The 144179-nt window shown below is 43.2% G+C and overlaps 4 protein-coding genes, 3 long non-coding RNA genes and 2 pseudogenes across 13 annotated transcripts in view; all 9 read left to right on the top strand.

Moving 5' to 3' along the window:
• Nucleotides 1–2954, top strand: part of LOC130138171 (uncharacterized) — a 9029-nt gene extending 6075 nt beyond the window's left edge. The window contains exon 2 of the long non-coding RNA XR_008816578.1: nt 483–2954. This is a non-coding gene — a long non-coding RNA (uncharacterized LOC130138171). The remainder of the gene's footprint in view (nt 1–482) is intronic.
• Nucleotides 2955–35679: 32725 nt separating this feature from the next.
• On the top strand, nt 35680–37420 carry LOC130140247 (flap endonuclease 1-like). Of its 5 annotated transcripts, none has more exons than XM_056319185.1 (6): nt 35680–35888; nt 36023–36135; nt 36228–36308; nt 36426–36484; nt 36691–36750; nt 36851–37420. In XM_056319185.1, the coding sequence occupies exons 2-6, from the start codon at nt 36124–36126 to the stop codon at nt 36921–36923; spliced, it is 285 nt and encodes a 94-aa protein (XP_056175160.1). In that variant the 5' UTR covers nt 35680–35888; nt 36023–36123; the 3' UTR covers nt 36924–37420. The 5 variants fall into 5 exon arrangements, 4 of the variants coding, with proteins under 4 accessions (XP_056175160.1, XP_056175159.1, XP_056175166.1 ...); XR_008818277.1 differs by having other exon boundaries at nt 35681–35888; nt 36228–36484; nt 36851–36904; nt 37139–37420; XM_056319184.1 differs by having other exon boundaries at nt 35681–35888; nt 36023–36308; nt 36851–36904; nt 37139–37420.
• A 200-nt stretch (nt 37421–37620) lies between these two features.
• LOC130140250 (omega-amidase, chloroplastic-like) lies at nt 37621–38393 on the top strand. The gene is made up of 2 exons (XM_056319200.1): nt 37621–37996; nt 38113–38393. Exons 1-2 carry the CDS (start codon nt 37754–37756, stop codon nt 38131–38133), a joined length of 264 nt encoding a protein of 87 aa, XP_056175175.1. The 5' UTR covers nt 37621–37753; the 3' UTR covers nt 38134–38393.
• Nucleotides 38394–38578: 185 nt separating this feature from the next.
• On the top strand, nt 38579–40544 carry LOC130139260 (TMV resistance protein N-like; annotated as a pseudogene).
• A 4572-nt stretch (nt 40545–45116) lies between these two features.
• LOC115664953 (disease resistance protein Roq1-like) lies at nt 45117–65403 on the top strand. Its single transcript, XM_056315761.1, has 8 exons — nt 45117–45589; nt 46212–46410; nt 47424–47705; nt 49128–49982; nt 51238–51747; nt 64713–64823; nt 64932–65327; nt 65386–65403. The coding sequence occupies exons 1-8, from the start codon at nt 45117–45119 to the stop codon at nt 65401–65403; spliced, it is 2844 nt and encodes a 947-aa protein (XP_056171736.1).
• On the top strand, nt 64760–67977 carry LOC115675634 (uncharacterized). Of its 3 annotated transcripts, none has more exons than XM_056319412.1 (4): nt 64760–66179; nt 66264–67250; nt 67323–67457; nt 67674–67977. In XM_056319412.1, exons 1-4 carry the CDS (start codon nt 65406–65408, stop codon nt 67794–67796), a joined length of 2019 nt encoding a protein of 672 aa, XP_056175387.1. In that variant the 5' UTR covers nt 64760–65405; the 3' UTR covers nt 67797–67977. The 3 variants fall into 3 exon arrangements, with proteins under 3 accessions (XP_056175387.1, XP_056175384.1, XP_056175380.1); XM_056319409.1 differs by having other exon boundaries at nt 67537–67977; XM_056319405.1 differs by having other exon boundaries at nt 66264–67457; nt 67537–67977.
• LOC115664843 (histone H3.2-like) lies at nt 67897–69978 on the top strand (annotated as a pseudogene).
• A 53235-nt stretch (nt 69979–123213) lies between these two features.
• LOC130140538 (uncharacterized) lies at nt 123214–125132 on the top strand. The gene is made up of 2 exons (XR_008818524.1): nt 123214–123304; nt 124898–125132. It is a non-coding gene; the product is annotated as an uncharacterized LOC130140538 (long non-coding RNA).
• Nucleotides 125133–130497: 5365 nt separating this feature from the next.
• LOC130140399 (uncharacterized) lies at nt 130498–132417 on the top strand. The gene is made up of 2 exons (XR_008818411.1): nt 130498–130588; nt 132183–132417. It is a non-coding gene; the product is annotated as an uncharacterized LOC130140399 (long non-coding RNA).
• Nucleotides 132418–144179: the final 11762 nt, after the last annotated feature.

The raw sequence follows: 144179 nt of genomic DNA, 5'->3' as shown, positions 1-144179 counted from the left end.
TTTCGAAAAAATAGAACGCAGGGGAGAGCATTTCGGGAATAATAACGGCCGATTAAATCTGTCGTTATAAAATCAATACGAATAACGGATGATTAATTCTGCCATTATAAAATCCGCACGTTACGAAATTCGTAACAGTTTGAGTTGAAAAAAATAAATCAGAAGGCAAAATTGGGCTCGTCGCGAGGCCCACTTTTCGGTCCTGCAATCGTGTACGCGGGATGTGCGCTCGCGCCCAAGTTTCAACTTGTCGGGCGTCGGATTTGCACCCCCCCTGCGCCTGCATGCGAGGCAGAGAGTTTGTGCTATGATAGTTACCACTTCAAATAAGTGTAACTGTATATAAAGCACTCCATAGCCTTCTTTCTTTTCCGATGTGGGAATAGTGTTTTTCACTTCCCACTTCCAACTCAAGGGTGTTCTTTGAGCATCAATTTCTTATTCATTCACCCTTCAATTTATCCCATATTTCCAACAGGAAGATGATCTGCAATTTCGAGTTTCTGGACCTGCTTTCTGTTTTGTCGATTTTGACCTGTTAAACTTCATTTCTGGACTTCGACACCTTCTGGACTCTCGTAATACGCTTGGAGAGCTTCGATTTGATATCTTACGGCACTCGATTTGGTATCGTTTACTACCTGAAAACCTATTCTAAAGTTTGCATCAGAATTAGAAGTTCTGTTGTTCTGTTTCTTCAAGTTTTTACACGATTTGAACAATTTTGCTAATTTTTTGCTGATTTTTCTGTTCGGATCTGGATGTTGTGGTCTTCATAAAAGTTGCTGAGAATCATCTTGATTATAACTTGTGTTTTTTCTAGATTTGTCTGATGTGTCTAGATGAATGAAATCCTCTGTGAATCGACCTAAGGTCTGAAATGGCTTTCTGCATTGATTACTCTGAATCAGGTTGTTCGGTTTGATGATTTTTTGCTGCCTTGTGTGTTGAGATTCAATAGGAGTTGTCCCATGAAAAATGATCTAAATCAGGTTGTTTATAATATATATTTTGCTCGGAATTTTTGGAATATGCCTAAGTGTGGAAAACTGATGAAATTTGACCTCTGCACATGCTAATTTTGCCCGACCTGCACTGTTGTTGATTTTTTTTCTGATTTTTATGCTAAGATTTAAACTTAGGTCTCTCATGAAAAATGTTCACATATGTCTTGATTGCAACATATAAATTTTTCAGATTTTTTGGAGATAAGTAGATGGGTAAAAACCTCTGTGAACTGACTTTATGTCTTGTCTGCCTCTAATGGAACGCGAATTGGATTTGCTAAAAATTGAATGTGCGATTGTGATTTCCTGACCCTGATGTCTTCATGAAAGTCATGGTATAGTTCATTACCTTTTCAAAAAGGTATAAATCGTGTCATTCGGTCATCATCTGCATGGTCAATCGCATGCTCATTGTTGAATCCCTGTTCTGTAATTGTTGATTTCAAGGAACCTGATCTGTTTTCCCATTTTTACATGTTTTTTTTTAGAATCACAATTAGGTTTGGATTTCTCATGAAAAACGTTCATCATGTTGTATACTATTCACATGATTTATATCACATTTTTTGCCATGCCATGAGGATAGTAAACAACATGTATCTTGTGAGCTCATCTGCTGCAATTCATTACTGATATGCATCATTGTAGAAACCTTTTCAATTGATCATGAAATTGTTGTTAATCAAACCCGATGCCTTCTAGAAAGTCTTAGAACACGTCTTAAGCTTTCTAATGATGCCGAGATTGTCTCATTTGCATGTCCATAGACCCCTTTACTATTTTTATGAGGTTCCCCTGAAATCTGGAAAATTGTAAATTCGGAATGCTTAATGTGCCAATTCTGCGTTTGCGCTTTGCTGATTTTGTGTGAATTTTTCGGAAAAGATTTTGATGATGAGTTCTTCATGGACTTTGATTTTCATTCCCAGACCTAGGTCGTGAAAAAATTTGATAATTTTTGGACAACATTAACATGCCCAAATTTCCATGAGGTTGCTCTGAAAATCTGCTCCTATGTTCTGTTCTGATGCACTTATTCATATTCTGTGATTTTGTAAATTCATGTGTAGCTTATCTTAGGAAGTTTTCTCACAAACAATGTTCGTTGTTGTGTGCTTGATGTACCATAAATTTTCCAAAACTATTTGACCATGGGTCCTTTTCCAATTGAATGCATCTTGTATTCCCTGTTCTGCTGTTCTTTGTTTTTCCTTTATGATTTGTCTTTGTTTTAGGATTTTTAGAAAATAATGCATGCTGAACCGGTTTTTAATGTTTTCACGAGTTTTAATTCTCACAATTTATCGATTTTCTAGTGCATCTGCTTGTGATTGGCGCGTGATGAATTAAATGAGGTGACCCGATGTCGGTTCACTAATTTGAGTGATTGGATGAGAATCAAGGTCTTTTGACCTGTTTGCATGCTTAATTCATCGCTATGCTATGTGATTTTTAGATGTATGCCTAGGGATGGTGCATGATCGTGGGTCCAAATTGGGGATTACACATAGAAACTGATTTAGGAATTCATGGTATTAATTGCTGTTGGTGAACATCAATGGTAGTTAATAACCATGAATTGTGTATAAAATGAACATGAGTAGATAATAAGAGGTATCGATGCATGTCGGAACAAAGGCCGACCCTGAGGCAACCTTTGAAATTCTTCGTCCCTTGTTTGTTATCTTTGATTGACTTGTGATGCTGTGTACTTTGTGATTGTATATTGTTTGTTGTTGTTCTTTCTTTAGTTTCAGTTTTAGATTAGGGTTAGAATAGGTCCAAAAAGATGACGGTCTTGAATATGGCGAAGGTCGATGTCCATTCCGACTCTATTCTTTGTATACGGCGATGGTCGAAGTCCATTTCGATCTATTTTCTTGTAAAAATTCATTCATTACCCAACATATGTCTCGGGTTTCTTATACACGTTGTATAAACACCCAATGAGTTGCCAGTTTTTCTTCCTTGCACCTAGAATTAGCTAGTTCTTTCAATACCTTGGTTGTTTACTTTACGCAGTGCTTTTTAATACAATTGTTTGTTGATATTTTTTTTTTCTTTCTTTTCTAGACTAAGAGAGGATTAGTTTAGATTATTAAATGAAAACACAAAAACAAGATGCATGATCACATAGTGGACTAGGACTTTGGCATGAAAATGCTAAAAAAATAAATGCATGACAACTTAGATGACAGCCATGATAAGTTTAGCAGTATCGAAAGGGTGTTAATAGAAATATTAACGTAAGCTAGTCCTCCAACTCATGATCTCCGGTTTTCGTAGAAACCGAAACGAAACTCCCGCGTTTCAGTTGGGTATTCTAGCCGACCCCCGACCTAGGCTAGTGGCGACTCCTAAAAAAAATAAAATCGATCCGTTGTCACGCGAGGTATGGATTTAGGAAAATGCACGTTCATGATCAATGAACTATATGGATTACCAAAAGATCGATGCTTTGGTAAGCCATCTTTTATGATGTGCCAAATGGACCGTATAGATGACTAAAAGATTGACGCTTTGGTAAGCCATCTTTTATGATGTGCCATGCCGACCGTATGGATGACTAAAAGATCGACGCTTCGGTAAAGCTATCTTTTATGATGTGCCATATGGACCGTTTCATGAACACTTACTTCTAAACCCGCTTCATCGAGTTCGGCTCTCGAGAGGTAGGTCGCGATAGTATTTTTTTTTTCATTTTTGGAACCTTTTTTCTATTGGAAAACTTCTTTTCTTTTTAGTTTTTTCAAATGTCTACTTAAGCGAGCCACGCTAGAAATTGGTCGAGATAATTACCAAATCAATCATAAACCTACTATGCGGTTGCCAATTCAGTCCTAAACTTAATCTTTATGCAAATTTCCAATATAATTCTTCTAGCCAATTGCCGCCGGAAATTGCTGGAGTAACGTAAACTCATTCTCGACTGTTCTACGTGGCATGCTGGCCTTGACAACTTTACTTGACATATCCTACGTGGATCGCCAAGTCAGTAATTTCTGGCAACAATTGCTCGGAAGAATTACAATGAAATTTAGCGCAAAGTTTTAGGAATACATTGGCACAATCAAGAAGTTTAAGTAGACTGAACTGACATCCATACAATAAGTTTAGGTTTGAATTGGTAAGTTCCCTAGAATTTGTTCGTGCCAACAATACCACTTCTGCAGTTTGACTATTTATTAATGCCTTACGACGGAACAAATTGATTACGCAAGTCCCACTAGTAAGAGGACTCCATTGTAGGGAAATGAAAACTATGAGGACGAAGTTGCAAAACTAAGAAAAGTTAAGGGACATGCACAAAGGAATCAGAACAATGCAGGCTTTGTTCACATCTGGATTAATGCTATCCATCAAGCCGTGAGGCCAAACGTTTGATGTCCCAAAGGACCAACCTCATGTGATTATCTTTTTAAGTTATCAATTATATTGTTTACAGAAATGGCATCGTCGAAGTATCTTCGACAGGCCAAGAGTCTTTCCTTCACTCAAACAAAGCCGAAGCTTAGAGGACGAAATTACAAAACTAAGAAAAGTTAAGGGACATGCACAAAGGAATCAGAACAATGCAGGCTTTGTTCACATCTGGATTCATGCTATCCATCAAGCAGTGAGGCAAAACGTTTGATGTTCCAAAGGACCAACCTCGTGTGATTATCTTTTTAAGTTATCAATTATATTGTTTACAGAAATGGCATCGTCGAAGTATCTTCGACAGGCCAAGAGTCTTTCCTTCACTCAAACGAAGCCGAAGCTTAGAGGACGAAATTGCAAAACTAAGAAAAGTTAAGGGACATGCACAAAGGAATCAGAACAATGCAGGCTTTGTTCACATCTGGATTCATGCTATCCATCAAGCCGTGAGGCAAAACGTTTGATGTCCCAAAGGACCAACCTCGTGTGATTATCTTTTTAAGTTATCAATTATATTGTTTACAGAAATGGCATCGTCGAAGTCTCATCGACAGGTGAAAGGGATCACGTATTCCTCAAGGTATCGCCAATGAAAGGATTGTCCCGATTTGGTAAGAAAGGGAAATTAAGTCCACGGTTGGTGGGACCTTTTGAGGTGTTGGAAAGGATTGGAGATTTAGCGTATCGACTCGCCTTACCGCCAAACTTATCTCAGGTGCACAATGTATTCCACGTGTCGATGTTGAGGAAGTATGAATCGGATCCAGCTCAGGTACTGAATTATGAGGAGATAGTGTATGACAAAGTGTCGTACGTGGAAAGACCGGTGCGGATCGAGGATAGGAAGGAACAAGTCTTAACGAGCGAGACAATCCCACTGGTCAAGGTGATTTGGGAATATCACGGGACCGAAGGCGCTACTTGGGAAAGCGAGGAACTGATGAGACATCATTACCCCCAGTTGTTTGAATAGTATGGTTTTGATTGTAAATTTCGAGGACGAAATTTTTATAAGGGGGGAAGAGTTGTGACATTCCAAATTTTGACCCACTTGGTATTTATGAAATGCTTGATTTCAATAATGCACTTGTAGTAAATCTCACCCAGACTTGATCACTCTTGGGATACTAACCGTTAGGGAAAGGCTAATTAGGGATCTAGATTCGCGGGACCATAGAACCTGACCATGGATTGACTTTCGACCATAAGGATTGTCGAGGTGATATTTTGGGCTAATATAGACCGATCTAAGGATGGTCATGGATCGATTTGCGAATGTCGTATAATTGGATCGCCGGTGATTCGGCCTCGCTAGAATACGAAATTTGCAAACGATCTCAAACCTATTCCAAACGATCGCGTTCTCTAGAACTAGTGATTGACCCTCGCAATTACATGACAATCGAGGTCGCCATGGCTCAAGTGAACTTAAGCGTGGTTCGATTTAGTATCGACCACGGGTCGAATGTACGAATTTTCCCGAAAGCCATCCGTTAGTTTGAAATAAGCTCAAGTCGCGTTTATTTGAGTTTGGCCATTAAATAGAGACTGAGTTTGGTTGTTGAAAATTTCGATAGTCATGATACGATATTTGGACGACGTCAGAAGTACCGTGGTCAGTTTTGAATTTGCTCGAATTCGTCAGAAAATTGGAATTTTGGAAGAAAATGGAAAATGACCGTTTTGCCCTTGAGATTTTATGAAGGCCAAGTATAAATGAGAGGGGCATTTTGGTTATTTCACACCAACTTCAGATGCACTTTTTGTGAAATTCCAACTTTGCCCTTGGATATTTTTGATGGGATTCGATCTGGGCCGTCGATTTTTAGATAAGATCGAATCGTGGCTGTCGGATTAAAAGTAGAGAGAGGGTTAGGATGGTAATTTTACCTAGGGGGTAGACTAGGTTTTCTTTTCTTTTCTTTTCTTTCTTTTCTCTCTCTCTTCCCTCATTTTTCACGATCACTCTCTCCTTCTCCTCCCTCTCTGGCCGTGAGTTCCTCAGCCCCCTCTCCTTCATGTGAGTTGGCCAACCGGCCAGCCAATCGCCGTCCATTCGTCGCCGTTTCGTCGAACCGTCGATTGCCCTTTTGTCGTGTCGCACTACTACCGCAACCACCGTCTCTCTCTCTCATTTCCCACCGTGAAACACCATCACCAGCCACCCCTTTTCAGCCAAGAACAGTCGAGAAACCAGCAGCCCATCGCCGCCGCTCGTGGACGCCGGTGAGTCGCCGGTACCCCTTTTCGTGGGACGCCGCTGCCGCTGCTGTTTGCTCTCTGTCCAGCCACCTTTGAGGGCTTGATTTTGCATGGAATTACAAGTAAGTGATATCCTAACCCTCGCCTAGGATAACGGGTAATTTCGGGTTAGTTCGGGCCCGTTTTAGCGAGTTTTAGGGGTTATTCGTAGAGAAATGGTTGGACTGCTTTGGCTGAGCTGTTTGGATGAAATTATGATGATTTTTTAGGTGGATTGGAGGTTAGAATTGATTGATTTTGTGATTGGAATAATTACGAGTGATTATTATAACTTATGGCATGAAAAACGGGCCTAAATGTGTCGTTATAGTGATTTTTCTGTGGTGGCCGAATCACTATTCATTCTGTGGCTGAATTGATGCATATTGGTGTTTGAGACATAGTGCGTATTGGTTTGGGGTTGTCGGTAGGAGTACGACGCCCGTGAGTGGTGAAATTTGGCTTAAAATGCAAAAATTCGCGTTAAATTGTGCACGTGCGAATTGAATTGGTAAAATTGTGAGTTTGCATGGCTTACTGGTAGCCTGTATATGTTGGATGACGCGTGCGAATTGGTCGTATGAAATTGGCATGAGATTGGGTGTCGATGTGTTACATGGCCATTAAATACCCTAAAGCGTTTTTACGCGGGGTCCAGATAATAATTGGAAAATGTGTGCACGTGTGATAAGATAATCCCTGAGGCGTGTTGATGCGAGGAATTGAACCCGTCCTGAGGCGTGTTACGCGGGACGGTGCCCGGCTATACCGGAAGACTGCCAACCTGAGGCGTGTTCGTTTACGCGGGTTGTACAGTAAGAGGAGATCGGTGTTGCGCCTGAGACGTGTTATGCGGGCTAGAGACACTTAGCCTGAAGCGTTTTTACACGGGCTATAGAAGTGTTGTTCAACCTGATGTGTATTACGCGGGTTGTGTTATAAAAAGTGAGATCGGTGTTGCACCTGAGGCGTGTTCGTTTACGCGGGCTAGAGACACTGAGCCTGAGACGTGTTCATTTACGCGGGTTATAGAAGTGTTGTTGGACCTGAGGTGTGTTTACGTGGGTTAGAGATCGATGGCTAGTTTTTGGACCTGAGGTGTGTTTACGCGGGTCAGAAATAAATTGGATGCGTGTGCCCGAGTGAAATGATGAAAGTATGATGTTGTGTCTATCATGTGAATATTGGTGTGGTTTTGGTTTGAATGGAATCTTTGAGTGTGGCATGTTATCGGTTGTTAATGGTAATGCTTGATTTAGCATGTGAAGTTTCGTGTGTATCAAGTTGAGATGTTGGTGCCTGCAATTGTTCTGGTTTACTGATTGTGTGATTGGCGTGCTTGAATGTGACCAGAGATACGTGTTAGCCTAGGTTGGGTTTAGGGTGTTGCTTACTGAGAACTGTTCTCACGGTTTTATTTAAAACCATTTAGCCGATCGAAGTTCCAGCGGAGTCAGGAGACGAGGACAATCCGATTGAGATCAATGCTGAGTCCAAGTCTTCAGAGGAACAGTCTGGCATCGACGAGACTGATTCTGAGTGGACCCCCCCTCTAGGGCTAATAGGGGTTAGTTAAAAGTTTTAGGGGTTGGACAGTTTTGAGAGGCGCCCCTTTTTGGTGTAAGTGATAGTCTACCCGAAGCCGCTAGCCCTTTTTGTTATCGGCGGTTGTTGGTGCAGAGGTTGCTGGTTGTGATGGATTGTAATGGATATTGTATATATCGCGGTGTAATAAAGTGCTTGGTGGTTTGGTGATTTATCCCTCCCTGTTACCCCTTTTCTAATTCTTGTCCGGGAGTTATTCTCGTTTTTGCCGTGTTCGAACTCTGATATGTTGGTTTGGGCCGGTGATGTTCCTGGGACGTCGTACTTTTTCGACCAAGCTTGGGGTGTCGCGCGCTCGTCGGGGTTCGGGGCGTGACAAGGTGCATGTAGCTAAATTCGTGACATGTGCAAACATTGTTTGTAGAATTCATGGCCTAAACAAATGCAAAATGACATGCATTGGTTCTACATGTAGCATAAATGATACGAATTAACACAAATGACATGCATTTTCTGCAATTAAACTTATTGCAAAGATTGTTGATCATGAGATCGTTGTGAAAGATTCCGGCTGCTTTCATCACTTCAAGAGTAGCATTTGCTCTTGTGGGGATTATTGCTAGCAAGGGCACGGGGCTAATTCTCCTATCATGAACTTGTAAGCATCTTGAAAATTGCTCATCGTGTTAGGCATTGATGAGAGTGGTGAGCAGCTCCACCGACACTATTTAATATGGGCACACCTTTATCGTTGACATAATAGACAATGAATTCACATGAAACCCATGGCTAAGGGCATTCAAGTATTTCTTAGCTGTATGAGTTGGGCAGGTGGAAAGTTGGCTGACTTGTAAACATCCTGGAATTTTTCATCGTGTTAAGCATTGATGAGAGCGTTCAGCAGCTAAATTGGCACTATCTAATATGGGCTTACGTTTATTGTTGACGCAATAGACAATGAATTCATGTGGAACCCATGGCTCTTATATCAGCCCTTGGTTTAGCCCTTGGTTTAGTCTGCTAGGCCAAGGGCGTTCAAGTATTTCTCAGCTGTATGAGTTGGGCAGATGGAAAGTTGGGAGACTTGGCACGCAATCTTGCTTTGGACATGGGTTCCATGAAGGAATTTCTATTAAGAAGTGAGAATTTATCCCTTTGCTTATGGCTGTGACCCCACCAAATAAAATATTCTTACGTAAGATATCCCTTCCGAAGAATTATATCAAGTGAGAAAACCTAGACCCTTGATAAAAGCTACTTTCTGTTTCTCTCTAGCAGAAAGAGAGATAGATATAGGGGCATTCAGACCTACCTCCTCTCCTCTTCTGAATTGGAAATGAAAGTTGGTCCTTTTATGAAAAGTCCAGGTGTGATCTGATTCACAATAAAACTTTATTAATATTCATTAATTGCTAGCTTGAATTAGATTTTTATAAGCAGCATACAAGTATGGCTTTGGGATATCTTTCTTCACTCCCACAAGCCCCATAAATTACAATGGTTACTCTTTCAATGAAGTGGTTCACAAAATAGTAGTATATGTATCATACTCCAAATTCATACCGTAATTATAGGGAATTGCTAGATGTCCTACAAAGGATGAAGCCTTTAAAGATAAACATTTCATATAAATTTAACTCTCAATTTGGTAAAATAATATCCAAACAATTTTCAAAAGCAATTAACATGAACTCTCAATGTCTTACAATTTATTTGGAAAATGTCATTTTAGGTCACCTCTTGTGACATAGAATGGTAATAGAAGGAGAAAGCAAAATCAGGGATTAGCAACTGACAATCATCGTTTGACTAAAAAACAAAGTGACAATCATCAGCATGTCAATAAGATCCATAAATGATTAATGTCGTTTTGTAAATATGTATCAACATAATGCACAGTGGAAGTAATACCAATAAATATTCTCGAATAACATGACCATTCCATATATTCTCCATAAGTCAATGCATCACATAATATGCATTAATAACATAAACCACATAGTAGGCAGAAAATATCAAAGTCAACCACTCATGTCAAAAAAACTCTATGGTCACATTTTCGCCAAGTGACAAGATAGACATCCATATATTTATATATATACCTGCACAGCCCAAATTACAATTTTTCTCATGCATATTGTCGTAAAAGCTATCATCGAGCTATTGCGTACAAATTGCTATTACAGGGCAAGGCCTAAAGTTAATTTGTTCATAGGACTTGAAGATGTTTTATGGGTCTTCAAGGTAGCTAGGCCTTTGCCCTCGTGCTAGTAATTGTGTATACAAAAATGTAATAGGGTTAAACCTATTATATACTTAGTTGTGCCTACAATTACATATCTTTTGAGTAGTCACGTGTTAAATTATTACTGATCATTTGAAGAAAGGAAAGCAAAGAAAAAAAATTCTCGGAGATTGGTAATGCCCTTTCGTGGAAGCCAGCAAATTATTTGTGAGCCTATGGCAAAAGCTAACCTGCTGACATGAAATAATTCAATTACAAGAAGAACAATGAAGACTAAATGTAACAGCCCGAATTTCGATGTAAGTCCGGGATCAATAAAACGGATATTAATTCTCATTTCATTTTAGTAAGTCTCGCCCAGAGCTGATCACTCTCGGGATACTAACCAATGGGGCATGGCTAACTAGAAAGCGGTACGTGGACCGGGGACCCTATCGTGAAACGGATACCGATCGCGAGAGATGCTGAGGGAATATTTTGAACCGATATGGGCCGATCTTAGGAAAGGTAACGGATTTGGTTTGGCCAAGGCCAACATTGTACACTCCGATCGCAGGTGAATCTGCATGACCGAAAAGTGCACGTGGCCAATCAGTCCTGAACCTAAACCGAACGATCGTAGCCTCTGGGGCTAGTGATAATTTCTCATTCTCTCAATGATCGAGACCATTACGATACGAGTAGCCCTAGGTCGATACGCGTAATCTCTAAACTACCGCCCGTTAGTGAGAGACCCTGAAATTGAAAGTTTAGCGGGTTTTGTTTATGGAATTGGTCCCGGATTTCGGTATCGATTTTCGAAGGCTTAAGAGACTATTTTTGGGAATATGACGTCATATTACGCTGGCCACACACATGTGGAGTTAGTACGAGTAAAAATTGGAATTTCGGTCCAGGGGTGAAAAATTACGATTTTGCCCCCGGGATGCCAGCGTCGCTTTTCGAGGCCAAATGAGGTTATTTTTCGTGGCCGACGCCATTTTTGGGTGGCCACGCATACCAGGAGTCGTTTTGGCCAAAAATTGGAATTTCGACAAAAATTGGAAAAATAATATTATTTTATTCCCGAAACTTTGACGTGGATTTTCGAGGGCTTGCGCGACGAATTTCGCGATTCTGATGTCATATTAAGTTGGCCACGCACATATGGAACACGTATGTGCGAAAATTGGAATTTCGGTTCGGGATCGGAAAATTACGAAAATGCCCCTAAGACCATTTTATTTAATTCCGAAAATTGGTCAAAATTTTGGGGTTAACCAAGGTTAATTGGGATTAAACCAGGTCTGGTCAACCATGGTTAGGGACAAAAGACCATTTCACCCCTAAATTATTGGATTTGATCAAATCTTGTCCATTGGATCAAGGGCAAAAGTGTCCAATGGGCATAGATAATGACACTTGGACTCCACTTAGACCAAACTTTGACCCATTTGACCAGATAGTCTTCTCTCTCTCTCTCATTTTTCTGTTGTGCCGAGAGCTTCCCCATTTCCCCCAAATTCTTCTCCCTTTTCTTCCGTTTCTGGTTCTAGCGTGTACGTTTCTGCAAGTTCTGGTACTGTTCACGCCGAAACAGTACCAGCCGGTGCTGCCCCCGCCGAGCCAACATCACCAGCAACCATTTCCACCTCTGTGCAGCCACCACAGCCCCGGGTATAGTCCAGAAACAGCCCTCTCTCTCCTTTTTCCCTCTTTTCTCATTTTTCTGTTTTACAAACAGTACCGCCGGAGCTTCGCCGGAGCTCCGATCGCCGTCCCGTCGACACCCGGCCGTCCAGCACGTCCATACGTCGCCGTCCAGCACCGTCCGTATAGTGTCCGTACGGTTACTGTTCGTGGCCCCGTACGGATCACTGTTCACGTCGGGCCGTACGGACGCCGCGGCTATCACCGGCGCCTCGCCGGCCACCGTTCCCAGCCTATCCGCACAGTGTCCGTACGGAAGTACTGTTCACGCAGCCGTACGGTCACTATTCACGCCGTTCGTGCACCGCGTCGCCGTCCGTCGGGAATTCCGCCGCCGGTTTCACTGTTCACTAGTGATCGGTCGCCATTCCCCGACGTTGTGACTTTGGATTAGGTGAGTAAAATTTCTAAACCTGGATTAGGACTGATAGTGCATTTTTCCTGGATTGGTTTAGGTATTATCGGTGCATTTTGGACCGGCTTAGATAATAGCAGTGTGTATTTCAGACTGGGTTGAGAATTGATTGGTAGAAATTATTATCGGAAAAATTTAGTGGATTAATGAGAATCGTTGGGGAGGATAATGGGGTTTAATGACCAATTTAGGAGCTCGTTGGTGAAATTGCCGGGTGTACCCGGATTGATTGATTGTACATCAATTGTGCTTAATTGTGATTGATTTCGTACTGCTATGTCGTATGTTGTATGGCTGATTTTGTGGAGTGCGATTGGCCATTGTTTGGTTTATAATGAATTGCTAATTTGTGAATCGCACGCTAGGCCACACGGTATTAATTGGGCCAATTAAGCACGTGTTGTGACGTTGGGTGTCTGAATTATGTTGGTGCTCGTGGTGCATTGCATTGCATAACATGGACACGCATTGTGTATGCCAAGAGTGAGGCATGTGATGAAATATTGCGAGAATGCGTGTCTGCCATGAGCATGTGATCACTTAAATACCCTGAAGCGTTTTACGCTGGGTTCAGATAATAATGAGTTGTGTGATCACCTAAGTACCTTCGGATCGATACCGTCCTCATGCACTTTGAAGCAGGACGATGCCCGGTACGTCCGGAAGGCGACCATCCTCATGCACTTTGAAGCAAGCTCTGGTTCGCAAGGAGAACAGTGTTGCGCCTCATGCACTTTGAAGCAGGCTAGAGACACTGGGCCAGATCGATTACTGCGCCTCATGCACTTTGAAGCAGGCTAGACGCACCGGGCCATGAAAAATTGATGACTCGAGTCGTACTAATAATTAATTGGGCAAGTGTGCCAGTGTGGGCCAGTGGGCCAAAGAAATGTGCATGGCATGTCAATGACATTTGCATGCATAAACATGCATTGAATAGCATGCGAGTGTGTGAGACTCGGTGTATGAGTATGTGATTGGCGTACGTGTGATAATGTGTGCCACGTATGTCCCGTGATTATTACATATTGAACTGTCTAACCTGTAGGGTCAGAGAATTGTATGATTATGGTTGTGTTATGATTTTAAATGTTTGTTTCCGGTCAGGAGATTGCATGCTAGCCTAGCCTAGGTTTAGGGGTTGAACTCACTGAGATTCGTCTCACGGTTGTGTAAACCGAAACTTTTTAGACCCCCAGCAGTAGGATGCCGAGGTCACCACCTCTTTTTGGAATACCGCCTTTTATCCAGCAGTCGTCGAGCATGCACCCCGGTGGGGATGGAGCAGAACGGAGAAGTGGCTGTTTGGGTTATTCCCAGCTGTTGGTGTTTCCCTTTTTGTTGTCGTGAACACTGTAAAAAGAGTTTTAAAATAGTAATATAAGTATGTACATATTTTCTGCGTTGTTTATTGGATGGCTATCCTTGGCTCATATTGTAATTGTCTGGGTTTGTTTATTTTATAATTCCGCTTGTGCTTGATCTCTGTATGGGCGTGGGTCGGCGACGATTCCTGGGACGTCGCAATTTATCGACCGAAGGTGGGATGCTCACGCTTCGTGGGGTACGGGGCGTGACATCCCCGTTTGAATTGGTATCAGAGCAAGGTCAGCTCGATTCCTTTGGTCGAGTTTTGGAGTGATAAGGAGCGATGAGACCCTGGGTAGCCAGTAGGGTGACCTCGTGTGCTACATGCATCTCCTGACAGCTTGTGATTGCGATGAATTGTGAATGTGTGAGCCGTAAGTGCAGGTGCGGCAGGACCTGAGGTGAGTATGTGAACCCCTTGGGTGCTGAGTTGGCTAGTTTTTATTAAGCCGCATGCTGATTGTTTAAGTGTTGTTTAATACCTGCCTAGGACTTAGACTGGGATAGATTCGTTTAAGTCTTTAATTCCTTTGTGGAATTATAGCAGGTAGTCGTAGAACCGAGTGACCAAGATGAGTAGCGAGGGGAGAGGTATAGGAAGAATTCCCAGAAGGGGTGCAGGAAGAGGAATCCGAGGTAGAGGTCGTGCTCGAGTAGGAGCAGTAGACAATCTGGGAGTTAATATGGGAGCTGCAGTAGACCCCCGAGTTGATGTTAGACCCGTGGAAGATCCACGTATGGAAGGAGTTCTGCGAGTATTAGAAAGGATTGGGAACGTGCTGGATAGGCAGACTCAAGGGCGAGATAATGTAGCCGCTGCTGCGGTAGATGAGAATCAAGCTAACGCTGGACAGGCTCAGCCAGCCGGGGTTAGACAGATGCCCCAGTTAGTAGAACAGTTTATGAAATTGAAGCCGCCTAAATTTCATGGTCGCGGTGACCCCGAGGCTGCGCCAAGATGGATAGAGGAACTGGAGAAAACCTTCAAAGTTCTGGGGTGCACCGATGAGGAGAAGGTGACATTGACGGTTTACCAGCTTCAAGAGGGTGCTAATGATTGGTGGAATGCCATGGAGAATAGAGTGTTTCCAGTAGGAACGGCCCCGACTTGGGCTGTGTTTGTGGAACACTTTTATGAAAAATATTTCTCGGAAAATGCGCAAGAGAAGAAGTTGATGGAATTTATGAGCTTGCGCCAGGGACAAATGACTGTGGATCAATATGAGGCGGAGTTCGCAAGATTAGCTAAGTTCGCACCAACTATGGTGGAGAATCCGAGGGATAGAGCGCGAAGATTCCGGGATGGACTGAAGCCGGATCTTCGGAGCCTGATTTTGTCCCATGACATCAAAGATTATGGGGAGATGTATAGACGGGCGCAGATCATGGAACGAGATCAGCAGGAAAGGGCAGCCGCTTCAGGATCGCGGTTTGCTCAAAATCGAGATAATCACCATTTGGGGAAGAGGCCTATGACTGGAAATAGGCGATTTGTCCCGCTAGCCAGACGGAACATTGGGAAATCGAGTCCCCAGTTGGGTAGATATGGGGCGTGTTTTAAGTGCGGAAGTATGGGACATCAGATCCGCGATTGCCCGCAGATGTAGCCATCAGGACCGTCCAGAGTGCCGCCACCACGAGCTGGAAATCAAGCCGGACCTCCCCCACCGGCTAATCAGGGACGACCGCCAGCTCAAGGAAGGATTTATGCAATGGCGCGCAACGAAACTGAGAATGCGCCGGGCGTGGTCACAGGTACGATTTCTTTGTGTGATCATGCTGCGTATGCATTGTTTGATCCGGGGGCAACCCATTCGTACGTTTCAGAGCAATTTATTGAGTTGGTTGGTATGAAACCAGTGCTGCTTAAGCATGTGCTTTGCATGTCGACACCTGTGAATGATAGGTTGCTAGTTTCTTTTGGATGTCCTAACTGTAAGATAATTATTGGAGGTAAAGAAGAGAGCATCGACTTGGCAGTAATAGCCATGTTCGATTTTGATGTGATTATTGGAATGGACTGGTTAGTCCGACAGAAAGCTGTAGTGGATTGCAGCGATAGGACGATCCAATTTAATCCGGATGGACGCCCTAGTTTTGTATTTCAGGGAAACCGAGGAGGAACCTCGATCCCTTGGATTTCCTCGCTTGAGGTGAGTAAGCTGTTGGACGAAGGGTGTGAAGGATATTTGGTGAATGTTGTGGATCCAACAGTTGTTGAACCTAAGTTGGAAGATATACCCGTAGTAAGCAATTTTTCCAATGTGTTTCCTGAGGAATTACCGGGTTTACCGCCTGAGCGAGAGGTAGAGTTTGTGATTGAATTGGTGCCAGGAACTGAGCCGATTTCAAAAGCGCCATATAGGATGTCCTTATCGGAATTGAAAGAATTAAAGGTCCAGATACAGGAATTACTGGATAAAGGTTTTATTCGCCCTAGTGCGTCCCCATGGGGAGCGCCAGTCCTATTTGTCAAGAAGAAAGATGGAACTCTGAGATTGTGTATAGATTATCGACAGTTGAATCAAGTGACAGTGAAGAATAAGTACCCACTGCCGAGAATTGATGACCTGTTTGATCAGTTGCAAGGAGCCTCAGTGTTTTCTAAGATAGATTTGAGGACCGGGTACCATCAGCTAAGGATCAGAAATGAGGACATTCCCAAGACTACTTTCAGGACTCGGTATGGGCATTATGAATTTACGGTTATGCCCTTTGGATTAACGAATGCCCCAGCCGCTTTCATGGATTTGATGAATCGTGTGTTCAAGGAATTCCTGGATCAGTTTGTGATAGTTTTCATTGACGATATACTAGTGTACTCCAAGAGCCTTGAGGAACATGAGATACACTTGGCTGAAGTGCTACGGACTTTGAGAGAGCATGCATTGTATGCCAAGTTCAGCAAGTGTGAGTTTTGGCTCAGCAGAGTAGGATTTCTTGGACATATCGTTTCTGGGGATGGGATTTCTGTGGATCCAGCTAAGATTGAAGCAGTTACCAAGTGGCCTAGACCGACATCAGTAACCGAAATCCAAAGTTTTCTAGGATTGGCTGGTTATTACAGGCGATTCGTAGAAGGATTTTCATCAATAGCCATGCCAATGACAAGGCTGCTTAAGAAGGAGGTGAAGTTTGAGTGGGATGACAAGTGTGAAAGGAGCTTCCAGGAATTGAAACACCGGTTGACAACTGCTCCTGTATTGACCATTCCGTCGGGCCCAGGAGGATTTGAGATTTATAGCGATGCTTCGCTAAGAGGATTGGGCTGTGTGCTGATGCAGCATGGAAAAGTGGTAGCATATGCGTTGCGTCAGTTGAGACCACACGAGATGAATTACCCGACACATGACTTGGAATTAGCTGCTATAGTGTTTGCACTTAAGATCTGGAGGCACTACTTATGTGGGGAGAAGTTCCAGATTTATACGGATCATCAAAGCCTCAAGTACCTATTTTCGCAGAAAGAGTTGAACATGAGGCAGCGCCGATGGATGGAGCTCCTGAAGGATTATGATTGCGACATCCTGTATCATCCTGGGAAAGCCAATCGAGTGGCAGATGCCTTGAGTTGAAAGTCTAGTTTGGCGCAATTATTAGTCAAGGAGTGGACCCTGTTGGAAGGACTCAGGGATTCCGAGTTCAAGTTCGAGATGAGTCGAGTATCGACTTTACTAGCTGCCTTGAGGATTGAGCCAGAAATTCAGGTCAAGATTAAGGAACTACAGTCTACGGACCCAGAAATCCAAAATATTATTGAGATGGATGCAGCTAAGAGGAAACCGGACTTTCAAGTGTCCGAGGATGGAGTTCTGAAGTTTCGAGGGCGATTGTGTGTGCCGGATGATGTGAAACTTAAGGAAGAAATCTTGTCGGAAGCTCATAGGAGCAATTACAGTATCCACCCGGGAAGTATGAAGATGTATCAGAATTTAAGACAACACTACTGGTGGAATGGAATGAAGGTGGATGTGGCCAGGCACGTAGCTAAGTGTTTGACGTGCCAACAAGTGAAGGCACAGCATTGTAAACCTGGAGGACTATTGAGACCGTTAGAAATCCCAGAGTGGAAATGGGAACATATTACAATGGATTTCGTGTCGGGACTGCCGAGAAGCCAGAGAGGACATGATTCAATTTGGGTGATAGTGGATAGACTGACTAAATCAGCGCACTTTCTGGCTGTGCGAAAGGACTTTGAGTTGGAAAGGTATGCAGACTTGTATGTAAGGCAGATCGTGAGGTTGCATGGAGTACCAGTAACGATCACTTCGGATCGTGATCCGAGATTTACGGCCAACTTTTGGAAAAGTTTGCAAACGGCCTTAGGAACGAAGTTACAGTTCAGTACGGCCTACCATCCGCAAACAGATGGCCAGTCTGAAAGGACCATTCAAACCCTGGAGGATATGCTGAGAGCTTGTGTGATAGATTTCCAAGGCAAATGGGAGGAACAGTTACACTTGGTGGAGTTTGCCTATAACAATAGCTATCAGCAGAGCATTCAGATGGCACCGTTTGAAGCCTTATATGGTAGGGCGTGCAGGACGCCAGTATGTTGGGATGAAGTGGGTGAACAGAGTATCACGGGTCCAGAATTGATCCAACAAACCGTTGAGGCAGTTGAGGTTATTCGAGACAGACTCAGGACAGCGCAGAGTCGTCAGAAAAGTTACGCCGACAGAAGACGACGACCCTTGGAGTTTCAGGTTGGAGATCACGTGTTCCTTAAGGTGTCGCCTATGAAGGGACTATCTAGATTCGGCAAGAAGGGAAAACTGAGTCCTAGGTATGTCGGGCCATTTGAGATTTTGGAAAAGATTGGGGAGATGGCCTATCGACTTGCCTTGCCACCCAATTTGTCCCAAGTACACAATGTTTTCCACGTGTCGATGTTAAGAAAGTATGAACCAGACCCGACTCATGTCTTGAGGTACGAGGAGATAGACATGGATGATAAAGTGTCGTACATGGAAAGGCCAGTCAGGATCGAGGATAGAAAAGAGCGTGTGCTGAGGAACAAGACGATCCCGATGGTCAAAGTTGTCTGGGAACACCACGGAATAGAAGGTGCCACGTGGGAAAGCGAAGAAGCTATGAGACGTCAACACCCCCAGCTATTTGAGTAGATAAGGATAGATTGCAAATTTCGAGGATGAAATTTTTATAAGGGGGGAAGAATTGTAACAGCCCGAATTTCAATGTAAGTCCGGGATCAATAAAACGGATATTAATTCGCATTTCATTTTAGTAAGTCTCGCCCAGAGCTGATCACTCTCGGGATACTAACCAATGGGGCATGGCTAACTAGAAAGCGGTACGTGGACCGGAGACCCAATCGTGAAACGGATACCGATCGCGAGAGATGCTGAGGGAATATTTTGAACCGATGTGGGCCGATCTTAGGAAAGGTAACGGATTTGGTTTGGCCAAGGCCAACGTTGTACACTCGGATCGCAGGTGAATCTGCATGACCGAAAAGTGTACGTGGCCAATCAGTACTGAACCTAAACCGAACGATCGTAGCCTCTGGGGCTAGTGATAATTTCTCATTCTCTCAATGATCGAGACCATTACGATATGGGTAGCCCTAGGTCGATACGCGTAATCTCTAAACTGCCGCCCGTTAGTGAGAGACCCTGAAATTGAAAGTTTAGCGGGTTTTGTTTACGGAATTGGGCCCGGATTTCGGTATCGATTTTCGAAGGCTTAAGAGACTATTTTTGGGAATATGACGTCATATTACGCTGGCCACACACATGTGGAGTTAGTACGAGTAAAAATTGGAATTTCGGTCCGGGGGTGAAAAATTACGATTTTGCCCTCGGGATGCCAGCGTCGCTTTTCGAGGCCAAATGAGGTTATTTTTCGTGGCCGACGCCATTTTGGGGTGGCCACGCATACCAGGAGTCGTTTTGGCCAAAAATTGGAATTTCGACAAAAATTGGAAAAATAATATTATTTTATTCCCGAAACTTTGACGTGGATTTTCGAGGGCTTGCGCGAAGAATTTCGCGATTCCGATGTCATATTATGTTGGCCACGCACATATGGAACACGTATGTGAGAAAATTGGAATTTCGGTTCGGGATCGGAAAATTACGAAAATGCCCCTAAGACCATTTTATTTAATTCCGAAAATTGGTCACAATTTTGGGATTAACCAAGGTTAATTGGGATTAAACCAGGTCTGGTCAACCATGGTTAGGGACAAAAGACCATTTCACCCCTAAATTATTGGATTTGATCAAATCTTGTCCATTGGATCAAGGGCAAAAGTGTCCAATGGGCTTAGATAATGACACTTGGACTCCACTTATACCAAACTTTGACCCATTTGACCAGATAGTCTTCTCTCTCTCTCATTTTTCTGTTGTGCTGAGAGCTTCCCCATTTCCCCCAAATTCTTCTCCCTTTTCTTCCGTTTCTGGTTCTAGCGTGTACGTTTCTGCAAGTTCTGGTACTGTTCACGCCGAAACAGTACCAGCCGGTGCTGCCCCCGCCGAGCCAACATCACCAAAGAACCATTTCCACCTTCCATGCAGCCCACCACACCCGGGTATAGTCCAAACAGCCCTCTCTCTCCTTTTTCCCTCTTTTCTCATTTTTCTGTTTTACAAACAGTACCGCCGGAGCTTCGCCGGAGCTCCGATCGCCGTCCCGTCGACACCCGGCCGTCCAGCACGTCCATACGTCGTCGCCCAGCACCGTTCGTACAGTGTCCGTATGGTTACTGCTCGTGGCCGTACGGATCACTGTTCACGTCGGGCCGTATGGACGCCGCGGCTATCACCGGCGCCTCACCGGCCACCGTTCCCAGCCTGTCTGCACAGTGTCCGTACGAGAGTACTGTTCACGCGGCCGTACGATCACTGTTCACGCCGTCCGCCGGGAATTCCGCCGCCGGTTTTACTGTTCACGAGTGATCGGCCGCCGTTCCCTGACGTCGTGACTTTGGATTAGGTGAGTAAAATTCCTAAACCCGGATTAGGACTGATAGTGCGTTTTTCCTGGACTGGTTTAGGTATTATCGGTGCATTTTGGACCGGCTTAGATAATAGCAGTGTGTATTTCAGACTGGGTTGAGAATTGATTGGTAGAAATTATTATCGGAAAAATTTAGTGGATTAATGAGAATCGTTGGGGAGGATAGTGGGGTTTAATGACCAATTTAGGAGCTCGTTGGTGAAATTGCCGGGTGTACCCGGATTGATTGATTGTATGTCAATTGTGCTTAATTGTGATTGATTTCGTACTGCTATGTCCTTTGTTGTATGGCTGATTTTGTGGAGTGCGATTGGCCATTGTTTGGTTTACAATGAATTGCTGATTTGTGAATCGCACGTTAGGCCACACGGTATTAATTGGGCCAATTAAGCACGTGTTGTGACATTGGGTGTCTGAATTATGTTGGTGCTCGTGGTGCATTGCATTGCATAACATGGACACGCATTGTGTATGCCAAGAGTGAGGCATGTGATGAAATATTGCGAGAATGCGTGTCTGCCATGAGCATGTGATCACTTAAATACCCTGAAGCGTTTTACGCTGGGTTCAGATAATAATGAGTTGTGTGATCACCTAAGGACCTTCGGGTCGATACCGTCCTCATGTACTTTGAAGCAGGACGATGCCCGGTACGTTCGGAAGGCGACCATCCTCATGCACTTTGAAGCAGGCTCTGGTTCGCAAGGAGAACAGTGTTGCGCCTCATGAACTTTGAAGCGTGCTAGAGACACTGGGCCGATCGACATCGCGCCTCATGCACTTTGAAGCAGCTAGACGCACCGGGCCATGAAAAATTGATGACTCGAGTCGTACTAATAATTAATTGGGCAAGTGTGCCAGTGTGGGCCAGTGGGCCAAAGAAATGTGCATGGCATGTCAATGACATTTGCATGCATAAACATGCATTGAATAGCATGCGAGTGTGTGAGACTCGGTGTATGAGCATGTGATTGGCGTACGTGTGATAATGTGTGCCACGTATGTCCCGTGATTATTACATATTGAACTGTCTAACCTGCAGGGTCAGAGAATTGTATGATTATGGTTGTGTTATGATTTTAAATGTTTGTTTCCGGTCAGGAGATTGCATGCTAGCCTAGCCTAGGTTTAGGGGTTGAACTCACTGAGATTCGTCTCACGGTTGTGTAAACCGAAACTTTTCAGACCCCCAGCAGTAGGATGCCGAGGTCACCACCTCTTTTTGGAATACCGCCTTTTATCCAGCAGTCGTCGAGCATGCACCCCGGTGGGGATGGAGCAGAACGGAGAAGTGGCTGTTTGGGTTATTCCCAGCTGTTGGTGTTTCCTTTTTGGTTGTCGTGAACACTGTAAAAAGAGTTTTAAAATAGTAATATATGTATGTACATATTTTCTGCGTTGTTTATTGGATGGCTATCCTTGGCTCATATTGTAATTGTCTGGGTTTGTTTATTTTATAATTCCGCTTGTGCTTGATCTCTGTATGGGCGTGGGTCGGCGACGATTCCTGGGACGTCGCAATTTATCGACCGAAGGTGGGATGCTCACGCTTCGTGGGGTACGGGGGGTGACACTAAACAGATCAGAGCCATTTCCTCGAAGTTGGTATGCGGTCTTCAGTGAAAATAAGCCCATGTGTTCATGCCAATTACATATCTTGGTCCATACTTAAGCACCATAGTTTTCCAAAGTTCTACTATTATTAATAGATCTAATATTACTTTTTGCTGGTTCACTTGTTTGTTCGTGTAATTAAATATCTCTTGAGCGGTCATGTAGTAAATTATTATATAGCAAGGAAACTTCTCCGAGGTTGGGGATGAAATTTCGAGGAAGCCACCAAAGTTGTTGGTCAGTTTGTGCAATAATTAAGTCCACTAGGACCTGCACTGATCTACCATATTTACTACTCCTGTCAGCCACAGAGAAGCTTCGGTCAATCTGACAGTCCAAATAACGCGGTGGTTCGCGGTCTTCAGTGAAAATAGATCGTGTGTTCACACCTTTAGATGTCTTGGTCCATCCTCAAGCACCACCATTTACCAAAGTACTAATTAAAGTCATGCATCTCTGTCTTCCAGTATAAGAATAAATCGATAACAAGATCAAGTGGGGAACGAACTACACGGTAAAACATTGTTCCAAATCTTAAGCTAGTAGTAGTCGATGATTGTTGAACCCCATCGTCCATGGCTTCTTCATCGACACCTAAAAGGATTTACGGCATCTTCATGAGTTTCAAAGGCACGGACGTGTGCAACAACTTTGTAGGCGATCTCTACAAAGCGTTAGTCCATAATGGAATATACACTTTCTAGGATAGCGAAGAAAGGAATGGAGACCAAATATCGCCGGTGTTTATGAAGGCTATCGAAGGATCGTGCATCACAATCATCGTTTTCTTAAAGGATTACGCATCCTCACAGTGGTGCTTGGAAGAGGTGGCGAAGATTATGGAGTGCAAGGAGCAGAAGGACCTTAGCGTTCTACCAGTGTTTTATAAAGTGCACCCAAGAGAAGTGAGAAGGGGCAGAGAGAGTTATGGGAGAGCTCTGGTTAAGCATGTGTCCAAATTCGGGAAGGATTCGGAGAAAGTGAAGAGATGGAGAAAAGTTCTTTTTGATGCCGGTAGATTGTCCGAATGGCATTTGAATGATGGGTAAGTTGAGTAGAGTTCATATTTTGTGTAAGAAACTAGTCTTTACAGGTAAGTATAAAGACTGTTTGTAAAAAAAAAATGAATCAACACACACATGATTGAAAGCATAAAATTTTAAAACTTGATCGACCAATGGACAAAATGTTAAGTAGTGTTATTTCACATACCCATTTTTCAAGGAGTACGAAAGTTCGCAATGCTTGATACAAGATAATTAGTGTGTACAGGCCATGTAAGGTAATGACATCGTTCTTCGGGTATTTAACAGTTTTCGAATCTAAATCTTACCCACCTTTCAAAGTCCTAAATAGCCCTTTTTGATTAAGGGTGTAGATAAATCACATAGAACAGTCAAATGGAAAAATAATTAAACCGCATGTATAAATCAAAAGAACACGAATAACTTGGATGACTAGAAGTTGAACCCTGACCTTGTTTTGATTGGTATAGAGCTCTTGGAGTTCTAAGTTGACTCAGTGGGAATAAATATTGTTTTGGCTGTGATTCTATGAAAATGTGAGCACTGCTTTGTCATTGTTAGCTAGTTATTGCTCGTTATTTGCATATTCAAATCCCTAAAATGATGGGCTCGTTATTTGCATATTCAAATCCCTAAAATGATGCTACAACTTCTTTTTCTGTTTATGTTAGCGACGAGTCAGAGCTTATACAAGAAATTGTGGAGAAGATCTCCACTTACCGAGCCCGAACACCTATGCATGTTGCTAAGTATCCAGTTGGGATAGATTCCCGAGTTGTTAAGCTGAAAACGATGTTAAACCTTGAGTCTGATGATGATGTTCTCATGGTGGGATTGTGGGGACAGGGAGGCATAGGAAAGAAGACTTTAGCCAAAGCCGTTTATAATGATATTTTTAGACAATTCGAGAATTCATGTTTTTTGGCGAATGTTCGAGAAGTTCCAAAAAATTGTAAGGATTTAGTTACTTTGCAAGAAAAATTACTATTTGAGACATTAGCACTGAAAGAAAGATTAGCAGTGTCCAATGTTGATAGAGGTATTAATCTAATACAAGAAAGACTTTGTCACAAAAAAGTTTTCCTAATCCTTGATGATGTGGATGACTCGCGCCAATTAAATGCTTTAGTTGGAGAAGGCAAATGGTTTGGTAATGGGAGTAGGATCATCCTTACCGCAAGAGATAAACATTTGCTAACTGGTCACGAAATATATGAAGATCATGTTTTTCATGTTGAAGCACTAGATTACAGTGAAGCTCATGAGCTGCTTAGTAAGCATGCTTTTCTAACGCACGAACAATTAAAAATTAGGACAGATGTGGTGGACAGTGTTCTGAATCATGCTAAAGGCCTTCATCTAGCACTTGAGGTGTGTGACATCCCGAATTTCGGCCCATTTTTGGGATTTATAAAACGTGTAATTCGTCAGTGCGCTTATAATAGAATCTCGCCCTGGAACTGATCACTCTCGGGTTCTTGTTTTTAAAATAGAGATTTTGCTAGAATCGCACTCGATCGAATTTGGCCGTTATTTAGACCACGAACTTGGCAGTCGATTTTCGGGAGTTTCAGGACGAAATAAATTGGACGGTGTCGATATTATTGTGGCCAGCGTCGGTATGACCCGGAATATATGAAAAGTGGAATTTCGATCAGGTGCGAATTTGGACTAGTAGACCTCCCTCGTAGTGTGTTTTGAGTTATTTTATTTTGGCCATTTGTCCTATAATATTAATTTGGATTTTTGCGGATCGTTAGATCGTTTTTCGATTTTGAACCGTGTCCGTTGGATCGCACTCGAGTGCGCATTGACTTTTTGGCTCTCTTCTCTCTCCTCTCTCTCCTCTGCCGCGCACGTTTCTTTTTCCCCCAACGCGTCCGTCCTCTCCTTCTCTCTCCTCATTGCGTCTGCCCCTCCTTTCTCTCTCTCTCTCTCTCTCTTTTTCCCCTCCTGGCCGCGCACGTTTCCCTCCATGCAGACGTCCCTTCATGCACGTTTCTTCCCCTCCTTCTGTCAGACTCTCTCTCCTCTTTCCTTTCTTTTTTTTCTTTTCTTCCTTCTCTTCCTCTTCATCTTCCTTTCTTCACTTTCCGCCCGACTAGTTCTGCTCTTGCTCGACCAGTCCTCAGCCCGGCCCCCGCGCAGTGCCGTCCGTCCGCCGTCGTGCCACCCCGGCTCCGCCCTAGTCGAGCCGCGCCACCACCCGTCGCCACTTGACCTCCATTTCCGGCTCACCCGAACTGCACGCGGGCGTCGCCTTTGCCCGAACCAGCGGACGCCGCCTTATGCCCAGCCGCTTCTTGCCGCCCGCCGCTGCGCATCGTCCACCCTGGCTCGCTCATCGCCGCCCCCGACCGCCGCCGGTTCGACCCCCCTCAGCCCCCAGCTCGCCCCCTCTCGCCACCACTACCCCCGCTTTCTTCCTCTCCCCTACGGTCCTGTTGCCGCCGTCGTGTCGCCACGCCGCCGGCCCGGCCAGCCAGGGCTGGCCAATCGGCTCACCAGGCCAGCTAGCCGGCTTCCGCCGCTCCGGCTTGCCCGAGCTTCGCCCACCCGAATTACCAGTCCTTGCCCGCCGTCGTAGCTCGCCTCCGTCGGCTTGCTCGACTGTCGTCCCTGCCAGCCCGGCTTGCTTCGGCCAGCCACCACCCGGCCAGCTCGCCGGCCGAGCATGCCCGGCCGTGCTCGAGCTCGCCCAGATTCGCCGTCCCCCGGCCGTGGCCGAGCCGTTGCCCACGCGCACCAGCCGCGCGCCCGCTCGCCCAATCGTGGCCTATCGCCGTGCCCGTCGCCCAGGCGCTGTCGCCCGTCCAGCCGGCTGTCGCCGCAAGCGTGTTGCCCATTCCGCCCGGCCGTGCGCCCCGGGCACGCCGTTCGGCCACCGCGCCCGCGCGCCAGGCACGCCGATCGGCCATTGTGCCCGCATTGGTCGGCCACCGCGCCCGTGTGGCCCGCGCCCGCGCCTAGTCCGCACTGTTCACCCGGGCCATTTTGGGCCCGAGCCGACTTTTCCCAGGCCAAAACCTAGTAAGTGACTTCCTAAACCCTACCTAGTACTTTGGGTATTTTTAGACTTGTTTAGGATGTGATTAGTATCGGGTTAGGAATTAATTTAGGCGTGGGCTAATTAGATTGAGTGTGCCCAATTTATGAATTATTGTGGTGATAATTGTGTGGCTAATTTAGTGATCGACTGAGGTAAATAGCATGACTTGAATGTCGGGTCGGTGGGCCGATGTAGGGAGCATGAATTGAGTTGACTGATGTGGCATGCTAGATTGACATTGGTGAAAGGGTGGTGATTGAAATTGATTTATATGACTAAGAGCATGGTGAATTTTGTATTGTGGTGCATGTGCATGAGAAAAGCCCGGATCGATCGGAGGGCTGAGCCTGAGGCGTGTTTACGCGGGCTGTGAAAGGTGAGTTAGACCTGAGGCGTAGGTTACGCGGGTCATTGGAAAGGGAAAAATGTCCTGAGGCGTGGTTACGCGGGACGAAGCCCGGCTTGATCTGAGGGCTGACCTGAGGCGCAGTAGCGCGGGTCGTGGGAAAGTGTGAAATGTCCAGGAGGGACGGAGCCCGGCTTGATCTGAGGGCTGACCTGAGGCGCAGTAGCGCGGGTCGTGGGAAAGTGTGAAATGTCCAAAGAGGGACGGAGCCCGGCTTGATCCGAGGGTCGACCCGAGGCGCAGAGCGGGTCATAGGAAAGTGTGAAATGTCCAAAGGAGGGACGGAGCCCCGCTTGATCCGAGGGCCGACCCGAGGCGCAGATAGCGCGGGTCGTGAGAATGGGCCTGAGGCGCAGTGGCGCGGGCAGTGTGAAAGGACCTGGGAGGTCGTGAGAAAGTTGGCTGGACCACGCATGTTGCATAGTGTTTGATTATGAGGTGAATACTGCTAGGCATGGTATGGGACGTGCCCAAGTGGTTTTACCTTATAATCGAGACACGCGCGAGTGTTATTGTATGATGCATGGGAAATTTCCTTGTGTGATCTGAATATGAGCTCTGCTGGATGCACTAATGTGATTTGACTAATGTACGAGGGGCATGTGATTGGATGGCGAGGTAAGTCCATTGATGTGAATTATATATAAGTTATCGGTTAGATTGCATGTTACAACTTGTCCGGGTACGCATTGGCCTATGTGGGGTATAGGGGTTGCTTATTGAGACTCGTTCTCACGGTTATTATATAACCATTTTCAGATCTGCGACCGTGATTGATTGGAGACGCCACCAGGGTATCTCGGGGATGGAGGACGGGTCAAGTTACCCCATATTTTGTGTGCCCCTCTTTTGTATAGCGAAGTAGGATACCCCACCACTATTCCCTTTTGATGTTGTGTATTTGGAATTATTATTTTGTGCTATCCCTTTGACATATTTTATTGTCTGGGTTGTTTTAAATTTGCTTTCGCTTGCCTTTATCGTTGGGTGTTTCGTTTGGGTCAGCGACGCGTCCTGGGACGTCGCGTTCAATACGACCGTTGAAGGGGTGTCGCGAGCCCGTTGGGGTCCGGGGCGTGACAAGGTGCTGGGTTCCTTCTTATGTAATAGAAGCAAAGATGCAGGGGAAAGAACACTAAATAAACTTTCTAGGTTTCCTAGCAAAAACATTAATGATGTGCTCAAAATAAGTTATGATGGACTATAGGAAAATGAGAAAGAGATTTTTCTCCATATTGCTTGCTTCTTTAAGTGAAGAAACAGAAAGTACATAGAGAAAGTTCTCAACAGTTGTGATTTTGAGGCAAATAGGATTAGAAATTCTCATTGAGAGGTCATTGGTAAGAACTCATTTTGGAATCCTAGAAATGCATGACTTGATTCAACTCATGTGAATGGATATTGTGAACCAAGAATTTCGTGATGATCCTGGGAGATGCAGTAGACTATGGCTATATGATGATGTTCTGTCACGCGACATGAAAAGACTTGCAAATACGATCAAAATTCTACTGCTTATCTTTGACTATAATTACCAAATATGCATAACTTAAATCGTCTTTTATATACAGGGAGATTGTGCCATAAAAGCCATAGTATTGGACCTACATGAGCCAAAAGAGATATGTATCAGTCCTGATGCTTTTACAAAAATGAGAAGGTTGAGATTGCTCATCTTGAGAAATGTGCATAATTTTTTCAAGGTCCTGTGTGTCTTCCTAATTGGCTAAGATGGTTCAAGTGGCCTGGAACTCTAAGGATGCCAGAATTTTCCTCTGGTCCAAAGAAATTAGTTGGACTTAATATGAGCAAAGCCAATATCTCGGTAGTGGCAAAACAATTGAAGGCGAGCATTTACTTATGTAGACCTTTTTATTATCCACCTCATTTGTATGTGTACATGTGTATTATATGTACTAGAGCACTAAATGAAGTGGTGTTCCCCTGTTTTAGAAGCCACTTCTCTATTTTTCTTCTAAACAACCCTAATTACTTGCGTTGGAAATATGTTTACAAAATTGGCATTTGAGAATTTAAGTGAAAATTAATACACAATACAAAGAAATTTTATAAACATATGCAGCAGAAAAAGATATTTCAAGATTTGAATCTTTTTATGAAGCCATTGCATCATAAGAAAATTCAATTTTCAATATATAACTATTTGAGAGACTAAATAAAATAACCAATTTCGTGTATTTGTCCATGGGTATATAATATTTGTAAAATAAGTAACTGAGCATAATTGATGGAAAGAAAGACAAAACCAATTGATATTGTGTATAAAGTAAAATGTGTAATGAGAAGTTGGCTGAGTAGTCAAGCGTTTGATTTGGATGTGACAAATCAAATATCATAATCATAACATCTTCTACTTAAAGTAACCTTAGAGGCTAGATAGTAATCAAGGGGGTAAGTACAGCGCAAGTGCCATAACTTTTGTACGGAGGACACTTAAGTGCCATAACTTTTTTTTGGTTCACTTGAGTGCCATAACTTAAAAAAAAAATGATCACCTACGTGCCACTTACGAGCTGATTGTGAGGGCCCGAAACCGCGGCTTTTCCGGTCGAACGGTGACCTTCCCGGCGAGGCGATCACCACCAGCTTGAAGAGGGGGTGTCGGTGAATCATTCAATGGCCTCCGTTCGTCTCGAAATTTCCGTTTTAGCCTCCGTTGACGAAGGTAAAAATGCTTCGTAGTCACACAAATCGAGCCACCGACACCCCCTCTTCAAGCTGGTGGTGATCGCCTCGCCGGGAAGGTCACCGTTCGACCGAAAAAGCCGCGGTTTCGGGCCCTCACGACCAGCTTGTCGAGGGGTTGGTTGTGAGGGCCCGAAACCGTGGCTATTCCGGTTGAACGGTGACCTTCCCAAAGGAGGTGAACACCACCGATTGAAGAGGGTTGTCGGTGAATCATTCAATGGCCTCCGTTCGTCTCGAAATTTCCGTTTTAGCCTCCGTTGGCGAAGGTAAAAATGCTTCGTAGTCACACAAATCGAGCCACCGACACCCCCTCTTCAAGCTGGTGGTGATCGCCTCGCCGGGAAGGTCACCGTTCGACCGGAAAAGCCGCGGTTTCGGGCCCTCACGACCAGCTTGTCAGAGGGGTTGGTTGTGAGGGCCCGAAACCGTGGCTATTCCGGTTGAACGGTGACCTTCCCAGTGAGGTGAACACCACCAGATTGAAGAGGGGTTGTCGGTGAATCATTCAATGGCCTCCGTTTGTCTCGAAATTTCCGTTTTAGCCTCCGTTGACGAAGGTAAAAATGCTTCGTAGTCACACAAATCGGCTCGATAAATGTGTGACTACGAAGCATTTTTACCTTCATCAACGGAGGCTAAAACGGAAATTTCGAGATGAACGGAGGCCATGGAATGATTCACCGACACTCCCTCTTCAAGTTGGTGGTACTCGCCTTGCCGGGAAGGTCACCGTTCAGCCGAAAAAGCCGCGGTTTCAAGCCCTCACGATCAGCTCGTAAGTGGCACTTAGGTGATCATTTTTTTGAAAGTTATGGTACTCAAGTGAGCCAAAAAAAAGTTATGGCACTTAAGTGTCCTCCGTACAAAAGTTATGGCACTTGCGCTGTACTTATCCCGTCATCAAGTGATGGAGCCTTACCTAATGTAGGTAAATGGCAGGACTTGTCCTGCATCAATAGAATTAGCTCAGTCCAAGGTTTGAATGCATTGCACTGTAAAACAAGGCATTCTTAAATGCTTAAATCAGTTCTTAAGGAGTAGCCTTTCTTAGTAGACGAAATAAAATATTTACTAGAAACTTTGCTAGTAATGCGTGTGTCTTTAGAAATAATTTGATATACAGGATGTAGCGTCCCAAGCATGCCCCACTCTGGGTATTCGTAATTATTTTTATCATTTATAAATTTGTTCGCATGCGGAAGAAATTTCTTTTAAGGCCAATATTTAGAGCATGAATTATTTAAAAGCAAGCCTGACATTATGAAAGACAAAACTAGCACCGAATTGAATTGTTTCTTTATTTATCAACACGGATGATATACAAGCGAGAAGATCCCTTCTTGGGGAGACTATCACTACGAGTCACCCATATTGGGTCCATCTATACAGTTTCGCATATTGGTATCATCCAAAAGGTGTCACCCTACATCCGACACTATCTCCCAAAAAGTACCAAGTAGTGTCGTCCAAATATGATTCCCTTACTCTGCTTGCCTTCCCGCGTACCCCACTCTCTCTACCCCGCCATCAACACCGCCGCCATTGCTGCCATCCACTGGGTATTTGATTGGCCCCACCAAGCTACCACCCACGTCCATAAATATCGAGACAAAGCGTAGGGGCACCCGGTGTCTAGATAGACCCACATCCATCCAAAGGGTGGCATCGTAGCGTACCAACATGACCATCGGAAAATCAAGGCGATGAAAAGGGTGAGGCAGCCCTCGAACTTATCAGGGGCTCCGAAGAAGGTACCCGGGGTCACTGGCGGTGGGAGACTATAATTAATAAGAGTGAGCCATAACTCAACTAGGGAACATCTATCACCCTATACTAAGCGAACAACAATGTGCACATCAGTCAACATAGACATGACAAATACCAACTTGGACATACCAGATGAGGCAGACATACCTTGTTGCGCACATTCTATTAATCATTCCAAAGATGATGGTTTAACATTGACCATAACGAATAATCGCATCATTCAGACATGCGCACACAATTCAACACTTGCATGGGTATCATTTCCTCACTCCAAGTCGCATGCCCGGTGCGCTTGCCGGCTATGCAAAGAGGAACACTCCGGTCTGGCAGGGTTCGGTGCACACTCTGATCTGCTGCTGTGTACATCAAAATTCTCAATGGCCCGCGCAGGCTTCGTGATCCACTGACCATGGCATCCCGATTACACTCCCGAGGCATCTAGGGAAAAATCCTCCTAGGCATCTGGTTCTCACAACCAGGCATCTTGCCTTCCCTTCGGCTCCATGGGGCATTATCGGTCCGTAAACCGACGGCATTCAATAACCCAGCAAGCCACACATATAATCAACTCATGCAATCCACAGATCACCAACAACAATTAATCTTTTTCAATGTCACACAAACAACAACACAACAATCAATCCTTTCTAGCATCACTTGCCGGTTACAAGCTTATTTATGAATTTGGCCTCACTTGCCCCATCATTTGACATCCAATCAAGGTATATCATATCTTATTTGAAAGGTCAGAATGTTTATATTCTATCTCCAGAAGACATCAAATCGAGATTCCCACGTCTTCACCTAGAAATTAGTGAATCTTTGAAAAAAGGGTAAAACTGGGCAGCTTTGCACCGTTTTCAAAATCGGATTAAAATAAGTAGTAAATGAACTTCAAAAATTATAAATTTTGAATATGTCACAGAAGACACCTTGATAAACAATTGTCATGAAGAATAGTCTAAATCTTTTTGTAAATAGCTCGTTCGAAATATTAAAGTCAGACCAAAAACTGGCCCGCTGGAACAGAATGATTGAACTGCAAGAAATACTCGTTTCGCAAATCAAAACTTTTCAAAACACTTCGAAATTTTTATACGTCGTAGAAATTGATTTCCTAAACAACTTTTGTGAGGGAAGTATGTCAAATTTCGAACTGGAATTTTTATAAAAATTCGAGAAGACATATAGGTCACTGATTTTACTGCACTGGACAGATTTAACATGGTAAGAAATAGGGTCTTCGTGCAACCCATTTGAACTCATAAAAATATGAATTTAAAGTATGTTATATTCCAAGATGTTTTGAACAACTTTCATGAATAAAATTTCCCCAAATTCGTTCCGTAAAAATCTATATAAAAATGGAAAATGGTAAAGGTACAGCAGTACCAATTCTGGAAATCAAGTCAAAAGTTCAACAAGTAACCCAAAACTTAACCACACGAATTTTTGTTCATGAAACTCCCAAACCAGAAGCTGACCTCCACATACACCATTCATCTCCATCAATATCCCGAATCTATGATCAATTCGACATGCAACTGGCTCCTAGTTTAGAATAGGGAGGCAGAATTCCACTTGCCTCGACGTCGATTGAATTTGGCGCTGTTCTGGCAAAGAAGGGAGTGCCAAGTGTCTCGGCTTCTGGTCGCGCTTCCTCGGTTCGTGGCTCACAGGTTTCGTCGGCACGAGAATCTTCCGGGCGGTCCTGCGGCTGGTTGGACGGGCGGAACAGGCGAGCAACGCCGTGGATTTGTCGTGGAAGGAATCGAGCCGCAACGAGCAGAATGAAACAAGATGAGCAGGGGGAAACCGGCAGAATTGACCGAGAGGGGAAAGTTAATCGGTAATTACAAGGGGATGAAAATAATTTCCCCCTCTTGCATGTAGGAATTGGGTGGCTTGTGGGGGTGTTGGCATGTGGCTTAAAGGGTTTCAATCGTGGCAAGTGAAGAGAACTGAAGAAGCGGCTGATGTGGCGGCAATTGAAGGAAGGAGGAGGTGGCGGATTAGGTGGTGTTCTAGTGAGAAAGAACAATGGCGTGGCATGATGTTGGAAGGAAGAAGTGGCAGAAGGTGGCTAATGTTTGGGGATCAACGTGGCGTGCTTAGGAGAAAGAAAAATGGGGGTGGTGGTGTTCATGTAGGAAGGAAGGATGGCGTGGAAATTGCAATTGCAGAAGACTATGTTGACCGTGACCATTGGATGTATGAATTCGGCACAGATGGCATTGACGTGCACGAATTCGGCTAGATGGAACACGTGACTAAAACTCGTAATGTAACGAAGGACATTGTAAGGTCAAAACGGTTAGTTTGTAAAACGATATTACGGATGAAAAGATAGGTAGTTGTAGAGGGATCTTGTGGTGGTGGTTACGTAATAATATCCGAGTCTTTCGAAGTTGGTGCTTCCGTAGCTCATCGATACTTATTCAAATTCCCACGTAACGTTTCGTTACGTACGTTCGTTAGACGGACTGACGAACGGAATTTTTGGGATGTCACACCCAGCTCGCACCTCACGCTGGTTCTTTGCTGCCTAGAGCCCCAAGTCTACTAAGCAGCGGGCAGAGGGCCCTGTACAATATCCCTATGATGCTGTGCAATGGCCCAATGGCCTTGAGTAAGGCCCTAGGTCCCTTGTGCTTCCATTTTTTCTATTTAAATAGGGGGTCAAATGCTCATTTTTTTTCAAGGTAAATTATTTTGGTAAGACTCCTTATGTATTTTGAAGATGACAAAACATTTTATGTGAAGTTATATGTGTTTTTGAGTGTGCGGACAAATTGTTTTCTATATATACAAGTTTATATGCGTATGATGTTATCAACAGGATGTCTATGCTATTGGAGAATTTCCTTCCTCTGCAAATAGAGAATAAGATGCTTAGTGGAAACTGTTAAGTTTGGAAGAACCTTTAGATATTGGTGAGCACGCAAGGTAACTGGGATCATTGAGGTGATTGGACGGACCAAATATTAGGTAAGTTCATCAATATTCTTGGGAGGACCTAAGTGTAGAGGGTGAACATGTCGAGATTAGGTGAAATCGCCAAGTTTGGATGTATCGCGTTGTAAAAGAAGTTTACATTATCGATGGAGTGGACAATACTCCAAGTACACGGAAATAAAGACCTAACTCTAAATGGATTTAACTCAAATTCTAATAGATACTTTGAAGCCAATTAATTCAGGCCTTAGAATTCGCGAGAGATATTGTGGAAAGTAAGATGGAGATTGATATCTTTGACTAAGCAGAGGGTGTGTCACTTAACTTCGTAGAGGCAGTTTGATCCCTTTTGGGCAACATTTATTTATTAATTAATTTATTAATTTAATGTAAATAGCCCCTATGACTGTGCATAGCGTTTTCATCCGACGTCAATTTGACACTATTTTCATGTCCCTAGAAAAGCTTGTGACTCAAATCAGATTTCCGAGAATTGGGCCAAACAAATGGTTCTGGTGGAAAGTTAATATATTTTCTTCAATAAAAATCCGATCCAAGTGATTATTGGGGTTTCGAAAAACTTATGACTTGATATTTAAGATGAAATTAATCAATCGGGTCAAATCACAAAAGTTTTGACACCTCACAATCGAGCAACTATGGTTAAAAGTTGCGATATCTTGAGAATCGGCCGTTCAACTTCAGCAAATTGGATATTGTTGGAAAATATAATTATATCCTTGGATAACACCAAGCCAAATCTATAAAGCAGTGCATTCAAAATTTCATGGTGACAGACTCCCACTCCAGTGGGAAATTCTTGATTTCAAATTTATCGAAGCAGTGAGTGTTGGAAAAAACATAAACTTAGTTAAAATTACGAACGGTTGGTATAACTGGGGTGTGATCTGCAAGAGCAACAACGCTCAATTTGCCCGCATCAAATATCAAATATCATAATCACAACATCTTCTACTTAAAGCAATCTTGGAGGCTAGATAGTCATCAAGTGATGGAGCCTTACCTAATAGGGGTGAGCACGGTTCCAGGGTAGAACCGGAAACCGAAACACCGAACCGGCGGGTAAGGTTCGGTTCCCGGTTCTAGGGTGAGCGGTTCCGGTTCTCGGTTCCAATTTTTTAGGAACCGGAACCGGAACCGGAACCGATGCTCTTCCTAGTAAAAAATAAAAACCCTAACTTTTCTTCACAAATTTCTCTCTCGGTTGCTCCTCCGTTGCGCCCTCTCTCCCACTCCCCACACCCACGACTCGACAAGACCCTCTCGCCTCTCCTCGCTCCGTTTGGCGTCCGCCTCGGCTCTTCCTCTGTCTTCATCAACCACGGTCCAGCTCATCCACGGCGGATTTCCGAGGCTGGGTTCTTTTGGTGACCAATCGAGCGGCCTGTGGCTGGAGGCGCAAGAAGGGAGCGAGCAAGGACAAGAGTAAGCTTCAGTTGACGCCCGCGCTCCCTCTGCCCACTCCTCCCCTCGCCAAGGCATGGGCTCGAACCCCTCGACTTCGATCATCGATGCGACCTCAAAATTTGACGTCTTTTCTTTGGGTGGTGTGGTTTCAGTTTCAGATCGGGCTATGCCAACTTTCGGTGACGGCGGATAAAGAGAGGAACATTGCCCATGCTCGCGACGCGATTCGGGAATTTTTTTTTTCTTTCCGAAAATGGGCATCAAGGTAGTTCCACCTCCCTCTTCTTCATTGTTGATTGAGTCGTCCGTTGATTTCGATAGGGGCTGATGAAGCTACTGGCGGACAATGCCCCTAAGGCGATGAGGGAGCAGAAGCTGGAGAGCTACTTCGGCCGGAGGATCGCCGTCGATGCCAGCATGAGCATCTATCAGTTCCTCGTTAAGTGCTTTGCTTTTTATGAGTTGATGTTCCTGATTGATTGTGTGTTTCGGTGTCGGCGGGGATTTGGATTTTGAGTGTTGGGGGTTTTTTTTGGTCTTTGATTGGTGGATCAGGTTGTGGTTGGGAGGAAGGGGACTCATATGCTCACCAATGAGGCTGGTCAAGTCACCAGGTACCACTAATGGCATCGGTATACTCCATGGAAATGATAATCCACTTTGCTCGAGTTTCTGTTTTGATGCTTCAGTTGTTATTGCTTGGACTGGGGTTTATGTATATGAGATCGACGTGTGTCACATTATTTTGTACTTGCCATGTGATCTTTGTTCTTGGGAAGTGTTGACTTTGAGCTGCTTTTTGATTTGTCGTCTCATGTAGTCATCTGCAAGGCATGCATTACCGAACGATTAGGCTGTTGGAAGCAGGGATACAGCCAGTGTAAGCTTTTTTCTTTACCTCCTATGTTTTCATTGGGATAGAATGCTAAGAAGAATGAAGTTTGTGCTTCTCTGAATTATGCTTTATGTTGTTATGATAGCTACGTATTTGATGGTAAACCTCCTGATTTGAAGAAGCAAGAGCTCGCACAACGGTACTTTATTATTATGTAGCCTTATCTTCTCTCGTTTTTTTTAATTGTCTATGAATATGTTTAGATACCTTAAATGTGAAGGTTTTTCTTTGTTTTGATCACTTCCTTACTGTGCGATATTTTAGTTCTATTCGATGAGAAGTTTGATGTTGTCTCTGTTTTCCAGAAAAACCTATCTATGTAGCTAACCAGATATGTGTGCGCATGTGGTACATGGCTTTGATACCATTGCAGGTGACACAACAGCACAATGAAGACTGCAAAAAACTATTGAGACTTATGGGTATCCCAGCAGTTGAGGTTACTATTCTGTCTGAGAAGTTCATTCTTCTTTATTCGTAACAAAAATGTTAGATACCAGATTCAGTTTATGTATGTCAGGCCCCTTCAGAAGCAGAGGCACAATGTGCTGCTCTTTGAAAAGCTGGAAAGGCATGTATCTTCCTGGTTGATCGTCTTCTGATTTAGAATAATTCATTGTTATCTCATGATAATCCAATCATCTAACTCTATGGGAATGACATTTTTTTGCATGATTTCGTGTAGTCATGGAAAGTTTGGATGTGCCTCCCGATTGCAAAATGGGAAATTTATGGCTTACAAGAACTTTGTATACCTTATCAAATGCCCTTTGTGAAGGCGTGCACTAGAAGAAAGAATGGATAAAAGCATCTTGAGCGTGCACGTGTCCTGTTTATCGCTTTGGGTGACTTTTTGTGGCTAAGTTCTTATTGATGCTTATGTAATTGCTATGTTTTTATACTGCAAGCTTTGGCTTCTAGTAAAATCAGCCATATTTGCAGCCTGCGCCGTTCTATAAAAGGAGGGAAAAATCACGCAGCTTGCCTCATGGTTTTGTTGACTCTGTGCCAGGAAATATGGAACAGTCCCTATTCAAATGATAGCTTCCCTGTTTATGCCGAGGACATTGATGGAGGTTCATCTCCTTCAACCGCTATGTTATCCGAAGTCGCTAAGGCCTTGAAGGTTACCATAGTGGGCAGTTCAAACCCAGAAAGATGTGGTGATCGATTGTACAACGCTTGTTGTGTTTTTGGTTCCATTGGAGTGCTGAAAGCCAAGCACCGCAAGGTAACTTTTCTTTCCTTAAGTAACCATGTATGGAACATTTAGTTGCCTGAGTCTTCTGGTCTATTTGTTGTTTGAGTTGTTTTCTTTTCTTTTCTTTTCTTTTTGGCTCTATGCAGACGTTGGACGTATTGGTATAGGCATCTGTTATGATATTCGGTTTCAGGAATTGGCAATGATTTATGCTGCAAGAGGTAGGTTTCGTTTCCTCTTTGTCTATTTTGCATTTCCTACAATGTTGACTGCATACTGGTGCTGGGGTTGCCGCTGGCCCAGTCTATGCAGTTCGAAAGTAAGAAGATTTCTGACAGTAAACATGTATGTCTTAAGTGGTGGACCTTTGGATTGTTTTCCTTTGATTTATTTTCGTTTTATCCCTTCCAATGATTTTTAAGTTGAACATCAGCAAAGTAAGCCTTGCACGAAGGGGGCTTAGCTGTATAAATGCTTTTAGCCTTTTACGACATTGCGATATGTCCTCTATTGCTTTTTGTATAGAAGATATCTCATTGCAATAATGAGTCCTAATTAGCTAGTTTTTGCCTCCTCCACTATTATATTGCTTTAAGTTTCTTTCCTAGATTAATGAGGTTTGCTATTGGTGTTGCTAATTGGCCTTTTATTGACAATATCATTCTACTAAATATATTTGCACTGATCAATTGATAATAAAGTTATATGATGCTGAACTCTTGGTGTTTTCTATTCTACATAAATGGATCTAGGTTGTTAGATAATATCCCCTTTCTACTAAGCGAAATATTGTTTTTTAATAACTAGTCATTGTTGCGTTTATTTTCGTTTTGTTTAATTAAAAACGAAATTAAAAAAAAGAACCTGTTGGAACCTGGAACCGACCCTGGAACCTGTGACAGGGTAGGTTCCAGGTTCCACGTTCTGACGGGTAGGTTCCAGGTTCCAAAAAATGAGGAACCTGTACCCGAGGGTAGGTTCCAGGTTCCAAGCGGAACCGAACCGGAACCTGGAACCGCTCACCCCTATTACCTAATGCAGGTAAATGGCGGGACTTGTCCCGCATCAATAGAATTAGCTCAATCGAAGGTTTGAATGCATTGCGCTGTAAAACAAGGCATTCTTAAATGCTTAAATCAGTTCTTAAGAAGTAGTATTTCTTAGTAGACGAAATAAAATATTTATTAGAAACTTTGCTAGTAATGCGTGTGCATTTAGAAATAATTTGATATACAGAATCCACATGGCATACCACTAGTTTCTTAATTGAAAGTCAGAGCCAGATTTTGAGTTGAATATATGAACTTTTTTCTTTCAAAATGTTTGACAATGTTGGTTTCATTGTCTTTGCATGACTTAAAAATGTTTAAAAGTTTGTTAATTTTTGGGAAATTTCATTGTGATAGAATATATAGTTTTGGCATAAAGCTATTATATATAGTCTAAACCGAGACTGAAAGAATGTTCACTCCGGTGCTCGCCACTTGACATTCTCTTTGCTTCTACAATTGGCACATGGCATGACATGTGGCTTAATTCTGTTACGTGGCCGACATTCACATGGTTGTTGTGTGACACTTCACTTTACTTTTCTGATTGCCTCATGGCATGACAAATGGCATACTTTTGCCATGTGGCTCTTATCCTACCAATATCCATTAGCTGTTTAATTTGTCATCTCCAAATTCATTCTCTTACAACATATGTGTATAGATTTATAATTACTAGTAAATTTTCTAAGTGTTTATTTATTTCTGAATACAACATGTAATTCTCACAAAATCGGTTCATAGTAACTTTGAATGACATATTAGTTTTGCTATTTTGCAGAACTTCCAAAAATTGAAGTACATTAATTTTAGTAATTGCAAGTCCCTAGTTTGTATCCCTGACCTCTCATGTACTCCAAATCTCGTGGAATTGGTTCTTATGAATTGCAGAAACATGGTAGAAGCCCACGAGTCAATTGCATATCACGAGAAGTTACAGGTGTTGACTTTAAAGGGGTGCTCTCAACTTAGTGTTTTTCCAAAAGTGCTCAAAAAATCTCAGACATCTTGATCTTAGTAAGTGCAAAAATTTTGAAAGGTTCCCTGATATTCCAAATAAACTCGAAAGGTTGAAATTGCTTTGTTTATAAATGACCGCTATTAAGGAACTTTATGCGTCAATAGAAAATCTTGTTTCTTTGGAGGAAATGAATTTATGTTATTGCAAGAATCTGGTTCGTCTTTCATCTAGCATATTCAAATTACAAAACATTGAAAAATTGGATCTTGATGACTGCACAACCTTAATTGGGTTTCCAAAGTATGATGATTCTGCTGATCCGTCGGTGAAGACCAGACTTTCAAATTTACAATATTTAAACGTTTGGGGATGTAAATTATCTGAAGTGGAGTTTCTTGAGAATCTTTTTTGTTTCCCCTTATTGAGCCAATTAGATTTGTCGAGGAACAATATTACTAGCCTTCCAACATCCATCAATAAGCACGATCATTTGTCCATATTGGGAGTTCCATATTGCTATCAATTACAAGAGATTCCCAAGCTTCCACCATTTTTGAATTACTTTTGAGCAGAAAATTGCAAATCTCTTTAAAAAACTGGAGATCTCATTTCATCTTATGAAATTGCCCTTAAAGGGCTGAGCATGATTCAGAAATTCCCAGTTACTCTCTCTCTCTCTCTCTCTCTCTCACACACACACACACACACACGCACACACACACACATATTGATGTGGAGTGTATGCTGGATCCAGTGTATGCTTGTATATTGCAACAGCAGAAAAAGAGAGATTGGAGGCTTAAGAAAAGAAAATAAATCTAAAGTGGTTCTGCCCATATATGCATATGACGGAGGTGGCTTTTGTTCTTTTATAGGAATGATTTCTATCACATGAGACTTGTATATTAATATAAGCAAGGATGAACGGATATCTACTCAATTATGGAGCTCTAGTTAGAAGTGGAATTCGCTAGGATTACTTACTAAACTCAAATTGAATTCTTCTATTTGGGTACCAATAACAAACTTGGTTACTTTCTAATGATTTATCCTATAACAGGAACATCGTTACTACTCTATTGAACTCCCTGGAGGAGAGATGCCAAAGTGGCTCCTCCCTGTTGAAGAACGTTCCATATCTTTCCGTGCTTCAAAGGACTTGTATGACAAGTTCATTGGATTCACATGTTGTGTCGTTCACAGTAATGTATGATATGTCTTCTTATTGTTTTTTTTTGCTAAATCCTCTTTTCTTCGCCATAGGCAAACTTCTTATTTAAAGAAGTAGGTGAAGTCTAGGTTCAAAGGAAAAACAATCGAGGGAGAGTGAAACAACGGAAAGTAGGGGGTACATGGTTTGGTTCAGTCCGCTTTTCAGGCCAAAAACCAAGCCAATCTGGTTGCTATATAGGTTGGGAACTCCCTTGTGCGAAACCAAGCATTAAAGCGGACAATTAGCCACACTGAAGAGAGAGAGAGACTTGGGTGCTTTTGACGTGTCAAGGAAATGTCGATGTGCAGTATGTACAATTCATACCGATATGTCCTCCGTGTTTTCATCCCTCAACGACCTCATTTATGAGCTCTCCTTCCTCAAGGACCACCAAGTTGTGTTGCAACTGAATTTAGGGGCTAGGGTTTCGTTTAGAAACCAATCTAACCCCAAACGACTATGTACTAAACATATGTTATGTGCACATATCTCCAACGAGTCAAGTCATTTAATTTATTCTTAAAATAAAGTCGCTTTGAATTCTCAAGTGACCTAAATTGCCAATGTCCCTTAAATAACGACTCTATTGTGTAGACTGATTAGAGATATAATGCCATGCAGACATTTAAAATCGAACGATGGGTAATGATGTTTAAAAAAAGCAGAAAGGCACATTCATTTCTTAAACCACATTTTCCATAAACAGTTTTATTTAACAAAGTCCCTTAATTTGTGTTTAACGCAAAGTAGTTTCCTGGTGCATATGGACTTTAGTTTGAGTCGGTCAATTGGTCTTTGCTATTGCCTATACGTAATGATGCATGTCAAGTTATATTTTATAATTTCTAAGTCTCAATGTACTATTAGCAGAAGGTCGTATACTGATTTTCTGCCTAGGCGGGGACTCGAAGAACAGCATAGTCTCCAGGCCCTTAGCCTTTTTCAATCATTCTTCTTTTTCCCCAGTTTTGATTGGGTGTCTATGCAATAGGTAGTGATATTTTTCAGTTTTCAATGCAAAATATTATTTACGATGTATGAAGGGCAACTAGCTAATATCGTGACATGTGCAACGTTGTACGTAGAATTTATGGCTTAAATAAATGCAAAATGACATGCATTGGTCATACATGTAGCATAAATGATACAAATTAACACAAATGACATGCATTTTCTGCAATTAAACTTATTGCAAAGATTGTTGATCATGAGATCGTTGTGAAAGGTTCCAACTTCTTTCATCATTTCAGGAGTAGCATTTGCTCTTGTGAGGATTATTGGTAGCAAGGGCATGTGGTTATTTCTCCCATCATGAACTTGAAAGCATCCTGAAATTGCTCATCCTGTTAGGCATTGATGAGAGTGGTCAGCAGCTCCAGCGGCACTATTTAATATGGGCCCACCTTTATCGTTGACGAAATAGACAATGAATTCACGTGGAATCCGTGGCTAAGGGCATTCAAGTATTTCTCAGCTGTATGAGTTGGGCAGGTGGGAAGTTGGTCGACTTGTAAGCATCCTGGAATTTTTCGTCTTGTTAAGCATTGATGAGGGCCTTGAGCAGCTACACCGGCGCTATTTAATATGGGTTTACATTTATTGTTGACGCAATAGACAATGAATTCATGTGGAACCCATGGCTTTTATATCAGCCCTTGGTTTAGTCTAGTAGGCCAAGGGCATTCAAGTATTTCTCAGCTGTATGAGTTGGGCAGATGGAAACTTGGGAGACTTGGCACGCAATCTTTCTTTGGACATGGACTCCATGCCGGAATTTCTATTAAGAAGTGAGAATTTATCCCTTTGCTTATGGCTGTGACCCCACCTAAGAAAATATTCATACGTAAGATATCCCTTCCGAAGAATTAAATCAAGTGAGAAAACCTAGACCCTTGATAAAAGCTACTTTCTGTTTCTCTCCAGCAGAAAGAGAGATAGAACTAGGGGCATTCAGACCTGCCTCCTCTCTTCTCTTCTGAATTGGAATTGAAAGTTGGTCCTTTTATGAAAAGTCCGTTGTGATCTGATTCGCAATAAAACTTTATTAATATTCATTACTTGCTAGCTTGTATTAGATGTTTATAAGCAGCATCAATACTGGTAAGGCTTTGGGATATCTTTCTTCTCTCCCAGATGCCCCATAAATTACAATGGTTACTCTTTCAATGAAGTGGTTCACAAAATAGTAGTAAATGCATCATACTCCAAATTCATACCGGAATTATAGGGAATGACCAGCTGGTCTATAAAGAATGAAGCCTTTAATGATAACCTTCTCATATAAATTTAACTTCATATCATATTGTTCATCAGGTAAAATTTGTATTCACAAAACTTATAAATATCCAAACCATTTTCTACAGGAATTCACATGAACTCTCAATTTCTTAGAATTTCTTTGGTAAATGTCAGTTTAGGTCACCTCATAATCATATCACTCTCCACATGCCCCCATATCGTCTTCTTTGTTCTTGTGACATAGAATAATAATAGAAGGAGCAAGCAAAATCAGAGATCAACAACTGACAATCATCGTTTGACAAAAAAATAGTGACAATCATCGGTATGTCGATGAGATCAATAAACGATTAATGCTGTTTTTATATATATATGTATTGACATAATGCATTGTGGAAGTAATACCAATAAATATTCTCAAATAACATGAGTATTCCATGTATTCTCCATAATTCAATGCATCACATAATATGTATTAATAACATAAACCATATAGTAGGCAACAAATATCAGTGTCAACCACTCATGTCAAGAAACCCTATGGTCACATTTGCGCCAAGTGACACGATTTGACATCCATATATTTATATATATGCACAGCCCAAATTAAAGATTTTTTGAAGCGTATTATCGTAAAAGCTATCGAGCTACTGCATACAAATTGCTCTATATCAAAATTGCTATTACAGGTCAAGGCTTAAACTTAATTTGTTCTTAGAACTTGAAGATGTTTTATGGGTGTTCAAGGTAGCTAGGCCTTTGCGTTCATGCTAGTAATTGTGCGTATAAAAAAATGAAATAGGGTTAGACCTATTATATGCTTAGTTGTGCATACAATTATAGATCTTTTGAGTGGTCACATGTCAAATTATTACTGATCATTCGAAAAAAGGAAAGCAAAGGAAAAAAAAACTTCTCGGAGATTAGTAATGCCCTTTCGTGGAAGCCAGCAATTTATTTGTGAGCCTATGGAAAAAGCTAACCTGATGACGTGAAGTACTTCAATTACAAAAAGAAAAATGAAGACTCAACAGATCAATGCCATTTCCTCGAATCAGGTATGCGGTTTTCAGTGAAAATAAGTCCATGTGTTCATACCTATTACATATCTTGGTCCTTATTTATGTACCATGCTTTCCAAAAGTTCTGCTATTATTAATAGATCTAATATTATTTTTTGCTGGTACACTTGATTGTGTGTGTAATGATATATCTCTGGAGAGGTCATGTGTTAAATTATTATACAGCAAGGAAAAAGCAACTTCTCAGAAGTTGGGGATGAAATTTCGAGGAAGCCAGCAAAGATGGTTTTATCAGCGGGCCCATGACCTAAATCACTATAATCCACCTCCCTAGAGTTGTTTGTCGGTCCGTGCAACAATCGAGTGTGCGGATCTCTACTTACTACTCTTGTCGGCCACAGAGAAGTTTGCGTCGACCAGACAATCGGAATAACGCGGTGGCACGCGGTCTTCAGTGAAAAGAAGTCCATGTGTTCACACCTTTGGATGTCTTGGTCCATCCTTAAGCCCACCGTTTGCCAAACTACTAAGAAAAGTTGTGCACCTCTGTCCTCTTAGTATAAGAATAACTCAACAAGAAGATCAAGTGGTGAACGAACAGCCTGGTAAAACACTGTACCAAATCTTAAGCTAGCACTCGCTGCCGATTGTTAAACTCCATCATCCAATGGCTTCTTCATCGAAACCCAAAAGGAAATACGACGTCTTCTTGAGTTTCAGAGGCGTGGATCTGCGCAACAACTTTGTCAGTCATCTCTACAAAGTTTTAGATCAAAATGGAATATACACTTTTATTGATAGAGAGGAACTGAGGAAGGGAGATCAAATATCGCCGGTGCTTATGGAGGCCATCGAAGAATCGTGCATCGCAATTATTGTTTTCTCGGAAGATTACGCTTCCTCTCGATGGTGCTTAGAAGAGTTGGCGAAGATTATGGAGTGTAAGGAGCAAAAGGACCTCACCGTTCTACCACTTTTTTATAAAGTGGATCCAAGAGAAGTGAGAGGGGGGAGAGAGAGTTACGGGAGAGCTCTGGCTAAGCATGAGTCCAAGTTCAGGAAGGATTCGGAGAAAGTGAAGAGATGGAAGAAAGCTCTTTTTGACGCCGGTAACTTGTCCGGGTGGCATTTAAATGATGGGTAAGTTGAGTGGAGTTTCATATTTTGTGCAAGAAACTAATCCTTACAAGTAAATATATAGACTGTTTGTGAAAAAAAAATTGAATTGACACGCACATGATTGTAAGTATAAAATGTTAAAACTTGATCTACCGATGGATAATATGTTAATTGGCGTTATTGCACTTACCCCATTTCATTGGAAGGAGTAAGAAAGTTCGCAACGCCAGATACAAAATAATTAGTTTGTACAGTCCATCTAAGGCAATAACATTGTGCTTCAGGTGTTTACTAGTTTTCGAACAAAATCTTAGCCACCATTCAAAGTTCGAAATAGCTCTTTTTTATTAAGCATGAAGATAAATCGCATAGAACATTCAAAAGAAAAAGTAAGTAAATAGTCATGTATAAATCAAAAGAACATGAATCACTTAAAAGCGACTAAATATTGAACCCTGAATTTGTTTTGATTGGTTTAAAGAGCTCTTGGAGTCCTAATTCGACTCGGTGAGAATAAATATTGTTTTGGCTATAATTATCTGAAAAAGGGACACACTGCTTTGTCATTATTGGATGGTGATTACTCATTAAATTCTTATTCAATTGCTAAAACGATGCTACAACTTCTTTTTCTGCTTGTCAGAGATGAGCCAGAGCTCATACAAGGAATTGTGAAGGAGATCTCTACTCACCTAGACCGAACACCTTTGCATGTTGCTAAGCATCCGGTTGGGATAGATTCCCAAGTGGTTAAGCTGAAATCAATGTTAAACCTCAAGTCTGATGATGGTGTTCTCATGGTGGGAATATGGGGACAGGGAGGCATAGGGAAGACAGCTTTGGCAAAAGCCCTTTACAATGCTATTCATAGACAATTTAAAGGTTCATGTTATCTAGCAAATGTTCGAGAAACTTCAAAAGGTTGCAGGGGTTTAGCTACTTTGCAAGAAATATTACTAAAGGATATGTTATTACTGCAGCAAAGATTAGAAGTGTCGAATGTCGATGGAGGTATTAAAATGATACAACGCAGACTTCGCTACAATAAAGTTCTTCTCATCCTTGATGATGTGGATGACTTGGGCCAGTTAAATGCTTTAGCAGGAAATGGTGAGTGGTTTGGTAATGGGAGTAGGATCATCATTACTACAAGGGATAAACATTTGCTAACTTGTCATGAGATAGATCAGGATCATGTGTATGAAGTTAAAACACTGGATGATAGTGAAGCTCATGAGCTACTTAGTAAGCACGCTTTTCTGACACACAAAAAATTGAAAATCAGAACAAATCTAGTGAAAAGTGTTCTAAATCATGCTAAAGGCCTTCCTTTAGCACTTGAGGTGCTGGGTTCCTTCTTATGTGGTAGAAGAGAAGATGTATGGGAAAGTACACTGAATAAACTTTCTAGAATTCCTAACAAAACTGTTAATGATGTGCTCAAAATAAGTTATGATGGACTAGAGAAAAATGAGAGAGAGATTTTTCTCCACATTGCTTGCTTCTTTAAGGGGTGGGATAGGGAGTATGTAAAGAAAGTCCTCGATAGTTGCGGTTTGGAGGCAACAATTGGATTAGAAATTCTCATTGAGAGATCCTTGATAAAGATGGAGCACGGATTTGAAGGAATCCTACAAATACAAGCGCACGACTTGATTCAATTGATGGGTATGGATATCACGAACCAAGAATGCTACGATGATCCCAAGAGACGCAGTAGACTATGGTCGTATAATGATGTTCTTGATGTTCTGTCATGCGACAAGGTTTGCAAATATGATTGAAATTCTGCTCCTTTAACTTTGACTCTATTTACTAAATATGCAAAACCTATATAGTCTTGTTTTATATACAGGGAGATTGTGCAGTAAAAGCCATAGTGTTGGAGCTACCCAAGCTGAAAGAGATGTACATCGGCCCTAATGATTTTACAAAAATGAGAGGGCTGAGATTGCTCATCATGCGCAATGTGCATAATTCTTTCCATGGTCCTATATGTCTTCCTAATGCACTAAGATGGTTTCAATGGGTTGGATGTGCTCCTGGAATTCCAGAATTTTCCTCTGGTCCAAAGAAATTAGTGGGACTTGATATGCGCAAATGCAATAATATCCCAGTACAGCCAAATCAATATAAGGTGAGCAGATACTTGCATAGCCCTTTTGAATTAAATATATGAAATTTGTGTTTTCTTCCGGATGTTTCTCAAAGTTGGTTTCATTGTCTTTGCAAAACTTCAACAAATTTTAAATTTTATTGATTTCGGGAAATTTCATTGTGATAGAACACAGTCTTGACATATATTCCGTTTTAATCATTAGCGAAAGGGTCTCTCATCTCTCCTTATATTAAAGAACAATAATATAAGGAGAGATGAGGTCACATTGTTTTATGCCTCTTGATGGATCAAAAGGGTCCAAAACACCACCATTAAGCAAAATGGTGGCAAATGGCATTCAACAAATTTCGCTAATGATTGTCAAATGGCATGGTTTTGTCATATGGCTCACATTCTCAGGCTTGTCACATGACACTTCATTTGAATTTTATGATTGCCACATGCAAGACATGAGGTACAATTTTATTTTAAACTAATGAAGGATAGATTTAGGTGAGGTGTACCGGTTTGTGATTTTTTGTTATATAAAAATTAGTTTGGGATAAATGTATCATATTGGTACCAGTTTAGGATTTTTGTAAGACGAAAATTAATTTGAAATCTGGGTACTGATTTGGGATTTTTAATGGTATTTATTCTGATTTACTAATTGTTAACACAATTTAATGTGTGAATTTTTTTATATTGTGTATGTATATATTAATAAAATAATATCTAAAATGCAAAATCATAAGAGTTATCTCTGATTTGTTAAAATGTGTGTGTATATATATGTATAATTACTGGTAAAGTTTCTAAATGTTTAGTAATTTCTCAATATAATATCTAATTCTCACAAAATCAGTTTATAGTAATATGAATGAAAAGTTAATTAATAGTTTAAGAAGTTTACTCAGAAACCTGAATAGTAGGTTCCAACTTGCCTGATCTCCTGATGCTCCTTGCTTCCTTCCACATGCAGAGTGTTGTGGCTAAAGCATATGTATTCGTGACATATCCTTTCCTCGAGAAACCCAATCTCCCCGATGTGCTGTGTAGCCAATTTTATAACCCTCAATCAACCTAAGCCCCTAAAATAAATTATGATATTATTAATCATCAATATTTAAAAACCATGGATAACGTGAATGACATCCGATATTAAATTACCATCATTTCACAAGTTTGACTCCCCCTCTATGTACAACAACTTACATAGGCCTATTTGTGGACTCCGCAGTAGATCACCTCTACATTAAATAAACAAAATGCTTAATATTTATGATTGAAGACCTAAAATGTAGTAATTTCTTAAAAGATCACTAGCGGATATTCTTCACTAGTAACCTATTCTCAAACGGGAATTCCATGGTTTAAATGTAATGAAGCAACATCATCATGCAAACACCCTTTTTTGTCCCTTTCCAAATGCTAACAAAGCTGGTTTCACTATTTTTGTAGGACTTCCAAAATTTGAAGTACATTAATTTCAGTCACTGCAAGTCGCTGGTTCGCATGCCTGACCTCTCATGTATTCCAAATCTCGAGGAATTGGATCTCCGTAATTGCAAAAACTTGGTAGAAGCCCACGAGTCCATTGCATATCATGACAAGTTACAAGTGTTGAATTTAAGGGAATGCTCTAAACTTAGTGTTTTTCCAAATGTGCTCAAGTCCAAAAATCTGCAAGCTCTCGATCTTTGTGATTGCAAAAAATTTGAAAGGTTTCCTGATATTCCTAATAAACTCGAAGCCTTGAAAGAGCTTCGTTTACGAGGGACCGCTATTAAAGAACTTCCTGCATCAATAGAGAATCTTGTCTCTTTGGAGACAATGTATTTAAATTTTTGCAAGAACCTAGTAAGTCTTCCCTCTAGCATTTATAAGTTACAAAACCTTAAAAGCTTGCTAGTTGAGCATTGCACAAATTTTATCGGGTTTCCAAAGTACGATGATTCAGCTGATTCGTCCATGAAGACCATACTTTCAAATTTACGCAGGTTGGACCTTTATGGATGTAATCTGTCCGAAATAGAATTTTTTGAGAATCTTTCCTTTTTTCCCTTCTTGAGAGAATTGAGTTTGGGGAAGAACAATATTACTAGCATTCCTACATCCATCAATAAGCGTAAGCGTATGTCCCGTTTGAATGTTAGAAAACGCCATCAATTACAAGAGATGCCCGAGCTTCCACCATTTTTGAATTATCTTCTGGCGGATGGTTGTGAATCTGTGCAAGAAACTGGAGATTTAACTTTAGTTCATGAATTTGTCCACAGAGGGTTGACCAAGGCTAATATTTCCCCACTTAACCAGGTTACTCTCTCTCTCTCTCTCTCTCTCTCTCTCTCTCTCTCTCTCTCTCTCTCTCTCTCTCTCTCTCTCTCTCTCTCATATATTGATGTGGAGTATATGCTGGATAGTGTGCTTGTATATTGCATGTATATTGCAATAGCAGAAAATGCAAGTGGAGGCTTAAGAAAAGCAAACAAATATAAAGCGAGGTCAAACGTTTGATGTCAATGGGCATTCTCCCAAGAGAAATTATCAAAAGAATGGAAGAGGTTTTTCTTTATATCAATGTGGTATCCCAGAGTTTTTTGAGTACCCAACTAATCTTCATTAGATGGGACAATCCAACACTAGGTAATTACCAAGGACATGTAGGTTTATGTTGCTGAGAGTAGCACAAAGAAAATGCACCCTTGTGGTGATTTGAACTCTGGACTTGATTGAGGATGATAAACATGTTTACTCCTTGTGAAACCTTAAGGTTAAAGACATGTCAATAGAATAATGGAAAGTTGAATAGAATAGTGTGCTGTGGCTATGTCGGGTGTCACACGATCGTTGGCTCCATTTTCCTCCCTCAACATTTATTTCGTTACAGGAAATATGAAAGGGTGTTAATTAAATAGATAACATTTATGTTCTCTAGGACTAGAACTTAAAAAATACATTTCTATAGTTAGAAATAAAGTTAGAAAACATAGCGGCATAATTAACCTACACAGAAAACTACCATATATAAAAGGTAATTTACGTAAGAAATATAGTTATTATGTAGCCAAAAAAACTTTATTAATTAATCGTTTTGAGATGGGCATTAATTGATAAGGAGATCACATGGTGAAACATAATATCAAATAGCGTTCTTTAAATCAGTTATCATGTGGATGGTACAAAATGAAAACCAATACATTACAAAAGTTAACTAAGAAAGAAAAATGTCGCACCATATAGTCTGTATTTTGGCGTAAATAATCAGTATATGACAATGATTTGAGACTAACGATACCAATAACAAGGAAAATGTTGCATATGTAATTGGCTTGAATAATCAGTGTAGCCAAATGCATTGAAATGGGGGTGGCTACTGTACTCTTATGGGAATGATTTCTATCACGATACTTGTATATTAATGCAAATAAGGATCACTGGATCTCTACTCATTTATAGAGCTCCAGTTCGAAGTGGAATTGACTAGGATTACTTACTAACTCAAATTGAATTTTCTATTTAGGTACAAATAACAAACTCAGTATTTTCTAACGGTCTATCTTTATAACAGGATCTTCATTACACAGTTTGTCTGTCTGAAAAAGAGATGCCAAAGTGGATCCTCCCTATTGAAGAGGATTCCGTATCTTTCATGGCTTCAGAGGACCTCTACGACAAATTTCTTGGATTTGCTCTCTATGTCGCTCTCGGTAATGATGAACAAAGAAATGGACCCCCTTTTGAGCTTGTACCACGTGTTGATGGTGAACGTCGGAATGACTATGTACCATATTGGAAACCCTTTGAGTTGAATTCAGATTATACATGGCTTGAGTATTTCATGCCATTTGAGCTGTGGGGAGTAGTCAATTTTGGTCAAATTGATGGGAGATACACACAATTTAGCCTTATGGTATCAAGTAGGCACTTGAAAAAGTGGGGATTCCGAATAATATGCAAGCAACTAGAGGACAATTTAAAGGTTGAGATTCAAGACAATCAGCTAATCAATCCAGTATTCCTCTACGAGGTTGGTCATGACTCAACTGGTTCAGAAGTCAAGAGTTCACTTATGCACCAAGTTAGTTCGATCAAAACAGATCTACAAAAAGGCTTGCAAGGTCAAATGAGTACTAAGGAACATAGTCAAATAGGATCAAAGAGAAAACATGAGTTTATTCTCTCTCAAGGCAAGCGAATCAAGGCGATGTTGACTTCGAATTCGACCGATGGAGATGAGAATGAGATGAGAATGATAGATCTACTAAAAAACTTGCATTTGTAGTTGGAATGACGGAAACTTGCTAAGGAAGAAATTTGTAGGTGAGTGAACTTAGCTATATTGATTACAATGTCTTCTTCCTTCTTGTTCTTATCGTTTCTTTCTCGAAAAAACTTGTTACCCAAGTTGACTGTATATCCTAAATAAAATTATGTAATTCTTTTTTCTCTTTATCTCTTTTCTTTTTTTAAGTATCATAATATATATTTTTTATTTTGTTTTTGTTAAATCCTCTTTTCTCGGCCCTAGGCAAACTTCTCATTCCACGGACACGACTACTCATTTTCCATCTGACACCACTGAGCTCTGACGAATGGAAGATCACCACCTGCCAATGGATGCAACGAACAGAAGAAGTTCACTTCCTAAAACAGAGTCCCTAGTGAACTGACGGCGATAGACACTGGCAAGCGAAGGCAACGGACTACCACCGCTAGCCGAAGCCGTGGTTTTGGGCTTCATGCAAATCGCTATGGATCAGATAACACCTGGCACATCCGAATTGTATTAAGTTGGTGTAATACTTGAGCTGGATTTTGAATTCGATTCATATAATGTTACAATTGCACAGGAACTTGAAGAATGTGTGGTTGAATTTGTTCGAGAGACATTGAATTAGTGTTTCTTCTTAAGTTTAGTCTGTGGATGCCTGGAAGTGAATTCATTGGTAATCGACCTTACACGCCGCAAAATCAGTAACAATCCCTAGAAGGTATATCTTTTATGTGTTGTAATTATAATATCAATAATGTGATCCCACACTCAGTTTATTATTGTCTACATTAATTAATTTCATCGACGTTTATTGAGCGCATTAAGGTGTGTGATAACTATGGTGATCGCCCAATATCAAGATAACTATATTGATAGAAGAAGTTATCTATAAAAGTATGAATGAGGATATAAATAGGTTATCTAAGCTAAACCCTCTTATCATCGAATCCAATTATCTGATTTAAAATATCAGAAAACACACTATCGATGTTGAGAGGGTGATTGGCTAGAAGTAGGGGTGCCATAACCGAACCGAAAAATCGAATCGAAATACGAACCGAACCGAACTGAACAGAAAATTTGGTGCATTTCGGTTCGGATCATGGAAAATTAGTCGTAGCTTTTTTGCGGTTTGGGTTATTTCAGTTTGGTTCGGTTAACCAAACTGAACTGAAAAGCCAACTTAAATTAAAATCTCTCTTCTTTCTCACCCCTCTCAAACCCTAACTGGCTCTGAACCGAGAACAAGGACTCTCTTCTCCGGCAGCTCCTTGGTCCCTCCTGCCAGTCGCATCTCGGCTGATTTCGCCGGAACCCGTCGGAACCCTAGTTCCATTTATTTTCTCGTCAAGAAACAGGGGAAGAAGAAGGAAGAAAGGAGCCACTTGATTCCGAGGAAAGACTGGAAACGGAAAAAAGCAAGGAGAGGTATCGGTCTCTAGGCCAGCCATGAGCTCCCGGGAGTTGATGATCTCGGGCCGGGTCGGGTCGGACCATACATGTGACATTCCGAATTTCGGCCCATAGTTGGGATTTATAAAACGTGTAATTCGTCAGTGTGCTTATAGTAAAATCTCGCCCGGGAACTGATCACTCTCGGTTATTGTTTTAAAATTGAGATTTTTTTGAATTTGGACCATCGGTTTGCAAATAATATTTTTTGTTTCCTCGCGTGTCTTCCACCGCGCCGCCGTTCGCCGCCGCGCGCCTAGACACTGTTCACTCGGGCCATTTTAGGCCCGAGCCGACTTTTCCCGGGCCAAAATCTAGTAAGTGGCTTCCTAAACCCTACCTAGTATTTTGGGTACTTTATTGACTTGTCTCGGGTTAGGACGTGTTGACGGCGGTCCATGTGAAGGCATGAATGGCCGATGTGCCAAATGGATTCGGGCTTGAGACGTGTTGACGGTGGCCCGTTAAAGGTGTGTTGGACCGGGACGTGTTTACGTCGGTCATTGGAATTTGAGCCCGGATTGATCGGAGGGCTACGGACTTGGGACGTGTTGACGGCGGTCCGTTGTGCCGGGTGACCGTGATATGATGATGAACTATTCTTGCATTATCTTGTTTGGACTAATATGCAGGGTTGGCTCGTGATTCGAGGGCAAGGTAAGTGTAATGATGTGAACTCTATATGTTATGGGGTAGTTTGCATGTACGACTTGTCTGGGTACGCATTAAGGGTATCTCGGAGATCGAGGACGGGTCGAGTGTCCCGTATTTTGAGTTTCCCCTTTTGTAGAGGAGTTAAGTTCGCGAACCATTGTCCCTTTTGATGAGTATTGTATGTATTTGCCAAGTGTAGGAATTACAGTTATTATTTTGTGCTATTGTTACCCCTTGTCATTATTAATTGTCCGGGTTGTTTCTATTTGCTTCCGCGCGTGCCTAATCTCTGATGTTTGGGTTGGGTCGGCGACGCGTCCTGGGACGTCGCGTTCAATGATTGACCATCGCGGGATAATCGCGCGCTCGTAGGGTGCGAGGCGTGACAATACAGGCCTGGATTCGGACCGGAACGACTTGGGGTTGGAGAGAGGGGAGGGAAAGATGGATTCGAGGGTGAACCGTGGCAGAGGAGTTGGCGGCATGGTGGTGGTGGCAGCGGCGGTGGCAGAGGGCTGGGATGGGTCAAGGGTGAGGAGACCGTAGGTGGTGGAGGTGAGGGAGACGATGTGGTGGTCGAGGGCGGAGGTGGTCCTGATGGGAGAGAACTCGTTGTCGTGACTCAGCAGGTTAGAGGAGACGCAACCCATGGTCCCTTGGTAATCACTGTCAGAGCTCCGGAGCTACTAAACTTATCAGCTTTCCTTCCTCTTCTTGAAACCGAAACTGTGACATTCTGAATTTCGACCCATTTTCGGAATTTATGAAATGAATATTTCTTTAATGCACTTTCAGTGAAATCTCGCTCGAAATTGATCACTCTCGAGTAGACTAACCGTTAGGGAATGGCTAGCTAGGAATCGAGTACGTGGACCTAAGAACTTGGCCATGGATTGACACTTCGACCATAAGGATTGGCGAGGGAATATTTTGGACCGTTAAAGGCCGATTCAAGGATGGTTATGGAACGATTCGCAAATGTCGTGCAATTGGATAGCGGGTGATTCCGCTTGGCCATTGTATGAATTTCGAACGATCTTAAACCTAATCCGAACGATCACGTCATTTGGAACTAGTGATTGACCCTCGCAATTACATGACAACCGAGGTCGCCATGGCTCGAGTAAACTTAGATGTGGCTCGATATCGAATCGGCCACGAGTCGATACGCGTAATTCCTAAAAGCCGCCCGTTAGTTCGAGATACACTAAAGTCGCATTCGATTGAATTTGGCTATTAATTAGACTCCGAATTGGGTATCGAAGTTTCAAGATTTCCACAACTAATTTATTGGACGTCGTCTCGTTAAAGTGTGGCCAATTATTGGGTTGATCGGAATTGCGGAAAAAGGAAAATTACGGACAAAATATTTGGGTGAATAATGTTTAAAATCTCTCTCTCTCTCTCTCTCTCTCTCTCTCTCTCTCTCTCTCTCTCTCTCTCTCTTTTTCTTCTTTTTCTTCTTTTCTTCTTTTCCTTCTTGGCTTCGTGTCTTCCGCTTCTTTCTTCTTCACTTCTGTTTCTGGTTCTGCTTCTTCTGTGGCTTCTCCATTTCATCCTGCCAGACCAGCCCCTTGTTCAGCCTTGTTCCGACCAGCAGCCGCCGTCCAGGTCACCGGAAGCCGCCGCTCACCGCCGGAGACCGCCGCTGCTCACCGCACCACCATTTCTTTCATTTCTTGCTCGGATTTCTTGGGTTTTTCCAAGTAAGTGGCTTCCTAATCCTTGACTAGGCTAAGGGGTGACTAATGGACATGTTAGGGATGGTTTAAGGGCTGTGGATAGTTGGTTTAGTAGCTGGTTGTGCTTGGTTTGCTTGGTGGTACTTGTTGGTTGATTTCCGATAAGGTTGCTGCTGCGTCGCTGGTCTTTGCTATTTTCTCTGTGACTGTTGTGGGACGAATTTGTGAAAGTGTTCTTCATGAAAGTTGTTCACAACATCTTGAAGTATGACATATATTAAATATGGAATTTTTAGATATCATTTAGGGTCATTCGCAAGTCCATTTTTGGACCGTATTCAGTCTGCCGGATTTACTGTTCACCCGACCTTCTGGTCTTTCCGATTTTCTATAAATTTTTCCAGACCTCTTTTCAACAAACTTCCTTCAAAAAAATTTTTAAGAAAATTCGTGTCTATGACATATAAAAATTTCAGAGCTTTCCAAAGTGATTTGAGTACTGAATGAGTGTATTTTGTTGGTCTGAGGGGCTGTCCGAGCGAACCGGATTCTGTCCGGATTTGAGTGTCAAAACGAAGCATTTAAAGTGAGAACTGGATTTTGTGTCCTTCATGAAAAAATTTTATCAAGATGTTTTATACAACATATCCAAATTTCAGAATTTTTAGAGTTGATTTACTATTTATTTCAAACGGATTTCGGTCACTGCACAACTGCTCAATTTGGCCCCGATTCAGTGCATACTCGGTTTTTCTCTCTCTCGGGGACTTTTCGGAGATTTTGTTACAAAAGAAAGGCGAGGCTTTTTAATTGATGAGTGCAGACTTAGTTGGCATTTGGTTAATTCATAAAGATAAGAATTGGTAATGGTTGTTGAGTGTGTGCATGGTCACGACACGTTCCGTCTAGGTGGGGGTTCTAGACGATGCCCGACGGGGGTTCGGATGCCGTCTAGGCGGGGGTTCTAGACGTTGCCGATCGTGGTGGAGGCCGAATCGATCCTCCTTTGTGGAATGCCGTCTGGGCGGGGGTTTTGGACGTTGCCGTCGCCGAAGTAGCGAGACGATGCCTGGTTATGCCAGAAGATCGGCGGGGGTTCGGTGGGCCGAGGGGCCGTTAATAATCTGGACATTTATAATCGTGTGTTATGCATTGGGGAATGCAATGTGCTTGTGTTGCTGTTGAGCGTGTCTGGATTAATAACCGTTTTATGCTGTTTACGTCATGTGGTTGTATTATGTGCTCGAGGAGCGAATTGCCATGTTATGGCGATATTCTAACGTGCATGGCTCACGTATGTGCTGAGGCGAGGTAAGGGTGCCTATGATTGTTATGACATGTTGGATGTCAGTATTGCATGTTTAGAATTGTTCGGAAGTACGCTTTGGCCTAAGCGAGGCTTAGGTAGTTGCTTATTGAGAAGTGTTCTCATGGTTGTATAACCAAACCATTTGAGACCCGCGATCGTGATTGATCCGGAGACGTTGCCAGGATACTACGGGGATTGAGGATAGGTCGAGTTACCCCATCTTTTGAGTGTCCCTTTTTGTAGAGGAGTTAAGCTTACCAACCACCCGATCCTTGTTGTTGTGCGTGGTTCGTAGATAGTGGCCTCGTAGAAGGCTTGCAAATGTATGTGTTGTAATCGATGTTATGTTTATAAAAGTGTCTTGTTGTTGTATATTCTTTGTCTCTCTACTATCCCATTGTTTATATGTTGTACGGAGAGTTCGAGGTTGCTTCCGCATGCATTACTCGTTAGTGTTTCGATTGGGTCGGCGACAAGTCCTGGGATGTCGCATACATTACGACCACGAAGAGATGATCGCGCGCTCGTAGGGTTCGGGGCGTGACAACAAAACAAGAAATGGCACAATGTGGGAGAGAGTTTAAAGGGTGTGGAGAGAGAGAGAGAGTGAGTTCTAGCTTCGATCCAAGAGATGACTTCTTTGGAGGAGAGAGAGGGGGAAGCAGTAGAATAAAGTAAAAGGGAATGAGTAAAATATTTATATATGAATAAAAAGCAAAAGAAAAAAAACAAAAAAAGAAGAAGAAATCGAACACCGAAAATCGAAAATTGAGCCAAACCAAACCGAACCAAACTGGTTTTTCCGTTCGGTTCAAGCGAGATTCAGTTCGTATTTGGTTCAAGCGAGATTCGATTCGGTTCAATGGTTTACCACTAACGGTTCAGTTCGGTTCGATTTTTTTGAACCGAACCGAACAGTTTACACATCTAGCTAGAAGTACCTATTGACGATCATCAAAGCTCCATTTATCAATTCTCGATTTCATCAATGGCTAGAGGTTAGTACATAATTCTTCACATTTCGCAATCGATTCTGATTATACATGGTTTTTGTTTATCCATCAAAATCAGAATTTTCTAACAGTTGGTATCAGAGCATGTTAATATCTCTGCCTTGATGGATTTTTTTTAATAAGGGGAAAAAATAATCTATTATGCAAAAAGTCTGACAGCATATGAATGGTTTGTCAAATATTGGAAGAGTTCCATTGGATACTAACTTCATTCACGTTATTTACAACTTGTCAAGTACCATATCATGTTCAATATTTATAAAGGATGATGTTTTTGAAATGAAACTGTAACAATCTGAATTTTTTATCCTTTCTCGAGATTTATGAAATGAATATTTCGGTTAATGCACTTATAGTGAGATCTCACCCGGAACCGCGCATTCTTGGGATGCTAACCTTAGGGGTAAGGCCATTACGGGATTGAGTTCGCACGACCAAAGAACTCGACCTTGGTTCGACCTTCGACCATAAGGATTGACGAGGAAATGTTTTGGGCCAACCGAGACCGATCTATTTGATTGATCGTGTCCGAAGGGAACTAGCGATAGACTCTCGCAATTATATGACAATCGAGGTCGCCCTAGTTCGAGCAAACTTAAACGTGATTTGACTTAGTGTCGGTCACGAGTCGAGGGCGCGTAATCCCAATGAGCCACCTGTTAGCAAGAGATAAGCTAAAGTCGCGATTGTTCGATTCTAGTCATTTCTTAGAATTCGGGCCCGGGAATCGAGAATTTTGAAAGTGACAATTTTGAGCGGCCGATGACGTTTTTGGCTTGGCCAACCTTGGGGCCACCCATTTCTGCAAAAAAATGGATTTCGGTTCGGGACCGGAAAAATGACCATTTTGCCCCTAGGCCTAATTTGGGGTATTCCGAATTTTGGATGATATTTGGGGATTAAATTAAGGATTAATTTATGTGTATTTCAGCCCAATAATTCATTTCTCCTTGGACTAAATTGCCCCTAGCTTTTTGGATGAGGATGAATATTGGCCAAGTATTGAGGGGCAAAGTAGGAATTATGAAAATGTTGGTCAAACTTCTTTGACCCATTAATATATTTGTCTTTCCCCTCATTCATTCCCCATTTCCCCCGGCCACTTCTCCTTCTCCCTCTCTCTCCCGAAATTCTCTCTCTCTCTCTCTCTCTCTCCTCACCCCACCGATTGGCTTTCTCTCTTTTCCCTCCCTTCCCGTGCATGAACCCAGCTAGGCCGGCGACGCTGCTGCTGCTGCTGCTGCTGGGCCGGCTGTTCCAGCCCCTTGTCCAGCCCGTTTGTCCGCCTTTTCAAAGTAAGTGACTTCCCTAAACTCTCCCTAGGACCTCGGGTATTGTAGGACGTGTTTAGGGCTCGGTTTAGGTGATTTGTGTGGTTGTTTTGGGACTTGGAGTGAGGCTGGATGTTCGGTAGTCGTGGACTGAATTGAGGGGTGGAAATATGAAGTTTGGGAGGTTCGGATAGGGCCGTGATGATATGGAATGATTATTGTTTGAATCCGTGAGGTTTGGTGTGATTCTCGGATTCGTGACTACTGTACCTGTCCGGTTTGCTATTTTTTTGGAAACTTTTGGGGGCCGAATTTGAGAAATTTTTCTTCATGAAAGTTGCTTCCAATATCTTGAAGTATAACATATTTTAAATTTGGAATTTTTGGAATCCATTTGGGTCGCACGAAAGCCCATTTTCGGACCGTATCAAAACTGCCCGGAATACTGTTCATCCCGACCTTCGTGTCTTACCGAATTTTTATAAAATTTTCCAGATTTATTTTCAATAAACTTCCTTCACAAAAGTTGTTGGTGACTTTATTTTCTATAACATATAAAAATTTCAAAGCTTTCCAAGGTGATTTGTCTGTTGAAAGAAATGTATTTTGAGGACAAAACAGTCTGTTAGAGCGAACTGATTTTGGTCTGATTTCGAGGGACAAAAAGGCATGGTTGGAGATTGAACCGGATTTCGCGTTCTTCATAAGAAATGTTTATCAAGATGTTTTTTATGATATATCCAAAATTTAGAATTTTTAGAGTTCGTATATGCAATTGTATGGTTTGTGATTGTTGGTTGATTCTGGATTGTGTCTTGGGCTGAATGTGGCGTGATTGTGTGCCGAGAGTGTGTGGCCATGAGGCGTGATGGTGTGATTGCGCATTGAGTTCGTGTGCCAAGCATGGGTGATCGTGTGGTATGTGTGGTATGAGTGGAACAAAGGTACGGGAATGTAGGATTGATTGGAAAGGTTCCGTCCTGAGGCGTGTTCGTTTACGCGGGACGATGCCGTCCCTGACGAGGTGACGATGCCCGGCCCGACGGGGTGACGATGCCTGACGAGGTCAGAAGACCGTTGGCCTGATGCGTTTTACGCGGGCGCGGTAGTGGTGGAAAGGTTGAGAACGAGTTGGACTTGGCAAGACGTGAGAGAATTGAGAAAGTTGACGCGTGGTGTGAGTTCGTGTGCAAGTGTGGTTTGTACCGCGTATTGTAGTGCGCGATTATGGGGTAAAATCTGTTAGGCATGGTATGGGACGTGCCAAGTAGGTTTTGTCTTATAATCGAGGCATGCGCGCGGTTGTGATGCATTATTGTGGCATGTTGGTTGTATCATTATCTGAGGTGCAGGAATGTGCATGATGGGTTCCAGGTAGGATCGCATGTGATTGTTATTTTGGTTGATTGTTGTGTGTTATGCGTGTCTCGTCTGGCGGTACGTGAGAACCTATGTGGGGTTTGGGGTTGTACACTTATTGAAATTCATTTCACGGTTGTATAACCACCACTTTCAGACCCCCAACCTTAGACCTAGGAGGCCCGCCTCCTCTTTTTGAAGTTTGAAGAGCTGCCCATGGTGCCTCAGTGAAGCCGCAGGCAATATCCAAATGATCCTCCGGAGTACAAGCCAGAAGATCAGGAGCAGATTGGGAGGAGGACGACCAGTAGGTTTCCCTAGGGTATTTTAGGGGCTGTGTAATATAGGTCTGACTAGTAACCTTTTGATAGATAGGTCGACCTATAGTGAAGTTAAGTTAGCCAAGCCACCTGATCTCTTTGTTATGTCGGTGGTTGTGAATGTTCGCTTATTAAATTTGGTTGTAACATGACGTTTGTTTGTTCGGTGCTATGGCGTTGTACATAAATGAATGTTGTTGTTATTTGACTGTCTGGTTGAGCTACCCAATCGTTGTCTTTATAGTCAGGGGTTTTATATTCGCTTCCACATGTGTTTTCGATGTTTGGGATTGGGTCGGCGATGTTCCTGGGACGTCGCAATAATTCGATCGGAGTAGGGGATGTCGCGAGCTCGATGGGGGTTCGGGACGTGACAGAAACTCAGGTTGTTTTAGAGTAACTTTGTTGCCCTACTACTTTTCCTAAAAGGTTTGATGTTTTGCGAAAAATATTGTAAGTTTAAAGTCAACTGTCACTACAAAAAAATAACGATTTAGCCACGGAAAATTACCGATGAAAAATTATTCGTTGCTAATTTGCGACGAAAACTAAATTCGTCGCTAATTTGCGACAACAAATTATTCGTCGCTAATTTGCAATGGAATTTGCAACGAAAATGAAATTCGTCGCTAATTTGCGACGAAATAATTTTCGTCGCAAATTAGCAACGGAATTTGCGACAAAAATTAAATTTGTCGCTAATCTGCGGCAAAAAAAAAATTCGTCGCTAATGAATTTGCGAAAAAAATTATATTCGTCGCTAATTTGGAACGAAAAAAAAATCGTTGCTAATGAATTTGCGACGAAAATTAAATTCGTCGCTAATTTGCGATGAAAAAAAAATTCGTTGCTAATGAATTTGCGATGAAAATTAAATTCGTCGCTAATTTGCGACGAAAAAAAAATTTGTCACTAATGAATTTGCGATGAAAATTAAATTCGTCGCTAATTTGTAACGAAAAAAAAATTCATCGCTAATGAATTTGCGACGAAAATTAAATTCGTCGCTAATTTGCGATGAAAAAAAAATCGTTCGCAAATTAGCGACGGAATTTGCGATGAAAACTGAATTCGTCACTAATTTGCGACGAAAAAAAATTACTCAAATTAAAACTCTTAAGGTTACTCATACAAATTTGTGAACGCTGGAGACAAATTTTAGTGCAAAACAACATTTTTCAACGACAGCCACCATTCGTGCCTAACTTCTAATTATTAGTTGTTGGATCATAGATTTTATGATTGTGAATCTTAAGCTTTCAATCTTATATCTTGAGATTTTGTAGCTTTTTATTTAAATATTTACAATGCACGAGTTTTGAATAGACAGTCGTGTTTGCAAATTTAAGATTGCTCGTTATATATTGAACATAAGATTATCGTTTTATTATGAAATACAATGAAACGATTGCAGATAACCGATGAGAATCCTAGACGGGTTTGTGATAAAACATCAAAAACTCATAACAGGTTGGAGATGGATAATAAAAGAAAATTAACGGGAACCCAAATCTTTCCTGCTTTCATCCCCAACGAGTGTCACCCTAAAAGAACACGACCAAGTTATATTGAGTAATTGACGACATGACCAAAATGAATACTAAAGTGTACATAAGAAAATGTTCTTTCACCTACTAATGTTTGTCCAAATCCATTCATTAGCCGTTGCTACCATCCATTCCCACTCCCAAAAAAACAGTAGGTGGTTGTAGGGGTGAGCAAGATGGACCGCCTAAATCAGGATCGGACCGGACTGACCGGTTTGGTCTGGTTCTCGAGAATATCGATCCGGTTCCCGGTTCTTAAAAGTGGAACCGGTTTCTGGGCTGTCCGGTTCCTGGTTTTAGGGTGGGAACCGGACCGGACTCATAAATATATATATTTTTCTAATTTTTTCATAAATATATTTATTTACTTTTTAAAAATTTTGAAAAAAATAGAAAGCCTAATCTAATTTCCCAATTCCTTCTTGCCTTTACTCAAATTTTTCTAGCCGGTCTGGTCCCTGGTCCTAGAAACTAGGAACCGGTCCTCCCGGGTCGGTTCCCGGTTCTTGGACTGGATCGGACCGGCTAGTCTTGGAACCCCAAGGTGGTTGAATCAGCTAATGCTTACCATCGTTGAAGGGAAGGGAATTTGGAAGAGCATTAAACTTAGCAATATACGTTCGACGTATGTGAGCCAAAATTGATCTGAACCTTATCAGAAGCATCGCTACGCCAATTTTGTAAAACTCGCAAGTTGTTGTCGACGGGGCGGTGCTACCTAATTAACAAGAGTTGCGGTGACCGCGTCGGACCATAACTAGGGTTGCTCGACCCCCCACCATCTCGCATCCCGCCCTCCCTCTCCCTCGATGGTGACCGATGGCGACTCCGCTCCAGACAATGGCTAGTCATGGCGGATGCCCATGCCATGCTTTCAAGGGACACAACACCGTCGACGTGGCGAACCCAATCCCTCTATCTCTCGTTCTTTAATTTTTTTTAAAAATTATCTTAAAAGATGTTGTGGAGTTTTTTGACATAGCATTTCTCTTGCAATAAAAATTTTTAATATTCTCTTCATCGTTTAATGCCGAATAATTTTCAAATTTTCCCCTTTACTGAAGAGAGAGGATAACCTTTTCGCCGGTCAAAAATTCCACACCCCAAAAGAAAAATCCCGCTCCGACCCAATAAAAAAAAGAGTTAATACCATGAAAAACCCCAAACTGGTATACTTGTGACAATTTTACCCCAAACTAATTTTTTGACCACCAAAAACCCTAAACTGATACACTTGTGACAATTTTACCCTCCGTCAATTTCTCCCGTTAAATTTGCTGACGTGGATGACGCTTGATGACGTGGCAAGCCACGTGGAGAGCCACATGGAAATAACTTAGTTTTTTTTCAAAATAATAATAACTTGATTGATATTTCTTCAATTAGATCACGTTCTTTCTTCATTATAACACAAAACAAACCCTAGCGACAGATCAGTTCTTCTCCTCTGACATTCCCTTCGACAAACCCCCTTCTTCCTATGGCCACTTCCACCTAGCTTGGTCGCGATCTTGGGCTTATGTCATAGTTTTCATCTTGTCGAGGTAGGAAAATGATAGCCCTCTGTTCCACGTCGCGTTCGAGGCACTATGTTTCCGAGGGGACCTCCTCTCTGTCTTTTTCGTTGGATCCTCAGCCATAACCTTCTGATTGCATATCTGGTTGCTTCACTTGTTTTCGGTTTGTGTCAAACTCGGTCTTATGTTTCTATGTCTCGGCCCTACATGATTTATTGCTTGTCCGCGAGTTTCTTCGTACGCTTACGTATTCCTCTTGCTATGTAGGTAAGTTGGTTCATGTCCTCGTGTCCCTGTTAGCGTTACGTGATCTTTCCAACCTTAGAATCGTACGTGTGTCGAAACTTTTAACATGAAACTTGCATGTGAATGGTATGATTGACTCGTACACCACATGCCCGATGAAATGCCAGAACCAAATTCACTTAAGTTTGTCACTGATTTCGGGTGTCCTTTGAGTGTGATTCTACATGTCTTATGATAGTTTACTTTTTTGGCTTGTATGTAGAACTCGAAAAATATCAAGCTTCTTGTTTGTCGAACTCGACCTTCTCATCTCGTATGTCGAACTTGATCATCCCATCTTTGCTAGTTATCTGTGAGAGGTTATTACAAAATAATTTGTTTGTTTGTTTTTCTCTTGCAGATGTCTAAGGATTTTACAATTGCACTTAACCTGGGTGGAGTTATAGAGTTTGGAAACATCACAAAGTACACAGGCCGCCATGTAGAATATCTCCATCGTTGTAAGTCAATGGTAGTGAACTATAACACAATTGTTAAGGCTGTTATTGGTCTAGGATATTAAGTCGAAAAGTTGTGGTACCTAATTCCCGGGAATTCGTTGAGAAGTGGTCTTGTGCAGATTTCTGGTGATGATCAAGTGCTAGAATTGGTGGGTCTAGGATTGACTTTTGGTGTTATTGAAGTATATATTGAAGGAGCAGCTCTTGGTGATGGTAATGGTTCTTCTACCAGTGGCGATAATAGCGATAGGGATAGTGAATCAGAACAAGATCCTGGTACATTATCTTTAAGTGACGATGACTTCATTCTCGATGGTGGTAATGAGGATTTCTTTCTTGCAAGGCAAATAAGAAGAGAGGCTGATGATGATGCAGCAGCAGCTGCTGCTACTATCATTGATATAGTTCCCGTTAACATTCTTGAAAATGAGGAGGAAGGTGAAAATGATGGAGACATTGATCTAGAAGAACGGGATGAAAATTTGAGCCCTCCTAACTCTGATGGAGATGAAGAAGTCTGTGACCAAGGAAGACCGAAAATCATTAGATATGACCCCAAATGGGATCATAAAGAAATACAGTTTAAAGTAGGAATGAGATTTGCCTCACGTGCTCAATTCAAGAAAGCTGTGCAACTTTATGCAATCATGAATGGATTTGACATTGGATGGAAGAAGAGTGAAGAGACAAAAATGGATGGTAGGTGTATGAATGGCTGTGAATGGAGAGTTTTTGCTAGCTGGATGCAAAGTGAGAAGACTTTTATCATAAAAACTGTTGGAAATGAACACACTTGCCCTAGGAGCATGAGAAATAAGAATGCAACGTATGTATGGCTTGCGGAGCAGTTCTTGCCTAAAATTAGAGCTAACTTGAAGTATACAACGTCACAAATGCAGGCAGATGCAATGGAGATGTGGGCACTGACACTAAATAAGAGGACTTGTTATAGAGCGATTAATAGAGCTATTGAGATCATTAGAGGTCCATTTGTTGAGCAATACAAGTTGTTGCACTCTTATAAGGCTGAGTTGATTCGATGTAGTCCGAACAGCACATTTGACTTGGAAGTTGGACGATATAATACGTTCAAGAGATTCTATGTGGGCTTCAAAGAACTGAAAGAGGGTTTTCTAGCAGGCTGTAGGCGAGTAATTGGATTGGATGGATGCTTTACGGAGACTTTAATTAGAGGGATGTTGCTCTGTGCTACTGGTAGAGATGGAAATAACCAAATGTTTCCAATTGCATGGGCTGTGGTTGAAGCTGAAACCGAAGAATCTTGGACTTGGTTCCTCAAGCTACTAGTGAAAGACTTGAATGTGGGACAAGGTCTTGGCTGGACCTTCATGAGTGATCAACAAAAGGTAAGGTTGTGCACAAGCTTTACTAATAGAAGTATTTTTTTGTTTATAGACTAACTTATTCGCATGTTAAATAACGTGTTGCAGGGTCTTCTCAATGCAGTTTCTAAACTCTCTCCGCGAGCAGAGCATAGGAATTGTGCTCGGCACATTTATGCTAACTGGAAAAAACTATACAAGGGAGAAACATTTAGGAATTGCTTTTGGAGAGCTGCATATTCGACATATGAGGCCGATTTCAACATAGCGATAAAAGAAATGAAGGAAGAGTCTGTTCATGCATATGAAGACTTCATGAGACAGGGTCCAGAACACTTTTGCAGGGCATTTATCAAGTGTGGACGAAATTGCAATGCTATCGAGAATAATTTGAGTGAGACATTCAATGCATATATATGCAGAGAAAGGGAATGTCCCATTGTTGATATGTTAGAGGGCATAAGAAAATTACTTATGGTAAGAATGTACGAGAAAAGCCAATTAATGATTGGTTCAAGAGATGAGATTTGTCCAAGAATCAGATTGAAGATTGAGGAGGAAAAAATGAAGTCTAGGTTTTGCATTCCAAGGCCATCTACGGCTTCCAGATTCGAAGTTGAAGTAAATGATGACACGTTTATGGTTGATCTGAATGAGAAGACATGTACTTGCAGACAGTGGGATATATCGGGGATACCATGTAACCATGCTATCTCGTGCATCAACTTCATTAAGTGTAATGTAAATGATTATGTAGCTGAATCTTTCAAGAAAGATGCGTACAAGCGTTGCTACCAATTTGCATTACCTACCTTGAATGGAAGGAAGATGTGGCCAAAGACTAGTGAAGAGCCTTTATTGCCTCCGCCATTCAGAAAGCTTCCGGGGAGGCCTAAGAAAGACAGGAAGAGACCCAATGGTGAGACGAAAAAGGATGAGAAAAGCAAAAGAATAAGGAAGCCAAGGGTCACCAACACCGATCCTACTAAAATATCTAAATCCGGTATTACCATGAAATGCTCCAATTGTCATGGTATTGGACACAACAAGACAACATGCCCCCAACCTTCGGCACCTTTAGAGATCAAACTAACGGTAAGGAAATTCAAACACAAATGTGATACACTTTCCCTTAAAATACCTTTCTTATATATGTCTATTATACAGGGCAAAAGAGGTAGGCCAAGGAAGCATCCAAAGAAACCAACCATTGAAGAAGGGGCATCTAACAAACAAAGTGAAAGTACCACATCTGGATCTGTAAGAGCACAATCAAATATTGTCAGATTTGAGAAGAGGAGGGTGAGTGGTCCACCAATACAATTCATATGGTTTTTGATGATGCCAAAGTAAAATGTTAATATGGTTTGTCTTCTTATAGGTTCTACAAGGATATGGATTTTATGTATCTGAAGCCACTAGAAACTCACATTTAAGGGTGAACATTTTATTTTGTTGAGGATTTTTTAATCTACTATGATTAGCATAATAACATTATGTTTTTTCCGTCATTTTTAGATGCCTGGTAGTAACATAGTACAAAAAATTCATCAAGGTGGTGCAAATCATACAGTGGATATTTCAAGCCAAGTTTTTGGACCCTCTCAAACTCAACAATCTCAAAGTGAAGCAAGGCAATGAACCTGTGGGGAGAGTTGGATGTTTGGTGTAAAGCTTGTTCTGTAAAGCTTGTTCAAGTCTAGTATATATTCACTTTTTTTGGATGGTTGTGATATAGAACATGCTTTTGGACCTCTGCTGTCTGGTGTGGATTGTGCCTTTTTTGGCTAGTTGGCTGGTTGGATGTCTGGTGTAAAGGCTATTTTGTTTGTAAAGTTTGCTGAAGTCTAGTGTAAAGGCTATTTTGTTTGTAAAGCTTGCTGAAGTCTGGTATAAAGGCTATTTTGTAAAGCTTGTTGAAATCTGGTAAAGGGTATTTTGTAAAGCTTGTTCAAGTCTGGTAAAGGCTCATTTGTAAAGCTTGTTCAAGTATATATTGATCCGTGGTTTTAGTTACGTACTCTCCATTTTGTGTGGATGATGTTATTTGCATTGTGATGATGAATTTGGTCAATCGCATATGGTTTGTATGCTGGAAGGGACTCTCTCTCTCTCTCCGCCCATTTTGATGATAAATACTATTGAAATTGATTTATGGTTCCACAGCTGCTAGAATAGGTTAATATCCTAATTTGGACTTCTCTGCGATATTTGCATCTTAAGTTTTCTTTTATATCTAGACAAGTCTATTGCTTCTGGCTCATTATGTAAAATAGTACTTCATTTGTATATCTGCGCATACAATCTGTCTTTTAGTTAAAAGGCATCTTCTGCGGCACAAGAACGAAGTGCTGCATTTGGCAGGCTTCCAATAGTCTTCTAATAATGATTCCAATAGAAAGAAATAATTTCTAGTATTGATGATATAAAGGCAATGTTAGAGTAATCTGGAAAATAAACTCGACTGCACATCACAACTCGGTCAAATTCGAAAAAATTGATGGAGGGTATATTTGTCACATGTGTACTAGTTTTGGATTTTTGGTGATCGAAAAAATTAGTTCGGAGTAAATTTGTCATAAGTATACCAGTTTGGGGTAAATTTGTCACATGTGTACCAGTTTGGGGTAAATTTGTCACGTGTGTACCAGTTTGGGGTAAATTTATCACATATATACCAGTTTGGGATTTTTTGTGGTATCAAACCTATGAATTTCCACATCAACCTGCCACGTCACCATGCCACGTCACGGAGCGTCGTCCACGTCAGCAAATTTAACGGAAAAATTTGACGGAAGTTAACGGAGGGTAAAATTGTCACAGGTGTACCAGTTTGGGGTTTTTGGTGGTCAAAAAATTAGTTTGGGGTAAAATTGTCACAAGTGTACTAGTTTGGGGTTTTTCGTGGTATTAACCCTAAAAAAAAACACGCCCACACCCTGTGCGATGCTTCCATCCAGGCGCATCCCCCATTGGGCGCTCCACCGTCCTCGCGGATTGTGATCCGCGTGACTCCAACCACGAACGAATCTCGCCCGTCCAATCCACCTGCAATCCAACAGCCGGATCTCCTCCCCTCTCCTCCGAAACATTTTCAAAATCCCAAAACTTTTTCCCTCTCCCGCCTCGCTCTCTTCTTCTTCCTTCCTCCTTTATATATTTTCCTCCGCTCGCAAGAAACCACCAGATTCAACCCGCTTTCTCTCTCAATTTTCCCGAGAAAATTCAATACCCAGAGAAAAGGGAAGAAGGAAAACTTGCTGATCGGCAAGGCCCGCACGAAGCATACGGCCCGGAAGTCCACCGGCGGCAAGGCCCCGTGGAAGCAGTTGGCCACCAAGGCGGCCCGGAAGTCGGCCTCGGTGACTGGCGGGGTGAAGAAGCCGCATAGGTTCAGGCCTGGGACGGGCCTTGCTAAGGGAGATACAGAAGTACCACAAGAGCATGGAGCTGCTGATCCGGAAGCTGCCCTTCCAGCGGCTGGTGCGGGAGATCGTCCAGGACTTCAAGACCGACCTCCGGTTCCAGAGCAGTGCCATCGCCGCCCTCCAAGAGGCGGTGGAGGCGTACCTCATCGGGCTATTCGAGGTCACCAACCTGTGCGCCTTCCACGCCAAGCGGGTCACGATCATGCCCAAGGACATCCAGCTCGCCAGAAGGATCCGGGGAGAGAGGGCTTAGTTATAAAGGGGAATGTGGTTAGATCTTTGTCATGTTGGAGGGTGTTTGGTTGTAGGCTTGATTATGGAGACTTTGAATCGTTGTTATGTAGATGTACATCTTTGGGCATTAATGGAACGTGGGTTTGCTTCGCTTTCTTTGACTTTCTTGCAAATTTTGGTGCTTTTCAGTATTCATGGGTTTGATCTTGTGAATCGATGTTCTTGGAAGACAAGAACAATAGATACTTTAATTTAGTGGTCACTGGGATGGTTTCAAGGAATTAACAATATAGTTGGGGCTGAATTCGAAAGTCTCTTGCTTTCTTGTGCGAATGCAGGGAATTACATAAGCCATGTCAATCACGCCAGAAATGTTTTGTTTGATCTGCAAATAATACTTTTTTCTAGAATTATCACGACTCAAAAGCTGAATAATAGAACTCGATCTCAAGCTGTCCAAGCAAGTAGCAACATTCTGTATATAATGACTTGTGATTGGGACCATTCTAGATGGTTTGAGTTATGACTGTATTCAAATTCGTCACTAATTTGCGACGGAATTAGCGACGAAAATAACTTTCGTGGCACGGTCCCAACTATTTTATTTTTGTTGCTAATTCCGTCACTAATTAGCGATGGATTAAAATTTTGTCGCAAATTAGCGACGAAAATAACTTTCGTGGCACGTTCCCGACTATATTATTTTCGTCCCTAATTAGCGACGGATTAAAATTAGCTACTGGCTTCGTGACGAAAATAAAATCCGTCGCAAATTAGCGACGAATTTCAATCCGTCACTAATTTGCGACGGAATTAGCAACGAAAATAACTTTCGCGGCACGTTCCCGACTATTTTATTTTCGTCACTAATTCCGTCGCTAATTAGCGATGGATTCAAATTCCGTCGCAAATTAGCGACGAAAATAACTTTCGCGGCACGTTCCCAACTATTTTATTTCGTCACTAATTTCGTCGCTAAAATTAGTGATGAATTTTGCCACGAATATAGTTCATGACTAATTAGCGACGAATTTTGCCAATAATAAATTAGCGACGAATTTTGCCACGAATAATTAGCAACGAATTTCGCCACGAATAATTAACGATGAATTTTGCCACGAATATATTTCGTTGCAATTTAGCGAAAATTGAAATTTTTCGTCGCTAAATTTTGCGACGTCAAATTGGCAACGAAATTTTTTTCGTCGCAAATTTCGTCAGAAATTCGTTTAGTGACGAATTTTTCCATTTTTTTCGTGGCAAAATTCGTCGCTAAAACCTACTTTTTTTGTAGTGTGTACGTTCTCAAAATTGAATTTCATTTTGGGTGAAAACCATAGATAATGACAATTTGGATTTAAAGTCAATTTTCTGAAGAACCTACATTTGGTAAGTATTTAGTAGGCTCACCTCGCTAACTTGCATGTTTTGCAGCATATTAAATGTTTGATATAGCAAAAGTTAGTATTTGAAGATTCTCAAAGAGAAATTTATCAATATGGTGCCAAAATAAAGTGTTTTGAAATGACTATTGTGACATGCTTGTGCATGGAAAGCTTCGACACCATTCACATTTTCGGCCGCTTCTTTTAACATTCTTTACAAGTATGGGAAAGCAATCGTATGGAATTGTGTTTATCAGTGGGAGTTACTTATGTTATCATGCCGGTTACAATGTTTTGACGTTTCATAGTTGATTCCATCTCGAAGGCACTGAAAAGCAATCGGAATCAATTTAAGGCATATTTTCTCGTAGAAAAAAATGAGGGTGAGTTACAGTGTTAAAAGATTTGTGATATGATAGCAGAAACCTGAGATTGAAGGAGACATGATAATGTTTTGCTTTTGCATTTGTTAATTGATTTTGATCAAAGGACTGGAATACATCATTTGTAAGACCTCTCTAGATTGGAATGCCAGCTTGGGTATGACGGCTTTGCTAAAAGTAAATCTTTCAAGGACAACATCATATTCAACCAAAAAAAAAAAAAAAGAGGACAACATTATACGATATAAGGTTTATAACATAATCATAAGAGACATGGGCATAAGTGTCAATTGAGTTCATCCGACTTCTTTTGGAGTATATAGTTTTGCATAGAAATCAATGGAGGACCGGACTTTAGAATAGCATTAATGGATCACATGAAGAAATGTTATTTTCAGCTATGTCACCACATTGACCCATCACAATAGAATAGCATATAGCATTTGTAATCACGGTCGTCTGACATAGATTGAGAGAGGTATTATGATGGCTATGGTTCAATGTTGGTGTTTTTGTTGGTGGGAGTTGTTTTTTGAGATGTGTCTTTAGATGGCCACATACTGTTACCGTTTTAATAGCCTTCGAGGCGATTTACAAAATCTAAATCTTTTCAAAAAAGAATATTGTCTAAAAAGTTATAAACCTATTGTACGGCGGTCAATTCAGTCCTAAACCTTTCAATTGTGCCAATTTAGTCCTAAACATTTTGAAAATTATTGGCAAAACATCAAAAGGTTTAGGGCTAAATTAACACAATTGAAAGATTTAGGACTAAATTGACAAATCGTTAAAATGTTTAGGACTAAATTGACAAGGTCTAGGACTTAGCCACCATACAAACAGGCTTAGAACTTTTTGGAAAATTATCTCCTTTTCAAAATGTCTTGCAATTAATGTTGCCCAAGTGAAAGAATGTTGGAAATACTTAAGAATGTGGGCTAACATTTATTGCATAATATTTTAGTTTGTAAAAGAGACTATTATAAAGTTAATAAAATATACGAGACAATGCTAGATCACCCAAGTACATTCATGTAATCATATTATATTGGACTTAGCACATCTTGGTTACGGTAATAACTTGATTGAATGGTCAATATACGCCAATATTTTAACAATAACTTGCGATAGATGGGTCTGTTGGAATATGCTATATAAATAGGTTAAAGTCCTCCCTCCTCTCCTAATTCCATATATGCTTACCTGTTTATCCAATGAGACCGTCCAAGGGAGGAGAAGGACAGGAAAACCCAGTCACGAATTCGTACGATTTTATCTGTATTGATCAGTTCAAGAACGATGATTGGCATTTCGATTCAATGTTAGGTATTCTTAAATTGTGTATACCAATTTTAGATTGTCGAATTTCTTACATAATCAAAACCAATACATGGAATGACCCGTTAGCAAAACCGAATCAGGTTCTGTTGGGCTCTAGCGAGAAGAGGAATCGTCAGGGCCCTGATGAGAAGACTGGATGACATTTGTTGATATGGAGGAAGCGGGGATGGGTTCGATGGATTATAGTCCATGTCAAACTCACAAGTATAATTATTTATTCAAAATTTGTGTATCGCGGATCTATCAATTAGAAATCTACGGAATGGCAACAATAATAAAAGTCTAAGACATTACAATCCCGAAAGGAAAGGTTGTCTGGAAACATGGTTATTGCAATAAAAAATATTGACTATTTGATTAATTTGGCCTTTTGAGATTTACAAAATTATAGGTTAGTCTTGTATACATGCATCAAATAGCTCTTTTTAATTTGTTGTCAAGCTAAACCATGGGAACGAAAAAGAAGAGTCAACTTCTCATTTTTGTGATATCTTGAAATTCGACCCTTTTCGAAATACATGAAATGATTATTTTATTGATGCACTATTAGTTAAATCTCACTCTGAATTAATCACTTATAAGAGGATTAACCATTAGGGAAAGACTGTTAAGGAATTAAGTACGCATGACCTGAGACCTTGACCATGGATTGACAATTTGGCCATAAGAATTAACGAGGGACAATTTTGAGCCACTATAGATCGATTAAGGAACGGTTATAGAATGATTTGCCAATAGTATACAATCGGATCACGGGTGATTCCGCATGATCATTGTATAGATTGCGAACGACCTTAAACCAATTCCTAACGATCGTGTACTTCGAAACTAGCGATTGACTCCTCGCAATTATATGACAACCGAGGTCACTTATGACTCGAGAAAGCTTAAACGTAGTTTGATATCAAATCAACTGTGACATCCCGAATTTCGGCCCATTTTTGGGTTTTATAAAACGCGTAATTTGTCAGTGTGCTTATAGTAAAATCTCGCCCGGGAACTGATCACTCCCGGTTATCATTTTTAAATTAGAGATTTCGCTAGAATCGCACTCGATCAAATCTGGCCGTTATTTAGACCCCGAACTTGGCAGTCGATTTTTGGGAGTTTCAGGACGAAATAAATTGGACGGTGTCAATATTATCGTAGCCAGCGTTGACATTGTCAGGAATAATGGAAAAAGGGGAGTTTTTGACCGGGTGCGAATTTGGACTAATAGACCTCCCTCGCTATAGTTTGATTTAATTAATTCGGCTTTTGTCCCTTTTTATATGCGAGGCTTATTTTGGACCGGCAGATCGCTTTCGATTTTGAATTTGGGTCATCGGATCGCATTTAATATTTGATTGAAGTTAATTTTTTTATTATTTTTCTCTCTCCTCTCTCCTCCGCGCGCACGTTCTCTCTCTCTCTCTCTCTCCTTCTCTTCTCTCTCTCTCCGACCGCACGCAACCCCCATGCGTAAGTCCACTCACGCCCATTCCTCCCCCCTCCTCTGACACCTTCTCTCCTCTCTCTCTTCTTCTTCGTTCTTCTTCTCTTTCTTCTTCCTTTCTTTTTTTGCTTCGGTCTTCTTCCTCCCCGACGAGCCGCGTCTGGACTCCGCTCCGCCCGACGCCGTCCCGCTCGTCGCCGCGACCGCGCGTCGCCGGCCAGCTCGACCGCCGCGCGCCGCCGTCGCCAGCCGCCGCCCGACCTTCCTCTTCTCCTCCTCGCGCGCGCAAAGAACGAACTCACGCCACCGCCCGTCGCGCCCGCAGCCTGTCCAGCCACGCTGCCATCGCCGCGGCGTCCCGGGCCGCCGCGTCCGTCGCCCATCGCCCGATCGGCGCCCTGTCCCTCCCTGTTCGCACGAGCCGTGAGCTCGCCCTGGCCGACCGCCGCGGGCCCAATGTCCCGTTGCCGCCGCTGCGGCCGGCTCCGCCGTCCAGCTCGCCGTGCCGCCTCGTCGCCGCCGGTCCGCCATCTCTCCCCTCGCCTCGATCCCTCTCTCTCCTCAACCTCACCCCCCGGTTCACTCTTTTTCTCCCTCGTCCAGCTCTCGCCGCCGCCGCATCGCCGCCCGCGTCGCCACCGCCGCGCGCGCCGCCACCGGCTTCTGCCCGCCAGCCAGCCCCAGGCCGTGGCCCGCTCGTCGCCCACGCGACCAAGCCGCGCGCCGTCGCCGTGCCCACGCCCACGCCCGTACCCGTGCCCGCGCCCGTGCCGCGCCCGTGCCCGCGCCGTGCCCGTCGCCGGCGCATTGCCCGCTTCAGCCGGCCCGTCGCCGGCGCTGCGCCCATTCGCTCGCTCGTGCGCCCGGCACGCCGCACGTCCGCGCGCCAGCGCGAGCACGCCGATCGGCCATTGTGCCCACTTTGGCCGGCCACCGCGCTGTTGGCCCGCGCCCGCGCCCATCCCGATCTTATTCACCGGGCTATTTTGGGCCCGAGCCGACTTTTCCCGGCCAAACTTAGGTAAGTGACTTCCTAAACCCTACCTAGTACTTTGGGTATTTTTAGACTTGTTTAGGATGTGATTAGTATCGGGTTAGGAATTAATTTAGGCGTGAGCTAATTAGATTGAGTGTGCCCAATTTATGAATTATTGTGGTGATAATTGTGTGGCTAATTTAGTGATTGATTGAGGTAAATCGCATGACTGAATTGTCGTGGCGCTTGTGGGTGAATTGGAATCAATTGAATGTGTTGACTTGAATGTCGGGTCGGTGGGCCGATGTGGGGAGCATGAATTGAGTTGACTGATGTGGCGTGCTAGATTGACATTGGTAAAAGGGTGGTGATTGAAATTGATTTATATGACTAAGAGCATGGTGAATTTTGTATTGTGGTGCATGTGCATGAGAAAAGCCCGGATCGATCGGAGGGCTGAGCCTGAGGCGTGTTTACGCGGGCTGTGAAAGGTGAGTTAGACCTGAGGCGTAGGTTACGCGGGTCATTGGAAAGGGAAAAATGTCCTGAGGCGTGGTTACGCGGGACGAAGCCCGGCTTGATATGAGGGCTGACCTGAGGCGCAGTAGCGCGGGTCGTGGGAAAGTGTGAAATGTCCAGTGAGGGACGGAGCCCGGCTTGATCTGAGGGCTGACCTGAGGCGCAGTAGCGCGGGTCGTGGGAAAGTGTGAAATGTCCAGTGAGGGACGGAGCCCGGCTTGATCTGAGGGCTGACCTGAGGCGCAGTAGCGCGGGTCGTGGGAAAGTGTGAAATGTCCAGTGAGGGACGGAGCCCGGCTTGATCTGAGGGCTGACCTGAGGCGCAGTAGCGCGGGTCGTGAGAATGGGCCTGAGGCGCAGTGGCGTGGGCAGTGTGAAAGGACCTGGGAGGTCGTGAGAAAGTTGGCTGGACCATGCATGTTGCATAGTGTTTGATTATGAGGTGAATACTGCTAGGCATGGTATGGGACGTGCCCAAGTGGTTTTACCTTATAATCGAGACACGCGCGAGTGTTATTGTATGATGCATGGGAAATTTCCTTGTGTGATCTGAATATGAGCTCTGCTGGATGCACTAATGTGATTTGACTAATGTACAGTGTGGGCATGTGATTGGATGGCGAGGTAAGTCCATTGATGTAAATTATATATAAGTTATCTGTTAGATTGCATGTTACAACTTGTCTGGGTACGCATTGGCCTATGTGGGGTATAGGGGGTTGCTTATTGAGACTCGTTCTCACGGTTTTTATGTAACCATTTTCAAATCTGCGATCGTGATTGATTGGAGACGCCACCAGGGTATCTCGGGGATGGAGGACGGGTCAAGTTACCCCATATTTTGTGTGCCCTTCTTTTGTATAGCGAAGTAGGATACCCCACCACTATTCCCTTTTGATGTTGTGTATTTGGAATTATTGTTTTGTGCTATCCCTTTGTCATATTTTATTGTCTGGGTTGTTTTAAATTCGCTTCCGCTTGCCTTTATTGTTGGGTGTTTCGTTTGGGTCGGCGACGCGTCCTGGGACGTCGCGTTCAATACGACCGTTGAAGGGGTGTCGCGAGCCCGTTGGGGTCCGGGGCGTGACATCCCTGTTGATTTGGTATCAGAGCAAGGTTAGCTCGAACCAAGATGGTCGAAACTGGAGTGATAAGGAGCGATGACTTTGGGGTAGTTAGTTAAGGAGTCTTGTGTGCCATACGTACCCCAGACCGTGTGATTGTGATTGCTGAGTGATTATATGCAATGACATGTGAAATGCAGGTGCGTCGGGACTTGAGGTAAGTGCGTGAAACCTGTTGGTTGTGATTGAGTGATGTTGGTGATTTGCTGCCTGCTTTGTGAATTGTGGTTGTGATTTGGTGTCATGGATGATTGGCTGCCTGCTAAGTGAATTATTGTTGCGATTCACTGCCTAGTGCTTAGACTGGTATAGTTGGCCTAGGTCTTTAATTCCCGAGGGGAAATTATAGCAGGTAAGTGAGTGGTGTGACCTTGTGAGTTTGAGCAGTTGAGGTCGAGGTCGAGGTCGAGGTCGTGTAGGTCCGCAAGCTAGAGTTGCAGAGGATCCCATAGTGGATGGAATTTTGAGGGCACTCGAGGGAGTTGGAATTTTAATGGGAAGGCAAACTGAGGAGCGAAATGCTACTGTTGCTACTAATGCCACTGATGCTGAGGCCATTATTGTCGCCGTTAATGGAAATGTTGGGAATCAAGGTCAAGGGCAAGTTAATGCAGTCAGATAGATGCGTCAGCTGGTTGGAAAATATTTGAAATCGAAACCTCTGAAGTTCGATGGTAAAGGTGACCCTGAGGCTAAATTGCTTTGGAGGTATTCGGGTGCACTGGTGAGGAGAAAGTGACCCTGGCTATATATCAACTCTAAGGAGATGCAAAGGATTGGTAAGAGGGCCCCGAAGTGGGATATTTCAGAGGGCATATTTCCAAGTTGGGGTGTCGTTATCGAGGCCTTCAATGGGAGGTACTTTCAGAGAGTGCGCGAGAACAGAAAATGACAGAGTTTCTTCGGCTTCGCTAAAATTGAATGTCAGTTGATCAGTATGAGATCGAGTTTGTAAGGTTGTCTAAGTACGCACCAAGGATAGTCAATGATCGTGTGGATAGAACAAGGAGGTTCTGGGATGGATTGAAATCGGAACTTTGCAATCAGTTAGTACTCTTGTGTCTTAAGGGATTACAATGAGCTGTATGAGAGGGCTCGATAGTTGAAATGGATATGAGTGACAGGGCTGTCGCTTCTGGATCGTGGTACGCGCCGGTTAGGGACAATAAGAACTTGGGAAGAAGTCTATGACAGAGAATCGGAGATTTGTTCCTCTAGTAAGAAAGAACTTTGGGAAGTCGAACTACGACTCCAATGCCGCATGTCGGTCTTATGGAAAGAGGCATAGGAATGACTATTGCCAAGGTAGAAGTGGAGCATGTTGTGGATGTGGACAGTAAGGTCACCAAGTGAGAAATTGTTGAACCGACAGGTTAGGTCACTAATGCAATCGCAGCGACCGCAGGTAGGACATTAAGCGAGAGCTGCCTCGCAGATTTATCAGAATCGACTAACGACGTAAGGAAAAGTGTATGTTGTGGCTGAGAAGGAAGTGAATGATGCGCCTTGAAAGTCTAGATGCGTTATGAGATGGTATTGGGTACAATAGAAGATGATTTTGAAGTTATCGCTTGAGTGGTCATGTAAGATTTATAATCAATTTTATGGTGAATAGGCGCGATCGATTTAAGGATTTATGGATTACTGATGATATTCTTGGACGGGTTTGGAAGGATGAGTGTTGCTTGGAAATTTGGATTTTGTAAAGAACCGGGGTGATTTAATTTGGGGAGACTGTTGGATTGAAATTGGAGGGATTAAGCCTCGTCTTTGAGGTGTGGAAAGATAACTATCTTGTGATTAACTCGTTGGTTAAGGAGTCAAGGCTAGAGGACATAGCCGAAGTGTGTAATCTTCCTGATGACTTTCCTCAGGAATTGCCGGAATTGCCACCTGATAGAGAAGTGGAGTTTGTGGGTGAATTAGCCCCAGGGATAGAACCGATCTTGAAAGTGCCCTATAGGATGTCACTGTCGGAATTGAAGGAATTGAAGGTCCAAACGCAGGAGTTATTGGATAAAGGTTTTATTCGCCGAGTGCGTCTCCATGGGGAGCGCCAGTGTTGTTCGTGAGGAAAAAGGATGGATCCTTGAGGTTGTGCATTGACTACAGACAATTGAACCAGGTGATCATTAAGAATAAGTATCCGTTGCCAAGGATAGATGACCTGTTTGATCAGTTGCAAGGTGCATCGATATTTTCAAAGATCGACTTGAGGACGGATTACCACCAATTGAGGATTAAGAAGGAGGATATACCGAAAACGGCATTTAGGACGAGATATGGGCACTATGAGTTTACAGTAATGCCATTTGGACTAACTAATGCCCCCGCTGCTTTCATGGATTTAATGAATCGGGTATTCAAGGAATTTTTAGATCAGTTTGTGATCGTGTTCATAGATGATATTCTGGTGTATTCAAAGAGTTCCGAGGAACATGAGGTACATTTGGAAAGAGTTCTACGGACGTTAAGGGAGCATGCACTGTATGCTAAGTTTAGCAAGTGCGAGTTTTGGCTGAACCGTGTAGCGTTTCTTGGGCACATAATTTCCGGAGAAGGAATCTCCGTGGATCCGGCAAAGATTGAGGCAGTGATGGATTGGCCGAGACCGACGACAGTTACTGAGGTTCGAAGCTTCTTAGGACTGGCAGGTTACTATAGACGATTTGTGGAAAGATTCTCGGCAATAGCCACTCCATTGACAAGGTTGCTTAAGAAGGAGACTAAGTTTGAATGGACGGAAAAGCGCAAAGAGAGTTTTCAGGAATTGAATATGAGCCAAAGGCGTTGGATGGAATTGCTAAAGGACTATGATTGTGATATATTGTATCATCCCGGTAAAGCCAACCGGGTAGCGGATGCCTTGAGTCGGAAATCGAGCATTGCGCATTTGTTGGTCAAAGAGTGAATTTAATTGGAGGGAGCGCGGAACTCAGAATTTAAGTTCGAGGTAGGACACCTCTCTAGTCTGATGGCGACATTAAGGATTGAACCGGAAGTGCAAGCCAAGATTAAGGCGTTGCAGTCTATGGACCCTGAGATTCAGAAGATTTTGGAGATGGATGCACTAAGAGGAAACCGGACTTCCAAGTGTCCGAGGACGGAATTCTTAAGTTTCGATGACGTTATGCGTGCCTGATGATTGAGGACTTAAGGAAGAGATTTTGTCGAAGGCTCATAGGAGCAATTACAGTATCCACCCGGGCAGCACTAAGATGTACCAGAACCTCCGTCAACACTATTGGTGGAATGGAATGAAAGTAGACGTAGCCAAGCATGTGGCCAAGTGTTTGACGTGCCAACAAGTGAAGGCACAACATTGTAAGCCTGATGGAATGTTGCAACCGTTGGAAATCCCAGAATGGAAATGGGAACATATCACAATGGATTTTGTAACGGGACTGCCGAGAAGCCAGAGGGGACATGATTCTATTTGGGTGATAGTAGATAGATTGACGAAGTCAGCGCACTTCCTGGCGGTGCGAAAGGACTTCGAGCTAGAAAGGCTGGCAGAGTTATATGTGCGACAGGTTGTTCGTCTTCATGGAGTACCGGTATCAGTCACTTCGGACCGTGATCCCCGGTTTACTGCGAATTTTTGAAAAAGTCTGCAATCGGCCATGGGGACCAAGTTGCAATTCAGCACGGCCTATCATCCGCAGACGGATGGCCAGTCTGAGAGGACTATTCAGACATTAGAGGATACGCTGAGGGCGTGTGTGTTAGACTTTCAGGGCAAGTGGGAAGAACAGTTGCATTTGGTGGAATTTGCCTATAATAATAGCTACTAGCAGAGTATCAGAATGGCACCGTTTGAGGCACTATATGGCAGGGCGTACAGAACACCATTGTGTTGGGATGAAGTGGGGGAAAGAAGTATAACGGGTCTAGAGTTAGTTCAGCAATCGGTGAAAACAGTAAAGGCTATCTGGGAAAGGTTGAGAACAGCCCAGAGTCGTCAGAAAAGTTACGCAGACCGAAGGCGTAGGCCATTAGAATTTCAGATTGGCGACCATGTATTTCTTAAGATCTCGCTAACGAGGGGACTATCTCGGTTTGGCAAGAAAGGGAAACTAAGTCCAAGGTATATAGGCCCGTTCAAGATTTTGGAAAGGATTGGGACGTTAGCCTACCATCTCGCCTTGCCGCCGAATTTGTCGCAAGTTCATAACGTCTCCCACGTGTCGATGTTGAGGAAGTACGAACCGGATCCGACCCACGTGCTGAATCATGTGGTAATAGACGTGGACGACAGGGTGTCGTACGTGGAGAAGCCAGTTCGGATCGAGGACAGGAAGGAATAGGTTTTGAGGAGCAAGACGATTCCGTTGGTTAAAGTTATCTGGGAACATCACGGGATGGAAGGTGCCACATGGGAAAGCGAGGAGGCGATACGACAACAGTACCCCCAATTGTTTGAGTAGTCGGGTTTGGATTGTAAATTTCGAGGACGAAATTTTTGTAAGGGGGGAAGAGTTGTGACATCCCGAATTTCGGCCCATTTTTGGGTTTTATAAAACGCGTAATTTGTCAGTGTGCTTATAGTAAAATCTCGCCCGGGAACTGATCACTCCCGGTTATCATTTTTAAATTAGAGATTTCGCTAGAATCGCACTCGATCAAATCTGGCCGTTATTTAGACCCCGAACTTAGTAGTCGATTTTTGGGAGTTTCAGGACGAAATAAATTGGAAGGTGTCAATATTATCGTAGCCAGCGTTGAGATTGTCAGGAATAATGGAAAAAGGGGAGTTTTTGACCGGGTGCGAATTTGGACTAGTAGACCTCCCTCGCTATAGTTTGATTTAATTAATTCGGCTTTTGTCCCTTTTTATATGCGAGGCTTATTTTGGACCGGTAGATCGCTTTCGATTTTGAATTTGGGTCATCGGATCGCATTTAATATTTGATTGAAGTTAATTTTTTTATTATTTTTCTCTCTCCTCTCTCCTCCGCGCGCACATTCTCTCTCTCTCTCTCCTTTCTCTTCTCTCCTCTCTGACCGCACGCAACCCCCCATGCAGAAGTCCACTCACGCCCATTCCTCCCCCCTCCTCTGACACCTTCTCTCCTCTCTCTCTTCTTCTTCCTTCTTCTTCTCTTTCTTCTTCCTTTCTTTTTCTGCTTCGGTCTTCTTCCTCCCCGACGAGCCGCGTCTGGACTCCGCTCCGCCCGACGCCGTCCCGCTGCCGCCACAGACCGCGCCGTCGCGGCCAGCTCGATCGCGCGCGCCGCTGCCGTCCGCCAGCCGCCGCCCGACCTTCCTCTTCTACTCCCTCGCGCGCAGCTAGCCGAACTCACGCCACCGCCCGTCGCGCCCGCAGCCTGTCCAGCCGCGCTTAGCCATCGCCGCCATCGTCCCTGGGCCGCGCCGTCCGTCGCCCATCTCCCGACCGGCCGTCCCGTCCCTCCTCCTGTTCGCACGAGCCGTGAGCTCGCCCTGGCCGACCGCCGCGGCCTAGCTGCCCTTGCCGCCCGCCGGCGGTCCGCTCCGCCGCCCGGCTGCCGCCGCGCCGTCTGCCGTCGCCGGGTCCGCCATCTCTCCCCTCGCCTCGATCCCTCTCTCTCCCTCAACCTCACCCCCCGGTTCACTCTTTTTCTCCCGTCCAGCCTCCTGCCCGCCGCGTCGCCGCCGCCGCCGTCGCCACCGCCGCGTCGCCGCCGCCACCGGCCGCCGCCCGGCCAGCCAGCCCAGGCCGTGGCCCGCTCGTAGCCCACGCGACCAAGCCGCGCGCCCGTCGCCGTGCCCGCGCCCACGCCCGTACCCGTTGCCGCGCCCGTGCCGCCCGTGCCCGCGCCCTGCCCGTCGCCCGTGCGCGTTGCCCGTTCAGCCGGCCCGCCGCCCGAGCGCGTCGCCCATCCGCTCGCTCGTGCGCCGGCACGCCGCACGTCCGCTGCGCCGCCAGGCACGCCGATCGGCCATTGTGCCCACTTTGGCCGGCCACCGCGTGCGTTGGCCCGCGCCCGCGCCCGGTCCGAGATCGTTCACCCGGGCTATTTTGGGCCCGGGCCAAACTTAGGTAAGTGACTTCCTAAACCCTACCTAGTACTTTGGGTATTTTTAGACTTGTTTAGGATGTGATTAGTATCGGGTTAGGAATTAATTTAGGCGTGAGCTAATTAGATTGAGTGTGCCCAATTTATGAATTATTGTGGTGATAATTGTGTGGCTAATTTAGTGATTGATTGAGGTAAATCGCATGAATGAATTGTCGTGGCGCTTGTGGGTGAATTGGAATCAATTGAATGTGTTGACTTGAATGTCGGGTCGGTGGGCCGATGTGGGGAGCATGAATTGAGTTGACTGATGTGGCGTGCTAGATTGACATTGGTAAAAGGGTGGTGATTGAAATTGATTTATATGACTAAGAGCATGGTGAATTTTGTATTGTGGTGCATGTGCATGAGAAAAGCCCGGATCGATCGGAGGGCTGAGCCTGAGGCGTGTTTACGCGGGCTGTGAAAGGTGAGTTAGACCTGAGGCGTAGGTTACGCGGGTCATTGGAAAGGGAAAAATGTCCTGAGGCGTGGTTACGCGGGACGAAGCCCGGCTTGATCCGAGGGCCGACCCGAGGCGCGATAGCGCGGGTCGTGGGAAAGTGTGAAATGTCCAAGAGCGACGGAGCCCGGCTTGATCTCGAGGGGCGACCCGAGGCGCATAGCGCGGGTCGTGGAAAGTGTGAAATGTCCAAGTGAGGGACGGAGCCCGGCTTGATCTCGAGGGGCTGACCCGAGGCACGATAGCGCGCGGGTCGTGAGAATGGGCCTGAGGCGCGGGCAGTGTGAAAGGACCTGGGAGGTCGTGAGAAAGTTGGCTGGACCATGCATGTTGCATAGTGTTTGATTATGAGGTGAATACTGCTAGGCATGGTATGGGACGTGCCCAAGTGGTTTTACCTTATAATCGAGACACGCGCGAGTGTTATTGTATGATGCATGGGAAATTTCCTTGTGTGATCTGAATATGAGCTCTGCTGGATGCACTAATGTGATTTGACTAATGTACAGTGTGGGCATGTGATTGGATGGCGAGGTAAGTCCATTGATGTAAATTATATATAAGTTATCGGTTAGATTGCATGTTACAACTTGTCTGGGTACGCATTGGCCTATGTGGGGTATAGGGGGTTGCTTATTGAGACTCGTTCTCACGGTTTTTATGTAACCATTTTCAGATCTGCGATCGTGATTGATTGGAGACGCCACCAGGGTATCTCGGGGATGGAGGACGGGTCAAGTTACCCCATATTTTGTGTGCCCTTCTTTTGTATAGCGAAGTAGGATACCCCACCACTATGCCCTTTTGATGTTGTGTATTTGGAATTATTGTTTTGTGCTATCCCTTTGTCATATTTTATTGTCTGGGTTGTTTTAAATTCGCTTCCGCTTGCCTTTATTGTTGGGTGTTTCGTTTGGGTCGGCGACGCGTCCTGGGACGTCGCGTTCAATACGACCGTTGAAGGGGTGTCGCGAGCCCGTTGGGGTCCGGGGCGTGACATCAACCATGGGTTGAATATGCGTAACTCCTAAAAGCTGCTCGTTAGTTTGAGATATACTAAAGTCGCAATTGATCGATTTTGACAATGAATTAGAATCCGAAATTGGGTATCGAACTTTCAAGGATTTCAAGACTAACCTATTAGACGTCGCCTCGTTAATCCTCCGATTTATTGGTTCGCTCGAAATTCTTGGAAAAGGAAATTTTGGGCCGAGAATTACAGCCCATGAGGTATCGGGCCAAGCAAAGGCCCATTGGCCTCACGCCCAAGGTCCTTCAGCCACTTGGGCCCAAAACAAGTCCAAGTGGGCCCAATGAGGCCCACTAAGCTCACATTCCCATTTTCAAGCCCAATTTGAGCCATGAACTTTTCAAGCCCATTCTTTATCCTTTTAAGCCCAAACTCGATTTATACGAGCCCATACAAAATCCTAGCCCATATATGTGTATAGTATTTTATATTATACTTTGTGAAATGACCATTTTGCCCTTCTAGCATTAAATGCGAAGTGACAAAGAGGAGTGAAAGTCTTGGTTAGTTATGAAAGGAATGACAAACTTTGGGACTTGAACTTGGCATGAAGAGGAAGCCTATCTAGAGAGAAATGTCTCTCATTGCCTCTCTCTCTTTTCTCTCATTTTCGTCCCCCCTCTCTCCCTCCTCTTTCCTCCTTCGGCCAAGCACAGCAAAACCGCCCCCTTGGCTGCTGTTTTGTTGCAGTGGAACCACCCACCACCACCCGCGGAGCGCCGTGGCCGTTTCCGCCCACCGTGTGCCATCTGTCCGAACCGTTTCCTCGCCGGTTCGCCTCCACCGTGAGCCAAACCAGCCCCACAGAACTGTTGAGCTGCTGTCCATGCCATAGTCGCCACCTTGTGTCGTTTCCGGACCGATCCACGCATAGCCCTTGTCGCTGTTGTCATGCCCATGTCGTTGGAATCATTAACGGGTGAGTTAACGCTCTAATCTTTGATTAGTACGTTAAACTTGATTATGATTAGTTTAGGGTCGCAATTTTTGTACTCCTACTATGAATAAAACACTCCCTCTTATATTGTTTTGACAATATTAACCTTTGTAGGTCCCACTTTTTTTAAGCATTCTTCAACTGCTTCTCTTTTTTCTCTTTTCTGACAGGGCCACTTTCCTTCTTCTCATTTTTTTTCTATCTGTGCTCTCTCTTTCTAAAACATACCTCTCATGTCAATAATCTATGTCAAAGCCCAGATTTGTAGAAACCTCCTCTTCACCCAACTAGTCCTCTTCCATCTCATGTCAAATCTAAATTATCCCATTTCGCATCAAACTTTTCAATTGATCGATCACGAAGACAAGAAAAAAACCCATTGTCAGAGAGTTGAAGCCCTCACCCCAAAAAATCATCAAGCTTCAAAACAATCTCTGCTTCTTCGTCTTTGTCTTCTTGGTCCTAATTGTCATGCCCCGAACCCTACAAGCACGCAACATTCCACTATGATCATTATGATGCGACGTCCCAGGACTCGTCGCCGACCCTTTCATTTTTATCTTTCTTTATATTACGCATGCAGAAGCAATTCACAACAAATAAACAACAACACCATTTTAATATTCACTTGATTAACCCCTGAAAAACGTTTCTTTACAAGCCCACTTTGGGCACTTCCACAAAAAGCCTACAAATGATAACGGGCTGGGGGTTAATCTACTTCGCCAACAGGTCAACCCAAAAAGCCAGCTTCCAAGCAACCCAAACCGTACTGGGGGCATCGATATGCTAAGGTCCTGAAAAAAATGTTTAACAACGACAAATGAGATAAAAATTTCAATAAGTTAACGGCCTAAGCCCCGTTTAGAAGGCCATCTCGCCTCGAGGTTCCTAGTCACGTGAGCACACATCATTTACTAATCACTAACAGGCCAATAATCAACCACAAGCATCCTTACCTAGCCTTGGCACACGCGTCATGCATGACATCAGTCAACAAATGTCACAACAATACATCCAGCATAACAACACGTACTCGGAACACATAAAGAGATTTCCCATGCATCATGCATCCATACTCGCACGTGTCTCGATTATAAGGCAAAACCACTTGGGCACATCCCATTTCATGCCTAGCAGTATTCACCCCATAATCAAGCATTATGCAACATGCGTGTTGCATTTATCACGACCCCTCTACGCCACTACACATCAAGCAATGCACAGTGAGATGGTAGTCTTCCGGCATGACCGGGCATCGTCTCGCCCCGTCGGGCACGGCAACGTCCAACGATCTACAAGATGACGGCATTCCAATACGGCAACATCAAACGATCTACAGTAAGATGGTATCCCGTAAGGAGCAACGAATCCGCCATCGGGTCGCGATTCGGCATCCGGAGTATCGGCAGTCCAGATAATCTCCAGGCATCCGATAAAATCGAGCACGATCTGCAGCAGACCTCAATAAATCGGGCATCGTCAAGCGATCTATAGCAAGACAACTTCGACATGTGACCACACGAACACACAAACATTCAGGCCAATTCTTATGTTTTCAATTAGCCAATGCAAACATGAACTGTGCTCGAATTAATGCCGCATAACCATTTTCATGTGATCACATATGCAAACAGTCGCTCAATTTTGTAAATCATCATTTCGAAACACGCTTTTCGTTCTCAAAGCCTCAAATTCCTTTCTCAAACATAATTATAAAATAATTTATTTTCAAATATTCAAAATCTTTTCTCGAAATATAATCATTCAAATCATTTGGCCATACATGCCAACTTATACGGCGAAATCCAACTTTGGAATCACAATTTGTTCGTAAAACAATCACAATTTAATACTAAAAATCATTTGAAAATATTAATATTTGATTTTCGGAAATCAAATATTTTATTAATAAATATTTTTTTGGAGAATAAAATATTATTATTTAATTCCGAAATTAATTTAATTAATAAAAAAAATAATTGATAACTTATCATCAAATTCGCGATAACTTATCTCCCATACACCGATAGCCTATCACATAATTGGTAATAGCCTATCGCTCAATTACCGATAACTAATCAATCAATTTTTGATAACCTATCGCCAATTTCACCGATAACCTATCACCGATTTCCAACGATAACTTATCAATCCAACTATAACCTATCACACATGGTTATTAAATAATTCGCCGATAAGTTATCCACTAATTTTATCTAAACAACCATTAACTTAATCTAAACTTAAATTAAACTACCCTAAGTAAGTTTAGCACCCTAAACACGGGATTAGGGGTTAACTTACTCGTCTAACTATGGCGATTATGCGAGAATGACAGCGACGACGTGGCTGTTCGCGGTGGTTTTCGGTTTGGGCTCGGCGGACAGCGGCGAACGAGCGCGACGAAGGGAGCGGCTACTATATTGCTATTCGGGGACTGCTCGGGGGCCGTTCCAGGCATGAAATGGCCGCTGGTGGTGTCGGCTAGGCGGCTAGACAGCAGCGGACCAGAAGCTACAGCGGCGAGGATGGACGGCGGACAACGAAGCTGGCGTTCCAGCATAAACCAGCCGACTGTGGGCGGCTGTTTGGCGCGGCTTGAGGGCTGAACTGAGGACGAAATGGCAGCTGGTGGTGGCATCGTGGTAGCTAGGACGGCAGCAGACTAGCGGCTCAACTTGCGGGTGCAACCGGCGAGTGACGAAGCTGGAAACTCGGCTGGAAAACAGCCGTCGCTGGGGAGTTTCGGGGCAGCTGGGGCGATGCTGCTCGGCCCTGAAGGAAGCTGGGATGGCGGTGGTTCAGTGGCGGGGTGGAGTGGCTCTCGGTGTGGCTGATTTTGGCGAGAAATGGACTGGTCCGACGGCTGGAAATGAGAAGCTGAAAAGTGGCAGAAGCAAGAAGAAGAAAAGGAAGAAGAGGAGTGGGTGGGGAGTTGGTGAGTGGTCAGCAGGCATGGGGGAAAAGTTAGCGGGCATGGGGGTCAGCGGGGAAGGAGGAGGAAGAGAGAGAGAGAGAGGAGAGAGAGAAGAGAGGGGGTGATTATCCCCAAGATATCCTCAAATTTTTCTCTTTTACTTTTTAATTTTCTTCAAATTTTGTCTCCCAAATTACCACTTTATCCTCGGCCTGGGTAACGATTGAGGGCCGACTAAACTTTATCGGGCCTTGATGGCCCGCCCCCTCGGACGCGAGGCCTAACGGGCTCGGCTTGGCTACACTTCCATTTCTCGCGAAAATTTCCGATTCTTCAATTCTTTCTCCAAAATTGAAAGTTTTGATGGCAAACTCCTAAAAATTTAGAGGCAACTTCCTATGGCTCGGGTGTGGAATCCTTGAACATTCGACACTCAAATTTGGATCATACTTCGTGGCCGAAATCGATCAATCGCAACTATAGTACATCTCAAACTAATGGGCGGCTGTTGGAAGTAAATTTCTCGATAGCCTTTTCCCTTTGGTTAGTATTCCCTGAGTGATCAGGTCAGGGCAAGAATTAACTAATAGAGCATTGACGAAATCACCATTTCATAAATCACCAAATTGGGTCGAATTTTCAAGATATCACACTAATTGTCATCGCTATCACCGATTTGCCATCCCCTACCAGCCTCCAAATACATGGCTCGAATCTCCCCACCTCTCACTAAGTTGTTTATGCAAACCAAAAATGCAATCAGCGAGAATTTGCCCCTCCTCACCCTTGCCATCTCTCCTACTTCCGCGCCGATCTTAATTACCAAGTTGCCGCCGCTGGTGATTGAGAGGACTCAAGAGGTGATTGCAAACTCAACTCTTAAATCTGAGTCCTTATGCGATGAGGTGGCCCTATTGCCCATCAATTGTTCGAGTCCCCGTGTTCCGATAGGTGTAAAGTTTATTGCGGGAGCTAGGGTATCAAACTCCGGTTAACGATTGAAAAATCGATGAGTGTGACGTGGTCTGGATGGCAAGTGATAGAGACAGACCACAAAAGAGATTTTTTTTTTTTACATATACCACCAATGCTTGAACCATGACCAAATTGAAGAACTTACGGAGAGAAGTAACGAAGGAGGAAAATGGAGAGAAGTAACGAAAGAGGAAAATGGGACCCACAAGAAAAAATAAACAAGAAAACAAACAAGACACCACAACCAAACAAAACATTATCCTTAAAAAGGATGGGACCCACAAGGGTTAATATTGTCAAAACACTGTAATAAAGAGTGTTTTAACCATGGTGGGAGTGGAAAAAAGCACGGCCTTAGTTTATATTAAGTTAATTAGGTGATTAGTGATTAATGATGATTAATTAGTTGATAGGTTATCAACTAGCGACAAGTTATCGGAAAGTAGATGATAAGTTATCACCAAATAGGCGATAAGCTATCGAAGTTTTAGTGATAAGCTATCGCCAAATAGGTGATAGGTTATCGAGGAAATGATGATAAACTATCGTAAAAAGACGATAAGCTATTGGAAAAAGGGTGATAAGCTATCGTCAAAGGGACGATAAGATATCGTTATTTAAGTGATAAGCTATCACCAATTAGGTGATAAGCTATCGATATTTGAATGATAAGCTATCACCAAGAGGCGATAAGCTATCATTAATTGAATGATAAGTTATCGCGATTAGGCCGATAAGTGGATTTTATATGGGTGTTTTCTACTTAATTTAAGTATTGAATTATGCTTGTTTCATACTGTTTAATGCCTGCTTTACCCTGAAAAATAATTGCCCTATGTGAAACCTTGTTATTTAATTTTTAAAACGGTTTTTGTGGACATATAAATAGTAAAACCCGAGGTGTCGGGTTTATATGTCAAGTTTTATAAGTTAAATAGGGCAAGGATGTTTAAAAAGGGAAGCATGCAAAGTTTGACGATTTAATTGTGTGTATGTGATCACGTGTGAATTTATTACTGTATTTTTAGGCATGAAAGTTGTAGTATTTTGATGTGTGAGCATGAACCATGTCTACATTGGTTAAATGAGGAGAAATGAAATTGGCTTGAGTGGTTTAGGTGCTTACGTGATCACATAATGGGAACCATTACCCCCGTATGATTGCAGGCATGCCTTGAATGGCCGGGATAAAACCCCCTGCCTGATTGCGTGCGTGCCTTGAATGGTCGTGATGAGACCCTGATGGATTTCGGGCTTGGCCTGAGTGGCCGTGATCAATACCCTATTAAACCAGAAGACCCCCGTGCGAGAATAGGCATGCCCTGAGTGGCCGCGATAGATGTCAGTCGTGTTGGAAGACTGCCAACCCGTAGGGTTGTGCCGTGGCCCTGAATGGTCTTAATAATTGAAACACGCATGGGTGCATCATGTATGGGAAAGTTGTTATGTGTTCTGATTAGGTTATATGCTTATTGCATTATTATGGCACGTGATAATTTATAACGTGTAGGGCATGTGCCAAGGCAAGGTAAGGATGCCTACGATTGTGTGATGGCGTATTTGTGTATACTGTGCTGAGTTGCCTGACACTGTGTATAACTAAGGCAAAGCAAGGGGTTGCATTGCTATTGATCTGCCATCATTATATCGCTACATGTTTTAGGTGCATCCGAGACAAGTTGACTTCTTAAACGAGGCTTGTGACATTCCGAATTTCGGCCCATTTTTGGGATTTATAAAACGTGTAATTCGTCAATGTGCTTATAGTAAAATCTCGCCTGGGAACTGATCACTCTTTGTTATTGTTTTTAAAATTGAGATTTCGCTAGAATCGCACTCGATCGAATTTGGCTGTTATTTAGAGCCCAAACGTTGGTGTCGAATTTCTCGGAGTTCCGGGACGAATTTAATTGGACGGTGTCGATATTATTGTGGCCAACCTCGATATTGCCCGGGATATGCGAAAAGTGAAATTTTGACCAGGTGCGAATTTGAACCAGTAGACCTCCCTCGTAGTGTGTTTTAGTTATTATCTTTTAGCCTTTTTCCTAATTCATAATTAGGGTTTTTCGTAGGCCGTTGGATCATTTTCGGATTTGAACGATGATCGTCGGATCACACTCAAGTGCATTTGACTTTCTCTCTCTTCTTTCTCTCTCTCCTCCCCCACGTCGCCGTTGCCCCCACGCCGCTGACATCCTCTCTTCCTTCATGCCCGCTGACTCCCCCACGCTGTTTCTGCCACCACTCTGCTGCAGCTTCTGCTTCACGCTGCTGCTCCCCCCATGCTACTGCTGATTACTTCTGCTTGCTGATCGCTGACACCCCTTCTTCTGTTGACTTGTGGACCTCTCCTCCTTGCTGACTTCCTCTGCTGACCTACCGCTGCCCACGCCTTTGCTGCTGCTGCCCACGATGAACTTCACATGCTGCTTCTGTTCTGCCCTTTTACCGCTGCTTCTTCACTTCTGTTGCTGCTGTTTTCTTCTTCATTTTGATTCGTTGCTTCTTGCTTTTTCTTGCTGCTGCTCACCAGACCGACCAGCTCCCTTGCTCAACCACCCTCAGCCACCGTGAGCGCCGCCACCCGCCGCCACTCATCTCAGCCACACACCACCACCGAGCTCACTCTCTCCCTTCCCTTCCATTCGTCCATCCCGTCACCATCACCACTCAGCATCACCAGCACCTTCGTCCATCTCCACCAGCCAACCACCTCAGCCGTCCGGCGATCGCTCGCCGCCGTCCAGGTCGCCGGAAATCGCCGAGCCACCCGTCCGACTGCCGGAGCAACTGCTGCTTGCTTGGCTTGGCTTTGTTAGGCTCCCTAGCTTGAAAATCTTTCTTAGGCCTTGGGTAAGTGGCTTCCTAACCCTTGACTAGGCTAAGGGGTGACTAATGGACATGTTAGGGATGGTTTGAGGGCTGTGGATAGTTGGTTTAGTGGCTGGTTGTGCTTGGTTTGCTTGGTGGTGCTTGTTGGTTAATTTCCGGTAAGGTTGCTGCTTTGTCGCTGGATTTTGTTATTTTTACTGTGACTTGTGTGGGCTGAATTTGAGGAAGTGTTCTTCATGAAAGTTGTTCATAACATCTTGAAGTTTGATATATATTAAATCTGGAATTTTTTTGAGATCATTTAGTGCAATTCTTAAGACCATTTTTGGACCGAATTCAGTCTGCCGATTTACTGTTCATCCGACCTTCTGGTCTTTCCGATTTTCTATAAATTTTTTCAGACCTCTTTTCAACAAACTTCCTTCATGAAAATTTTTAAGAACATCCGTTTCTATAACATATAAAAATTTCAAGGCTTTCCAAAATGATTTGGGTACTGGATGAGATGCATTTTGATGGTCAGGCGGCCTGACTGGACGGGTTGAATTTTGTCTGACTTCAAGTGACAAAAAGAGGTGTTTACAGTAGGAACTGGGTTTCGAGTTATCATGGAAAATGTTTATCAAGATGCTTTATGTGACATATCCAAATTTTATAATTTTTGAAGTTGATTTACTATTTATTTTAAAGGAAATTCGGTGACTATGTTACTGCCCAGTTTGGCCCCGATTCTGTGCATACTCAGTTTTTCTCTCTCGGGAACTGATCGGTGTTACCATGACATTTTGGTGGATTTAGTTGACATTGGGCTAATTTACAAAGATAAGAATTGGTAATGATTGTTGAGGTGTGTGCATGGTCACGACACGTTCCGTCTAGGCAGGAGTTCTAGACGATGCCTGGCGAGAGTTCGGATGCCGTCTAGGCGGGAGTTCTAGACGATGCCCGGCGGGAGTTCGGATGCCGTCTAAGCAGAAGTTCAAGACATTGCCGATCGCGGTAGAGGCCGGATCGATGCTCCTTTGTGGAATACCGTCTGGGGGGCTGTTCCGGACGTTGCCGTCGCCGAAGTAGCGGGACGATGCCTGGCTACGCCAGAAGACCGGCGGGAGTTCAGTGGCCCAAGGGGTCGTTAATAATATGGACTTAATGAGTGCGATTTGCATTGAGGAATGCTTTGCCTGAGTTAATTGATGAGCACGTATGGATTTTTAACCATGTTATGCTTGATCATGCCATGAATTGCTTTGCGCCTGCTTGATGGGCAATTGGCCATGTTATGGCGATATTCTAACGTGCAGGGCTTGTGTATGCCCCAAGGCGAGGTAAGGACGCCTGTGATTGTTTATGGCACGTCTATTGTTTGAATCGCATGTTTATAATTGTTCGGAAGTACGCTTTGGCCTAGGCGAGGCTTAGGTAGTTGCTTATTGAGAAGTGTTCTCATGGTTGTATAACCAAACCATTTCAGACCCGCGATCGTGATTGATCTGGAGACACTGCCAGGATACTACGGGGATTGAGGATAGGTCGAGTTACCCCGTCTTTTGAGTGCACCTTTTTGTAGAGGAGTTAAGCTTACCAACCACTCGATCCATGTTGTTGTGCGTGGTTCGTAGATAGTGGCCTCGTACAAGGCTTGCAAATGTATGTGTTGTAATGATGTTATGTTTATAAAAGTGTCTTGTTGATGTGTATTCTTTGTCTATCTACTATCCCGTTGTTTATACGTTGTACGGAGAGTTCGAGGTTGCTTCCGCATGCGTTACTCGTTAGTGTTTCGATTGGGTCGGCGACAAGTCCTGGGATGTCGCTTACATTACGACCACGAAGGGATGATTGCGCGCTCGTAGGGTTTGGGGCGTGACATCCTCGTTGATTTGGTATCAAAGCAAGGTTAGCTCGATCCAAGTTGGTCGAAGCCTGGAGTGATAAGGAGCGATGACTTTGGGGTAGACAGTTAGGGAGACTCGTGTGCCATGCGTACTCCAGATTGCGTGATTGTGATTGCTGAGTGATTTTATGCAATAATATGTGAGATGCAGGTACGTCAGGACTTGAGGTAAGTGCACGAACTCTGTTGGTTGTGATTGAGTGACGTTGTGATTGGCGGCCTGCTTAGTGAATTGTTGTTTGATTCACTACCTAGGGCTTTAGATTGGTATAGTTGGCCTAGGTCTTTAATTCCCCAGGGGAATTATAGCAGGTAGGTGAGTGGTGTGAACTCTGTTAGTATGAGTAGCCAAGGAAGAGGTTGAGGTCGAGGTCGAGGTCGTGTAGGTCCGCAAGTTGGAGTTGCAGAGGATCCCAGAGTGGATGGAAATCTTAGGGCACTCGAAGAAGTTGAGATTTTAATGAGAATGATGGAAATCAAGGTTAAGGATAAGTTAATGCAATCAGACAGATGCATCAACGGGTTGAACAATTTTTGAAATTGAAGCCTCCGAAGTTCGATTGGAAAAGTGACCCTGAGACTGTATCACTTTGGATAGAAGAGTTGGAAAAAGGCTTTGAGGTATTGGGGTACCTTGGTCGAGACTTTCAATGGGAAGTACTTTTCGGAGAATGCACGAGAACAGAAAACGCCAGAGTTTCTTCGGCTTTGCTAAAACCAGATGACAGTGGATCGGTACAAGACGGAATTCGCAAAATTATCTAAGTACGCACCAAGGATGGTCGAGGACCCTATGGATAGGGCAAGGAGGATCCGGGATGGTTTGAAACCGGAACTCCGTGATCAGTCAGTGTCCTTGAATCTTAAAGGATTATAATGAGCTGTGTAAGAGGGCTCAACTGGTTGAAAGGGATATGAATGAAAGGGGTACCGCTTCTGGATCGCGGTACACACCGGCTAGGGACAATAGGAACTTTGGAAAGAAGTCTATGACAGAGAATCAGAGACTTGTCCCTCCAGTAAGGAAGAACATTGGAAAGCCGTACCACTACTCCAATGCCGCATGTCGGTCTTGTGGAAAGAGGCATGGGAATGGCCCTTGCCCATGTGGACTTGGAGCGTGTTTTGGATGTGGCCGACATGGTCACCAAGTGAGAAACTGCCTGAACCGATAAGCTAGACCGCTAAAGCAGCTATAGAAACTGCAAGTAGGACATCAAGCGGGGGTTACCCCGCAGAATAACCCGAACCGACCACAGGCACAAGGAAAGGTGTACGCTGTGGTTGGGAAGGAAGCAAAGGATTTGTCTTGAAAGTCTGGATGTGTTATGTAATGAAATTGGGTGCAATAGAAAATGATTTTGAAGTTGTAACTTGACTGGTCATGTACGACTTATAATTGTTTATAGTGGATAGGCGTAGTCAATTAATGGATGTCGGATCTACTGATGATATCTTTGGGCAAGATTTAGATGAATGAGTTATCGCTTGGAAATTTCGGATTTAGTAAAGAACCAGGGCGATTGTTTTGGGAGACTGTTGGATTGAAATTGGATGGATTGAGCTTTGTCTTTGAGGTATAGAAAGATAATGATTTTGTGGCTAACTAGTTGGTTGAGGAACCAAGGCTAAAGGACATAGCCGAGGTGTGTAATCATCCCGATGTCTTTCCTCATGAATTGCTAGGATTGCCACTAGAAAGAGAAATGAAATTTGTGGTTGAGTTGGCCCTGGGGACAGAACCGATCTCGAGAGCACTCTTTAGGATGTCGCTGTTAGAATTAAAGGAATTGAAGGTTCAGACGCAAGAATTATTGGATAAAGGCTTTATTCGTCCGAGTGCGTCTCCATGGGGAGCGCCAGTCTTATTCGTGAGGAAGAAGAATGGGTCATTGAGACTGAGCATCGACTACAGATAGTTAAATCAGGTAACCATTAAGAATAAGTACACGTTGCCAAGGATAGACGACCTATTTGATCAGTTGCAAGGAGCATCGATATTTTCAAAGATCGACTTACGGACTGACTATCATCAATTGAAAATTAAGGAGGATGTGCCGAAGATGGCATTTAGGACGATATATGTGTACTATGAGTTTACGGTGATGCCATTTGGATTCACTAATGCCCCTGCTGCTTTATGGATTTAATGAATCGGGTGTTTAAGGAGTTTCTGGATCAGTTTGTTATTGTATTCATCGACGACATCCTGGTGTATTCAAGGAGCCTCGAGGATCATGAGCGACATCTAAGGATGGTACTACGGACTCTAAGAGAACACGCACTCTATGTCCAGTTTAGTAAGTGCAAGTTCTGGCTCAACCGGGTAGCATTTCTTGGCATGTAATCTCCGGGGATGGAATTTCATTGGATCCAACAAAGATTGAGGCAGTCACAAATTGGCCAAGACCGATAACAGTGACAGAGGTTCGGAGTTTCCTAGGACTTGCGGGCTATTATAGACGTTTCGTGGAAAGGTTCTCCGCGATAGCTACTCCTCTGACTCGTTTACTTAAGAAGGAATCAAGGTTTGAATGGACAGACAAGTACGAGAGGAGTTTTCAGGACCTTAAGCACAAGTTGACTACTGCCCCTGTGTTGATGATACCGTTAGGTCCCGGAAGATATGAGATTTATAGTGATGCGTCGCTAAAGGGATTAGGATGTGTGTTAATGCAACATGGAAGAGTGGTTGCATATGCATCGTGACAATTGAGATCTCATGAACTTAACTACACGACGCATGATTTGGAACTTGCTGCTATCATCTTTGCACTTAAGATTTGGAGGCATTATTTATGTGGAGAAAGGTTTCAAATCTACACGGATCATCAGAGCCTAAAGTACTTATTTTCTCAGAAGAAATTGAACATGAGACAACGTCGCTGGATCGAACTCCTGAAGGATTATGATTGCGACATTCTATACCACCCCAGAAAGGCTAATAAGGTAGCGGATGCACTTAGTCGGAAATCAAGTATTGAGCAGATGATGGTTAAAGAATGGACATTACTCGAAGGGATGCGAGATTCGGAATTCAAGTTTGAGGTAAGTTACCTCTCAAGTCTGTTAGCTACTTTGAGGATTGAACTAGAGATTCAGGTGAGGATTAAGGCATTACAATCTACGGATCGTGAGATTCAAAAGATTCTGCAAATGGACGAAACTAAGAGAAAGGCTGACTTTCAAGTATCCGAGGACGGAATCTTGAAGTTTCGTGGACATTTGTGTGTGCCCGATGACTCAAAGCTTAAGGAGGAAATCTTGGCAGAAGCTCACCGTAGCAACTACAGCATTCATCCGGGCAGCACAAAGATGTATCAAAAATTTGCGTCAGCACTACTGGTGGAACGGAATGAAAGTGGTGTAGCCAAGTGTTTGATGTGCCAACAAGTGAAGGCACAGCATTGTAAGCCCGATGGGCTTTGTTATGGGATTACCGAGGAGCCAGAGAAGTCATGATTCCATTTGGGTTATCGTCGACAGATTGACTAAGTCGGCACATTTTCTGGCAGTGCGAAAGGATTTCGCAATGGATAAGTATGCCGAGCTGTATATGCGACAGATAATCCGTCTCCATGGAGTGCTAGTGACAATAACGTCAGACAGAGACCCTAAGTTTACCGCAACCTTTTGGAAAAGTCATCAGACGGCTATGGGGACGAAGCTGCAATATAGCACGGCCTATCATCCATAGACGGATGGTCAGTTTGAAAGGACAATTCAGACGCTCGAGGACATGTTACGAGCGTGCGTTATAGACTTTAAAGGAGGTTGGGAAGAGCAGTTGCACCTCGTCGAGTTTGCCTACAACAATAGTTATCAGCAGAGTATCAGAATGGCACCTTTTGAGGCGTTGTATGGCAGAGCGTGCAGAACTCCAGTTTGTTGGGACGAAGTTGGGGAACGGAGTATAACGGGTCCGGAATTGGTCCAACAATCAGTCGAAGCAGTTAAGGTTATTCGGGACAGACTTAAGACTGCTCAAAGTCATCAAAAGAGTTATGCGGATCGGAGATGTAGGCCCTTAGAATTTCAAGTAGGGGATCATGTGTTTCTCAAGGTTTCACCGATGAGAGGGTTGTCTCGGTTTGGTAAGAAAGGGAAGTTGAGCTCGAGGTACGTAAGTCCATTTGAAATATTGGAAAGAATCGAAAATATGGCCTATCGTCTCACGCTACCGCCAAATTTGTCTCAAGTGCATAATGCATTCCACGTGTCTACGTTAAGGAAGTACGAGCCGGATCCGACCCACGTGTTGAATTATGAAGAAATAGACGTGGACGACAGAGTGTCGTACGTGGAAAGGCCAGTAAGGATCGAGGACAGAATGGAACGAGTGCTGCGGAACAAGACAATTCCGATGGTCAAAGTAATTTGAGAGCACCATGGAATCGAAGGTGCAACGTGGGAAAGCGAAGAGCTGATGCGATACCAATACCCCCATTTGTTCGAAGGATTGAGTTGGATTGTAAATTTCGAGGACGAAATTTTTGTAAGGGGAGAAGAGTTGTGACATTCCGAATTTCGGTCCATTTTTGGGATTTATAAAACGTGTAATTCGTCAGTGTACTTATAGTAAAATTTCGCCCGGGAACTGATCACTCTCGATTATTGTTTTTAAAATTGAGATTTCGCTAGAATCGCACTCGATCGAATTTGGCCGTTATTTAGAGCCCAAACGTTGGTGTCGAATTTCTCGGAGTTCCGGGACGAATTTAATTGGACGATGTCGATATTATTGTGGCCAGCCTCGATATTGCCCGAGATATGCAAAAAGTGAAATTTTGACCGGGTGCGGATTTAGACCAGTAGACCTCCATCGTAGTCTGTTTTAGTTATTATCTTTTAGCCTTTTTCCTAATTCATAATTAGGGTTTTTCGTAGGCCGTTGGATCATTTTTAGATTTGAACGATGATCGTCGGATACTCAAGTGCATTTGACTTTCTCTCTCTTCTCTCTCTCTCCTCCCCCACGTCGCCGCTGCCCCCATGCCGCTGACTTCCTCTCTTCCTTCACGCTCGCTGACTCCCCCACATTGTTTCTGCCACCACTCTGTTGCAGCTTCTGCTTCATGCTACTGCTCCCCCCATGTTGCTACTGCTGATTACTTCTGCTTGCTGACCGCTGACACCCCTTCTTCTGCTAACTTGTTGACCTCTCCTCCTTGCTAACTTCCTCTGTTGACCTACCACTGCCCACGCCTTTGCTGCTGCTGCCCATGATGAACTTCACATGCTGCTTCTGTTCTGCCCTTTTACCGCTGCTTCTTCACTTCTGTTGCTGCTGTTTTCTTCTTCATTTTGCTTCGTTGCTTCTTGCTTTTTCTTGTTGCTGCTCACCAGACCGACCAGCTCCCTTGCTCAGCCACCCTCAGCCGCCTTGAGCACCGCCACCCGCCGCCACTCATCTCAGCCACACACCACCATCGAGCTCACTCTCTCCCTTCCCTTCCATTCGTCCATCCCGTCACCACCATCACTCAGCATCACCAGCACCTTCGTCCATCTCCACTAGCCAACCACCTCAGCCGTCCCGCGACCGCTCGCCGCCATCCAGGTTGCCGGAAATCGCCGAGCCACCCGTCCGACCGCCGGAGCAATTGCTGCTTGCTTGGCTTGGTTTTGTTAGGCTCCCTAGCTTGAAAATCTTGCTTAGGCCTTAGGTAAGTGGCTTCCTAACCCTTGACTAGGCTAAGGGGTGACTAATGGACATGTTAGGGATGGTTTCAGGGCTGTGGATAGTTGGTTTAGTGGCTGGTTGTGCTTGGTTTGCTTGGTGGTGCTTGTTGGTTAATTTCCGGTAAGGTTGCTGCTGTGTCGCTGGATTTTGTTATTTTTACTGTGACTTGTGTGGGCTGAATTTGAGGAAGTGTTTTGCATGAAAGTTGTTCATAACATCTTGAAGTTTGACATATATTAAATCTGGAATTTTTTTGAGATCATTTAGTGCAATTCGTAAGACCATTTCTGGACCGAATTCAGTCTGCCGGATTTACTGTTCATCTGACCTTCTGGTCTTTCCGATTTTCTATAAATTTTTGCAGACCTCTTTTCAACAAACTTCCTCATGAAAATTTTTAAGAACATCCGTTTCTATAACATATACAAATTTCAAGTCTTTCCAAAATGATTTGGGTACTGGATGAGATGCATTTTGATGGTCAGGCGGCCTGACTGGACGGGTTGAATTTTGTCTGACTTCAAGTGACAAAAAGAGGTGTTTACAGTAGGAACTGGGTTTCGAGTTATCATGGAAAATGTTTATCAAGATGTTTTATGTGACATATCCAAATTTCAGAATTTGTGAAGTTGATTTACTATTTATTTTAAACGAAATTCGGTGACTATGTTACTGCCCAGTTTGGCCTCGATTCTGTGCATACTCAGTTTTTCTCTCTCGGGAACTGATCGGTGTTACCATGACATTTTGGTGGATTTAGTTGACATTGGGCTAATTTACAAAGATAAGAATTGGTAATGATTGTTGAGATGTGTGCATGGTCACGACACGTTCCGTCTAGGCGGGAGTTCTAGACGATGCCCGGCGGGAGTTTGGATGCCGTCTAGACGGGAGTTCTAGACGATGCCTGGTGGGAGTTCGGATGCCGTCTAGGCGGGAGTTCTAGACGATGCCCGGCAGGAGTTCGGATGCCGTCTAGGCGGGGGTTCTAGACGTTGCCGATCGCGGTAGAGGCCGGATCGATGCTCCTTTGTGGAATGCCGTCTGGGGGGGTTCCGAACGTTGCCGTCGCCGAAGTAGCGGGACGATGCCTGGTTATGCTAGAAGACCGGCGGGAGTTCGGTGGCCCAAGGGGTCGTTAATAATTTGGACTTAATGAGTGCGATTTGCATTGGGGAATACTTTGCCTGAGTTAATTGATGAGCACGTCTGGATTATTAACCATGTTATGCTTGATCATGCCATGAATTGCTTTGCACGTGCTTGATGGGCAATTGGCCATGTTATGGCGATATTCTAACGTGCAGGGCTTGTGTATGCGCCAAGGCGAGGTAAGGATGCCTGTGATTGTTTATGGCACGTCTATTGTTTGAATCGCATGTTTAGAATTGTTCGAAAGTACACTTTGGCCTAAGCGAGGCTTAGGTAGTTGCTTATTGAGAAGTGTTCTCATGGTTGCATAACCAAACCATTTCAGACCCGCGATCGTGATTGATCCGGAGATACTGCCAGGATACTACGGGGATTGAGGATAGGTCGAGTTACCCCGTCTTTTGAGTGCACCTTTTTGTAGAGGAGTTAAGCTTACCAACCACCCGATCCATGTTGTTGTGCGTGGTTCGTAGATAGTGGCCTCGTAGAAGGCTTGCAAATGTATGTGTTGTAATCGATGTTATGTTTATAAAAGTGTCTTGTTGATGTGTATTCTTTGTCTATCTACTATCCCGTTGTTTATATGTTGTACGGAGAGTTCGAGGTTGCTTCCGCATGCGTTACTCGTTAGTGTTTAGATTGGGTCGGCGACAAGTCCTGGGATGTCGCGTACATTATGACCACGAAGGGATGATCGCGCGCTCGTAGGGTTCGGGGCGTGACAAGGCTTAAATCATTGACTTGCTGAGATTTATATCTCATTTGTTGTTGTTTACTGTTTTCCAGGGCTTTAGCATGGCGAACCATCCAATGAAGTTTGGGGTGCCGCAGGATATGGATAGTATTATTACTACCCATTGTTTTCCCGGCAAGCCGCATCTTTTTGGGCACCACCTGTCTACTGTGTGGGTGGATGAGGGCCTAGCTATGTAGGTCCCCCATCAGTTCTAGGCATGATTCATCCATGAGGGTGAGAGCTTGCACGGTCCTCTGAGGGGCTTCGATGGTCCTCCAGATGGGGGCCCTAGGCAGGAGGTTTAAGACCCTAGGGACATTTACTCACCTGACGGGTCAGCAGAGAATCCCGAGACCAAACTTAATCCTATATACCTATCGGATTACGAACCGTCGGAGCATGATCCCGACTCGCCCTATTTTGACTAGCCGAACCACTATGATGATAGTCCTTGAAGGACATTCCTGGGATGGGTTCTTTTTTGGATGACCCACTTTTGGATGGAGTAGATTAATCCCCAGCCCAATATCTTTTTGGTAGGCTTGTAAGGAAAGGTGCCCTTGAATGGCTTGTAAATGTGTTTCCTTGGGGTTAATCTAGTAATTAAATAAAATGGCGTTTTGGCATGACTGTTATTGATTGTTATTACTATCCCTTCTGTTTGTTGTTTTGACTGGGTGATTATTGTCGCTTTCGCATGCGTAATTGAAAGATAAAATGAAAGGTCGACAATGAGTCCTGGGACATCGCATTCAATTGACTTAAGTCAAATAGGGGTTGTCGCATGCTCACGTGACAGTTTTGCACTAGACCTAATCAATGGACAGTAGGATTGACCCACCTAGAATGTGGGCGGGTTTGGCTACCTTTTGCTTTAAATCGCTAGGCTAGCAAACTGTTTTTTCAAGCCTAGCCCTCGAAAATATTTTGAGAATATCTTTCATTGATTTTCCTACCTCGGCATATAAATATCTTTAAAGGTTAAAAGAAAAAATGAAGCCAAATTCTGATATGAAAAAGGAAAAAACAATACATAACACATGCACAAAGTAGTAACATAAAACACCACAAATTCTGGTAATTATTTCCACTTGTATTTTATTTTTTTTATTGTCAATTAAACATATAAATAAATGTTGTGCATCTGGGCAAGCTTCCCAAACTCATGTTTTTGCATTGGGCGGGCTTAGGCCTTGGAATTGTCTTTCATGTGTCGTTGGTTTAAAGTTTAAACTAGACCTGATCTTTGTGCGATACGTCGATGGATTTGGCATAGTTTGGTAATAGGGAATGTTTATACGCAATTTTGATGTGTTTCTTCAATATTGGATTGTTTGCCACTCTTCCCATATTTTTGGAAATGTATTGTGATATTTCACAATCTATCCAATGTGGTGAAGGAAACTATTTCTTGATTTTTTTGTGTACATAAGAGTCATGTTATTCATTGGATTTGATGACCTGCTAAACTTGAGAGAAATTATGAGAGAGAGAGAGATGCAAAGATGCAATGGAAATACAAGCTCCTGCATAATGAACCATTAATAATCTTTCCTGCTTCGGTACTTCCTCAACATTTTATTGAATCGTATATTTATAGATGAGGAAAAAGGAAAACCACCCCCTAGACATTATTAAAGTTGTCTCATAGTTGTTGGAGAAAGATATTATTTTATCTTTAACCTTGATTTGAATTGATTCAATCAAGGATACTCGGAGATAAAGTAGGAGAGTGTAATCGCTGTAATCTTGTTTATTCTTTCCTTTTTTTTATCTTTTGTATTATAAATGCATGTATATACAAAGTGAAGGGAGAGATGAAAAAATTGCCCCAAAATACATCTTCATCGTCCTCGTTTCTCAACATGGTATCAGAGCCCTAGGTTTTGATCCTTAGGGTATTGTACGTCAATCATCGACTACGGCGGTCCCGCTCTTTCTCTATTGCGCCGTTCGGCGTGCGTCTTACCCGATCTTCTTCATCTTTGACGCACGATTGAACTTGGATCCATGTTGGATCAGAACCCTATCGGAACAATGATTCCCCACCAGAACTAGGGGGGAATTCGACCACGGAAGCTCTTTTGGAGAATCTGACTGCCAAATTAACTCAGATTCTCACTCAGAACTAGACGAATCCTCCTCCTCCATCACCAACACCGCAGAATGATTCGGTTTCTTCTTAGATTGCGATTAAATTGGATGGAGCCAACTATGGCTTGTGGTTTCAGGTTGTCGAGATGTACATCACCGGCAAAGACAAACTGGGATATATCAACGGAGACCTTCCTCAGCCACTGCCTACAGATCCTGGCTTTCGGAGGTGAAAAACAGAAGACTCGACTGTGAAAGGATGGCTTATCAACTCCATGGATCCGGCGTTGATTGGCAATTTCATTCGCTTCCCAACAGCGAAATCTATTTGGGATACAGTTGCAACGACTTTCTTTGACGGAACGGATGCCTCTCAGGTTTATGACTTGAAGAGACGTGTTGCTCGGATGCGACAAGGAGGAGGATCGATTGAGGCGTACTACAACAACCTGTAGGGTTTGTGGAGAGAAGTTGATTTTTGCCGCCCGAATCCGATGGTTTGCCCTGTTGATATCGAGTGATATAATTCAGCTATTCACGAAGATCGGGTCTATATCTTCCCTGATGGGTTGGATGACCGCTTAGATAAAGTTCGAGCGGACGTGCTTCAGATGCAGCCTTTTCCCACAATTGAGCACGCCTATGCTTGTGTCCGACGGGAAGACATACGGCAGAGTGTGATGCTGGTACACAGAGATACCACACACCCATCTGCAGCTATGGTGTCTCAAGGAGGCAAGACGGGACTGCAGAACTTCGATCGAACTCGGGACATACCAGCATTACAAATGACAAAGCTGGGTGGTTTGACAAGAGGAGGTCGATCGGGTAGAGCATCGAGAAGTAAACCTTCCTCGATAGCAGTTGGTGGCTGCTCTAATTGTGGGAGTGCGAAGCATACCCGGGAGACGTGTTTCAAATTGATTGGGTATCCTAATTGGTGGAAGGAGCTGAAGGCACGCAAACAAGTAGAGATCGCAACGAATGGTGAAACAGGGAAGGCATCACTTGTTACCGGGGAGGCTCAGCTATCACTGATGCCACAGGTAGAATCAAACAGTGAATCAATCACTGGAGGTGAAGGTAATTATGGTCATGCTTTCATTAGTAATTCTCGAGATAGATGTAGTCAATGGATTATTGACTTAGGTGCAACAGATCATATGACCTTCATAATAGATGATTTTGTCAGTTATACTAAACCAAGGCGGCAGAATATTTCAAATGCTAATGGGATTGTATATCCAGTGACCGAGGCTGGAACTGTTGCTATTTCCTCTTCTATATCACTATTGAATACTTTACTTGTGCCATCTTTGTCCACGAAATTAATATCAGTGGGGCAAGCGGCTAAAGATTTGAATTGTGTTATCTTGATGTATCCACAATTTTGTCTTTTTCAGGATATTCTCACGAAGGAGATAGTTGGGCGTGGTACTAAGAGGGGGGGGCTCTATTATTTGGATGACTTCAATTCTGGGAGGGTGCACCAAGTGCGAGGCTTATCTAGTAGCAAAGAGAAGCAAATCTGGCTATGGCATCACTAATTGGGGCATCCTCATTTGGTTATATGAAACATTTACTTCCTGAATTATTTTCCAGTTTACCAGATTCAGTTTTTCAATGTCAGACTTGTATTTTGGCCAAAAGCCATTGTGTGCCATTTCCAATCAGTTTGAATAAGAGTAGCATTGCGTTTTCCTTAGTCCATTCTGATGTTTGGGGGCCTTCTCCCGTTACTGCAGTTTTGGGATATCGCTGATTTGTTATATTTGTGGATGATTGCACGAGAATGACTTGGCTCTATTTCTTGAAACATAAGGATGAGGTGGCTAATGTTTTTCGGGTGTTTCATAGAATGGTGCAAACACAGTTTGGTGGAAAGTTACAAATTTTAAGAAGTGATAATGATGGAGAGTACATTAATGCGCAACTTAAGGACTATTTTCAGGAACATAGTCTACTGCATGAGATGTAATGTGCTCAAACACCACAACAGAATGGAGTAGCGGAGCGGAAGAACAGACATATTTTAGAGACCGCTCGTGCCCTTCTGTGAGAAGGGCACGTTCCTAAACGCTTCTGGGACAATGCAGTTGCGACAACTATTCACCTCCTAAACCGAATGCCATCCAAGGTATTGGATTTCAAGACACCTCTGCAAGTGCTATCTACACATGCTACCTTACCATCCGTCTTGCTTATTTCCCCTCGAGTATTAGGGTGTGTTGCTTATGTCCATATTTCAAAGACTCACCGAACCAAACTCGATCCCTGTGCGATTCGATGTGTTTTCTTGGGATATGGTACACATCAGAAGGGTTATCGCTGCTATTATCTGGCTACTAAAAGAACCTATGTGACAATGGATGTCACGTTTGTTGAGTCAATTTTTTTCTATCCGAGCACCAATTCTTCCTTTCAAGGGGAGATTGAGGAAGAAAGTGTGAATTGGTGGCATGTTGGTGGTGTCATGTCTGGAGGACAGAAGGAAGCGCAAAAGGTGCAGCCCGAAAATGAGCAACAACCGGCGAGAATGTCGCCAGAAAATGAAAAGCAACTAGTGGAAAATGGTGACAATGAGCAAGCTCTGCAACCGACAGTTATGGATGTACAAGAACCGAATATATAAGAACAGCCCCCTCTCTCTTCAACACCCAAATCTGACTCATCTCCTGAGAATATCCCTGAGGTAATTTTCCCTACTACTACATCTTGTTTGCTTGATGATTCTGATATATCTGTGGGATATAAGTTACCTGACAGACATAATAGGGGCAAGCCTCCTGACCGATACTCACCTGATGTTGGGGGGAAGAGATCCAAGTACCCTATTGCAAACTATGTTTCGACGAGGAGACTATCAAAACCATTGAAGGCGTTTGTGTTGAATGTATCTTCAGTTCACATCCCAAGTGGGATGCAAAAGGCTTTGGAAGACCCTAAGTGGGTTCAGGCGATGGAGGACGAAATGGAGGCGTTGCAAAATAATAAGACTTGGAAGTTGATGAAGTTACCTGAAGGGAAGAAGACGGTAGGGTGCAAATGGGTCTTTACGGTTAAGTATAAAGGGGATGGTTCCATCGAGAGATACAAAGCACGGCTAGTAGCGAAGGGATACACGCAAACATATGGGGTAGACTATCAGGAGACGTTTTCCCCTATCGCAAAACTTAACACTGTTCGGGTCTTACTGTCTCTAGCGGCGAATCTAGATTGGCCACTGCATCAGTTTGATGTCAAGAATGCATTCCTTCATGGCGATCTGGAAGAAGAAATTTATATGGATATTCTACTGGGGTATACTTTTCCTTCACGGCCTAGATTGGTCTGCAAGCTAGAACGATCTTTGTATGGGTTGAAACAATCACCCCGTGCTTGGATTGGCCAGTTTAGCGTGGCGATGAAGAAATATGGGTAAATTCAGAGTGGTGCAGATCACACATTATTCTTAAGGCGTTGTCAGGAAAAAATAACTATATTGCTTATCTATGTTGATGATATGATTATTACAGGGGATGATTCAGAGGAAATCTCTAAACTCCAAAAGAGACTGTCCTCAGAATTTGAGATGAAAAACCTAGGGGGACTGAAGTACTTCCTAGGAATAGAAGTGGCACGATCTAAAGGTGGAATATTTCTCTCGCAAATGAAGTACGTGTTGGACTTATTAGCGGAAGTGGGAATGCTAGATTGAAGTCCGCAGACACTCCAGTTATGCAGAACCATAGACTTAGGGAGTATCCAAATCATATACCAACTAACAAAGAAAGGTATCAAAGGTTGGTAGGAAAATTAATTTATCTGTCGCATACTCGACCTGATATTGCTTATGCTGTGAGTGTTGGTAGTCAGTTCATGCATGCCCCTAGTGAAGATCATATGGATGCTATGATAAGAATACTTTGCTACTTGAAGGGAGCTCGAGGAAGAGGAATTCTTTTTTTGAAGAATGGACACCTTGAAATTGAGGGGTTTACGGATGTTGACTGGGCTGGGAGTGTATCTGATAGGAGGTCAACTTCAGGATATTTTACTTTTGTCAGAGGAAACTTAGTTACTTGGAGGAGCAAGAAGCAAAATGTTGTAGCATTATCAAGTGCGGAAGCAGAATTCAGGGGGATGCACAAAGGTCTTTGCGAACTTCTATGGCTTAAGAGATTAATGACAGAACTCGGTTATACTCCTATGTCCGAGATGAAATTGTTTTGCGACAATAAGGCAACCATCGATATATCTCATAATCCTGTTCAGCATGATCGTACAAAACATATTGAGGTAGATCGTCATTTCATTAAGCAGAACCTGGATACCAAAGTGGTTCGGTTTCCGTATGTAAAATCAGAAGATCAACTGGCGGATATACTAACGAAGGCTGTATCGAGTAGGATCTTTTACAGTTCACTTGACAAGTTGGGCATCCAAGATATCTATGCACCAACTTGAGGGGGAGTGTTGGTGTCACGCCCCATACCCTACGAACACGTAACATCCCGCCGCGGTCGTTAAGAATGCGACTCCCAGGATTCATCGCCGACCTGTTACCATCGAATAAGAGAATATACGCGGAAGCCAAATGAACACTCCATTCAACAAACATTCAAACGGATAATAGAGAGAGACAATTTGAACAAACCAACAAACCATTTTATAAAGTTAACGTCACATACAGCAATAACATATACAAGCCTTCCTATAGGCCACAAACTCAGACCACGCATACTCAAAAAGGGATAAGGTGGTCGATCTGCTCCACTACTCTATTCAAAAGAGGAGCTCCAAAAAGATAGGGATTTCTAACCCTATCAAAAACCTCCACGGCATCCTGGCGGTGCTCCTGGTGAAGTCGGGTCAGATACCTCGCTATAAGAACCAAGCGGCAAAGGCTCCGGTTCAGGGTCTGACTCCTCGGACCACGCTTGGGGTTCCGTAACCATCGGTTCGGACTCAGGATTAACAATAGCTCCATCAGGGGGATCAATCTCCATAAGATCCCACACTCGTAAACCATCGTCAGAGGGAATATCAAATCCCCGGAGAGGACCAAAAGTCTGAGCTCCATCCCTCAGAAACCATGCCATATACTTGTGAGCTGTCAAGTACTGCTCACCATCATCGACCCAAACTGTACTCTCATACTTCCAATACTCCCTATCCTCACCAACTGGGTACTCAGTCACCCAATGCTCCGTTTCCATTGGCACCCCGAAACGTAGCGGAGGCTCAGTCATAATCAAGGTCGAGGGACTGAAATGTTTAACAACGTGGAATGAGATAAAATCTCAATAAGTAAACTGCCTAAGCCTCGGCTAGGGCAATACGTACCTCTGACACCCTAATCTTGCAATTCTAACCAATAGGTTAAGTTACTATCAAATGAACAATGGTACTACATACTATGCAAAGTCTCGAATTGCATCACAACCATGGCATACTATCAATATGCTTAACAGCAATAATAATAATCCAGACATACTCAATCATTCACACGAGTCTCGATTATAAGACGAAATCGCTTCGGCTCGTCCCATACCGTGCCTCACGATTTTATCCCATAATCAAGCGCAAAGCATGCCATATGCACATAACACTCGAAGTTGTCCATATTATTAACGACCCACCATAGGTCACACCGAACTCCCGCCGGTCTTCTGGCATAGCCAGGTATCACCCCACTACTTTGGGCGTGGCAACGTTCGGGAACGAACCCTCCTGACAAGTCGGGTACCGGACGGCATTCCATTTAGGAGCATCAATCCGGCCTCCACCGCAATCGGCAATGTCTGGGATCGAACCCCCCCGACAAGTCGGGTACCAGACAGCATCCGAACTTCCGTCAGGCATCGTCTAGAACTCGTCTTAGACGGAACTCATCATGGCCATACACATAAACAACCATGCATTGCCAATTTTAATCTTCCTTAATTAGCCAATGCAAGTATTTATGACGTGCAATTTACTACGAATAAATATGCCATGAATCACACTCGTTTTCGTATCAAACATCAATTTCAACCATACGATCTTCGTTCTAGGCCATGAAATCATCATTCCAACTACACGATCAAGCCATCGTCAACTACTCAGCCATGATAAAATAAATTAACCATGCGATCGACATTAAACAACTAATCCACCACATGATCATCATTAAACATTTAATCGGCACATAATCGACTAATTAGCCATGCAATGTCAATCAAAGCCACACGATCAACTTCAAATCTCTAATAAGCCATATGATCAAATTTTATCATATCCTAATTTAATTTAAACCGTACGATTAAAATTGGGGTAAGTACAGTGCAAGTGCCATAACTTTTGTACGGAGGATACTTAAGTGCCATAACTTTTTTTTGGCTCACTTGAGTGCCATAACTTTCAAAAAAATGATCACTCAAGTGCCACTTACGAGCTGATCGTGAGGGCCCGAAACCGCGGCTTTTCCGGTCGAACGGTGACCTTCCAGGCGTGGCGAGCACCACCAGCTTGAAGAGGGGGTGTCGGTGAATCATTCCATGGCCTCCGTTCGTCTCGAAATTTCCATTTTAGCCTCCGTTGACGAAGGTAAAAATGCTTTGTAGTCACACAATTTATTGAGCCGATTTGTGTGACTACGAAGCATTTTTACCTTCATCAATGGAGGCTAAAACGGAAATTTCGGGACGAACGGAAGCCATGGAATGATTCACCGACACCCCCTCTTCAAGCTGGTGGTGCTCGCCTCGCCGAGAAGGTCACCGTTCGATCGGAAAAGTCGCGGTTTCGGGCCCTCACGACTAGCTTGTTAGAGGGGTTGGTCGTGAGGACCCAAAACCGCGGCTTTTCCGATCGAACGGTGACCTTTCCGACGAGGCGAGCACCACCAGCTTGAAGAGGGGGTGTCGGTGAATCATTCCATGGCCTCCGTTCGTCTCGAAATTTCCGTTTTAGTCTCCGTTGACGAAGGTAAAAATGCTTCGTAGTCACACATTTATCGAACCGATTTGTGTGACTACGAAGCATTTTTACCTTCGTCAGCGGAGGCTAAAACGGAAATTTCGAGACAAACGGAGGCCATGGAATGATTCACCGACACCCCCTCTTCAAGCTGATGGTGCTCGCCTCGCCGGGAAGGTCACCGTTCGACGGGAAAAGCCGTGGTTTCGGGCCCTCACGATCAGCTCGTAAGTGGCACTTGAGTGATATTTTTTTTAAAGTTATGGCACTCAAGTGAGCCAAAAAAAAGTTATGGCACTTAAGTGTCCTCCGTATAAAAGTTATGGTACTTGCGCTGTACTTATCCCATTAAAATTAGCACGTAATCATGTTAATTAAGCCCTAAAATTAACATTAATCAATCTAGAATCAATGGGGGCCATATGATCAATGTCCAAATCATCCAATTCAGCCACTACCACATGATTATTGCAGCCACAAGACTAACCCACGAGTTTAATTAAAACAACTAATAAACAATCATAATTAGCCAAATTAAGCACAATTAGCAACATTAAACATATGCTCAAGCTCAAGTCACAGAATCTACCTATCTTCAAATCAGCCATATAATCATCAAATCCAGCCACCAACAAATCCTCAATTCAGCATCTACCATAACCCCTAAATTAACCCCTAAATTACCCTAACAACCCCTAAACACTATCCATTGTTAACCTACTAACCTAATCAAGGTTTAAGGAGTTACTTACCACTAATTTAAGCTAAGAACTAAGCCAAAACCAGCAGCACAAGTCACGGCCAAATCTGGAATTTCCAGCGAACGGCGACGGCCAAACGGCGATCCGGCGAACGGCGGCTGATCCGGGCGTGATCGGCGGCTTGGGGGCGGCTCACGGTGGTCCACGACGGTCCAGGGGTGGTGGCGTGAGGTGCAAGGGTGGTGGACGGCGGTGGTGAGTGAGTCTCGTCCAAGGGGGAGGGAGAGAGAGAGAAAAATGAAGAGAGAGAGAGCTAGGAAAAAGTGAGGAGAGAGAGAGAGAGGGCTGAACATATCTCTCAAAATGGAGGGTTAGGATGAGTCCTTGGTGCCCAAGTATTGATCTAAGGGCTAGGAATGCATCTAGCAAAAAGGTTTCTAGAAGGGCAATTATGTAAATAACCGAAAAGGGCAAGGGAAAAGTTGTCCAAGAGGATTTTCGGCCACTAAGGGAAAAAGACCAACATGTCTTTCCACTCAATAAATAAACTCCAGAACATACAGGGGTAAAATCGTCTTTTCCAATTTCCGAGCCAATTTTGCATTTTTTGAGAATTTCTGAGCAAACCGATAATAAAGCGAGCTTAACGCGGCGTCGTCCAATATAATAATTTTGATATCCTTGAAAGTTCGATACCCAAGTTCAGATTCCAATTCGTGATCAAAATCGATCAAACGCGACTTTCGTGTATCTCAAACTAACGGGCGGCTTTTAGGGTTTACGTTTGTCGATCCGTGGTTGATTTGATATCAATCCACGTTTAAGTTTACTCAAGCCATGGTGACTTCGGTTGTCATGTAATTACAAGGGTGAATCATTAGTTCCGAATGACACGATCGTTAGAAATTGATTTTGGAACGTTTGGAATGCATACAACAGTTAAACGGAATCACCCGTGACTCAATTGTATATCATTTTTAAATTGTTCCATAATCATTCTTGGATCGGCCTATAATGGCCCAAAATATCCCCTCGTCAATCCTTATGGTCGAAGTGTCAATCCAGGTTCGAGTTCTTGGGTCGTGCGTACCGAAATCCTAACTAGCCATTCCCTAACGGTTAGTATTCTCAAGAATGGCCAATTCCAAGTGAGATATAACAGAAAGTGCATTGATGATAATATCATTTCATAAATCTCGAAAATGGGTCGAAATTCATAATGTCATAGTTGGAGAAAGATATGATTTTATCTTTAACCTTGATTTGAATTGATTCAATCAAGGATACTCGGAGATAAAGTAGGATAGTGTAATCGTTGTAATCTTGTTTATTCTTTCCTCTTTTTTTTTTATCTTTTGTATTATAAATGCATATATATACAAAGTGAAGGGAGAGATGAAAAAATTGCCCCAAAATACGTCTTCATCATCCTCGTTTCTCAACAATAGTCACCCGATTGATTAATTCAGTACGCCGTGCTCTGGTGCTATTGCTAGTTCTAGGACATCAGTCTCATAGTGGGACATAATATACTCCTCCCACAATTCATCCACAGACTGGCCAAGTAGGATCTTGAAGAACGCATTAGAGTACGAATTATGCATCAGTGAGTTGAGGTCCGACATGAACCCGGGCATCAGCCCGCTGTAAAACTCCAGGAACTAGGCCGTCACGGCATACCGATCATCCCATGTAGAATCGGACCCTCTCGGCGGCCAATACTTTGATGGCCATCCAGCAGCCAACCGGATGTAGTCAGCGATGCCCATGATAATGCCAATGGGGGCAGTATCATTGTCTGTCCATTGCCATATGCGAGCACTTTCGTGGTATACGATCCCCATGAACTCAGCCTTAATGTCACCGACATAGGCCTGGAGGTAGTCTGCGTTCACTCAGAATTGGCTGCCGTTGTTGGTGGCGATGGTGGGGGAATATCCGTTGGCAATGAAGCTCTCGATGATCATGAGCACGGTCGAGTAGCCTCTTCCCCCACCGTTGCTTTGATTGAATGTCTCCAAGACAAAGTCAGAAGCGTCTGATAAAGCTTCCAAAGCGTATCGAAATTTGATCTCGTCCCTGAATCTGGGGTCAAGGGTTTCGGAGGTGTTGACGAGGACTTCACAGATGATGTCTCGAGCTGCTTGTGTTACTTTCAGAGCAACGAGGACAAAGGTGAAGAGAAAGAAGAGCTTCAAAGGTCTCATTCTGAAAAGATGTAATGTATCAGCTTACGATGAGGTTTATGCAATCTCTTGAGTATACCCGCGGAGTCTATAAATAAGGCGTCTCAAGGATGAAATGAACACACGACATCTATTCAATTAATGTAGTTGACTATTGTGTCTGCACATGCTGTAGCGATTGTTTGTCACTTTATCCCTAAAGGGGGTAAGTACAGCGCAAGTGCCATAACTTTTGTACGGAGGACACTTAAGTGCCATAACTTAAAAACTTAAAAAAAAAAAGATCACTTAAGTGCCACTTATGAGCTGGTCGTGAGGGCCCGAAACCGCGGCTTTTCCGGCCGAACAATGACCTTCCCGGTGAGGCGAGCACCACCAGCTTGAAGAGAGGGTGTCGGTGAATCATTCCATGGCCTCCGTTCGTCTCGAAATTTCCGTTTTAGCCTCCGTTGACAAAGGTAAAAATGCCTCGTAGTCACACAAATCGACTCGATAAATGTGTGACTACGAAGCATTTTTACCTTCATCAACGGAGGCTAAAACAGAAATTTCGAGACGAACGGAGGCCATGAAATGATTCACCGACACCCCATCTTCAAGTTGGTGGTGCTCGTCTCACCGGGAAGGTCATTGTTCGGCCGAAAAAGCCGCGGTTTCAGGCCGTCACGACCAACCCCTCTGACAAGCTAGTCGTGAGGGCCTGGAACCGCGGCTTTTTCGGTCGAACGGTGACCTTCCCGGCAAGGCGAGCACCACCAGCTTGAAGAGGGGGTGTCGGTGAATCATCCATGGCCTCCGTTCGTCTCGAAATTTCCGTTTTAGCCTCCGTTGACGAAGGTAAAAATGCTTCGTAGTCACACAAATCGGTTCGATAAATTGTGTGACTACGAAGCATTTTTACCTTCATCAATGGAGGCTAAAACGGAAATTTCGAGACGAACGGAGGCCATGGAATGATTCACCGACACCCCCTCTTCAAGCTGGTGGTGTTCGCCTCACTGGGAAAGCCACCGTTTGGCTGGAAAAGCCGTGGTTTCTGGCCCTCACGACCAACCCCTCTGACAAGCTAGTCGTGAGGGCCTGAAACCGCGGCTTTTCCGGTCGAACGGTGACCTTCCCGGCGAGGCGAGCACTACCAGCTTGAAGAAGGGGTGTCGGTGAATCATTCCGTGGCCTCCGTTCATCTCGAAATTTCCGTTTTAGCCTCCGTTGACGAAGGTAAAAATGCTTCGTAGTCACACAAATCGGCTCGATAAATGTGTGACTACGAAGCATTTTTACCTTCGTCAACGGAGGCTAAAACGGAAATTTCGAGACGAACGGAGGCCATGGAATGATTCATCGACACCCCCTCTTCAAGCTAGTGGTGCTCGCCTCGCCGAGAAGGTCACCGTTCAGCTGGAAAAGCCGCGGTTTCGGGCCCTCACGACCAGCTCGTAAGTGGCACTTAAGTGATCTTTTTTTTTTAAGTTATGTCACTCAAGTGAGCCAAAAAAAAGTTATGGTACTTAAGTGTCCTCCGTACAAAAGTTATGGCACTTGCGCTGTACTTACCCCATCCCTAAAGTGGAGTACAAGTGCATTTATTAGGATCGCTTGGAATCACGAAAATTTCCGAAAAGCCAAAAAGTAATTAATTAACTGTGAAATAGAGAGGACTACAGTAATCTGTTGTACCATGATGACATAAGAGACTAAATAAGGGCTAAGTCAATGAGATTTTGTCCTTAGAAAAATTGAGTTTTTCATGTTGAGACAAACATTAATGCTATCAATTAAAGGAACATGCCTGTGTTACAAAAAAGATCAACATGGCTCTAAATTGGTATGATTTTGATAAGCATGCAAGCTCGTGAGATGATCCCAGTAGGTGCAGTTTGTCCTAAGAAAATTGACGCCTAGAGGAATTATAAGACTCAGAAGGGCATAACTCTTTATTATTTTGCTTTTATAGTCAAGAAGATCCAAGAAAAAGGAATAGTCCCTCCATCCCTTTGCTATCACGTAGAGTGACCCAAAAACAGTGCTTTTGGTTGATTCTGGTTATATGATCCGCTTCCTGAGTATTTCTTTTGTGATTTGAGTTTTGAATCATTTCGATGAACCTTATATTTTATTAGGCATAAATGTCGTAATTGTCAATATAAGTATGTAGGTATTTTTAACATTTTATTGATGGACGCAGATATTCTAGAGCAATTTTAATGAAACGAGAGTGAATCCATTTTCCTGATTGACCAAAAAAATGGCCATCATATTCAAGATAGTCGATTTATACAGAGTAAATTACTTCATCAAGAGATTGAACCGAGTACGAATTGAATATAAGATGTCATGTTGAACCCAAGTTTAGAGCAATTTCAGTTCTGAATCAATGAGAATCTCTCGGAAAATGGAGCCATTTTTCCGGCAAAAGATTTGTTTTCTCATTCGAGGAACAAACATCTCTCATGTAGGTTGCATTCGCATTGAATGAGTTTCCATTTGTCAATGTCACGCCCCGAACCCCACGGCGCGCCACATCCCTCGTAAAGGTCGATTCGATACGACATCCCAGGACGCGTCGCCGACCCAACGCCCAAACGACAGAGAGCAAAGCACATGCGGAAGCAATACAATACCCGAACAATTCTAAACCACATAACCAAGGATAGCCGCACAACCATCAATGTAAACAAATACACACTTGCATTGCCAGGGAGAACATTTACAATATTCATATATATCATCAACCTCAAAAATCAAAAGCAGGTCAATGGCCACTACTATCAAAAAGGAGGTAAGTGGCCCGGGTGGTCAAGGTTACTAAAACTAAAGGGGCTCTGGTCAAAAAGGTACTGGCCCACTCTACCTAGGACTAAGGGCTAAACCTACGGAACCCAGTCCGAGTCGGATCCCGATGACTCGGAAGAGCTATCAGACATCTCAACCTCCGAGTCTAGGGAATCTTGCTCGGACTCGGCCCCAGCTGACTCCTCCTCGGAATCCATCGGCTTGGCCTCGTCCTCCGGCTCCATATCCTGCTCCATGGGCTCGGGCTCCTCGTCCTCCGAATCCATTGGCTCCAGGCCTGAATCTCCACCCTCCGGTGCATGGTCAGGGCTCACCAATTCCCCATCGGGGTACTGAGAGTCAACATCCCTGGAGTCGGTAAGCGGAACCTCAAAAGATCTGAAAGGCCCGTAGGTCCCCTCATGGTCCCTAATACACCATGCTATATATCTATGAACCTGGTCAACATCTTCGCCCGCATCGACCCGAACTGTAGATAGGTATCTAACCCAAAAATCCCCGTTCCGAGCGGGGTACACCGACTCCTCCCGGTCTATCCGGTAAGAAATCCCAAAACGAACAGGTACGGTCGACATCTCAAGGCCGGGGGTCTGAAAAATTGGTTTTAAACAACAATGAGAATAAATCTCAGCGAGTAGGTTCCCTAAACCTAAGCTAGGCTAACATGCACCTCCTGACGAGTACCAAACAACCCACGATTTAAACCATAAATGACTTAGGCCCTCGGGCCCAAATCCAACACTTAACTGACCCTGCAGGTTAGGCACTTTATAAATAAGAGCAACAATGGCACAGAACTCAAATCATGGCACATATACGCATATCACTTGGTCACGACGCGTGTCATGCATATGCTCGTGCTCACACTCATGCTCATGCCTCAGCAATGCACTATCGCACACTTGCACTTTTGCACACTTGCCATTTATCAATTCTCCTCCGACCCGCGTTAAGCGCATCAGGTCCGACCCGCGTAAAACGCATCAGGTCCATTACTTCGAGATCGATCTCTAGCCCGCGTAAAACGCATCAGGCTCATGACACAACACCCGCGTAAAACGCATTAGGTTTGGCCATCTTCCGGTAGTCCGGGCATCGTCCCGCGTAACACGCCTCAGGACGGGTTCAATACCCCGCGTAAAACACATCAGGGCTTTATGTGATCACTCATTCACAAACACCAATTATTATCTAAACCCCGCGTAAAACGCATCAGGGCATTTTAGGTGATCACATGCTCATGTCATTCGTGCACACTCATATATGCACATGCCATGCCAATGCTCGAGATGCATACCCATGGCCATAAAGTTCACACTTGGGCACTCACAAATGTCACAATGAGCATTCAATTCACAACACAACATGCTCAATTCAATGAATCACAAGCCCAATTAATCAAATCATCCAGTCCAGCCATGGCACAGACTCGGCACATAATTTGCGCATATAAATCACACAATTGGATCAACATGAATTTGTGCACTCGAAGCCCGCCAAGCTACTCCAACCTTAGTCACCCTAGGCCTATGACATGGCATCACAAAAAAAATCAATTACCATCAAGGACAATTCAGCCAATCCAACATTTCTGGTAATTGCACAGTTAAACCTCAAATTGATCGCGCCTTGCCCAATTAAATCCCGATATGGACAGCCACCAAACAGGTCACTCAAGGCCAATAAATATCCTCAAAATACTCTATTAGGCTCCCCAAAACATCACCCAAATCAGCCACCATGAGGACCAAACTAGGCGCGCTCTAAAATCCACAATTGAGCCCGAACTTACTCCAAACTCGGGCCGATTCGATCCAATATGCCCAGCCCTCGCATAGTCCATTCTAAGCCTCTAAACCTCAATTAAAATTATCACACTAAGCCGCGAAATAGCCACCAAAAACAGCCACCATACGGTCCACAAATTTCATCCGCCAAGCCCACAATTTCGCCCAAATCAAGGCATCTATGCTTCGTCACATCACAGCACTCTATAGTCCACTAAACCTCGATCAAATCATCATTCTTGGTCACCAAATGGGCCACAAAATCAGCCCCTAACAGCCTCCGCGCTAACCCCTAAATTACCCTAATTAACCCCTAAAACCCATCTAGAAATGTAAATTAGCCTAATTAGGGTTTAGGGTTGTACTCACTTGGAATCCTAAGCTCCAAACAAGGCTGAACAAGTGGTGAGGATGGCTGGACAGCGGCGGGGCAAGCGGCGGCGACGGACGGCCTTCCCGGCGGCGGCACCGGCGGCGGCGATCCTAGGCGGAGGGGGTTGGTTTCACGGCTGGAAAAAGGGAGAGGGAGAGAAGGAGAGAGGACTGGTCGGGCTGGTGTGGTGCAAGGCGGCGGCGGCGGCCTCCCGACGGCGACGCTCCAGCGGCCGAGAAAGAGAGAGCACGGGAGAGAGGGGAGAGGAGAGGGGGAGTGACCGGCTGGCTTGGGGAGGGGGAAATGAGGAAGAGAGAGAGAGACTAGAGTGTGTATAGAGTGAGTGAGATAGTGGGGTTGGTGAACAACTTTGCCCTATTGACAATCTTGCCCCTAATCCAAAGGTTGGGGTTTAAACTTGCTAAATAACTTGGGGGCATTATGGACCTCAAATTACAACATTATTGGGCTGATACACTCAATATAAAAACCCAAAAATATTCCCAAAATTCGGAACCCTATAATTAAGCCTAGGGGCAAAACGGTAATTTTTCGGTCCCGGGTCAATTTTTCAATTTTCGACTCTATTGATCCTAAATATGAGTGGCCACATAAAAATGACATTGTCCTTGAAAATTAGTCGCGTACGCCCACGAAAATCGACACCGAAGTCCGGACTCAATTCCACGATCGATTTAACTCAATTTGCAGTTTTAGCGTCTCTCACTAACGGGCGGCTGTTTAGGGATTATGCGTATCGACCTAGGGCTACTCGAGTCGTGTCGGTCTCGATTCCCCAGAGAGCACGAGGATTTATCGCTAGTCCCAGGGGTCGCGGTAGTCCGGAACAAGCTCGGGATCGTTTACCGCGCGTACTCTCGGTCGTGCGGTATCACCCGCGATCCGATCGCACGTCATTGGTCAAACTGAATCCGTCACTCTCCTTGGATCGACTCGCAACGGCACAAAATATTTCCTCGTCGCATCTCGGAATCGGACCCGATTCACGGTCGAGTTCTTGGGTCCACGTACCAGATTCCTAGTTAGCCTTTCCCCATTGGTTAGTATCCCGAGAATGATCAGTTCCGGGCGAGACTTACTAAAATAAAATGAGAAATACATTAATTTCATTGATCACGAAAGTGAGTCGAATTTCAGGACGTTACAGTCAAAAACTCAAAATAAAATATGCATGCAGTTTTGGTGAAAAAGGCTGTGATTTTTTTTTTAAACAGAAATGCATTCTATTTGTAGTATCTCTTATCCCCACTTGAATAGGTTGAATTTAGTAACGTAATGCATAAAAGTATAGTACCAAAATGGCAGCGTAGGAAATTAAGGGGTTGGTAGTATATCATGTTGCAAAATTAACAATGGGTATAAAAACACGAATTTTGAGTTCTCTTCCTACGCTAATAAAGACAAAAAAAAAAAAGACAAAAACAAACAAGAAGAAGAATTGAGATTTGGGGACCACAATCAAAAAACAAAAACGTTGATGGACTGGCCCAAGTGACATTGAGCATTTCATAAGTGGTGTCAATATTGCTAGGGTCGGAGTAAGTTTAGTCGGAGATTTTAATGGCCTTATTGTATCATATTATTATGGGACATGATTTTATATTAATACAAAAACTAAAGCCCGACAAACTACATATCAATTGTCAAATATGAATTTTTTCTTGGTGCAACAACAAACTAGTTACGTTTTATATGAACAATGTTTTATATGATTGGATGAAATTTTACACAGAAAAGCTCTTCTGAAATTCTAAACCTTAGTATGAAATGCAATCTAGTCATAAATCATTCATGTGATACTATCAAGTCTTAATCTTGTTAAGAGTAATTATAATATCCACCTCCGGTGTAAAGAAAATTTGAACGCAAATCCACTATTGATTTGAAAAGTTGAATAAAGCCCCTTTTGTAAAATTTCATTTCTAGTGGCGGTATATGCTATATTATGCATCTTTTCAAAAGGTGACAAAGTTTAATGGGTATTAGTACTGTAAATTGCTCAAGTGATAGTGTTAGAAATTTAATTGTACAAGACAATGGAGAAGTGATAACTAGATAGACTTGACTGCACTTTCAAAAAAAAAATTGGGATTTGATAGCATCACTTGAAAAATTTAGAGCTCATTCGCAATAAAAAAGGCTCATCACTCAAATGCATTCCACTCATAAAAATTCGAACTTCTAATATGCTATTTTTTTTACCTTTATCTCTTTAAAAAATTGAAATGTAAATTTTAAATATTTGTGCTTTCTTTGATGTCATTTGGTTATTCATATTTTGAAGGGTCAAGTTTGTAATTTCAAAAATATAGTGGGGTCGAAATCTACAAAAGATGTCAAATGTACACTTCATGTAAAAATTTATAGGCGTATATTATGGAAAATAGAAATTCGAGACCCTATTCAAATAAGGAAAATTACCAAAAAAGTCCTAAACATATCTCACTTGTGTCAATTCAGTCCTAAATTTTTCAATTGTGCCAATTAAGTCCTAAATCTTTTGACAATTTGCCAATTTAGTCCTAAACCTTAATTGTGCCAATTTAGTCCCAAACCTTTTAACAATTTGCCGAAAAGCAAAAAAGTAATTAACTAATTGTGAAAAAAAGAGAGAGAAAAGAACTTTAGCTGTTTCATGTGCTGTGATGACATAAGAGACTAAATAAGGGCTAAGTCAATGAGTTAGTGGAGTGGAATTATCTATATTTGCAACTTAAGTCAATGAGATTTCATTCTTAGAAAAATTGAGTCTTTTCATATCGAGACAGACATTGGTGCAATCAATTGAAGCAAAGTGCTTGTGTTACAAAGAAAATCAACATGGCTCTAAATTGGTATGATTTTGATAAGCATTCAAGCTCGTGAGTTGATCCCAGTAGGTGCAGTTTGTCCTAAGAAAATTGACGCCTTAGAGGAATTATGAGACTTGGAAGGGCATCACTCTTTATATTTTTCTCTTCCTTCTAGAATTATATATACAATTTCTTTATTTATTATTTATTATTTTTTGTTTCTTTAAGAATCTAGTTTTCAAGTCAAGGTAACTTGGCTACAACGAGAAAGTATAGAAAAGAAAGACACTTGAAATACATGAGGAATCACATTGAAAAGGAATAGCCCTTCCATTCCACCTCTGTCACGTAGGGCGACCAAAGAAAAGTGTTTTCGCTTGATTCTTCATGCATATGATCGTGAGGCATTTTCCATGTTTAAGGTTTGAATCATCTCTACCCACCTGACTGATATGTTATTACACATAAATTGAGATAATTGTCAATATAAAGGGTATGGAGCTATTTTCCATTTTTTATGAATGAACGGGCAATCTGGAGCAATTTTCAAGAAAATGAGAGGTGTGACATCCCGAATTTCGGCCCATTTTTGGGACTTATAAAACGCGTAATTTGTCAATGTGCTTATAGTAAAATCTCGCCCGGGAACTGATCACTCCCGGTTATCATTTTAAAATAGAGATTTCGCTAGAATCGCACTCGATCGAATTTGGCCGTTATTTAGATCCTGAACTTGGCAGTCGATTTTCGGAAGTTTCTGGACGAAATAAATTGGACGGTGTCGATATGGTCGGGGCCAACGTTGAGATTGTCAGGAATAATGGAAAAAGGGGAGTTTTTGACCGGGTGCAAATTTGGACTAGTAGACCTCCCTCGCTATAGTTTGATTTAATTAATTTGGCCTTTGTCCCTTTTTATATTCGAGGCTTATTTTAGACCGGCAGATCGTTTTCGATTTTAAGATTGGGCATTCGGATCGCGATTAATATTTGAATGAAAATTATTTGTTTCTTTTGTTCTCTCTCGCGCCGAAGACACCCCCCTTGGCCGCGCGTCCGTCCTACTCTCTCTCTCTTTTTCTTTTTTCTTTCTTTCTCTCTTCTCTCTCTCCTCTGCCCGCACGCACCCCTCTCTCCCCCATCATCACGTCTGTCCTTTCCTCCTTCTCTCCCTCTCTCTCTTCTCTCCTCTCTGACCGCACGCAACCCCCCATGCAGAAGTCCACTCACGCCCATTCTCCCCCCTCCTCTGACACCCTCTCTCCTCTCTCTCTTCTTCTTCCTTCTTCTTCTCTTTCTTCTTCCTTTCTTTTTTTTCTGCTTCGGTCTTCTTCCTCCCCGACGAGCCGCGTTTGGACTCCGCTCCGCCCGACGCCGTCCCGCTCGTCGCCAGCTGCCGCTCGTCGCCACCGCGCGCCGCCCGACCATTGCCGGCACCCTGTCGCCGCCACCACAGAAGCCCCCACTCTCTCTCCTCCTCCCGGCCGACTGGGTCTGCTTCACCTTTGCCCTGCTCGCCGACCGCCTAGGCTCGCCGGACCGCCGCGTGCCGCGCCGTCGCCAGCCAGCTCGACCGCCACGCCGCGCCGTCCGCCAGCCGCCGCCCCGAAGTCGCCTTCTCCTCCCTTGCGCGCGCGTAGCAGCGAGCTCGCTGCTGCTGTACGCCGGCCGCCGCTGTCCGCCAGCTTGCCGGCCGGCCTTGCGTCGCCGTCACCGCTTCCGGTGCCGCCAGTCGCCACCGTGTTCCACCCCAAGCAGCCGGCAAGCCCCCTCTCCTCCCTCTCTCTCTCTCTCTCTCTCTCTCTCTCTCTCTCTCTCTCTCTCTCTCTCTCTCTCTCTCTCTCTCTCTCGGTTTGGCAGTGAGAAGCCTTGAGCCGGAGGAGCTCCGCCGCCGCCGTCACTGTTCCGGCGAGGGACTGCCGCTGCCCAGCCCCTTTTCGTCGCGTGTTCGGCCCGTTTCAAGCTTAGGACATCCGGTGAGTTTGACCCTAAGCCCTAATTAGCACAATTTGCATTTCTAGACGGGTTTTAGGGGTTAATTAGGGTAATTAGGGGCTAAATGGTGGCTGCTGTTAGGGGCTGATTTTGTGGTGTTTTGGTGACCAAGGATGATTATTTGGTCGAGGTTTAGTGGCTGGTATAGTGCTGTGATGTGGCGAAGCGTAGGTGTCGGGATTTGGACAAAATGGTGGACTTGGGGAATGAAATTGATAGACCGGGTGGTGGCTGTTTTGGTGGCTGTTCTACGGGCTTAGTGCGATAAATAAATGGAGGTTTAGTAGCCGAGAAGCGCCGAGTCTTGGCTGGACAGATTTGGATCGGATTAGCCCAAGTTTGGGAAGTTTCGGGTTTAAAATGTGGATTCTAGTGCGCACCTTATTTGGCATTATGGTGGCTGATTAAAATGGTGTCTTGGGGAGTCTAGTGGAACATTTTGAGGTCATTAAATGGCTAGGCGCAATTGATTTAGTGGCTGTCCACTTTGGAAATTAGTCGGACAAGGCACGATTGAATTGAGGTTTGGAGTGTAAGTGCCGGAAATGATGGATTGACCGAACTAGTGGTTGAATTGTCCCTAAATGCGAGTGATTTTGTAGTGCCATGACATGTGCCTAATGCTATCAGGAAGGGAGTAATGTGATGGGCCTCAATTTCTGTGGATTCATGCTGAACTGATTGTGTGATTTATACGCGTGAATTGTGTACCGTGCATGAGTGCTTGAATTGAATTTCATGGTCGTGCTAATATGTGGGTTGGGCATATTGAAATGTTGATTGGACATGGTGCACTGTGAACTAATTAATTGGCGTTGTGCTATTGAATGTCCATTGTGAAATCGTGAATGCCCGAGTGTGAAGTTTATGGCCATGAGTTTGCATCACGAGCATTGGCACGGCATGTGCATTTACAAGTGTGCTCGAGTGACATGTGCATTGTGATCACCTAAAATGCCCTGATGCGTTTAACGCGGGGTTCAGATGAAAATTGGTGCTTGTGAATGTGTGATCACAATAAACCCTGATGCGTTTTACGCGGGGTAGTGAACCCGTCCTGAGGCGTGTTACGCGTGACGATGCCCGGTTTACCGGAAGATGACCAACCTGAGGCGTTTTACGCGGGTAATGTGTCATGAGCCTGATGCGTCTTACGCGGGCCAGAGATCGATCTCGAAGTGATGGACCTGATGCGTTTTACGCGGGTCGGACCTGATGCGTTTAACGCGGGTCGGAGGAGAAATTGATAAATGGCAAGTGTGCTGAGTGCAAGCGTGCGAAAATGCATTGATGAGGCGTGAGCACGCGTCACGAGCATAAGCATGATATGCGTTGTGACCAAATGATGTGTGCATGTGCTGCGATTGGGTCCTATGTTTTATGCTTGAACTGTAAGTACCTAACCTGCAGGGCAAGGTGAGTGTTGGATTTGGGCCCGAGGGCCTAAGTCAATTATGATTTGCTTGGTGTGTTGATTTAGTACTCGTCAGGAGGTGCACTTTAGCCTAATTTAGGTTTAGGGAATTACTCGCTGAGATTTATTCTCACTGTTGTTGAAACCCAATTTTTTTCAGACCCCCAGCCTTGAGGATGGCAGGCGTATTGAAACGTTTTGGGAGGAGCCCCGGCTAGATATAGTGTTTGATCGCCGAGCCACGTACCCGCTTTTGATTTTTGAGTGTGGGCTGTATATGAATATTGTATATGTTTCCCGATGTCAAAACAAGTGTATAATTATCCGTGCTGGTTGTTGTATGGCTATCCTTGGTTAGGTGTATTTTAATGTACGGGTGGTTTTAATTACTTCCGCATGTGCTTTAAATCTCTGTGTTGGGTGTTGGGTCGGCGACGCGTCCTGGGACGTCGCACACGAATCGACCTTTGCGAGGGATGTGGCGCGCCGAGGAGTGCGGGGCGTGACATCCCCGTTTGATTTGGTATCAGAGCCAGGTTAGCTCGATCTAATTAGGTCGAAGCCTGGAGTGATAAGGAGCGGTGACCTTGGGTAGCCAGTAGGGTGACCTCGTGTGCTATGTGTACCTCCTGACTGCTTGTGTTTGATTGAGTGCTTGTTTTAGTTGATCGTAAAGTGCAGGTGCGGCAGGACCCGAGGTAAGTACGCGAATCTCCTTGGTTGAGATGTCGTGCTATTGTGTAAGATCGCATGCTGGTTGCTTGACTGCTGTTGTGTATACCTGCCTAGGACCTTAGACCGGTTTAGCTTGGTTTAGGTCTCTAATTCCTGAATGGGATTATAGCAGGTAAGTGAGTGGTGTGATCTTGTGAGTTTGAGTAGTCGAGGTCGAGGTCGAGGTCGAGATCAAGTTTGTAAGGCTATCTAAGTACGCACCAAGGATGGTCAAGGACTATGTGGATAGAACAAGGAGGTTCTGAGATGGATTGAAATCGGAACTTTGCAATCAGTTAGTACTCTTGAGTCTTAAGGGATTACAATGAGCTGTGTGAGAGGGCTCGATGGGTGAAATGGATATGAGTGAAATGGTTGCCGCTTCGGGACCGCGGTACGCGCCGGTTAGGGACAATAGGAACTTGGGAAAAAGGTCTATGATAGAGAATATGAAACTTGTCCCTCCGGTAAGGAAGAACTGTGGAGAGCCGAACTACTACTCCGACACCGTATGTAGGTCTTGTGGAAAAAAGCATAGAAATAGTCATTGTCAAGGTATAAGTGAAGCATGTTGTGGATGTGGACAGCAAGGTCATCGAGTGAGAAATTGCTGAACTGATAGATTAGACCACTGATGCGATCACAGCGATCACAGGTAGGACATTAAGCGAGAGTTGCCCTGAAGATTGATCAGAATAGACTAAGGACCTAAGGAAAAGTATACGTTTTGGCTGAGAAGGAAGCGAAGGATGTGCCGTGAAAGTCGGTATGCGTTACGAGGTGATATTGGGTGCAATAGGAGATGAATTTGAAGTTATCGCTTGAGTGGTTATGAAAAACTTATAATTAATTTTATGGTGAATAGGTGCAATCGGTTTAAGGATTTATGGATTACTGATGATGTTCTTGGACGGGTTTGGAAGGATGAGTGTTGCTTAGAAATTCCAGATTTTGTAAAGGACCGATGTGATTCATTTTTGGGAGATTGTTGGATTGAAATTGGATGGATTGAGCTTGGTCTTTAAGGTATAGAAAGATAATGATTTGGTGGCTAACTAGTCGGTTGAGGAACCAAGGCTAAAGGACATAAACGAAGTGTGTAATCTTCCCGATGTCTTTCCTTAGGAATTGCCGGGATTGCCACCTAGAAGGGAAGTGGAGTTTGTGGTTGAATTAACCCTAGGAACTGAGCCAATCTCGAAGCCGCCCTATAGGATGTCGCTGTCAGAGTTGAAAGAACTTAAGGTTCAGATGCAAGAATTGCTAGACAAAGGTTTTATTCGACCGAGTGCGTCTCCATGGGGAGCGCCAGCCCTGTTTGTCAAGAAGAAGGATGGGTCGTTGAGGCTGTGTATCGATTACCGTCAGCTGAATCAAGTGACAATCAAGAATAAGTATCCCCTTCCAAGGATTGACAACCTGTTCGACCAATTGCAGGGAGCCTCGGTATTTTCTAAGATCGACCTAAGGACAGGGCCTCATCAGTTAAGGATCCAAAAGGAGGATATCCCAAAGACGGCGTTCAGGACGAAGTATGGACATTATGAATTCACGATTATGCTGTTTGGACTAACTAACGTCCCTGCAGCTTTCATGGATTTAATGAACCGGGTATTCAAGGAGTTCTTAGACCAGTTTGTCATTGTCTTTATTGATGATGTTCTAGTGTATTCAAAGAGTTTCGAGGAACATGAGGTACATTTGGAAAGAGTTCTACGGACGTTAAGAGAGCACGCACTGTATGCTAAGTTTAGCAAGTGCGAGTTTTGGCTGAATCGAGTTGTATTTCTCGGGCATATAATTTCCGGAGAAGGAATCTCCGTGGATCCAACAAAGATTGAGGCAGTAATGGATTGACCGAGACTGACGACAGTTACTGAGGTTCGGAGTTTCTTAGGACTGGCAGGGTATTATCGGCGATTTGTGGAAAGATTCTCAGCGATAGCCACTTCGCTGACGAAGTTACTTAAGAAGGAAACAAAGTTTGAGTGGACGGAAAAGTGCGAAGAGAGTTTTCAGGAATTGAATATGAGGCTGAGGCGTTGGATGGAATTGTTGAAGGAGTATGATTGTGACATATTGTATCACCCCGGAAGGGCCAACCGGGTGGCGGATGCCTTAAGTCGGAAATCGAGCATTGCGCATTTGCTGGTTAAAGAGTGGACTTTATTAGAAGGAGCGCGGGACTCATAATTTAAGTTCGAGGTAGGACACCTCTCTAGTCTGATGGCGACATTAAGGATTGAACCGGAAGTGCAAGCCAAGATTAAGGCGTTGCAGTCTATGGACCCTGAGATTCAGAAGATTTTGGAGATGGATGGCACTAAGAGGAAACCGGACTTCCAAGTGTCCGAGGACGGAATTCTTAAGTTTCGAGGACGTTATGCGTGCCCGATGATTGGGGACTTAAGGAAGAGATTTTGTCGGAGGCTCACAGGAGCAATTATAGCATTCACCCGGGCAGCACTAAGATGTACCAGAATCTCCGACAGCACTACTGGTGGAATGGAATGAAAGTGGACGTGGCCAAGCATGTGGCCAAGTGTTTGACGTGGCAACAAGTGAAGGCACAACATTGTAAACCTGGCAGAATGTTGCAACCGTTAGAAATCCCAGAATGGAAATGGAAGTACATTACAATGGATTTTGTAACGGGAATGCCAAGAAGCCAGAGGGGACACGACTCTATATGAGTGATAGTGAATAGGTTGACCAAGTCAGCGCACTTCCTGGCGGTGCGAAAGGACTTCGAGCTAGAAAGGCTGGCAGAGTTATATGTGCGACAGGTTGTTCGTCTTCATGGAGTACCGGTATCAATCACTTCGGACCGTGATCCCCGGTTTACTGCGAATTTTTGGAAAATTTGCAATCGGCCATGGGGACTAGGTTGCAATTCAGTACGGCCTATCATCCGCAGACGGATGGCCAGTCTGAGAGGACTATTCAGACTTTGGAGGACATGCTGAGAGCGTGTGAGTTAGATTTTCAGGGCAAGTGGGAAGAACGGTTACATTTGGTGGAATTTGCCTACAATAACAGTTTTCAGCAGAGTATCGGGATGGCACCGTTTGAGGCACTATATGGCAGGGCGTGCATAACACCTTTGTGTTGGGATGAAGTGGGGGAAAGAAGTATAACGGGTCCAGAGTTGGTTCAACAATCGGTAGAAACGGTAAAGATTATCCGGGAAAGGTTGAGAATAGCTCGGAGCCGTCAGAAAAGTTACGCGGACTGAAGGCGTAGACCGTTGGAGTTTCAAGTTGGCGACCATGTATTTCTTAAGGTCTCGCCGATGAGAGGACTATCTCGGTTTGGTAAGAAAGGAAAACTGAGTCCAAGGTATATAGGCCCGTTCGAGATTTTGGAAAGGATTGGAACGTTGGCCTATCGTCTCGGCCTGCCGCCGAATTTGTCGCAGGTTCATAACGTCTTCCACGTGTCGATGTTGAGGATATACGAACCGGATCTGACCCACGTGCTAAATCATGAGGTGGTAGACGTGGACGACAGGGTGTCGTACGTGGAAAAGTCAATGCGAATCGAGGACAGAAAGGAGCAGGTTTTGAGGAACAAGGCGATTCCGTTGGTCAAAGTTATCTGGGAACATCACGGGACGGAAGGCGCCACATGGGAAAGCGAAGAAGTGATGCGACACCAATACCCCCATTTGTTTGAGTAGTTGGGTTTGGAATGTAAATTTCGAGGACGAAATTTTTGTAAGGGGGAAGAGTTGTGACATCCCGAATTTCGGCCCATTTTTGGGACTTATAAAACGCGTAATTTGTCAGTGTGCTTATAGTAAAATCTCGCCCGGGAACTGATCACTCCCGGTTAACATTTTAAAATAGAGATTTCGCTAGAATCGCACTCGATCGAATTTGGCCGTTATTTAGATCCTGAACTTGGCAGTCGATTTTCGGAAGTTTCGGGACGAAATAAATTGGACGGTGTCGATATGGTCAGGGCCAACGTTGAGATTGTCAGGAATAATGGAAAAAGGGGAGTTTTTGACCGGGTGCAAATTTGGACTAGTAGACCTCCCTCGCTATAGTTTGATTTAATTAATTTGGCATTTGTCCCTTTTTATATTCGAGGCTTATTTTAGACCGGCAGATCGTTTTCGATTTTAAGATTGGGCATTCGGATCGCGATTAATATTTGAATGAAAATTATTTGTTTCTTTTGTTCTCTCTCGCGCCGAAGACACCCCCCTTGGCCGCGCGTCCGTCCTACTCTCTCTCTCTTTTTCTTTTTTCTTTTTTCTTTCTTTCTCTCTTCTCTCTCTCCTCTGCCCGCACGCACCCCTCTCTCCCCCATCATCACGTCTGTCCTTTCCTCCTTCTCTCCCTCTCTCTCTTCTCTCCTCTCTGACCGCACGCAACCCCCCATGCAGAAGTCCACTCACGCCCATTCTCCCCCCTCCTCTGACACCCTCTCTCCTCTCTCTCTTCTTCTTCCTTCTTCTTCTCTTTCTTCTTCCTTTCTTTTTTTTCTGCTTCGGTCTTCTTCCTCCCCGACGAGCCGCGTTTGGACTCCGCTCCGCCCGACGCCGTCCCGCTCGTCGCCAACTGCCGCTCGTCGCCACCTCGCGCCGCCCGACCGTTGCCGGCACCTTGTCGCCGCCACCACAGAAGCCCCCACTCTCTCTCCTCCTCCCGGCCGACTGGGTCTGCTTCACCTTTGCCCAGCTCGCCGACCGCCTGGGCTCGCCGGACCGCCGCGTGCCGCGCCGTCGCCGGACAGCTCGACTGCCACGCCGCGCCGTCCACTAGCTGCCGCCCCGAAGTCGCCTTCTCCTCCCTTGCGCGCGCGCAGCAGCGAGCTCGCTGCTGCTGTACGCCGGCCGCCGCTGTCCGCCAGCTTACCGGCCAGCCTTGCGTCGCCGTCACCGCTTCCGGTGCCGCCAGTCGCCACCGTGTTCCACCCCAAGCAGCCGGCAAGCCCCCTCTCCTCCCTCTCTCTCTCTCTCTCTCTCTCTCTCTCTCTCTCTCTCTCTCTCTCTCTCTCTCTCGGTTTGGCCGTGAGAGGCCTTGAGCCGGAGGAGCTCCGCCGCCGCCGTCACTGTTCCGGCGAGGGACTGCCGCTGCCCAGCCCCTTTTCGTCGCGTGTTCGGCCCGTTTCAAGCTTAGGACATCCGGTGAGTTTGACCCTAAGCCCTAATTAGCACAATTTGCATTTCTAGACGGGTTTTAGGGGTTAATTAGGGTAATTAGGGGCTAAATGGTGGCTGCTGTTAGGGGCTGATTTTGTGGTGTTTTGGTGACCAAGGATGATTATTTGGTCGAGGTTTAGTGGCTGGTATAGTGCTGTGATGTGGCGAAGCGTAGGTGTCGGGATTTGGACAAAATGGTGGACTTGGGGAATGAAATTGATAGACCGGGTGGTGGCTGTTTTGGTGGCTGTTCTACGGGCTTAGTGCGATAAATAAATGGAGGTTTAGTAGCCTGAGAAGCGCCGAGTCTTGGCTGGACAGATTTGGATCGGATTAGCCCAAGTTTGGGAAGTTTCGGGTTTAAAATGTGGATTCTAGTGCGCACCTTATTTGGCATTATGGTGGCTGATTAAAATGGTGTCTTGGGGAGTCTAGTGGAACATTTTGAGGTCATTAAATGGCCAGGCGCAATTGATTTAGTGGCTGTCCACTTTGGAAATTAGTCGGACAAGGCACGATTGAATTGAGGTTTGGAGTGTAAGTGCCGGAAATGATGGATTGACCGAACTAGTGGTTGAATTGTCCCTAAATGCGAGTGATTTTGTAGTGCCATGACATGTGCCTAATGCTATCAGGAAGGGAGTAATGTGATGGGCCTCAATTTCTGTGGATTCATGCTGAACTGATTGTGTGATTTATACGCGTGAATTGTGTACCGTGCATGAGTGCTTGAATTGAATTTCATGGTCGTGCTAATATGTGGGTTGGGCATATTGAAATGTTGATTGGACATGGTGCACTGTGAACTAATTAATTGGCGTTGTGCTATTGAATGTCCATTGTGAAATCGTGAATGCCCGAGTGTGAAGTTTATGGCCATGAGTTTGCATCACGAGCATTGGCACGGCATGTGCATTTACAAGTGTGCTCGAGTGACATGTGCATTGTGATCACCTAAAATGCCCTGATGCGTTTAACGTGGGGTTCAGATGAAAATTGGTGCTTGTGAATGTGTGATCACAATAAACCCTGATGCGTTTTACGCGGGGTAGTGAACCCGTCCTGAGGCGTGTTACGCGGGACGATGCCCGGTTTACCGGAAGATGACCAACCTGAGGCGTTTTACGCGGGTAATGTGTCATGAGCCTGATGCGTCTTACGCGGGCCAGAGATCGATCTCGAAGTGATGGACCTGATGCGTTTTACGCGGGTCGGACCTGATGCGTTTAACGCGGGTCGGAGGAGAAATTGATAAATGGCAAGTGTGCTGAGTGCAAGCGTGCGAAAATGCATTGATGAGGCGTGAGCACGCGTCACGAGCATAAGCATGATATGCGTTGTGACCAAATGATGTGTGCATGTGCTGCGATTGGGTCCTATGTTTTATGCTTGAACTGTAAGTACCTAACCTGCAGGGCAAGGTGAGTGTTGGATTTGGGCCCGAGGGCCTAAGTCAATTATGATTTGCTTGGTGTGTTGATTTAGTACTCGTCAGGAGGTGCACTTTAGCCTAATTTAGGTTTAGGGAATTACTCGCTGAGATTTATTCTCACTGTTGTTGAAACCCAATTTTTTTCAGACCCCCAGCCTTGAGGATGGCAGGCGTATTGAAACGTTTTGGGAGGAGCCCCGGCTAGATATAGTGTTTGATCGCCGAGCCACGTACCCGCTTTTGATTTTTGAGTGTGGGCTGTATATGAATATTGTATATGTTTCCCGATGTCAAAACAAGTGTATAATTATCCGTGCTGGTTGTTGTATGGCTATCCTTGGTTAGGTGTATTTTAATGTACGGGTGGTTTTAATTACTTCCGCATGTGCTTTAAATCTCTGTGTTGGGTGTTGGGTCGGCGACGCGTCCTGGGACGTCGCACACGAATCGACCTTTGCGAGGGATGTGGCGCGCCGAGGAGTGCGGGGCGTGACAAGAGGTAATCCATCAAATAAATTGCCTCAGTGTTGGAGTTGCACGAATCATTAGTAGGAAATTACTCCGACAAGAGATTATGCCCGGTATGAATTGAATATGAGACCACGTATTGAGCCTAAATTTATAACCATTTCAGTTCCGGGTCAATGACAATCTCTTGGAAAATGGAGCCATTTCACCACCAGCAAATGTTTTTATTTTCTTATAGGAAGAAAAATCACATATAAAGGTTGCATTAATATTAAATGAGTTTCAGTAAGTTAAAGACTCAAACATCACATCATAGAGTTTCTATAAACGTTCTTGAAACAGAAACGCATTCCATTTGTAGTATCCAAAATTCTTATCCCCACTTTATTAGGTTGGAAACAGTGACGAAATGCATAAAATGAAAGGATAGTATCTTGTCCCACCAAAAATAAAATAATAGTACCAAAATGGTAGCGCAGGAAATCAAAGGGGTTGCTTGTATATCATGTTGCCAATTGAATAATTGGTATAAAATCTAGAATTTGAGCTGTCTTCCTAAGCTAATAAAGAATGATTATATCGATAATCTCACTCACTATCAAAAACAAATTAGACGAACAGGTGATAATTGTTGACCACAATCAAAAGACAAAAACGTGGACGGACCGGCCCAATTGACATTAAACAAATGGACAAAAGATCCCGTCGGACGAAGAGTGAACTTTTCATCAGGGATGTCAATATAGCAAGGGTAGGAGTAATTTTAGCCATGGATTTTATTTTCTTATTATATAATACTATTATGAGAGAAGATTTTATTTAAGCACAAAATCTAAAGGATGAAAAATTACTTATCAATTGTCACATAAGAATTTTTTTGTGCAAAAAAAAATAGGTACCTTTTACATGAAGTAATATTTTATATGATTGGATATGTTTTTATGAAAAAAGTTCATCGGAACTTTTAAACCTGGAATATGAAGTGCAATATAATCATGAGCCATTCATTTGAAACTATCAAGTCTTAATCTTTTTAAGAGTAATTATAACGTACACATCCAATGTAAAAAATATTTACATAAACAGCCTAAATCCACCATTTATTTAAAAGAGTGGATAGATAAAATTTTCAAATCAATGGTCCCCTGTGTAAAATTTCCTTTACACTAGCGGTATATACTTTATTTTTCCTCAACAATCACTACAAAAAAACAAGAGTTTTCCAACGAAAAATTTGGCAAAATTCGTTGGAAAACGAATTTCCAACGAAAGTAGCGACGAAAAAAATTCGTCGTCGCAAATTTTTGTGACAAAAAATTTAAATTTTCGTTGGTAATTTGCAACGAAATTTTTTCGTCGGAAAATTCGTTGGAAAATTCGTGGCAAAATTAGTTGGAAAATTCGTTGGAAAGTTCGTTGGAAAATTCGTTGGTAATTATTCGTTGCAAAAATCGTGGCAAAATTCATTGGTAATTATTCGTGGTAAAATTCGTGACAAAACAAATTTCCGACGAAAAAAAATTCATCGGTAATTCGGCGTTGGAAATTTTTGCGACAAAAAATTTTAATTTTTCGTTGGTAAATTCCGACGCAAAAAAATTTGTTGCAAAATTCGCAGATAAATTCGTGGCTAAATTTGTTGGAAAATTTGTTGCTAATTCTTCGTTGGAAACGTCGTGGCAATATTCGTTGGTAATTTCCAACGAAATTAGCGACGAACAAAAAATTTCCAACGAAATTAGCGACGAAAAAAAATTTGAATTTTCGTTGGTAATTTGCGACGAAAATTAATTCGTGGCTAAATTCGTGGCAAAGTTCGTTGCAAAATTTCGTGGCAAAATTCGTCGCTAATAATTCGTTGGAAAAATTCGTTGCTAATTATTCGTTGCAAAAATCGTGGGAAATCCGCGAATTTTTCAGACAAAAAATTACAATTTTCGTTGGTAATTTCCGACAAAAACAAAATTCGTGGGAAATCGCGAACTTTTCCGACAAAAAATTACAATTTTCGTTGGTAATTTCCAACGAAAACTAAATTCGTGGGTAAATTCGTTAGAAAAATTGTATATAAATTCGTCCTTGATTATTCGTTGCAAAAATCATGGGAATGCGCCAATTTTTCCGACAAAAAATTACAATTTTCATTGGTAATTTCTGGCGAAAAAAAATTCGTGGGAAATGGCGAAATTTTCCGACAAAAAATTACAATTTTCGTTGGTAATTTCCGACGAAAACTAAATTCGTGGGAAAATTCGTTGCAAAATTTGGCGCTAATTATTCGTTGCAAAAATCGTTGGAAATTCGATTTTTTTTCCGACAAAAAAATTCAATTTTCGTTGGTAATTTTCGACCAAAACAAAATTCGTGGAAAAATTCGTTGCAAAATTTGGCGCTAATTATTCGTTGCAAAAATCGTTGGAAATTCGATTTTTTTCCGACAAAAAATTTCAATTTTCGTTGGTAATTTCCGATGAAAACAAAATTCGTGGGAAAGTTCGTTGCAAAATTTGTCGCTAATTATTCATTGCAAAAATCGTGAGAAATCGCGAATTTTTTCGACAAAAAATTTCAATTTTCGTTGGTAATTTGCAACAAAATCTATTAGTGACAAAATTCGTCGCTAAGTTTGCGACGAATTTTGTTTAGCGACAATTTCGATTTTAAATCTAATTATTAACAATATTAATTTTTTTTTTGTAAGAAAGCAATATTAATTTCTACAATGCATAAGTTGCAAAGTCTCACATGATGATATTCGATATTCAATCTCATAATACAAAGAGGCAGCTAAGCACTAATGAACATCAGGTGATACATTCAAAACATTGAAAGAACGCGGGACAACCATAAAACGTTGGCAGCTTTGGTACTTGAGAATGAACTAGGAAGGACTGACAATAAAATCATCAGCATCATCATCATCATCACCAATCGCCACATCATTGTGTGGCTCAGCATTATGCCCATCATCAATTGGATTAATATGAGGTAGATGAGGAACCTCATTGCGATCGATGTCGAGATGTCGCATGACAATTTGCATTTGTTGTTGCATCACCCTTATTTGTTCGTCCTTCTGTCCAAGTAAATGCTTCATTTCTTCGTCCTTCTGTACAAGCAACTGTTTCAGTTGGCTCAATTCTTGGGTTATATGCTCCTCATGTCGTGTCTTCCTTGAAACAGCCGCATTGGAGGATGAAGTTGCAACAGCCTTCGTTTTGTACATCCTTGACAAGAATCGTATCCCAAATATTTTTCCTCCTTTCATCCCACCCGCTGCCTCCACCCATAATGCCATACTGTCAATCGATGGCTCAAACACGGCAACACCATCACCACCACCACCACCACCATCATCACCACCACCATCACCACCATCACCACTAGCAGTGCTCATTAAAAGTTCATCATATTTTTCCTATATTAACATTATAGATGAAAATAAAATAAATTCATATATATTACCATAAATATTAAAAACATTCATGATTTTCATTCTAGTTTCCATAAAGTCCAAACTATAACCTTACATACATTAATAGCTTTTGCTCGAGTGCCAGTCCATGTCTTATCCTTTTTTTGGAATGTGCGTTCAAATGTATCTGTAAAAGTGGGTTCCGTCCCCAATTCATCTGCCTACAAAATATAAACATAAATGAGTAATTATTGAATTAAATGCACTGACATGTATAAACAGACTTACCATTCTTCTTTTATGCTCCCCGATATTGATAGAGCCCCCAGCATATGTGGCAGACGCAGGCCCGTCACTGGAACTAGAAGCTCGATTCTTCTTGTTCTGTTCACACATTTCCTTATGCTTCTCAGTTTCCCAAGTTCTCGTAATTTCCGTCCAATTGTCAGCTGTAAAAAAGGTCGGCTTTTCTTTTCTTCTCTTCGCTCTATTTATCACATATCGCATGTGATCACCGATTTTCTTCTTGAAAATTCTTCTAACCTCATCCTCTTCCATTTCATCCCACGTGAACTTACGCTACAATCAATAGAAAAGCAACTGAAAGTTATCCATTAGGGTCACATGTCACATATCCATTACAATGTACCAGACAATTCGTGACAAAATTCATTATTGACCATCAGTATGCTACACCAAACTTAGTTTGTGAAGAAAAACAACACTAACCTTGAACTCATTCCACCACAAAGTCTTTACTTCTGCGGGAGCGCTGCTGAAAGTAATAAACTGGCCCATCCAACAGTTATTGACTATTTTATTAAGTTCCCTCACAACATATGTAGAATCCGTGAATCTGAAAACATGTTATAATAATATGGACAATGAGACAATGAAGCATACGGATAATTCGCAACATGGACAATTTTGTTTACATCAATAATTTATATATACGTAAAAAAATGAAATACTTACGAATCTCCATATGGGCATATAATGAATCGGGTATCTTCTTCATCATTCGAGTGTTGCACTGAAAAAGAAAGTGGAACCGAAGGAGATGGAATCGGAGATGGAACTGAAAGTAAATTCAGTTCGCAAGTCCCGAGGTTCTACCCTAATATGTTGTTGAGGGTCGGAGGATGGGCCAATGTGTTCGTGTTGTCCATGAACATGTTGTGGTTAAGGGTTACATGAAAGGGCAGGGGTAGAGGACAGGGTCGGGGACGAGGACGAGGCAGCGGAAGGGGCTGATCTTCTTTATGAACCTGAACCACGCATGAGACCTCCACGTTTAAACTGACAAGTTGGAAGGTTAGACAAATATATTTACAAATATGAACATGTATTAGGGACTGAAAATGACGTTAGTCATTTTGCTTACCATTTTGTTTCAGAGAGCAATAAATAAACTCGACAAATTAAAACAAACCGACTATCGCCTCTAATAAATAGCAATCTTTGGCCATCGTCGAAGCAACCCATTGAAATTTGGACCACATCAGATTCCACGAAAAATAAAATGAAGCATATTAAATGTGCATAACAAATTACAACAAGTATCAAGTCTGATGCCACATTTGTGCAAATTTATGCCCCAAATATGCTATTTCGCAAAGTTCTAGTACAGACCTACAAAAAAGATCACAAATTACGTTCAACAAGCAAATTTGCCACGAATGCAACACATTAATTTGTTCCCTTTTTAAGCTTCATTTTACCTAAGTTTATATGTTAGCACAAAAAACATTAAAAAAAATCGACAACCGTGCCGGAATCACAGCCGCGAGCCCCCCCTCCGACGAGGTCGCCCGCCACCCCCCCTGGCCGGCGACCCCCCCTACGGCCAGCTTGCCGGCGACCCCCCTTCCCCCACGGCCAGCTCGCCCGCGACCCCCCCATGGCCAGCTCACCAACGACCCCCCCCCACGGCCAGCTCGCCCGCGACCCCCCCATGGCCAGCTCACCAACGACCCCCCCACGGCCAGCTCGCCCGCGACCCCCCATGGCCGCTCACCAACGACCCCCCACGGCCAGCTCGCCGCGACCCCCACGGCCAGCTCACCGCGACGACGGCCCACGGCCGCCGCCCGTGACCCCCCCGCCCGCCGCCCGCGACCCCCTCCGGCCCCCTCGGCGCGACCCACGATCTCCGGCCAACTCGGCGCCCCACCCCCAACCGGCCTACTCCACCGCGACCCCTCCGGCCAACTCCGCGGCGACCCCCGCAACCCCCTCACGGTCGCGGCACCATTTTATTCAAGGAATAGTTTAGAGTTACCTACCGAGCTGGGCGAAGTCGACGACGAGGTGGACGGCGAGGACGCCGGCGTCGACGGCGAGGTGGACGGCGAAGGCGGCAACGGCGACAAGGATGGCGCTGAGGAGATTCGTGGCGAGGGTGTTTTTGCAACAAAAGTGAAGTCTCGGCGAAAATAGACTATAGTGTAATATTTGCAACGAATTTGAAATTCGTTGCAAAATTCATGGGAAATTTCCCACGAATTTCAAATTCGTTGAAAATTTCCCACGAAATTGAAATTCGTGAGAATTTTCCCACGAATTTTACCACAAATTTTAAATTCGTGGCAAAATATTGCACTATAGACTATTTTCGTGGGAAAATTCGTGGCAAGTATTGCACTATAGACTATTTTCATGGCAAAATTCGTGGGAAATTTCCCACGAATTTTGCAACGAAATTCAAATATTCGGCCTTGGGGTCTTTTTTGAAATTCGTGGGAAAATTCGTGGGAAATTTCCCACGAATTTCAAATTTTTGGCAATGGCGGACTAATTTGAATTTCGTGGGAAAATTCGCGGGAAATTTCCAACGAATTTAAAATTCGTTGGAAATTTCCTACGAATTTTCCCACGAAATTCAAAATTTTCGGCAATGCTGAGCTAATTTTCAATTTGTGGGAAAATTCGTGGGAAATTTTCCACGAATTTCAAATTAGCTCGCCATTGTCGAAAATTTGAAATTCGTGGGAAACTTCGTTGGAAATTTGCCACGAATTTGAAATTCGTGGGAAATTTCCAACGAATTTTCAATTCGTGGGAAATTTGCCACGAATTTTCCCACGAATTTAAAATTCGTGGCAAAATATTTGCCTATAGACTATTTTCGTGAGAAATTTCGTGGGAAATTTCCCACGAATTTCAAAAACTCGGCCAATGGGAAGTTTTTTGAAATTCATGGGAAATTTCCCACGAAAATAGTCTATAGTGCAATATTTTGCAAAGAATTTGAAATTCGTGGGAAAATTCGTGGCAAAATATTTGCCGATAGACTATTTTCGTGGGAAAATTCGTGGGAAATTTCCCACGAATTTTCCCACGAATTTGGAAAACCTCGGCCAATGGAGGTTTTTTTGAAATTCGTGGGAAAATTCGTGGGAAATTTCCCACTAATTTTCCCACGAAAATAGTCTATAGTGCAATATTTTTTCAAGAATTTGAAATTTCGTGGGAAATTTCTTGGGAAATTTCCCACGAATTTTCCCGCGAATGGATAAAAACCTCGGTCAATAGGGGTTTTTTGAAATTCGTGGGAAAATTCGTGGGAAATTTCCCACGAATTTTCCCACGAAATAGTCTATAGTGCAATATTTTGCCAAGAATTTGAAATTCGTAGGAAAATTCGCGGGAAATTTCCAACGAATTTTAAATTCGTTGGAAATTTCCCATGAATTTTAAATTCGTGGCAAAATATTTGCCTATAAACTATTTTCCCACGAATGGATAAAAACCTCGGTCAATGGGGGTTTTTTGAAATTCGTGGGAAAATTCGTGGGAAATAGTCTATAGTGCAATATTTTGCCAAGAATTTGAAATTCGTGGGAAAATTCGTGGGAAATTTCCAACGAATTTTAAATTCGTGAGAAATTTCCAACGAATTTAAAATTCGTGAGAAATTTCCAACGAATTTAAAATTCATGGGAAATTTCCCACGAATTTTCCCACGAAATTCAAATTCGTGGCAAAATTCTAATATTTTTCCCGACTATTTCAATTCCGTGGCTAAATCTGAGGCTAATTAGCCACGAATTCTAGTTATAACAACGACGACGACAACAACAATAATAATTACGACAACAACAATAACAAAAATTTATGAGAAAAAAAAACACATGTCGCAATAATAATAATAATTGCACATAAATAATAAAAAGTCTCAAAAATCATATTCTTCATCTTCATCTTCACTTTCATCTTCAGCTTCGTCTTCGTCTTCATCTTCGTCTTCGTCTTCATCTTCTTCATGTGCATCATCTTCATCCTCTGTCTCATAATCAAGTTCTGTACCAACTTCAAAATTTGATTCGTGAATTTCAGTTGGATCCACATCGATCATTGCTCCACATGGATCTCGTAAAGTTAGAATGGTATATTCATCAGTTTCAATCGTGTGACGAACTTTCTCTTGTTGATATGCTGTGTCCTTCCAGTGTTCCTCGATTTTTTTTCGTGCTTTGATTTTACATACAGCCCACCAATCGGTTTTGTCACGTTTCAAACTAGGATATGATGCATAATATACTTGAATTGCTTGTTGTGCCAAGACAAATGGTTCATATTTCATATATCTTTTCTTGTGATTTATTTCAACCAAATTAAACTTCGTATGCACATTCATTACTTTGACGGGGTCGAACCACATGCACTTAAATAACACAACTCGCAAAATTAATGGTCCATGATACTCTATCTCTACGATTTCATCCAACAAGCCATAAAAATCATCTTTCGAACTGCCACCATTGGATGACTGAACACACACACCACTATTCATTGTGGCTTTTCTCATTCCATATTTTCGAGTGTGAAAATTGTACCCATTTATGAAATATGCTGGCCAAGTTCGTACTCTGGACTTTGGACCCCACGCCAGATGATATAACAATCCTCGCTCTATCGCATGATCATGATTACTGTGAACCTAAGGTCACATACGCAATGTCAATAATATATATTTTAATATATGATGTATAAAAAATTTGAATAACTTGGATTTGGTCCACATACAACTTACATATGTTGTGAACCATATTGCAAATTATTCCTCGCACAAACGGTCAAACTCATTTGGTGGTAGTCCAAACATTGAATTTTGAAAAATCCTATTAACAAATACCATTTATATATTAGCAAATATTTGACACACAATACATATACTTACAAATGTACACTTACTTGAAGTATGGCTCAACTTCTGGACAGTTCAGTAAAATATATGTATGGGCTACCTGCTTTTCTTTACCTGTTAAGTGCCGAAACTTACATGCGCCGCTTGGTCGACCCAAATAATTGAAAATAGAGAATGATTTGCAATTAGGATCAATGGGGCCCTCATCATTTCTTCCTGCTCTCCGCCTCTTGCACTACACGTGTGGCTCAAAATAGTATGATGCAAATGTTGTCAATTCTTTCACAATATATGCATTACAAATTGAAGCTTCGACACATGCCTTATTCTTCACTTTTTTCTTCAAATGATATAAGAACCTAGTTACAATAGAAAAAAATTTATCGGAACATAATATATAATGAAGTAATTTCAAATTTATTTAACAAAAAACTTACCTCTCAAATGGATACATCCATCGAAATTGGACGAGACCTGCAACTTTGGCCTCATAAGGCAAGTGAACTAAGAGATGCTCCATTGAACCAAAGAACGATGGAGGAAATATCATTTCTAAGTTGCAAAGAATAATTAGAATATCTCTCTCTAGTTTCTCCATGTGTGATGCTTTCAACGCTGTTGAGCAAATATCATGCAGGAAATTACTTAACTCTGTAATGGCTCCCCAAACAAAGTTTGGTAGAAGTTCCTTGAAGGCTATTGGAATTAGTCTTTCCATAAATACGTGACAATCGTGACTCTTCAAACCTGTCAACTTGCATTCATTCAAATCAACGCATCTCCCTAGATTCGAGGCATATCCATCAGGAAATCGCACCGATTTCAACCATTGACAAACGACCCGTCTCTGCTCCTTGTCCAATGTATAAACTGCTTTTGGTTTTGGTCCCCTGCTGCTTGCATCCACATCTAGTGTTGGCCGATCGCAAATATCCCTCATATCTTTTCTTGCGTTCAAGTTGTCTTTTGTTTTTCCAGTGACATCCATCACAGTATTTATGACATTATCGAAATCGTTCTTCTCTATGTGTATGACGTCAAGATTATGATGAATAAGATGGGCCTTCCAATATAGTAGATCCCAAAATATACTGTGTTTAGTCCACTTATGTGTACTTCCGTACCCAATAGTTGTGCCGTGAGGGTTTTCAACAACCGTTGGAAACTCCTGCACTCGCTCCCAAATTTGATCACCGGTCAACCTTAATGGTGGATGTGTTCTTTCGATCCTATTCTTGATAAACTCTTTTTTATTCCGTCTGAATGTATGCTTTAGCGACAAAAATTGCCTATGACGGTCAAAATAGCTAGGCTTCTTACCGTGCTTTAATCTGAATGACTTCGATCTCTCCATATATATCGGACATCCTAAGATTCCAGCTGTACTCCATCTAGATAACATTCCATAAGATGGAAAGTCATTTAGGCTGCGCATGATAACTTGCCAAACAGTGCTTGATTATGTTCTTTTGTTCCCAGAATCAGTTTGGGAATAGAAATGCGTTTGTTTAATTTTTTGATTCTGGGCACAATTTTGTCAAAAATTGTTTCCAGAATCAGTTTTGGAGCAGAATCAAGAATAAAAAAAAAGTAGCTTCTTGATTCTGGGAACAATTTTGAGAATCAATTTTTTTTTCTTCCTTTTCTTGATTTTTAATTTAGCTTCTAATGTCCGGCCCGAGGATCGCCCTCGCCGGATCTGACAAGAATAAAATATTTTAATAAAAAATATTTTACCGGCCATGGCCAGCGACCAGGCCATGGCCATAAAAAAGAAAAAAATATATTTTTAATAAAAAATATTATTAATAAAAAAAATATTTTACCTGCCATGGCCGGTGACAAGGCCATGGCAAAAAAAGAAAAAATATATATTTTTAATAAAAATATTTTAATAAAAATTTATTAATAAAAAAAATATTTTACCGGCCATGGCCAGCGATCAGGTCATGGCCAAAAAAAATAAAAATGTATATTTTTAATAAAAATATTTTAATAAAAAAAAATATTTTACAGGCCATGGCCGGCGATCAGGCCATGGCCAAAAAAAAGAAAAATATATATTTTTAATAAAAATATTTTACCAGCCATGGTCGGCGACCAGGCCATGGCCAAAAAAAATAAAAATATATATTTTTAATAAAAAATATTATTAATAAAAAAATTATTTTACCGGCCATGGCCGGCGACCAGGCCATGGCCCAAAAAAATAAAAATGTATATTTTTAATAAAAAATATTATTAATAAAAAAATTATTTTACCGGCCATGGCCAAAAAAATAAAAATATATATTTTTAATAAAAATATTTTATTATTAATAAAAAAAATATTTTACCGGTCATGGCCGGCGACCAGGCCATGGCCAAAAAAAAGAAAAAATACTTTTAATAAAAATATTATTAATAAAAAAATATTTTACCGGTCATGGCCGTGAGCAGGTATATGGCCAAGAAGGAGGAAAAGAAAAAAAAGAAAAGAAAAAAAAGAAAGAAATATTTAAATATTTAAAAATATTATTAATAAAAAGAAATTTTGTGGCGTTACCAAACGCATTTCTGTTCTTTTTCTATTCCAGGGATGGAATTTTGGGCCGTTAACAAACGCCTTAAAATGCTCAGAATCAATTCCGGGCACAGAATCAAAAAGAATCATTTCTGAGTAGAATCTGTTCCCGGGCACAGAATCGTTGTCATGCGCAGCCTTATCGTCCAAAGAAGAGCAGCCTTCATTACAAATGTTTGATCGGTAGAAACGTCATACGTAGGGACACCTTCATCCCATAGCCGTTGTAACTCTTCAATCAATGGTTGCATATAAACATCTATCAACTTTTTCGGATTTTGCGGGCCAGTCCACGATCAATGTCAAAAACATATAAGGTGTCTTCATGCACATACCGAGTGGAAGATTGTACGGAGTTAAGATAACGGCCAACATGAATAACTTTTTCCCGATTTCCCAAATGGGGCAAATCCATCGCATACGTACCTAACTCCGATGTTTCGAGGCTCTATCACAAACTCGGGGTATGTTCTATCAAAATGTTTCCATGCCTCTGCATCTGAAGGATGACACATTAGACCCTCTTCTGTTTCATGATTTGCATGTCAA

The sequence above is a fragment of the Syzygium oleosum genome, unplaced genomic scaffold (assembly GCF_021117445.2).
Source record: "Syzygium oleosum isolate NSW1041296 unplaced genomic scaffold, Sole_v2.1 Sole_v2.01, whole genome shotgun sequence".
In the NCBI taxonomy this organism is placed as follows: domain Eukaryota; kingdom Viridiplantae; phylum Streptophyta; class Magnoliopsida; order Myrtales; family Myrtaceae; genus Syzygium; species Syzygium oleosum.
Note: the sequence above shows the minus strand (reverse complement) of the source record. Positions and strands in the feature narration are given on the sequence as shown.

What these genes read in the sequence shown, in the direction of transcription:
- LOC115675634 (XM_056319405.1), top strand. Translation starts at nt 65,406, where the DNA reads ATGAGATTTGCCTCACGTGCTCAATTCAAGAAAGCTGTGCAACTTTAT. An exon ending in TCATGAGTGATCAACAAAAG is followed by an intron (nt 66,180 to 66,263) that starts GTAAGGTTGTGC and finishes AACGTGTTGCAG; the next exon opens with GGTCTTCTCAATGCAGTTTC. An exon ending in TCAGATTTGAGAAGAGGAGG is followed by an intron (nt 67,458 to 67,536) that starts GTGAGTGGTCCA and finishes GTCTTCTTATAG; the next exon opens with GTTCTACAAGGATATGGATT.
- LOC115664953 (XM_056315761.1), top strand. Translation starts at nt 45,117, where the DNA reads ATGGCTTCTTCATCGAAACCCAAAAGGAAATACGACGTCTTCTTGAGT. An exon ending in GGGTGGCATTTAAATGATGG is followed by an intron (nt 45,590 to 46,211) that starts GTAAGTTGAGTG and finishes TCTGCTTGTCAG; the next exon opens with AGATGAGCCAGAGCTCATAC. An exon ending in TCCATCGTTGTAAGTCAATG is followed by an intron (nt 64,824 to 64,931) that starts GTAGTGAACTAT and finishes GGTCTTGTGCAG; the next exon opens with ATTTCTGGTGATGATCAAGT.
- LOC130140247 (XM_056319177.1), top strand. Translation starts at nt 36,198, where the DNA reads ATGAAGCTACTGGCGGACAATGCCCCTAAGGCGATGAGGGAGCAGAAG. An exon ending in TGAGCATCTATCAGTTCCTC is followed by an intron (nt 36,309 to 36,425) that starts GTTAAGTGCTTT and finishes TTGGTGGATCAG; the next exon opens with GTTGTGGTTGGGAGGAAGGG. An exon ending in GAGGCTGGTCAAGTCACCAG is followed by an intron (nt 36,485 to 36,690) that starts GTACCACTAATG and finishes CGTCTCATGTAG; the next exon opens with TCATCTGCAAGGCATGCATT.
- LOC130140250 (XM_056319200.1), top strand. Translation starts at nt 37,754, where the DNA reads ATGGTTTTGTTGACTCTGTGCCAGGAAATATGGAACAGTCCCTATTCA. An exon ending in TGAAAGCCAAGCACCGCAAG is followed by an intron (nt 37,997 to 38,112) that starts GTAACTTTTCTT and finishes GGCTCTATGCAG; the next exon opens with ACGTTGGACGTATTGGTATA.